Raw genomic sequence first — 138,189 nt, 5'->3', positions numbered from 1 at the left:
AGGAGCAGAGTCGAGTCCAGGGAGCAGGGGCGCCCCCGGCAGGGCGGAGCGGGGAGTCTCAGGCCAGCAGAGCGGTGGGGGCAGCGGGGCCCCGTGGGGGGAGCAGCCCCCTCAGTACTGACAGATAAAGGGCATTCTAGCCCAGCACCTCACACTTCTCCATTGACCACCTGGCAGAGAGAGAGGGGTTAGTGCCCTCCTGACTGGCACCTGGAATGCAGCCCCCAGGGAACCCCGGATCCCTTGCCCCAGACCCCACAGGCCCACCTGCTCTTGGATCCCCTGTCCCACACCCCACAGGCCCACCTACCCTCGGATCCCCTGCCCCACACCCCACAGGCCCACCTGCTCTTGGATCCCCTGTTCCAGGGCCCAATGAACCCCAGATCCCCTGCCCACAGGTCCCCGGTTCCCCTGCCCCAGGGCTCTTGTTCCCTCAAGCAGTGAATAGATCCCCATCTCTGCCCTGTCCCCGCCCACCGGCAGGGGGGCTCCTCACCTGCAGGGCACATGGCGACACACATTGGCCTAGTGCGGCAGGGGTTCCCTCTGGCCCAGTTGGAGTAGTTCCAGGGACTGCGGTCGACCCAGTGGGCGCGCAGACACCAGTGCTGTGAGGGAAGGGGCTGGGTTAGGATCAGTGCTGTCCCATCTGCAGGGTGCATCAGGGAACCTCCTACCCCCACCTCTGAGGGGCCGGGGCCATCGCTTGGGCTGGGGCCAGGAGCTGTTCATGCACTGGAGCCGGGTGGTGGCTGGGGGTCATAACAAGGGGCTCTGGATTCGCTGGGATGGGGGTCAGGCCCTAGGGCAGGATGTACCCAACACGTGCTGGCACCAGCCTCTGCCCTGGCAACGGGCCCCAAAAAGACTCCCAGCCATCCGGGGTCAGCTGGACCCACACCTGAGATGCCCAGGCCCACCTCCCAGGGAGCAAGCAGGGGATGGTCTGGGGCAGCCCTGAGTAGAGTCCCGGCTGAGGACACACTGAGCTGCAGCAGGGGATGGATCCCGCTGTCCGCTCTGCACTGGAGGGGAGGCCAGCCTGAGAGCTGGCAGGGCCCTGATGAGGGAGTCAGGGGGTGGGGGGTTCTGGGCCAGGCCCAGGCAGTGGGGGAATGGGGGCAGCAGGGCCAGACACTCTCCTTACCCTGCCGGAGGTGTAGCCCCCGATCCACACCTGGGCCCGGTTGGTGCGGGCACGCACCGTGCATCTCAGGCGCTGGTTGGTTGCATAGTTGTGGATGGAGGCCAGGCGGCCGCGGTAGCAACGGGCACACACGTGCTGTGGGGAGAGGGGGAGGGAGACATGGGGCATCCACCAACTACCACTGCCTCTATGCCCCCTATGTCACCCCTTCAGCCCCTCCACTGCCCCTGTGCTGCCTCCACCACCCTACCACTATCTACTGCCCCTCCACTGCCCCCACATCCCCTCCACTGTCCGCATGGGCCCCCCGTCACCCGGGTACCCCCTCCACTGCCCCCATGTACCATTCTCTAACCCCATGGGTCTCCCACCCCACTTCCTGACCCATCTGCGAGTCCTCCCCACCACCTGTGCCCCTGCGTCACTCACCTGGGCTCCCCGAAATGTCAGGCAACGGTTCACAAACACATAGCGACAGGTGTGGCCCTCCTGGCCAGGCACTATCACCCTGAAGCTCTCGCTGTCTGTGGGGCACGGTGACTCCGGCTCCCCGGGCTCCTCCTCGCCCTGCTCGGCTGGTACCTCCTGCTCCGGGCTGCCCTCATCTGAGGATGGGTGCGAGAGACACCAGTTGGCCCTTCCAGCTGCATGACGCAGCCCAGATCCCAAACAATCCTTGGAGGAGGGAGCAGATCTAGCGGCCGGGGACACAGGTGTCCGGGATAGAGGGTCAGGGTGTCACTGGGGGGCCAGGGGACCCTGGTGTTCCGGATGGAGAGGGTCATAGGATTATTGGGGGGCCAGGGGACTCTGGTGTCCAGGCTGCAGTGAGGTGGAAGGTTATTGGGGGCAGGGGCCCCAGGTGGCCGGAACAGAGTGGGGCTGGGGTCAGTGAGAGCACAGGTCTGGGGTAACGGAGCCCTGTACTGTGCTTGCTGGGGTCTGACCTAAGCCCATGGGGTCCATGCAGTGTCTGCTGGGGGTGTGGAGGTTCCCACTGGGGGCAGTGGCTGTGGGTCAGGCTCCCCACAGCGTGGGGGAGGGGCTGTAGCCACGGGGACTTGGGACTCAGGACTTACGGAGCTGGTGAGCAGAGACGGCCCCCAGCAGGGCAAGTGCCAGGACCAGGAACAGCTTCATCTCGGGCAGACCTGGGATGGCAAACCACTGTGAGACAGAGACAGATTGACACCCCCCGTCCAAACTCCCCACAGTCACTGAGTCCATACCGACCCCTCTGCCTAGAGCCCATCCCCCTCCTTCCATTTAGCTCGAACTGACCCCCCACCCCTCCTGCACCTAGGGACCTCCTACCACTGCACCCTGACCTACCACCAAACTCCGCTGGGCTGATGACCACCCTCCAACCAATGCAGCCTTTCCCAGCAAAGGTAGGGCTGGGCCAAGCAAGGGTGAAGAAGTGAGCCCAGGGCCTTGGCTCAGCTGGGGGGAGACAGGTGAGCTGTCACTCACCTGCCCTGTAACACAGGGACAACGGGCTGTGGGCATCCATTGACTATGGACAGAAGGTGGCAGAGAGAACCCAGCATGTGCTGTTAGTCTGTGGAACTCCCTGCCACAGGATACAAGGGGCCGAGAGCGCTGAGCAGTGCCAGGACTTTCTGGGCATCAGAGCAGCCTCAGGGGCCAACAGTGAGGCCTCATGACCTCAGGCTCCAGGGCAGGAGCTGAACAGCCCCCAGGGTCAGGCAGGGATCTGCCCCTGCCACAGAAAGATGAATTATGGCAGTCACTTTCCCAAGGCATCCAGCATTGGCTGCTGTGAGAGCCAGGTCCTGACCGAGCGACCCCACTCTGGAGCGGCTCCCCATCACCACCCATAGCCCCTGGGGTCACCAGAGAACCCCCTCACCTCTGTGATGGCTGTGGGTCCTCAGCGAGCTCCAACGGCTCCAGCCATCCCAGCCCCTTATATAGCTCTGGAGCAGGAGGCTGGATATGTGGAAAGAGCCACTATCAACTCCCAGCCCCTTATTCTCCCACCCCCCACACACACCCCACAGTTTGCGACATCCCCACACCCAGCCTGGGCTCTGACCCATCAGCTGCCCCATGTCACCCTCTAGGGGCCATCGGAGGAGTTTACAAACGAGCTGTCTACAAAGTTCTCCCAACTCCCCATAGACCATAGGGGCTCCTGGATTCACCCCCCTGCTGATGGTAGCAGAGAGCTGGGCTCCCAGCCACTCGGGGACCCGCTTTAGGAAGACCCTGACTGTAAGGCCGGGCTAGCAGGAGCTGTGGGTCGCGATTGAGGAACGCTGCTGTCAGCTCCTCCCCCGCCCTCCCCCCCCATCACCAGCCCACTCTCAGGCCGCACTGGCTCAGGGCGTCCCTGCAGATAAGCATCTCCCCACAGGTGCTGGGCAGGTTTCACAAGAGGATTTCACACAGCAACGGCCGCGCTGGGACCCCGTGTCTGGGCTGTCCCAATAACCCCTGGGGCCGTTTCACCGCAGGCTGCAGCGCTGGGCGCCCGGCCACAGGGAAGGGGGCAGAAGCCAATTGGGTGACCAGATGTCCCAATTTTATAGGGACAGTCCTGATATTTGGGGCTTTGTCTTATTTAGACACCTATTACCCCGCACCCCCGTCCCGATTTTTCACACTTGTGTGTGGTCACCCTAGCAGCCAACGGGCTGGTGCCATCTATCCTGTGAGTGCCAGCACTGGGGTTCCCTCCCCTCCCCCGCCGGCACTCCCTGGGGTCAGCCCCTCAGAGCCATGGACTCCCTCCCCTGCCATGGGACCCTGCCCAGTGCTGGCTGGAACTGGAGTGGGGTGATCACCCAGAGCCTGGCGCGTGGCCCTTCCCTTCCTGCGGTGAGCAGAGGCGCTGGGACCCCTGAGTCTGGAGTGGGACTGACCAGGGCTGAGCCCTGGGGCACAAATGGGCTCCCCCCACTTTCTATAGTGCACCACACACACACTGATGCCCCTTGCAGAGTTCATTGGGCCCCATGAACCCCGCTTCCAACCCCCTGGAGAATCTGAGGGCCCTGCCACGAGCTGCCTTTAGTCCCAGCAGAGCTTCCTAGACTCCAAGAGCCGACAGCCCATTGTGCCGTCTGTCTGCGCTCCTGTGTCACACCGGGCACCGGCCCTGCCATGGGGCTCCTACCTCCCGCCCCGACGGAGCCAGAGCGCAGCCTCTGGAGAGAGGCTGGACTGAAAGACTCCGAATGATGGAGCATCTGCGCCTCCCCTCCCCCCGCAGGCGAGTTGTCCCCAGGGCTATGAGCACCGGGGTTACCCCTGCACCTCCTGGCACCTGCCCAGAGAGCAGCCGGGTCAGGCTGGGCCTTGGCCTGGTGCATCCTGGGAGAATTGGTAAGTGGGGAGGTTAAGAGGGGCTTAGCTGGCTCAGTGGGCAGGATAGCAGGTGGGAATCAGGACACCTGGGTTCTTTGCCTAGCTTTGCACCCACCTGTGATGTGACCATGGACCAGTCACATCCCAGCCCCATGCCTCAGTTTCCCCTCCCCACCCTTCTCTATTCAGACTGTGAACTCTTTCGGGTAGGGGCTGTCTCTTGATGATTGTATGTGCAGCACCTGGCACACGGCTGGCCCCAAACCGTGGCAGTTTGATGACCCGGTTGTCACTGCAGCTGCGAAGGTGTGTGTGTGTGGGGGGGTCTCTCGCCTTCTCCACGAAAGCGGTGGCCCCGGCTGTCTCCTGCTCTTGGCTGCTGCGTGCACCTGTCACAGGCAGCTGCTCATTTCGGGGCCACCCGCTGCCACCCGTGCTGCACAGGGTGTGGGGCCCCCCACTTCGCTCTCCACCCCCAGTGGGGTACCTGCCCCTGCTGCAACCAAGCTGCCCCAGCCCAGGCCCCTCCTCCAAGCCCGGCCCCTCTCTCCCCCACTCCAGCTGGCCCCCCGCCTCCCACATCGGTGGTGTGTGTCCGAATGGGCCATTTCCTGCTTTTCAGACGTTCCTGATCCCCTCAGTTTCCCCCTCCCGTCCCCTCTCCCAGCTCAAATGGGGGGCAGGGATGAGGGGCTCAGGTACCCGCAGATGGAAAGAGCCTCTCAGAGCCCCTCCCATCCTCACCCCTCACCTGAGCCCCTTTCCTCTCCTACCACCCATGCACCCTCCCCATAATACCCCACCTCTCGCCGCAGTCACAACCCTCTCGCTCCTGCTAGCACCCCAAACCCACCGCCCCGTGAGCATTCCCACGTGTCATTTAGCTTCTCTTCCAAAATAGTTTCCACCCATTCTGGCTGCTCTGCCCTGCTCAGATCCCAGTGAGAGTTCAAACCCCACACCCTGGATGGAGGCGGCTTTTCCCCACTCGGCTCCTCCTCGCTGGCAGAGTCTTGCCCAGGGCCGGTTTCAGAGTTGCCTAAACCTGTGAACTTTATGAAATGCTGGCTTTTTTCGGGGGAGCTGTATCTCAGCAACCCCTCAGGCCAACGACGCCAAATTTGGGTTGCTCGCCCTGCCCTATGTGCCTATAAGGTCCTGCACATTTCAAGCCAATCCATGGCTCCGGGTGGATTTTGGAGTACTGAGAAGACTCACAGAGTCAGCCTTTAACTGGCAAAGGCGTCCTGCCGCAAACTACAGCCTGTCTGGCACCAGGCTGACAGGAGCGCTGAAGGGGCTGTACACAGCTCTCTGCAGTACTGCACGATCACAATGGGGGAAGGGATAGCTCAGTGGTTTGAGCATTGGCCTACTAAACCCAGGGTTGTGAGTTCAGTCCTTGAGGGGGCCATCTAGGGAACTGGGGTAAAAATCTGTCTGGGGATTGGTCCTGCTTTGCGCAGGGGGTTCGACTAGATGACCTCCTGAGGTCCTGTCCAACCCTGCTATTCTCTGAATGGGGCCCATCTCCCAATGGGACACTCTCAGCTGAAGAATGCCCTGTGGAGATGAAAACAGCCTGAAACAATCTCTCAGAGAGGTCTCAGCTGCTCCCTGCATGTTAGCAGGTGTTCCCATCCTTCTGGCCCAGGGCTGCAGAGCGTGCGATATGCATCAAACATGTCCAGTCTCAGTTCCTCAGCACTGTGTCCTCGGAGCATGCAGGGTCCGTGGTTTGGGTCTGAGGGAAGTCTGCAGGGCTGGGTGTGTGAGGGAGCGTGTCAAAAGTGAGAATTGTCTCTAATACTTTTCTCGGGAGCAGGTATCTCCATTCCCCATTGGCCTTGGCATGGCCACCCGCTGGGTGCCAAGGGGTTCTCATTCTCCTCCTGTCACAGAGCCATAGTCACAAGGCCTTTGGGACGGTAGCTGGCCGGGGTGGTAAGAATACGCCATGACGAGCTGGCTGCAACTATCACCTTCCAAGAGTGGAGACAATGGCCAAGCCAATGACTGACTGTACCAGCCAGCGGCCCCAGGAGGGGGAATGGGTGTAAAGCCCAAGTGCCTATGGCTATGATCCAGGCAATCGCAGAGGGGACCAAGGCAGGGAGGGGTCCCCTGAAAGCCAGATCTGGCTCGCCTGGCATCAGCTGATCCGTCCTGCTCACTGTCCTCCATACCGTGTGACCTGGCGGGTATCATATGTGGGAGCTCACTGGTAGGGGCCCTGGAGTTGCTGTTGGAGCCTCCCGGGACAAACACCGTCACTGCTTCCGGCGACTGTACCTAGATGGGTGGAATCTTTCTTCTGTCTCCCTAGCCGCATCTACACTGGGGGTTAGGTCGGCCTAGCTGTGGCGCTCGGGGCGGGGGGGGGTGCTTTTCACACACACACACACACACACACAGAGTGGCGTAGCTAGGTGGATCTAAATTTGGGGTGTAGGCCTGGGTGAGCACAGCAGGGGACCCTGGACAGGAGGGGTCAGGAACCAGCATTATCAGGACAAGATTCCCAGACACACAGGAGCTCGGCTTGGGACAGAGGCTGTGTCTACACTACCCAATCTGTGCCAGCACCGCTCCCGGGGTAGACACAGTGCAGGCCGGTGAAGGAGCTTTTCCTGCTGCTGTAGGGATGCCATCTCCCTGACTGGCGTTCGCTGGGCCAATGGCAACACCCATCCATCGACGTAGCTGAGTCCACTCTGGGGGTTGTGCCAGCACAGCTGCGCTGGGTTCCCTGACGTAGCTGTGCCAGTGTTTTAAGCGTAGACCAGGCCTGACTGGCAAAGGGACGTAGCTGGAGCCTTGGCTGCTGCCAGGCTGAACTCAGTCTCTGTGCCAAGCGAAGCTGGCCCGCTTGGGGCAGGGCTGCCCGGTGCTGATGCGAACACAGGACGCGGTGCCCCGGCCAAGGGGAAAAGCCTCTGCACCGGGCGGCACTAGCGGGAGAAGCAGGAGGGCTGGAGGCTGGAGCCGAGTCTCCTGTCCGTGGGGAAAAGCGCGACCCCTTGTGTGGGCTGGGCAGGAAGAGGCAGACCCGGGGGACGGGGCATAACCTATCCCTGTGAATCCATGCCAGGGAGCCCAGGGCTGGGGTGTGTGGGTTGGGATTGAGGGGCACTGGCAGAGCTGGGCGTGTGCCTAGAGACGGGCTAGCAGGGGCTGCGGGTCGGGACTGAGGTGCACTGCTGTCAGTCACAGCCCCCCACCCCACCCCCATCGCTGCCCTGCTCTCAGGGCGCACTGGCTCAGGGCATCCCTGCCGATAAGCATCTCCCCGCCGCGCTGGGCAGGTTTCACAAGGCCATTTCACACAGTAACGGCCACTCTGGGACCCCGCGTCTCGGCCGTCCTGATAACCCCGGGGCCGTTTCACCACAGGCCACAGCGCTGAGCGCCCGGCCACAGTGCCCTCTGAGTGTCAGCATTAGAGTCCCCTCCGCTGCCCCACGCCCTGGTAGTGTTACCAACCCTCCAGGATTGTCCTGGAGTCCCCAGGAATTAAAGATTAATTGTTAATTAAAGATTATGTCATGTAATGAAATCTCTAGGAATTCATCCAACCCAGGTTGGCAACCCTACTCTCTGGGGGCGGCCCCCTCAGAGCCAGGGACCCCCCCCCCTCCCATTGCCATGGGGACCCTGCCCAGTGGGGCTGGGACTCGGGAGCCGTAAACATGCCCCTGCAGACGCTGGCGGACCCGGGGTGGAGCTGCCCAGCGCCCTGGCACCAGCCCTGCTCAATGCTGCTATCAGTGCCCAGACCAGGCTGTGGATTGTGCTGTGACCTGGCCTGGCCTGACCCGGTCCGGTGCATTCCCACCGCTGCCAGCTCCCGCCTGCCCCAGCCATGGCCACAACCTGCCCACGCCCCTGTGTTTGCCCCGGTCCCCACCCTCCTCCCTGGCTCTAGCCTGGCGCAGAGGAGCTGTGAGAACTGGGGCAAGCAGAGACCAGGGCCTGGGGCCCATCCTGGGAGATAGGGGATGGGGGGACAGTCCCACACTGCGCTGGGGGGGCAGTGGGGCTGGCCATTGTGGGGGATAGGGGGACAGTCCCAAGCAGGGCTGGGGGGGGCGGTGGGGCTGGCCATTGTGGGGATGGGGGCACAGTCCCATGCAGGCCTTGGGGGGCGGGGAAGGAGGGGACAGTCCCACACACGGCTAGGGGGTCAGTGGAGCCAGCCATGGTGGAGGATGGGGGGACAGTCCCACGCAGGGCTGGGGGGGCGGTGGGGCTGGCCTATTATGGGGAATGAAGGGACAGTCCCACGCAGGGCTGTGGTGGAGGGGAGGGGAGTGGGTCAGCCATGGTGGGAGCCTGGTTAGTTTTAGTAGCATCCGTAGACCCACAAGCTGCTGACCACCCTCAGTAGCCCCCTGTGGGTGTCCAGGGTGTTACCCTGCCCAGCCCCTCCAGCAGGGGTGTCTCCCCCAGAGATGGCACCAGGCCTCAGCCCCTGTTCCCACCCGTGCACCTCCCCAGATTGTCCACTGGGGATCCTGCTCAGAGGTCTCCAGCCAGCAATGTCCTGCCAGCCCATCTCACTGGGCCCCCGCCAGCTCCCAACCAGCCCACAGAGCCCAGCCACAGATGCTCCCCCCAGCTCAGGGACAGCTGGAGTGGGGCGCAGCTGCTCTCACCCACAAGGAGTCACAGGGAGCCCCAGAAATCACATGGAGGGCTGAGACCCCACGAGGCCTTTGACTCAGAGGCAAAGGCCCTAGGCACTGTCATGGCAACAGGAGCTGGTGTCCAGACACTCAACTCTCCCAGCCCCACGCGCCCTGGAGCAGGAACTCGAGCTGGGGGCTCGTCTCCTCCCAGCCCTGGGTTCTCACATATCAGTTACCAAGATCGGGGTCCCATTGTGCCAGACACTTCAGAGACCCCCAAGTGAGATCAGGGCCCACATTGTGCCAGGCACTGCGCAGACCCCCACCAAGATCAGGGCCCTCGTTGCAGGCCTGCCGACAGCAATTCTGGGCCCCTGGGCGGAACGGCCAATGGGCCCCCTAGCAAGGGATGGCCCGGCGTGGCGTCGCCACATGGGCATGGAGCTGGACCACGTGCAGCGGCTGGTGCACACACACACAAGCCGCGCCCGCGTGGATGCCGTCCGCCTGACATTTGAGCGGTGCTGCACCTGCACTGGCTGCGTCCCAGTGAGCTGCTGCCGGCCGCGCTGCTGGGCGCACTCTTCTGGCACGGCCAGGGCTTTCGCATGCCCGCCTGGCTGCCTTCGCCGCCGCCGGTACCACCCCGCACATGCCTAGGAGCCCTGCATCCCGCCCAGGTGATTGCCCCCTTTGCCCCCCGACCCGTCGGCAGGCCTGCCCCATTGTGCCAGCTGCTGTTCAGACGCGAACTGAGATCGTGAGCGTGCTGTGCCAGGCACTGCCCAGAGGGAAAGCCCTGGCTACCTGAGCTCTCTGTCCACACGACATCTACTGGCAGGTGCCCCGCTAGCTTCCTGCACCTGCCGGGGAGGTCGAATGGAGCAGGCCCCCTGCCCGAGAGGCGCTGAGAGCTCGGGGTAACCCAGAGAGGCCTCTGCCCTGTCCAAAAGAGGTTGCCTCCATGGAAGACAGACGCTCTGCTCCGTATCCCGGCTGGGGTTGCCGGCTGAGCCTGTCAGCAGAGGGGCTTAGGGCTGAGGGCGAACAAAGCGTGCACTAGGCAGAGGCCGCCGAGCCCTCTCCGGAGGCTGCACCCAGGCTAGGGGATGAGGAAGGACTGAGCTCTGAAACAGAGGACGAAGACGTAGAGGCAGAGGGAGCCGGGATACATCCATCTGAGCCGGGGGTCTTGGGGCAGTTACGTCTGCCCACAGTCGCATCTGCCCTGAGCTTGGCATGGCCCGGCCAATGACAGAGGCCTCTCCGCTGATCCAGTCCATGCTGCCATGCATGGAAAGGGCCCTGCTGTGTTACTACAGGACCTCCCTGCCTGCCCTGTCTCCCTGACGGGGCAACGCCTCTGCCCTGGGGGTCAGGAGCCAGCTGGACATGTGCCGAGACACGGGGAGAGCTAAAGGAAGGAGGGCCTGTCTCGGAGGTGCGTAAAGAGCGAAGCTGTGGGGCTCGTCGGGATCAGGGGTGCTCCAAGTGAGACAGATCACAGGCTGGGCGGGGGGCGGGGGGGTGCAGTGAGCCAACCACGTCCCATGGGAGCGGATTTCTGAGACGAGATGGCTCCAGGCTGCAGTGGCCAAAGCCCGAGTGAGACCCGATAGCCGAAGATGGAGGCTAGAGAGATTCAGGGCAAACCTAAGGGGCAGGTTTGAACAGTGAAGGGGATTCTCCCTGGGGACAACTCACCCAGGCGGTGGCAGAAGCTCTGTCACTCAGAGTCTCTCAGTGCAGGCTGGGGTCTCTGTCGAGAGGCTGCGCTCTGGCTCCGTCAGGGCGGGAGGCAGGAGCCCCTGGGCAGAGCCGGTGCCCAGTGTGACACAGGAGCGCAGATAGACGGCACAATGGGCTGTCGGCTCTTGGTGTCTACGAAGCTCTGCTGGAAATAAAGGCAGCTCCGTGGCAGAACCCCCAGCTCAGCTCCCACCTGGGGTCCCCCACATTCTCCAGGCGTTTGGAAGCAGGCATCAGTGCCAGCTGTGTGTGAGGGGCACTATGGGAAGTGGAGGAAGCACTGGCCAGTCCCCCCCAGGCTCTGGGGTCCCAGCGCCCCTGGTCACCGCAGGCAGGGAAGGGCCACGTGCCAGGCTCTGGGTGATCACCCCACTCCAGTCCCAGCCCCATTGTTCACCATCCCATGGCAGTGGGGAGGGGCCTTGGCTCTGAGGGGCCGCCCCCCAGGGAGTGCTGGCAGGGGAGGGAACCCCAACACCAGCACTCAGGGAGTAGATGCTGCCCCATTGGCTGCTGCCCCGTTCCCTGTGGCCAGGCACCCAGCGCTGTGGGTTGTGGTGAAACGGCTCCGGGGTTATTCATAGATTCATAGATTCTAGGACTGGAAAGGACCTCGAGAGGTCATCGAGTCCAGTCCCCTGCCCTCATGGCAGGACCAAATACTGTCTAGACCATCCCTGATAGATATTTATCTAACCTACTCTTAAATATCTCCAGAGATGGAGATTCCACAACCTCCCTAGGCAATTTATTCCAGTGTTTAACCACCCTGACAGTTAGGAACTTTTGCCTAATGTCCAACCTAAACCTCCTTTGCTGCAGTTTAAGCCCCTTGCTTCTTGTTCTATCCTTAGAGGCTAAGGTGAACAAGTTTTCTCCCTCCTCCTTATGACACCCTTTTAGATACCTGAAAACTGCTATCATGTCCCCTCTCAGTCTTCTCTTTTCCAAACTAAACAAACCCAATTCTTTCAGCTTTCCTTCATAGGTCATGTTCTCAAGACCTTTAATCATTCTTGTTGCTCTTCTCTGGACCCTCTCTAATTTCTCCACATCTTTCTTGAAATGCGGTGCCCAGAACTGGACACAATACTCCAGCTGAGAGTAGAGCAGAGTAGAGCGAAAGAATGACTTCTCGTGTCTTGCTCACAACACACCTGTTAATACATCCCAGAATCACGTTTGCTTTTTTTGCAACAGCATCACACTGTTGACTCATATTTAGCTTGTGGTCCACTATAACCCCTAGATCCCTTTCTGCCGTACTCCTTCCTAGACAGTCTCTTCCCATTCTGTATGTGTGAAACTGATTTTTTCTTCCTAAGTGGAGCACTTTGCATTTGTCTTTGTTAAACTTCATCCTGTTTAACTCAGACCCTTTCTCCAATTTGTCCAGATCATTTTGAATTATGACCCTGTCCTCCAAAGCAGTTGCAATCCCTCCCAGTTTGGTATCATCCACAAACTAAATAAGTGTACTTTCTATGCCAATATCTAAGTCGTTAATGAAGATATTGAACAGAGTCGGTCCCAAAAGAGACCCCTGCGGAACCCCACTCGTTATGCCTTTTCAGCAGAATTGGGAACCATTAATAACAACTCTCTGAGTACGGTTATCAAGCCAGTTATGCACCCACCTTATAGTAGCCCCATCTAAATTGTATTTGCCTAGTTTATCGATAAGAACATCATATATTATCAGGATGGCCCGGACGCGGGGTCCCAGCGCGGCCGTTACTGTGTGAAATGCCCTTGTGAAACCTGCCCAGCACGGCAGGAGATGCTTATCGGCAAGAATGCCCTGAGCCAGTGTGGCCTGAGAGCAGGGCAGTGATGGGGGTGGGGTGGAGGCCTGGCACTCCTCAAGTCCAACCCACAGCCCCTGCTTGCCCAGCACTGGCTCCCCTCTGCCGGTGCCCCTCTCTCCTGACCCACAGCACATGCTAGCCCAGCCTTATATCCTGGGTCTCTCTAAAGTGGGTCCCCGAGGGGCTGGGAGCCCAGTTCTCTGCTACCATCAGCAGGGGGGTGAACCCAAGACCCTCTATGGTCTATGGGGAGTTGGGAGCACTTTGTAGACAGCTCATTTATAAACTCTGCCAATGGCCCCTAGGTGGCAACATAGGGTAGCTCATAGGTCAGAGCCCAGGCTGGGTGTGGGGATGTCACAAGCCATGCGGTGCAGGGGGTAGGGGTGGGAGGGGCACAAGGGGCTGGGAGTTGATAGTGACTCTTTCCCCATCCCCAGCTTCCTGTTCCAGACCAACATAAGAGGCTGGGATGGCTGGAGCTGTCGGAGCTCACTGAGGACCCACAGCCATCACAGAGGTGGCGGGGGGTCTTTGGTTGACCCCAGGGACTATGGGGGGGTAATGGGGACCTGCACCAGAGTGGGGTCACTCAGTCGGGGCCTGGCTCTCACAGCAGCCAGTGCTGGTTGCCTTGGGGAGGTGCCTGCCATTATTCACCTACCCTGTGGCAGGGGCAGATCCCTGCCTGACCCCAGGGGTTGCTCAGCTCCAGCCCTGGAGCCTGAGATCATGAGGCCTCACTGTTGGCCCCTGAACCTGCTGTGATGCCCAGAAAGGCCTGGCACTGCTCAGCGCTCTCGGCCCCTTGTATCCTGTGGCAGGGAGTTCCACAGGCTAACAGCACATGCTAGAATTTTCCTGACTGCTTCTGCCCATAGCCAATGTGTGCATGTACCCCCTTGTCCCTGTGAATGAGAGCCCCTCTGCTCCCATATTGAGCCAAAGCCCCAGGTTCCCTCCTTCCCTGTTGGTTGGCCCAGCCCTATCTTAGTTGGAAAAGGCTGCCTTGGTTGTGGGGTGGTCATCAACCCAGGGGAGCTTGGTGGTAGGTTATGGCTCAGTGATCGGGGGGTCCCTAGATGGGGGGTCAGTCTGAGCTAAGTGGAGGGAGGGGGTGGACTCTAGGTAGGGAGGTCAGTCTGGGCTCAGTGATTGGGAGGGCCTGGTGGGGGAGTCAATCTGTCTCTGTCTCACAGCAGTCTGCCCCCCCAGATCTGCCCGAGATGAAGCTGTCCCTGCTGCTTGCCCTCCTGGGGGCCGTCTCTGCTCGCCAGCTCCGTAAGTCCTGGGGCCCAAGTCACCATGGCTACAGGCCCTCCCCCACGCTGTGGGGAGCCTGACCCACAGCCACTGCCCACAATGGGAACCTCCACCACCCCCCAGCAGACACTGCATGGACCCCATGGGCTTGGGTTAGACCCAGCAAGCACAATACAGGGCTTTGTTACCCCAGACCTGTGCTCTCACTAGCCCCCAGCCCTACTCTGTTCTGGCCACCTGGGGCCCCTGCCCCCAGTAACCTTCTGCCTCACTGTAGCCCAGACACCAGGGTCCCCTGGCCCTGCAATGACCCTCTGAGCCTCTCCGTCCCAGACACCAGGGTTCCCTAACCCCCCAGTGACACCCTGACCTTCTATCCCGGACACCTGTGTCCCCGGCCGCTAGATCTGCTCCCTCCTCCATGGATTGTTTGGGATCTGGGCTGCGTCTTGCAGCTGGAAGGGCCAATTGGTGTCTCTCGCACCCATCCTCAGATGAAGGCGCCCCGGAGCAGGAGGTACCAGCCGAGCAGGGCAAGGAGGAGCCCGGGGAGCCGGAGCCACCGTGCCCCACAGAGAGCGAGAGCTTCAAGATGACAATGCCTGGCCAGGAGGGCCACACCTGTCGCTATGCATTTGTGAACAATTGCAAGACATTTTGGAATGCCCAGGTGAGTGGATCAGGGGCACAGGTGGTGGGGAGAACTGGCAGATGAGTCAGAAAGTGGGGTGGGAAGCCCGTGGAGCTGGTGAATGGCCCATGGGGGCAGTGGAGGGGGCATGAGGCGGTGGAGGGGTGGAATAGGGGCGATGGGGGGGCCCATGCATGCAGTCGAGGCGGCGTGGGGGTGGTGAAGGGGGCATGAGGCAGTGGAGGGGGGGCATGGGCGATGGGGGGCCCATGGAGGCAGTGGAGGAGGCATGGGGATGGTGAAGGGGGCATGAGGTGTTGAAGGGGTGGCAGAAGGGTGATGGAGGCAGTGGAGGAGGAAGGGGGCAGTGGAGGGGTTGAAGGGGTGACATGGGGGGGCATAGGGGCAGTGGATGTTGCATGGGGTGGTGGCGAGTGGATGTGACTCTGTGCCTGGGCCCTGACTGCCCCATGTCCCCCTCCCCCTCTCCCCACAGAAAGTGTGTGCCCGCTGCTACCGCGGCCGCCTGGCCTCCATCCACAACTATGTGACCAACCACCGCCTGAGCTGCATGGTGCGTGCCCGCACCAACCACGCCCGGGTGTGGATCGGGGGCTACACCTCCCGCTGGGTAAGGAGAGTGTCTGGCCCTGCTGCCCCCATTCCCCCACTGCCAGGGCCTGGCTCAGAACCCCTCCCCCGACTCCCTCAGCAGGGCCCTGCCAGCTCTGAGGCTGGCCTCCCCTCCAGTGCAGAGCAGACAGGGAGATCCATCCCCACTGCGGCGCAGTGTGTCCCCAGCCAGGACCCCGCTCAGGGCTGCCCCAGACCACCCCCTGCTTGCCCCCAGGAGGTGGGCCTGGTAGCTCAGGTGTGGGTCCAGCTGACCCCCAGATGGCTGGCAGTCTCCTTGGGCCCACTGACCTGGGTTGCCCATGAGGTGCCACGGCAGAGTCTGGTGCCAGCAAGTCCCAGGTACTTCCCAGCAAACCCAGAGCCCCTCACTGTGGCTCCCGGCTGGCTCCAATGCAGGAGCAGCTCCTGCCCCAGCCCAACCGATGGCCCTGGCCCCTTGGGGGCTGGAGGGGAGGGGATTTCCTGGGGCACCCTGCAGATGGGACAGCACTGATCCTACCCCAGCCCCTTCCCCACAGTTCTTTCATGTGTACCCCCGCTGGGTTGACCACAGTGCCTGGAACTACTCCAACTGGGCCAGAGGGAACCCTTGGCGGTTTTGGAAATCGTGTGTCGCCATGTGCCCTGTAGGTGAGGAGCCCCCTGGGGTAGGATAGGGTGGAGATGAGGATCTAGTCACTGCTTGTGGGAACAAGAGCCCTTGGGCAGGGGAACCGCAGATCTGTGGGGCAGGGGTCCGAGGGTAGGTGGGGCTCTGGGGCAGGAGATATGAGGGGAGGTGGGGCTTTAGGGTGTGGGACAGGGAATCCAAGGGTAGGTGGGGCCATGGGGCAGGGGATCTGAGGGTAGGTGGGGGCAGGGGATCTGGGGTTAGTGGTACTATGGAGGTCTGGGGCAAGGGAGCTGGGGTTTGCTGTGGGCTGGGTGCCAGGTGCCAGCTGGGAGGGCACTAACCCCTCTCTCTCTGCCAGGTGGTCAATGGAGCAGCGTCAGCTGCGGGACTCGCCTGCCCTTTATCTGCGAGTACTGAGGGGGCTGCTCCCCCCATGGGGTCCCACTGCCCCCACCGCTCTGCTGGCCTGGAACTCCCCACTCTGCCCTGCTGGAGGCGCCCCTGCTCCCTGGACTCAACTCTGCTCCCAGCCTTGTCCCGGCTCCCCGGGGGGGCAGCCCCCCCTCGCTCATTGCCTGTGACTCCCTGCAATAAAACAGTGCTGCACTCATCACCCCCAGCTGTCACTCCTTCCAGCCCCAGGACACGCAGGGCCCTCCCTGGGGCTGGACCAGGGCAGGGGGAGGGCAAGAGGTGGCCCGAGGGGAGTGGGGCTGGGGATTACCCCCACCCAGGGATGGAGGCGGGAGGGAGAGTTACTGCTATACGGGGCATTAGGGAGCCCACTAGTGGGAACTGCGTCCAGGTCAGGGGTACCCCCAGCCCCCGGGACATTCCTAGCAAGCAAAGGGCTCAGAAACACCCAACAAGAACGGAGCTGAGGACTGCAGCCCTGCCACAGGCCGCGCCCGCAGGAAGTGCCAGCTTTGTGGGGACTTGCGCCCGGTCTGTGCACCCCATCGTGGGGAGGAGATTTCTCACAGCAGAGGCTCGTCAGTCCGGCAGGGGCTGGGCATGGTCTGCACCAAATTCAGACCAGGAACAGGGGGCATGTTTTTAACATGGAGGATCCTCTTCCCATGTGCCGGTGGGTTCTCTAGTGCCTGGGGGCACCCAATGAAAACCGGACGCCTGTCTCAGACAATGCATCATGCTGGAGCTGCTGGGGGAGGGTCAGGCCGTCAGACAAGATGGGCACAAGCTGGGCAGAGCGGATCAGGGGCTTCCAGTGACCTCTGGAGAAGACTAATTGCAGAGCTGGGTTAAGAGCAACAGAGGGTCCTGTGGCACCTTTGAGACTAACAGAAGCTGGGTTAGTTCCTCGTTAGCATTTATGTGATTTCAGGGAGGAAGGCGCTGGTAGGGTTACCATATTTAACAAATAAAAAAAGAGGACCCTCCATGGGGCCCTGGCCCCACCCATTTCCCACCCCCAGCCCCGCCCCAACTCCACCCATTCCCTGCCCCAACCACACGCTAACTCCGCCCCCTCCTCCCTCCCACTCCCAGCCACGCGAAAAGGACTGCCCGAGCGCTACCGGCTTCACAGTTTGCCGGGCAGCCCCCAGACCCTGCGCCCCTGGCTGGCGCGTCCCCAGTGCAGCTGGAGCCCGGGAGGGGAAGCGCCCAGTTGGGGGCGCAGGGTCTGGAGGCTGCCCGGCAAACCGTGAAGCCGGTAGCGCTCGGGCTTCGGGCAGCCCCCTTGCCTCCGGACCCTGCACCCCCAGCCGGGCACTTCCCCTCCCGGGCTCTGGCAGCGCAGGGTCCGGAGGCATGGGGGCTGCCCAAAGCCTGTAGCGCTCGGCTCTTAAACAGAGCCGAAGAGTCAGGGGAGGAGCAGAGCCGCCACGGCCGGAGGCTCTGCTCCTCCCCTGACTCTTCGGCTCTGTTTAAGAGCCGAGCTGCCCGAGCGCTACCGGCTTCGGGCAGCCCCCATGCCTCTGGACCCTGCGCCGCCGGAGCCCGGGAAGGGAAGTGCCCGGCCGGCGGCTGGGGTCCGGAGGCAAGGGGGCTGCCTGAAGCCCATAGCGCTCGGACAGCTCGGCTCCTAAAACAGAGCCGAAGAGTCAGGGGAGGAGCAGAGCCACCGCAGGAGGGGAAGTGCCTGGCCGGCATTTTCCCGGACGTGTTTGGCTTTTTGGCAATTCCCCCCAGACGGGGGTTTGAGTGCCGAAAAGCCGGACATGTCCGGGAAAAAACAGACGTATGGTAACCCTAGGCGCCGGGGCGTCCCGTTCCCTCACTTTTACAAAGAAGCACAGAAATAAAATCTCTGTAGTAAAAGAGAAGGAAATAGGGGGTTTGAAATACACCCTGCCCATAAGGGGAACTATACTACACACACCCACACACACCCACACACCCCGCTGTGCACCCTGGGTGCAGGGAGAGGGAAAGGCTGGATTTATATCGACCGGGCTATACAAAATATAGAAAATCAAGTATCTGTAAAAATAACCCATCGTGACCCACCACCCTGCTGCTGAAGAGGAGTGCCTGCCTGGCTGGAGCTGATGGTGACAATCCTGGGCTGGAGGGACACAGCTGGGGATTGGCTGGGACTCAGCCTGCACTCCTAATTCCCTTTCCTCATTCCCTTTTTGGGGGGAACAGCCCCTGAAGATCCCTGCTTGGGGGGGGGTCAGATGGAGAACTCCACACCGGCCTTGGCCAGGATCGGGGGGGGGGGGGTGAGTCAATATGTTGCTTTTCCTGCTCCCTCTCCCGGCGCTGGTACTCCCGCAGCACCACCAGTGGACTGACAAAGGCCAGGAGGATGACGATGAGGCCAATGTTCACCTGGATGGGAAAATCAGGTTCTGAACAATACAGAAAGTGGGGGTCAATAAAGTTCCCCCAGGCCCTGTAAGGGGCACGCCCTGTCTCTCACTGCGGGTTGTCAATAAAGTTCCCCCTCACCCCAGACGGGGCACCCCCTGTCTCTCACTGTGGGGTGTCGATAAAGTTCCCCAGGCCCTGGATGGGGCACTCTCCGTCTGTCACTGCTGGATGTTAATAAAGTTTCTCTCCCCCTTCTCCCCCCCAGGCCCCGTAAGGGGCATGCCCTGTCTCTCACTGTGGGGTGTCAATAAAGTTCCCCCCCAGCGCTGTAAGGGGCTCCCCCTGTCTCTCACTGTGGGGTGTCGATAAAGTTCCCCCCGGCACTGTAAGGGGCACCCCCTGTCTCTCACTGCAGGGTGTCGATGAAGTTCCCCAGGCCCCAGATGGGACAGGATGTTGTACTTAGAGTACTGCACAGGATCTTTTCAGGGGGAATAAGGCAAAACGCCACATTTATTAGTAATACATGTATTCATTAACACTGTATCATATGCATATGAGATATATACATATACACTAATGCACTCACACACACACACACAAGCATGCTCTGTCTTGTTGTTGTTACCAATTAGTTGCTCCCCTTAACTGCACTGGCCAGGTGAGTTAGATGGGGGAGGGGTGGAGCCGGGCTTCTGCCGATCTGGATCGATGCTCCCATGTGACAAGACGAGACCCAGGGTCCTCTGCAAGACGCCTCACTTTTCTAGCAGCTTCCCTCTCATGCAAATCTGTACCAGATTCAAAATGTGTCTGTGTCCATTGGTCCTTTGTGCTGCTTCCTTCTGGGGGTTGTCCCAATGCTGCTGCAAAGAGGGTGTTTCCAAAAGACGGTGCTTGCTTCTAACCCCCGAGGCTGTCAGTATGTCTGATCTTCTTTAGTGAGCCCACTTGACATGTATTATCATCCTTGGGTCTGGCTCCCAGCCTCTCTCCAACTGTTGCAGCTGTTTGGAGGTGCTGTCTTCCATGCCTTCCTCATTCACACCTCATTCATTCAACAGGGCAATTGATTAAGAGTGTGTGTGTGGGGGGGAGATCTTGTTCTACTGCTAGCAAAAAGACTTTTCTTCTATCTTATTCTATCCTTAGGGGCTATAACATTATACCAAGGGCAAGGCAAAGTTTCTACATGAGGCTTTAATACAAAGTTTCCATATATCAAGGCTCATCAGTACAAGGTTTCTATATTAGGCCTTGATACAAAGTCTCATGAAGACAGAGGTCACACATGGGTAGACCCCCTACAAGGTTATATGAACAGGCACAATGTAAAGTCATATGAAAATTATCAGAGATTTATCTACAAAGACACTCACATAGAAGGGGTCATCGCTGAGCGGTCCCTTGATGAGTGCGAAGCAGGGGTACTGGAGGAGTGACACCAAGGCCGACAGGCCCATCACCAGCCCATATAGCTTCCCAAAATGTTCCAGCAGGAACTTGTGGAGAGACGACCCAGCGGGGGGGGGGGGGGGGGGGGCAGGGGGAGGAAGGAAGGACGGTGTTACAGATGTGGGGGGCACTGCTGTGAGACAGGCCAGAGGCGTACCCTGCCCCACTGCAGGGTACATGCATCCGAAGAAGTGAGGTTTTTACTCACGAAAGCTTATGCCCAAATAAATCTGTTAGTCTTTAAGGTGCCACCAGACTCCTTGTTGTTTTTGTAGATACAGACTAACACGGCTACCCCCGATACCTGCCCAACTGTCCATTGCAGGGCATCTCCTTGCCCTGTCAGCCTTCCCCTCCATTTCCTCCACCCCATCCCTGCCCCCCTGCCCCATTGGTAGGCCCCTGCCCCCTCCATGTCTAGGATCTCCCCTCTCCCAGCCCATGCCCCCCGGGTGACTCACGCGATGGCCAGGAAGGCGGCGTTGCCCCCGTACAGGAAGGAGCGGCTCAGCACCTGCAGGATGAAGGTGGCATACTGCACGGGCAGCACCGGCACAGAGGCACAGACCGAGAAGGCCACACACTGCAGCACCGTCACAGCCAGCGACAGGATGCAGGAGTGCAGGTCCGCCAGGGAGTCCGAGCCACCTGACAGACAGGAGAGACACTGGCAAGAGGCAAGGGAGAGACATGGGGCACTGCTGCTGGGAAGCTCGCACTCTGGGGTCCCAGATGGGCATAGGCTGCAGGGAATCCTGCAGTGCCAGGGTCCCAGATGGGCACTGCTGTGGGGAAGCTTGCAGCACCGGGGTCCCGGACAGGCACTGCTGTGGGGAAGCTCGCAGCAGCGGGGTGCCGGATGGGCACTGCTGTGGGGAAGCTCGCAGAAGTGGGAGGAGCAGCAGAGGGCAGAGCTGGGTCCAGCAGCTGGCAACGGACGGGGTGATTACCTTTGGCACTGCCATCCTTGCTCCTCCCACGCTTGTGCCGGTCTAAGATGAGCCCATTCCAGGGGGCGCACAGGACCCCGCAGAGCTGGGTGAAGGCGAAGGCATTGGTGTAGGTGCTTACTGAGAACAGAGACAGGCAGCAAGGCATAATGCTTGAGACTTCACCCCACATGCCCTGGTCACTTCCTGATCCACTGGACAGGAGGGGGGCCTGTATTGGCCAGGCACTCCTGGGTCCCGCACCCAGCCCTCGGTGACCTTGGCCAAGCTACTGCCCCTCCCCCTGCCTCAGTTTCCCATGGGTGACAATAGTACCAACCTTGTCAGGTCACCCGAGTCTCTGGGCAGGAAGGGCCACGGGTTTGTACTTATTCCAGCCTCCCCCCCCTGCTCTGGAACCTGCCCCATTCCCCCGTTCAGTTCTCCTCACTCCATCCATCCCAATAAGTACAATCCATTCATCAGACAGCAGGGGGCAACGCTGCCCAGCTCAAAGACACTTCTGCCTACGCCAACACCTCCCCACCTCCAACTTTACCTACAAAATCTCTCCATCCCTGCCTGCTCCATTCCCTCCGTCCTTCCCTCCATCATCTCTCTCCATCCCCACCTGTTCCATTCCCTCTGACCTTCCCTCGATCATCTCTCTTCATCCCCGCCTGCTCCATTCCCTCCGTCCTTCCCTCCATCCCCACCTGTTCCATTCCCTCTGACCTTCCCTTGATCATCTCTCTTCATTCCCGCCTGCTCCATTCCCCTGTTCTTCCCTCAATCATCTCTCTCCATCCCCACCTGCTCCATTCCCTCCGTCCTTCCATAGACCATCCCTCTTCCCCTCTCTGCCTGCCCCATTGTTCCGTTCTCCCCTTTCCCCCATACCCCCAGCTGTGGCAGGCTGGGTGCCCCGTACCTAGCGTGGTGTCGCCGGCAGCCAGGTGCTCCAGCATGGGGTTGAGGGTGCCGATGAAGAGGTAGTGCCGCAGCTGCATCACCGACAGCCACATGAGGTGCCAGAAGAAGAGCTTGGAGAAGACACAGGCACAGAAAGACATGCCGGGGGGCTCTCCATCAGGGCCGGCTTTAGGCCGATTCAGCCGATTCGGCTGAATTAGGCCCCGCGCTAAGAGGGCACCACAGCTCTCCACCCTGCCCCCAGCTCACTTCCCCCTCCTCCCCTTCATGCTCTGCCCCCTGCTCCTCCCCCCCCCTGCTTCCCGCAAATCAGAGGTTCACGAGAAGTCTGAAAAGAAGCAGGGGTGGGCAGGCAGCACCAGATAACCCAGGGTGGTGGGGGGCGCGAGAAGGGCTCCGGGGAGGCACAGCCTAGTCCGGCCCCAGTTCCGGCCGAGTGCTCCGGCCCCCGTGGCTTCGGCTCCGGCCCCCGGCCCGGCTTCGGCTCCAGCCACCAAGGGGCTCTGGGCTGGACCCAAGCCCGGCAAACACGGCCGGAGTGCGGCTCGATTCCTTGGGGGGGGGGGGGGGGGGCTTGCAGCAAGTCCCACCCCCAGCAATCGGGCCCTGCTCTTGCAAAAGCTGGCCCTGATTACTGGTCCTTGAGTTGCCAGGGCCATGGCAACCCAGCCTGGAGCATCACTCCCCCACAGGCCAGGGTAGGTCACCCAAGGAAAGTACCTGTAATTGGTTGCCAGGAGACAGGGCTTTTAAGCACCGAGGATGGAATGGGAAACAGGCCAGAGCCTCTTCCCTTGAAGAGGATCTACAGTAACAGCAGCCCTCTAAATCCACTAAGCAACACTGACCAGCACCAACTGAGTCTCAGGCAGATGCTGTTAGTTTGGTTCACCCTGGCCACCAAGGGAGGTACATCAACAGCAGGAGTCTACACGACCAGGGGTTGGGGAAGTTCCACCTGCGCCACTCCACTGACAACTGCAGAGGCATCAAAGCCAAAGCAGGATTTGGTCTCGATGCCCTGTAGGAGATGTGATGTGGTGCTGGGTACTTGGCTATTCCCAGCTCGGTTAACTGAACAGACGCGGGGAAAAGGCAGCACTCGAGAGGCTGGTTTCCTCCAGGGAGGCTACGGCAACTCAGCACGAGGGAGCCATTGTGCAATTACTAAACGTTTATTGGCCGGTCATTTCCGAGTAGGGTCACCACACACGGTTAGTGATTGTTCCACAGAGCAATTCACTGAAACCGCCACTTAACATCTTCAACTGTCCACCCCCCCACAACATCCGCTCTGAGGGAGTCCGTACACAAACAGCAAGTGGGGGCTCTGGATTATTCCTCTCCAGCCCCTCCCTTCCACACAGATCTACTTCTTCTGGTTGCTCCATTTGGCCATCCTGTTGTTGACGGGAGTCTTCATGAAGCGGCTAGAGCTCATGTAGGCTGCGACCTTCTCCAGGGCCTGGGGGCGGGGGGGAGAAAGGAGAGAGCAGATGAAGAGCCCTGAGCAGAGGGGAGACAGTCTGCTTCCCAAACCACCTCACAACACAGCCTCAACCCCCTGAAACATGAACATGAAGCCTCTTCTGGGCCACACCAAAGGGGGTCCCCCACATCCCCCGGTCAGGAGTCTGATCAGTGTGATGTCTAGCAAGTCCCTGAGGAACCAGTTATACCTGCTGGCATGGTGGGATGTTTTCTGCCCTACTTCCTTTGTGCTGCTCAAGGAGTGGCCACACCCTCATCTAGCTAGGGTTTCCCCCAGCACTGAATAGTGGTGATCCCCTGAGTGCATAGTTGGCTCCTGTACCTCCTCCCTACAGTCCCCAGGGCCAGAGTGGCCAGAGCACATCCTCAGTTGTAAGATAATCCTTTAGGGACTGTTGCCTCCTGCCACAGGTTAGAGCAGCCCCATTGCTGCTCTCTGCTCCGGCCCTGGCCCAGGCCAAAGTTAGGAATCCATAACCAGCTCCTGGATACTACCTTGTACCTTGGCAGACTGGAGACTGGCCCATTGCCCCGATCCACATACAAGGACCCTCTCTTGCTTCACTGAAGCTATCATAACTATAAAGGGAAGGGTAACAGCTGTCCTGTGTACAGTATTATAAAATCCCTCCTGGCCAGAGACTCCAAAATCCTTTGCCCTGTAAAGGGTTAAGAAGCTCAGGTAACCTGACTGGCATCTGACCCAAAGGACCAATAAGGGGACAAGATACTTTCAAATCTTGGAGGGGGGGGAAGGCTTTTGTTTGTGCTCTTTGTTTTTGGGAGTTTGTTCGCTCTTGGGACTGAGAGGGACCAAACATCAATCCAGGTTCTCCACATTTTTCTAAACAAGTCTCTCCTATTTCAAACTTGTAAGTAAATAGCCAGGCAAGGCGTGTTAGTTTTCCTTTGTTTTCTCAACTTGTAAATGTACCTTTTACTTAGGGTTACCATATTTCAGCGAGCAAAAAAGAGGACGGGAGAAGCCCCGCCCTAGCCCCGCCCCTGCCCCTCCCACTTCCCGCCCCCCCTGACCTCCCAACCCTCCCCCCGTTCCTTGTCCCCTGACTACCCCCTCCTGGGACCCCTGCCCCTAACTGCCCCCCAGGACTATCTAAGCCTCCCTGCCTCTTGTCCCCTGACTGCCCCAACCTTTATCCACACCCCCACCCCCAGACAGACCCCTGGGACTCCCACGCCCCATCCAACCACTCCCCACCCCGACAGCCCCCCCCAGAACTCCCAACCCATCTAAACCCCTCTGCTCCCTGTCCCGACTGCTCCGATCCCTCTCCCCACTCCTGCCCCCTGACAGCCCCCCCAGAACTCCCAACCCATCTAAACCCCTCTGCTCCCTGTCCCCTGACTGCTCCGATCCCTCTCCGCACTCCTGCCCCCTGACAGCCCCCCCCAGAACTCCCAACCCATCTAAACCCCTCTGCTCCCTGTCCCCTGACTGCTCCGATCCCTCTCCCCACCCCTGCCCCCTGACAGCTCCCCCCCAGAACTCCCAGCCCCCTACCCCCCCGCTCCTTGTCCCCTGACTGCCCCCTCCTGGGACCCCTGCTCCTAACTTCCCTCCAGAACACCACCCCCTACCTAAGACTCCCTGTTCCTTGTCCCCTAACTGCCCCCTCCTAAGACCCCCCCCCAACTGCCCACCAGGACCCTACCCCCTACCTGTACCCTGACTGCCCAAAACTTTCTCCACTCCCTCCAAAAAGCCCCCCCCCATTTCTTGACTGCCCCCTCCAGAACCTCCCTGCCCCTTCTCCTGCCCCCCTTACCCTGCTGCTCAGAACAGGGTGTTGGGCTCTGTGCGAGCCGGACACGTGGCTAAGCTCCCCAGCACAACAAAACCCGGTCCCTGGCCCTGCACACCAAAACCCGGTCCCTGGCCCGGACCGGGTTGCAGGGGAGAGCTGCCCTTGTATCAGCACAAAGTGCTCTCGCTCCCGTTTTGCTACGCTGCATGGCAGTAACCGCTCCCAGTTGCAAAAGGGGAGGGCTGCACTTTGTGCTGAGACACTTGCTGGAATGCAGGGCGGAGCTCCTCTCCAGCTGCTCCGGAGTCCAGCCCGGGACTTTCCTGCAGCCCTCCCAGCCGCTCCAGGGGAGGGGGGAAATCCCGGACATTGTGAGTGCTTTACAAATTCCCCCCGGACGCTATTTTTAGCGTGAAAAGGAGGACATGTCCGGTAAATCCGGACGAATGGTAACCCTACTTTTACTAGAGTGTTTATCTCTGTTTGCTGTACTTTGAACCTGAGGCTAGAGGGGAGTTCTCTGAGCTCTTTAAGTTTGATTACCCTGTAAAGTTATTTTCCATACTGATTTTACAGAGATAATTTTTACCTTTTTCTTTAATTAAAAGCCTTATTTTTAAGAACCTGATTGATTTTTCCTTGTTTTAGTTCCAAGGGGTTTGGATCTGTATTCATCAGGGAATTGGTGAAAGGTTTCTCAAGGCTTCCCAGGGAGGGAATCCATTGGGATGGTGGCAGCGGACCAGACCTAAGCTGGTAGTTAAGCTTAGAAGTTTTCATGCAGGCCCCTACATTTGTACCCTACAGTTCAAAGTGAGGATACAGCCTTGACATGGCGGCAGAGCGGTGGGATCATTTTAAACGCAAAAGCCAGTAAGATTTTTTTTTTCCTTCTAGCTGCTTGGAAAGCAGAGCTGAAGGTAGATGCATATCTTATCTCTCCTTGCCTGAAGGCAGAGGTGTTAAGGTTTTTTTAAACAAGGTCCTTTGTTAAGGGAGGTGTTCAGTTACTGAGCGAACAAATGACTGGTAAAAGGAATTTACAAGCTGAATTGTTTTTTTTCTTTCTACATCCTCGGGAGTAGCTAGTTAGAAAGTCTCTGTTAACTCAGCAGCAGCCAGAGCTGACAGCTTCCCAGTTTCAGTCAACTGCAGAGGGGGTGCACAAGAAAACAGGAAAATGACTACCTAAGAAGTAGCTAAAAAAAATAGAACTGGCCAAACTAGAAGCAGAAGAAAATGAAAGAAAACATCAAAGACTGCTTCAATTAACAAAACTTGAGACAGAGCAGAGAGCAAGAGAAGAGAAAGCCAAAAAGTAGGCCCATGAAAGAGAGATGGAGCTGGAAAAAGCCAAAAAGAGGAGGCTCACAAGAGAACTATGGAGCTGAAAGAAAAAAAAAGAGATGGAGGAGAGGGAAAAAGAAAGGAAGCATGAACTGGAAGTAGCAAAGGCTAGGCAGGATGCACCAGCCAATCCTAACAACCCCCCTCCAGGTACCACTTCCCATCCCAGAAAATTCCCCACCTACAAGGCAGGCGATGATACTGAGGCCTTCTTAGAAAATTTTGAAAGGGCCTGCCTTGGATATAGCATTACTGCAGACCAGTACATGGTAGAGCTGTACTGGTAGAGCTCAGTGGGCCCTTAGCAGAGGTGGCGGTTGAAATGCCCAAGGAACACATAAACAGTTATGAACCTCAGTACTAGGGTCTCCCCTTCCTGGGGAACCCCCACCCACTAGCCCTACCTCACCTCAGAGTAAGGCCACTGCCAGTCTCCAACTAGTCCCCATTCCCTGGGGCAGACTGCAGTATAGACCACTCATCACAGGTAAGGTTGGGTTGGACCTCTGCCTTGGCCTAGCCCTGGGCTGCCCTCTGCAACCCCCAGTATCCCTTGGCCTCCTACTAGGCCACAGCCTGGGGCTATCCAGGCTGGAGCTCCCCAGCCCTGCTCCACTACAGGTACCCTATGTCTAGCTCCCTTCAGCTAGGCCCTTCTCTCCCTGCCCACAGAGTGAGACTGGTTGGCTACTGGCTCCCAGCCTTTTATTACAGGCCAGCTGTGGCCTGATTGGGGCGTGGCCCTGCTGTGGCTACTTCCCCAATCAGCCCAGCTTTTAGAGCTGCAGCCCTCTGCCGGGGCTGTTTTGAGCCCTTCCAGGCAGGAGCGGGGTAACGACCCTGCTACATCCCCCCTCATGCTTCTCTTCCATATACCCAAGGGGTCAGGCAGGGTTGTATTCAGGTGGCTACCCTGAACTGCTAGCCATGCTAGCTTGAGCAGAACAGGCATGTCTGTCCGCCCATGCTGGGAAGCGCCCTTCTCGCTGCTCTGCCAACATACCCTGAGGCACTTCTGAAATCCCTACCCTGCAGCAACTGGCTGATTTTCAGATGTGCCCAGCAGGTTGGCAGCTGAGCTCTGGAATATCTGGCCCCATCTACGTAAGCTAAGGGTAGATCAATCCACAGAAGCAGTCACTTACTCTAAACCTACAAGAGTTCTCTGCTCTCTGGATGTGTGAGAAACTTTGGAGTAAGGGTGCAGAGGATTGTGGGACATGGAATCCTCAGTATTGCATGGTTCTGGGGTCACACATGGAGACCGTTCGGGAACCCCTGCTCTATCCTTGCAAAAGACGGGGGAATGTGAATCAATAGGATCCTCTGACAGTCCATTGACAGTCCTACTAACCCTGTCAGCAACACTGCAAATGGGAGCCGGAGAAACCACTGGGAATAAAAGGGCTTTCTGTGACCCCTGAAGGTCTTAGAAGGGTGCTCTGGGGTAGGACAGGATCTGACAGTGGTATTGGAACATTTTTTATAGTGTGGATGCTGAGAGGCATTGAACCAAACTGTAAACCCTATATATAATGGAAACCACTTCAAATCAAGGAGTGCAGCCAACCCGGCGCCCTACTTCCAGCACCCATGGGATCTGAACCCTCCATTAAAGTTCAGAATTTAGGGAAACTTGATTTACCCCAAACCCGGTCAATTATTCTCCCTTGGGAGAATCATTTGCTAGTTTTCAGGTCAGCTGTAGCAAGCCACCTATTACAATACCACCCACTACAGCTGGCTTAGTGTGGCAGCAATGTCCGTGTCAGGTTTGACTCTGACAGAGCAGGGGGCTTGGATTTGTCTCTGGAGGAAGCTGAGCCAAGGAATTGAGTCCTAGAGAGCTTGGAGAGAACTAAATACCTTTAGTCTGCAGCACTTTAGAGCCTGAGCAGAGTTGGTATCTTAGCTCTAGAGTTCAGAATAGGAAGCCGGGCTTCTCACTGCCATCTACGAAACCTGGACTCCAGGTCAAAGAGTCTTGGCTTTGGAGGTTGTACGATTTGATTTCCATTCCAGATACAACAGAAGCAACCTTTGGGCGAAAGTCCAAGTTCCCCTGTAGTTGTTGGTGTTCTCAGCACCCTTCCACCCCTTGCCTTGGAAATCCTGGGTCAGGGCAGAAGGGGTCACTAGGATGTTCTCACTATCCACAAAAATGGAGAATCCTGTTTTGGGTCCTTCTGCAGTCTTGGCCTCAATTGCACATTGTGGCAATGAGTTCCATAGGCTCGTTATGCACAGGGTAAAAACACTTTCCTTCACTCAGTTTCACATTTCATGCCTTTCAATAATAATTTTTAAAAGGTGGGGGGGTTGGAGTTTTAGGTAGAAAGTGGGGATGGGGGAAATGAGATTTCAAAACCCTAGAAGGGGAGTATTAAGAAACCTGTATTATTTCACTGGGGCAAATCTGATTCTTGTGACACCTTCTGCTGATGGCTGGCTAGGACAGACACCAGTGTCGGGGCTTAGCTGACATAGCAGGGCCTTAAATTTCCCACTGCAGAAAACGAGCCAAAGCCAAACAGCTGAAGTTCTAACCTCAGGAAAGGGGTAAGCAGGGGTCCCCTTCATCCATCCACGTCCACAGAGAGTCCAGGCTCCACGTCAAAACCCCCTGGATTTTCTACAAGTTCCTTCTCCATTTCATTTAAAGCAGAAAAAAGCCTCTTCTGGCCCTGGCCCAGAGCCTGCATGTTCTTCCATGCATCCCTGGCTAAAGGACTGTGTTGATAAATGCAAAGTAAGGCACATTGGAAGATATAATCCCAATGATACATATAAAATAACAAGGTCTAAATTAGCTGTTACCACGCAAGAAAGAGATCTGGGAGTCATTGTGGATAGTTCTCTGAAAACATCCACTCAATGTGCAGCAGTAGTGAAAAAAGTGAACACAATGTTGGGAACCATTAGGAAAGGGATAGATAATAAAACAGAAAATATCATAATGCCTCTATATAAATCCATGGTGCGCCCACACCTTCAATACGGACCCAACAGAAATGAACAAGTAACAAAAAGCCCTCTCAGGGGCGCCAAACCACCCTATTCCTTCGACCGCTACACTAAGGCCCTTTTCAGCAGGAGGTAAGGACCTAGTGCCTGCAGTGCCCCCTCTTCTCCGGTCCCAGTCTCACCACTGTCCCCCTGTCTGTGATAGGAAAGGGGGCAGTGGTTATGGATGCCAGAGCCACGAACAAACCCTCCAACAACGCATACAATGGGTGTGAAGGGTTGGTATCTCTGGCCAGCTCCCAACCTGGGCGGAAACATAGAGGCGGGCAGAGAGGGGAAAACTCTGCCCCGATCCAGGGTGGCCTGCCAGATCCTGCCGAGCCAACTTGGCTTGTGCATGCCAAGCGTTCCTGCTACGCTCTGGCCCAGAACGCCTGGATTTGGCCTGTAAGAGACTTTGCAGGTTTGGTGACCAGAGCTGCCTCCTGAGACTCTATTTTCTGCACCCAGCTGATCCGAGCAAAGCTACTGCCCAAAGCTGGATGGGCAGGGTGTGAATGAAGGGGCCGAGGTGACCAGGGAAGGAAAGGTCAGTCACAACAGGTCAGAGTCCTGCCAAGTCAACCCCTCCCCCCAACAGACACTGCCCCACTGACCGCCCAGTACATGATGGAGAGAGAGCGCCGTCCTGCTGCAGGGAGTTCCGCAGGTTGGCTAGCACCAGGGCATAACACTGCAGGGAGAGCCAGCTCAGCAATGAGCTAAATTAACCCCTAAGATAGTGGGGGGTCGGTCCCCCCGGGGGGCAGGGCAGGGGCTGGGGGGCACAGGCGAGGGGTCTGCGGGGCTGCAGGAGTGCAGACAGCCAGGGCAGGGTTAACAGGTGGGGTCCGCAGCATTCAGGATCCGCCCCCCGCGACCGCCCAGGAACTGGGGAAGCGAGTTTGGCCTGACAGGCAAGTAACCGGATTCCAGGCGGGAGCTCGGATCTCCGCCCCGCGCAGTCCCACTCGAGCGCATCGAACCGCGGCGAGACCGGAGCGCAGGGGCAGCATGGGGGTCACCCTAGGGTACTGGGACGTCCGCGGGGTGAGTGCGGGCCAGCGCGGGGGGGGGGGGCAGGTGGCCCCCCAGCTATGGCGGGGCTGCAGGAGAGGGGCAGGCGGCCCCCCGGCTGTGGGGGAAGGGTGCAGTAGTGGGGCAGGCAGACTCCCAGCTATGGGGGAGGGGCGGGGCTGCAGGAGAGGGGCAGGCGGCCCCCCAGCTATGGGAGAGGTCTCTGTAGGGGAATGTATGGGTTGGCTCTATCAGGTTTGCTTGGGGTCACATGTCATGGTAGCCAAGATTTGCCTGGGGTAGAGGGATGGGCTCTCGCAAGCAGGCCAGTTGACAATTCAGCTGTGAGCCCTAGGAGAGCAGGGCCCCATCACGTGAAAGTGTCCGTCCCCCACTCTTATCCCTTCCCCAAGGGTGGGGCTGGGGGAAAGTCGTCCCTGCCCTGCAGCCAATGCCCATGATGCGTCCCTGCAGAAAGCCCTACACACTCCTGCCCCTGCCCCTTTCTGCAGTGAAACTCTGATGGACTCGTCCCACTGCCAGGCCCTGACTGGGCACTTTATTTGTAACTCTGTAAAAGTTTTGTTTCCCAACAGCAGATGTCTGGGGGGAGGGGAGGCATGTCATTGGTGGGTGTAGTCCCCCCAGTGGCTGGTGGCTTGAAGGTCAGGAGCCCCATTGCAATTTTGCATTAGTTGCCGCGTGGTCTCAGCAAGAAAAGCCCTCTTTGGGTCCACAGTGCAATGCAGGGTTCCTAACTCAGGCTACTGAAACTCCCAGGAGCATGTGTAATGCCGTGGAGCAGGTGTGTTGTCGGTCTCCCCTCACACATATGGTGTGCGCTCTATGGTGGATCTGAGTCTGTTAGAACTTTAGCTTGTGCTTTTACAGTCCCACATGGGAAATTATTCATTAAATTGGAGAAAGATGGGGATTAATATGAGAACTGAAAGGTGGATAAAGAACTGGTTAAAGGGGAGATTAGAACAGGTCATACTGAAAGGTGAACTGCCAAGCTGGAGGGAGGTTACTAGGGGCGTTCCACTGAGGGATCGGTCTTCGGTCCAATCTTATTTAACGTTTTCATTCATGACCTTGGCACAAAAAGCGGGAGGTATTGCCAATATGGAGGAGGACCGGAATATTGCACAGGAAGATCTGGAGGACCTTGAAAACTGGAGGAATAGAAATGGGATGAAATTTAATAGTGCAAAGTGCAGAGTCATGAATGTAGGCACTAACAACAAGAATATTTGCGATAAGATGGGGATGTATCTGTTGGAAGCAACAGAAAAGCCAAAAGACCTGAGTAAATTGCTTGATCACAGGATGCCTATGAGCCCCTGACCTGATGTGGCTGTGAAAAAGGCTAATGCAGTCCTAGGATGCATCGGGCTACAATGACATGTGGCCCGTCTGTGACTGCTAGTAGCAAAAATCCCCAATGGCTGGAGACGGGACACTCGATGGGGAGGGCTCTGAGTTACCCCAGAGCCCCTGACCTGATGTGGCTGTGAAAAAGGCTAATGCAGTCCTAGGATGCATCAGGCGAGGTATTCCCAGTAGAGACAGGGAAGTGTTAGTACTGTTATACAAGGCACTGGTGAGACCTCATCTGGAATACCGTGTGCAATTCTGGTCTCCCATGGTTAAGAAAGATGAATTCAAACTGGAACTGGTGCAGAGAAGGGCTACTAGGATAATCAGAGAAATGGAAAACATACTGTACAAGAGGTTGGCTTGTTTAGCCGAACCAGACGAAGGCTGAGGGGAGATGTGATCGTTCTCTGTTAATACATCTAGGGAGGGAGAGGAGTTATTTAAGTTAAGCGCCAATGTGGACACAAGAACAAACGGCTATAAACTGGCCATCAACAAGTTGAGCCTTGAAACTAGGTGAAGATTTCTGACCATCAGAGGAGTGAAGTTCTGGAACAGCCTCCCAAGGGGAGCAGTGGGGGCAAAATACCTAACCGGTTCAAGACTGGGCTTGAGGAGATTATGGAGGGAATGATGAGACTGGCTACAATGACATGTGGCCCGTCTGTGACTGCTAGTAGCAAAAATCCCCAATGGCTGGAGACGGGACACTCGATGGGGAGGGCTCTGAGTTACCCCAGAGGATTCTTTCCCAGGTGTCTGACTGGTGAGTCTTGCCCACATACTCAGGGTTCAACAGATCACCATATTTGGGGTCAGGAAGGAATTTCCCCCCAGGTCAGATTAGCAGAGACCCTGCGTTTTTTTTGTTTTTGTTTTTGTTTTTTTTACCTTCCTCTGCAGCGCGGGTCACTTGCAAGTTTAAACTAGTGTCAATGGTGGATTCTTGGTAATTTGAAGTCTTTAAATCATGATTTGAGGAATTCAGTTACTCAGCCAGAGGCTAGGGGTCTGTTAGAGGAGTGGGTGGGGGAGGTTCTGTGGCCTGCGATGTGCGGGAAGTCAGACTAGACGAACATGATGGTCCCTTCTGGCCTTCCAGTCTGAGCGATGGAGGTTCCCTGGTTCAATCCCCTGTGTGGTGCGCTGGCTAAGGTAGAAGCCATCACGCATGATCTGTGTATAGTCCTGGGCTCCAGCAGCTGTGAGCAGAATTGGGAGGAAGGTCAATTTATCTTGCTTTCTCAGAGATGGGCAAGCTCTGGGCTCGCCCAATGGAACTGGAGGGATCCTGGGATATAAATGCTCTTGTGCTCCTCTTTTCAGCTTGCTCACGCCATCCGACTGCTGTTGGAATACACGGACACTCCCTATGAGGACAAGCAATACAGCCCCAGTGGGGAAGGTAAGGTGTCATGGGTGGAGATTGTGCCCTGGGCTGCCTTGCCCTGTGGAACGTGAGACGGGCACTTGCAAGGTGCATTATCTTTTGCAGTCTTGGCAGGGAACCTGTGTGGAGATCAGAACTGGTGTTGGGGAGGGATACAGAAGTGGTTGGGTCTGTACCAACCTCATATTGTGAAAGAGGGGTGCGCTGTTATCGTTAGGGCTAAGGGATGTTTTAAGATCTATGCTCAACAGTGTTAAATAGCAATAAGTGTCCAGGTCCTTTAACAGCACTGAATGGTGCGCTTGTTCACGTGGCATCTTGGCTCCTGAGTCTCCTTAGAGCAGGCCCTTCAATTAGGGTCTAAGCTTGTTCAAGGCAATAGAGAGGCTGATGCTGGATCAAGCCCAGATCGCAGCTGGAAATTGCAAGAAATCATTGACTCGGGCCAGATTTTTTCCACTGCAAAAATCTATCAAGTTGCCGTTTGCAGATCACACCAGGCAGGAGAACAGCAGCTTTTGCTGCCACCCCTGAAATTAACCAGGACAACTCTGCAGGGCTGTGGTAGAAACTAGTTCTGAGCAGGCTGTAACCTTAGACTCGCTGTTAGCAATGAGCTCCCTGGAGGTGCTCAGGTTTCCGCAGCTGTGTTAGAAACTGCCTTTTCCTCTCTGTCTGGGGATGGGGTGTGTGGATTAGTCAGCTAGCGAGGTCAGTTCCGGAGGGCCGGCTGTACAGCCCCTCTGCATTAATGGGGAGGAGGTCCAGACCCTCTTCTCCCTCCTGCCTTAGGTCACTCCTCCTCCAAAGTCTGGTTCTGCCAGGCCTGTATCGGCTTCTATTTGCTGTTGCTTACAGGGCCCGGTCCTGCTCCTGTGGCAGTTGAGAGCAGAACTCCCATTGCTTTCAGCGAGAGCAGGGATCTGCCCTATATTAAGACAGTGCCCTCTGTCCGGAGCTGGCCTTTCTGCTGCTGGAAGGGACAGACTTTGAGGGGCCCAACGCCAGTTGGAGTCCATGGGAGCTGGGAGCATTGCTCAACCCTGGCCAGCCTGTTTCTAGAAGGCAGCTTTGTAACAGCCACTTCCTATCTCTGCTCTCCCAGGGGCTTGGCTTAACTCTTCCATGGCTGCAGAGAGACTCTGTGACTCTCTTGGCTTGGACTATTTCCCACCTTGTTGGGTTTTTTTTTTTTTTTGCTGAGTCATGCACCCCGAGATTTGGTTATCTAATTCTGAAGGTCACGGGGCTGCTCTTTGTCACAGTGAGCGATAAGAAACCCCAGCTGTGTCAAAGCAACACAGTCTCCCCGAGCAGAAAGTGCACCTGGATGAGTGCACGGGCAGGGAGTGGCGAGGGAGGGGGGTGATGAGGTCAGGTTGCTTTTGGGCGCGGATCCTTTACAATGACATTGCACATTTCTATCCCTTTAGAATCACGATAAAATTCTACCTCACAACTTCCCAGAGCACCATGAAAGTAAAATTCCCCTTTCGACTGAGACTCAGAAAGGGTGAGGGACTTTGCGTTAAGGTCACCCCGGCTTTGTCCTCACTGCAAAAAGGTGTTTGTAGTTATTTCTCTCTCTGTAAACTCATGGTGGAGACAAGAGACTGGAGTTTTTACCTGGATGCAGCTAGTTGAGGTCTACCCTATCAATCGGCTACATCAGTGGTTCTCATCCTGTTTACCATTGTGTACCACATCCCAGTGCTACCTGTATGGCCCTGAGCACGGCACATGGGCTGCAGCTCTGTGCTGATTGGGCTGCAAGCGGCCTGCGGTTGAGAACCACTGAGCCACATCAAGGTAAGAACCGCAGTGCCTTGGCCCCACCAGAATTTTACATCGAGACAGCTATCGCAGTGTAAAAACACCCTTTCTTGCAGTGATGACCAAGCCCCGATGAGTGAGTGACAGAGCTGGGAGTGGAACCCAGGTGTCCTCACACCAAGCCTGTGCTCTAACCACTAGACTGTACTCTCTTTATGGGAAAGAACTACCGGTACACTGGACAAGGAAATCCAGTTCCGGCAGATTGTCGTTACACTGCGGACAATCCCAGAGCCGATCCTCTGGCTGGGACTCGGGACCCTGGCTGGAAACTATACCAGGAGGTGCTTGTCACAAGCAATAGCATCATTTGTCTTGATTAAAGACAGTAAGAATTACAATTCCTGCCATTCATGGCTGGGGAGAGGGAGATTCTCAGCTGGTGTAAATGAATCTGCCTGGATTTACAGAAGCTGAGGATAAGACCTTAGGTTTGTATCAGAGTCAGTGGCCCCTGGGGGCCTATGAGTATTCTCAGGAACTCGTGCCCTGCCCCTCCCCCCTGATTCTGCTGGGTTTATACTCTCCCTGCCCTCCCAGTAAATCCTCTCAGGGTCTGTCTACATTGCAGTTGGAGGTGTAACTGCAGCATGTGCCTCTAGCTAGCTTGCATGCCAATAGCAGTGCCGGCTATACAAGTTCACCTGGGACCCTGGGTATGTACGTGGGCAGCTGGCCCGTGCTGACACAGCTTCACTGCTATCGGTACCTGCACTATCCAGATCAAAGCTGGCTCGGGTGTGTCTACATGTGCTTCAGTTACACCCCTAGATTGCACTGCAAACAGACCCTATGTCCCCGGGCTTATATCCCAGTTCAGGCTGCACCAGTGGGGATGGATTTGCCGCACGTTTATTTCATAGCCAGCATGGCACCTGCAGGTAAACAGACCTTTGAGCACTGATAAACGAAGCCAGATTGCACATGGCCACTGACGCGTTGCTTATCACCCTGTGTCAAACGGAAGTGTGAGGATTTCATATCATTGGGGTTTGCGTGCGCCCTGCCTGATTGTAAAGGGGACCTGAGCCAGCAGGGAAGCGGTTAAATCCGGACACAGAGCATAGCCATATAGGCCCCTAGGATAGGTGGTATCATCTGAGCACCTCACAGTTTTTACTGTATTTAGCCTCACAATCCCCCAGTGTGGTAGGGAAGTGCGGTTAGTCTCGGATCCCGGTTTTACAGCTGGGGAACTCAGGCTCTGAGCGGCTTCGTGATTTCCCCACGGGAACCCAGGAAGTGTATGGCAGAGCAGAGATTTGAACTTCAGTCTCCCAAATCCCCAGGTTCATGCTCTTAATTACTGGACCATCTCATTAGAGACGGGCTTCCCGGCAGGAACGGTCTTTGATTCTGTGTTTGTCTGGCACCCAGCACCCTGTTCTCAGCTGGCCTCAGGCACTCCAGTAATAAACACCATATTGTGCTCATGGTGTCTAGCCTTGGCACTGAGCCGTTTCATGATGTTTCTGCAAGGTCGGTAAATGGCACCGTCCGGGAACGAGAGGCCAGCGTGGGTGGGAGTGTTGGCCGAAAGGATCAGATGTGGGGGCTTGATGTTAGCCACGTAAATGAGCAGCTTGGCTTTCCTCAGGGGCACCGAGCAGCTGCAGCTCCAAGGGATTTCGATGGGAGCAGGCGGTGCTCGGTGCTTCTGAAAATCAGGCGCCCGTGGCCAGGTTTGGCATCTAACATCAGAGGCCAGTGGTGAAAATTGTGGCCGTGAAGTATCGATTGCTGCAGCGCTGCTCCTTCGTGCTTGGATGTGCTGAGGCTTTTCCCTGTTTTTTCTAGGCCCAGATGCCAAGCTGCATGTCCGGAATGGCACAGCTCAGTAATGGGAGGGGGAACACAGGTGGCTTTCAACGTGGCCTGGCCCAGTGTTAGAGCAGCCCAGGGGGTGCTGTAAGCTACCACAGCCTTGAGTGGCTGCTCTGCTATGTCAGAACAGGCCCCATGTAAGGAGCTGAGCAGAAGTGTGGTATAGGGCACGGGTGCCGAGTTGTATGGTCTATGGTGCCCGTGCTCCAGGAATATTCAGGGTCCGTGGTGTCCATGCTCCACCAGTGTTCGGGGCTGGGTCTCTCCTCCGGCCCTGCCTGCTGCCCCCAGGTGATTTAAAAGAGCCTGGGGGGCCCCGGCCGCTGCCGCTGCCGCCACCACCACTGGCAGCGTAGAGGGGCTAAGGCACCTTCCTGCCTGGCCTCGGTCCTTGCCACTCCTGGAAGCAGCTGGCATGGCCCCACGGCCCCGGGGTGGTGGTCTCCACGTGCTGCCCCCGCCCCGAGCACCGACTCCGCAGCTTCCATTGGCCAGGAACTGTGGCCAATGGGAGCTGTGGGGGCGGTGCTTGTGGGCAGCGATGCGCAGAGACCCCTGGCCTCCCCTCCTAGGAGCCGCTGCCAGAGGGGTGTGTGGGTCACTTTTGGGAGCTGCCTGAGGTAAGCACCGGACCCATCACCCTCTCCCGCACCCCTGCCCCAGCCCTGAGCCTGCACCCAAACTCTCCCAGAGCCCAAATCCCCCTCTGCACCCAAACTCCCTCCCAGAGCCCACACCCCCTCCTGCACCCCAACCCCCTACCCCAGCCCAGAGCCCGCACCCAAACTCCCTGCCAGAGCCTTAGGCAGGTGGTGGCGGGCACTTGGACCCATTCTAGACTCCACCAAAAATTATACAAACCTGCTGCACCAGGGATAGGGCTGTCCAAGCGTGGTGGGAAGCTCTCTCTGGGTTCTGGCCCTTTCCTGCTGCTAGAGTGGTGCAAAGGGGCCAGCCTGGGGACCTAAGTCTTCTTCCAGCCCTGGACTTGGAGCAGTGTTGGTTAGAGGTGAGTCATGGGCCAGGGCCCTCTCTCCTCAGCTCCTGGGGTGTGGGGAGAAGGAGAGAGCAGGGGACTCAATCTCCAATTCTACCACCAGTCACTGTTGATGTAGGGTGGGGGGTGAAGAGGATGGGAGGGAAGGGGACACAGTGAGTGTGTGGGTGGCAGGGGAGAGATGCAGTGGAGTGGGTGTTTGTGGGGTGGCATTGCTGGTTAGAGATGCAGTGGAGGGGTTGGGATGCAGTGAGTGGGAGTAGGGCGGGAGATGCAATGGGTGGATGTGGTGAGGGTGGCAGGGGAGAGATGCAGTGGGGTGGGTGTTTGTGGGGTAGCAGTGGTGGTTGGAGATGCAGTGGAGGGGTTGGGATACAGTGAGTGGGTGTGGGGAGTGGGGTGGGAGATGCAGTGTGTGGGTGTGGGGAGGGAGATGCAGTGTGGGGGTGTGGGGAGGGAGATGCAGTGGGTGGGTGCGGTGAGGGTGGCAGGGGAGAGATGCAGTGCGGTGGGTGTTTGTGGGGTAGCAGTGATGGTTGGGATGCAGTGAGTGGGTGTGGGGAGGGAGATGCAGTGGGTGAGTGTGGTGAGGGTGGCAGGGGAGATATGCAGTGCGGTGGGTGTTTGTGGGGTAGCAGTGGTGGTTGGAGATGCAGTGGAGAGGTTGGGATGCAGTGAGTGGCTGTGGGGAGTGGGGTGGGAGATGCAGTGTGTGGGTGTGGGGAGGGAGATGCAGTGGGTGGGTGTGGTGAGGGTGGCAGGGGAGATATGCAGTGCGGTGGGTGTTTGTGGGGTAGCAGTGGTGATTGGAGATGCAGTGGAGGGGTTGGGATACAGTGAGTGGGTGTGGGGAGTGGGGTGGGAGATGCAGTGGGTGGGTGCGGTGAGGGTGGCAGGGGAGAGATGCAGTGCGGTGGGTGTTTGTGGGGTAGCAGTGGTGGTTGGAGATGCAGTGGAGGGGTTGGGATACAGTGAGTGGGTGTGGGGAGTGGGGTGGGAGATGCAGTGGTGGGGAGGTGATGTTGATTAGGAGATGCAGTGGGGTGGGATTGGAGGGTTGGAGGTGAGGGAAATGCAGTGGGGGGGCAGGTGTTCATGCCATAGGACTTACCATCCTGTTCTTTACCTCCAGGTCCTGATTATGATACAAGCCAATGGACTAACGAGAAAGAGAAGCTGGGGCTGGATTTCCCGAACGTACGTAGCAGCCTCCTTTGCCGTTCCCCATGTGTCGCTGGGGAGGACAGGGTCAGAGAGGGAAGTGGTTGGAGACTAGCAGCTTTCACTGCTGGCTCTGAGGTGGAGCCAGGCCGTTGGCTGGGGAAGGGCTCCCAGCTCTCCAGTGCCCCCTTGGCTGGTGCAGGAGACTCAGGCCTTGCTGTCTTTGCAGCAGCGAGCACGAGGCCGTGCCTAGCCTGAGTGTGATCGGTGGTTGTGCATGGCTATAAGGTTAAATGCTAGGCACTGAACAGTGAATCTGGGGCCCTGCTGTCCACCTGCTCCCCCAAGCAGAGTCAAAAAGTGCAGGGTCTGCTCATGAGACACTTAGCTCTGCTCTTTGACCTCCCGCCGACTAGGAGGCACAAGTAGCTTGGTGGCTGCGGTGCCCTCCAAGAGTAGGATAAATGGGTGGGGAGAACTTATCCCCTGACATCCTCTCTTTGCCCTCCCAGCTCCCCTATCTCATTGACGGCCAGACCAAGCTCACGCAGAGCAATGCTATCCTCCGCTACGTAGCGCGCAAACACAAGATGGGTGAGTATTGCTGCAAGTCGAAGGCTTGTCTGCACGGGGAACTTGACTGGAACAGCTCCTCTGGAATAGGTCCCCAGTCCAGAGTAAAAGTGCTGGGCCATTAGTCTAGAAGACCTAGGTCATTCCAGAATAGCTGGGCTGGTCAATTCCCCCCAGTGAAGACAAGCCCTTAGAGGCTAGTTGAGATTTAAACCATGGTTGCTGAGCCTCCCTGCCCCTGTGTGTTTTCTGGCTCCCAGCTGGCGAGAGTGAGGAGGAGATACAGAGAGTGGACATGCTGGAGAACCAGGTGATGGATTTCCGCCTGGCCTTTGCAAGGATCTGCTACAGCCCTGACTTCGTGAGTGCATCCCTGCTCCCCTGGGGGTGTGGGTCATAGCTGGAGTGCAACAGATGACTCAGGAGGGTCACATGAGGTTAACAGGTGTAGATATAATCCAGAGCTTTACAAGCCTCCATTAATTACCTGGGCAGAAGAGTAGTTATCCCCATTTTACAGAGGTGGGGAAGAGAGAAGTGATGTGACTTGCCTGAGGTCCCACAGTAAACCAGTAGCAGAGGTAAGATAGAATTTGAGCCCTCCCTAGATTCAACACTGCCTGTTCCCCCATCCCACGCTGCCTCACAGACAGAGAGAGGTGGAATTGCTCAGGGATTATGTGTCAGAGCAGACCAGTCTGTGAAGTCTATTACGGCTCCTCTTTAGCCACAGCCTCTTCCTTCAAAGGAAGGTGAATAATTTCTATCATGCACCAGACTAGTTCCCTGATGTTGGCATGGGAGGGAGGAGAGTGTCTGGGATGGGGGATCCCTTCAGATGATCAGTTTATGCCCCAAAAGTTGGGACTGAATTACCCCCGTCACTGCCTGGGGCCACCTTAGAAAGCCGGAACTCTGAGTTGCTCCGGGGTGGTGGGGATTGCGAGGATTTGACCCACCGCTCCCTTGCTTCTATTTTCCCTTCTGCAGGAGAAACTGAAGCCGGAGTACTTGGAGCAGCTGCCCGGGAAGCTGAAGCTGTTCTCCCAGTTCCTGGGGGTCCGGAAGTGGTTTGCTGGGGAGAAGGTATGTCGCTAGACAGGGACTGAGGACGTAGCTGCTCCGTGTTAAAGAGAGGCCAGAGATGGGAAGTGCAGATCGGGATGGTTCTGGTCTGACGCTCTGCTTATTTTCATTCTAATTTCCAAGCTCACCTATGTCGACTTCCTCGCGTACGACATCCTGGATCAGCACCGCATGTTCGCGCCCAAGTGCTAGGATCAACTAAAGAATCTGAAGGATTTTCTTGACCGATTTGAGGTGAGCTTGGCCCTGACTCCCCTGTGACATGCTGCTCTCTGGATCTCCAGGGCTGGCCAAGCTAGTTCCAGTTCTGCAGGGTCTGCAGCGTGTGACCCTTGGTCAAGTTACTTTTCCCAATTAAGGTTGATAGATGGTTTCCATTCTAAGCCTTCTGCACCCTTTATCTTGTCAAAACAATAACCCACCTCTTGGTCCTTTTCACAATATATGGAATCGGAGTTCACCTTAAACAGGAGGTGTTCATTATAGAAGACAATCACACACAAACAAGTTTCCACATAGCTCAAGTTCCAGCACTGTCTCCCTTGTGAAGAGCTCCAGACAGGGAACTGGTGAACAGCACATAGTCATAAGAACATAAGAAAGGCCGTACCGGGTCAGACCAAAGGTCCATCTAGCCCAGTATCCTGTCTACCGACAGTGGCCAATGCCAGGTGCCCCAGAGGGAGTGAACCTAACAGGCAATGATCAAGTGATCTCTCTCCTGCCAGCCATCTCCACCCTCTGACAGACAGGCTAGGGACACCATTCCTTACCCGTCCTGGCTCATAGCCATTAATGGACTTAACCACCATGAATTTATCCAGTTCTCTTTTAAACTCTGTTATAGTCCTAGCCTTCACAACCTCCTCAGGTAAGGAGTTCCACAAGTTGACTGTGCGCTGCGTGAAGAAGAACTTCCTTGTATTTGTTTTAAACCTGCTGCCTATTAATTTCATTTGATGACCCCTAGTTCTTGTATTATGGGAATAAGTAAATAACTTTTCCCGCTCCACTTTCTCCACATCACTCATGATTTTATATACCTCTATCATATCCCCCCTTAGTCTCCTCTTTTCCAAGCTGAAGAGTCCTAGCCTCTTTAATCTCTCCTCATATGGGACCCGTTCCAAACCCCTAATCATTTTAGTTGCCCTTTTCTGAATCTTTTCTAGTGCCAGTATATCTTTTTTGAGATGAGGAGACCACATCTGTACGCAGTATTCGAGATGAGGGCGTACCATCGATTTATATAAGGGCAATAATATATTCTCAGTCTTATTCTCTATCCCCTTTTTAATGATTCCTAACATCATTCCACAATGACTCCAAGATCTTTTTCCTGACTTGTTGTAGCTAAATTAGCCCCCATCATATTGTATGTATATTAGCCCCCATCATATTATATGTATAAGTGGGGTTATTTTTTCCAGTGTGCATTACTTTACATTTATACACATTAAATTTCATTTGCCATTTTGTTGCCCAATCACTTAGTTTTGTGAGATCTTTTTGAAGTTCTTCACAGTCTGCTTTGGACTTAACTATCTTGAGCAGTTTAGTATCATCTGCAGACTTTGCCACCTCACTGTTTACCCCTTTCTCCAGATCATTTATGAATAAGTTGAATAGGACTGACCCTTGGGGAACACCACTAGTTACCCCTCTCCATTCTGAGAATTTACCATTAATTCCTACCCTTTGTTCCCTGTCTTTTAACCAGTTCTCAATCCATGAAAGGACCTTCCCTTTTATCCTATGGCAGCTTAATTTACATAAGAGCCTTTGGTGAGGGACCTTGTCAAAGGCTTTCTGGAAATCTAAGTACACTGTGTCCACTGGATCCCCCTTGTCCACATGTTTGTTGACCCCTTCAAAGAATTCTAATAGATTAGAATTCTAATAGTCACCTAGTAGCTGAATAATACATTGCAAGTGAATCATTACAGTCCTGAATTTCTCAAGCTTCGTTCTTGGGCAGAGGAGATTTTGAAGAGCAGACTGAGTTTGGAATCGGACAAACTGTTTTTGAGAGATGGAGCTTTGAGAAGTTACAGGACTTCCTGCTTTTAGAAAGTGCTTTATCTGCTCCTAAACCTAGAGCAGCTCGGCAACGTAAGGGCCTGGCTTTCCGAAGTGCCGAGTGAAATCGAGCGGAGCGGTGAGTGGTCAGCAGCTTTGAAAAATCACATCCTTGGGGCCTGATCCAAAGCCTTTTGAAGTCTGTGTCAAGGCTCCCACTGATTTCAGCAAACTTTGGATCAGACTCTGGGTCCTCCAGAAGAACTGGGCCATAGGAATGTCTGATAAGAGGTGGCTGCGTGCCTGTCTGGTTTGCAATGGGGAGCGACTCCCAAGCACCTGTTTGGCTGTGGCCCACGTTGAATTTCTGGCGGTGATGATGGGTAGGGGGCATGTGAGGAGCTGATGATGTCTCTTTACGTTGATGGATCTTCTTTTGCTTTCCCTGTAGGCCCTGGAGAAGATCGCTGCCTACATGAGTTCTAGCCGCTCCATGAAGACTCCCGTTTTCTGGAGAACTGCCCAATGGAGCAACAAAAAGGAGTAGGCTCAAGTGGAGCTCAGCAAATGTCAAACAACTCTCTTGGCATTGACCCACTACAGCATCTGAGAAGGAGACGGAGACCCCTGGAGCCCCTCTAGCTTGCGAAGTCCCATTACACAGCAAATCAGTAACAGCTGAAATCCGCAAGCCCTGTTGTAATCCTTCCCACTGAGCTAGCTGCGATTCCCACTTACTGGCTAATGAGAACATTTTGGTGACTGTAGAGTCGTCTCAGCTTATTGACTTTCCTGGTTTCTGTTTGTTTTTTAAAAATAGATCTCTAGGGAGTTCTGATGAGGAGACCCTTAGTTCTACTTTTAAACCTCTTCTGACTTTCAGCATTTATCCCAGCATGCAGGCCAGTTCCTGCTTCCATTGGTGCTCTTCAGATGGCCAAGTGGCTCGTTGACAAAGGGCTCTGAATTTCAGAGGTGTTGAGCACCTACCACTCCTTTGAGCCCCTGTGCATATGAAAATATAAACAGAAAGATAATTCTCCCCTCCCCTTAAACCTGCTCTCTCCTGGAGCACCCCCCACACACCGGCTTGTGATCACACACGCAGAAAGAACATCATGTTTCAGAGGGGACGGAAGATGTCCCTTTTGTGACTAGACGTATAAGAAGTTGGCTAGTTCCTGGGGGCCAGCGTGAGAAAGCCCTGATGTCCTATCCAATGCATAATCAAGGTACTGATTAAATCACCATCCTCCCCTCCGACAGGACAGCTCAGCCAAGTAGAGGGGAGAGGAAGCTGGATGCACCCGATCAGGTTTGTAAGTGTGCTGCACCCTGCAGCCCGTTCTGACACAGAGGGCCAGATCCCCAAGAGAACTCAGTCTGGCCCCTCCATTGAGGTGCCTACAGCAGAGCGGAGCTGTCTGGAAGCTTGGTCCCAAAGCACTGAGCTGCTGCAGGGTTGCACACAGCTGAGAGAGCAAGTAATGCAGTGCTTGTATGTGCTGGGAGCAGGTTTAGGGAGACGTAGTCTGGATTTGTGCAACCGCAAAGAACCCCAGGGCAGTAGTGGAGAGTAGCAGAGAGGGACCCAGTCGTTCCAATCGGGTGGAGGTTTTGAGGCTTATGTAATCCCTGGCCTTTCAATCTCTAAAGCCACAGGCCTCTGCTGTGTAAGCTAAAGCAGATCTCCTTTAGCTGGCAGATGTAATAGGGCCTTTATCTACCTTGTGGGTTCAGCTACTAGCTCAGGGGCGGGCAAACTTTTTGGCCTGAGGGCCGCATCGGGTTTCATAAATTGTATGGAGGGCCCGTTAGGGGAGGGGGTTGTGGCCCGGCCCCCACCTCCTATCTGCCCCCCTGGGGTCCCTACCCCATCCAACCACCCCTTCTCCCTGTCCCCTGACTGCCCCTGGAACCTCTGCCCCTGACTGCCCCCCCATCCAATCCCTCCTCTCATTCCTGATGCCCACCGGCTTGAGCTGGGCCACACCATTGCCACGCACAGCTCAGAGACTGGGTCAGACCCGGCTCTGCAGCTGCGCTGCCCCAGGAGCTCACAGCCACGCTGCCCAGAGCATGGTGCCGAGGGAAGAGCAAGAGAGCTGAGGCTGTGGGGGAGGGGGGACAGCAGGGGAGGGGCTGGGGCAGGATGGTCCCGTGGGCTGTAGTTTGCCCACCTCTGTACTGGAGGACACCATCACACATTTGCTTCTTTGTACACAGAGCCAGTACATTACACAGTGAGTGCCAGTGTTCATGGCAACGTCTGTGACTATATCTCCCTTGCTGAGCAGCACGTGAGCCGGGGGCTCCCTGTGTTTCTTCCTCCAATCTCTTGCAAACTAGGAGTGTGCGCCCTTTGTTCCCCACAACGATCACACAACACGGCTTTCCCCTGTGCCTAAACACAAGGGCCAGCTACCCTGACACGAGCATAGAGAACTGGTGACCCCCGAGGGGCAGAGGGTGAGGGGCCGATGGGGAAGGAGATGGGGAGCAGCAGGCTGACAGCACAGGAGAAAACCCGGTGTAACGTGGCTAAGGGGTGGGATGGCAGGGGGCCAAAGGGCAAGTGGACGTATAGAGGAGAGATGCCCCATATCAGAGCAAGTACAAAGTGATGCTGGTGTGAGGAGGAGAAAACCCTGGAGGACGTAAGTAGGGCCTGGGCCTTTTGGAAACTCTTGCACGGGGAGGGGGAAGGTATCGATTGCCCACCCAGAGTACTGTTCCTGGAGTACTGCGTTGGAAGGATGCCAGCTCGGCCCAATCCCCTCTTTGCCTTTGCAGTTGATGTTCAGTGCAACCGTGGCTGATGCCTGCGGGCAGTGCCCCTCTCAATTTCAGGAACTCTTTTCTTCATTTTGCATCTCGTGTTTGCAGCACATGGTAGAGACGTCTCCCCGGCTGGGAAGCAGGGGCCTGATTCTGATCATACCCTGGTGTAAATCAGGAGTAACCCCACGGGGCCCCGTTCCTCTCTCACCCAGGTGTAATTCAGGAGTAACGCCATTTAGGTCAGGGGAGCTGCACTGGTGTCAAACTGGGGTGAGTAAGAGGAGACTCGGACCCGTTGTTTTCTGGGAGGATGAGCGTGAGGTTTGCTTTGGATTAAATCTCTTTGCGGTCCCTTTGCTTAGACCAATATCTCCCGTGAGCGGTTCCAGCCATTTTCCAGCGGGTCCCTCTCTCTGCACAGGCTCCACCCCAGAGTCCGCCGGGCGGTGCTTCAGTTAAAGAGGCACTGCCCGGTTGAAAACAAAACCCGGGCTAGAACAAATCCGGGGCCCGGCCCGTGTGAATAGCACCTCGCACGCGAAACCGCTTTACCCGGGCACCTTGCGCCCCGCAGCGCCAACACCCCGCAACCAGGCTGGGCTTTTGGTCGCTTCTCAGGAGTGCATGTGCCCGGCGCTGCAGCGTCCGCCGTGCAAACCTCTGCCCCGCAGCACCGCGGGTTCGCCCCCCGCTGGGAGTGTGTGGAGCGGGGATCGGGGCCTCGCCTAGAGCCGAGCAGCGACACCTGCTTCCCCCGCAATCGCCCGTTCAAATAAAACACTCCTGGGGGCGTGTCTGCGGGTTTGGGCGGCTCGGCCCCTTTAACACCCCCCTCCCCATTGGGTTGGGCTCGGCAGCCGCGCCCCTTGCCAGGCAGGTTATAGAGCAGCCGCCGCGCTCCCGTCCCGACTCCCCGACAGACGCAGCCGCTGGAGAAGTCGCGTAAAGCAGTAGGAAAAGGAGCGCAGCGCAGCGCACCATGCCGGTGGTTCTCGGGTACTGGGACATCCGCGGGGTGAGTCCGAGCTGCAGCGCCGGGCACGGGGCGGAGGCTGCTATTTTCATTTCCCCCTGGGCCTGACTCTCTAGCCGAGTGGGGTCATGTCTCTGGAGGCTGCTGACGCTGGGGGGGGTGGGACCCTACCAAATTCATGGCCATGAAGAATGTGTCGTTGACTGTGAAATCGGGTCTTGTCTGTGCTTTTAACCTCTACTGATTTCACGGGGGCCACCGGCGTTCCTCCAATGGGGGGCCCTGACTCAAAAGGGGGCTGCAGGGGGTCACAAGGTAACTTTAGGGGTTTGCGATACTGCCACCCTTACTTCTGGGCTGCCTTCAGCGGTGGGCAGCTGGCAAGTGGTGGCTGGTGGCCGGACAACCAGCTCTGAAGGCAGATCCCCGCCAGCAGCAGTGCAGAAGTAAGGGTGGCAAGACCATACTGTGCCAGCCTCACTCCTGTGCTGCTGACTGGCTCTGAAGAAGTACCACAACCCCCCTCCCCCCACCACCACACACACACACACACTAACCTTCTAACTTCCCCCCCCCCCCCCCCCCACACACACACACACAACTCCTTGTTGGGTCAGGACCCCTACAATTACAGCATGCTGACACTTCAGATTTAAATAGTTGAAATCATTAAATTTGCCATTTTAAAAAATCCTAGGCCTGTGAAATTGATCAAAATGGGCCATGAATTTGGTTGGGCCCTATTGATGGAACCTGCTTGTTAATGATGCCATACAGCCCACCTGCCCCTCCTTGCAGCAAAAGGAGCACGTGGCCCCTGCTGCTTTCCTGCATTGTTTTCAACAGCGCCCTCTGCTGTTGCAAGAGTCTCTGTAGAAGAGCACCCAGAAAAACAAAATAAGGGTGCCCCTGTGCTTTGGCCCAGGGGGTCTCTAGGGATCTGTAGGCGGCTCCGGGGCTATGGGACAGGCGTTGGGGAAGTGGCCTGTGTTCGTAGGTAGTGAGTTACATGGGCCCATGGTGCCCGTGCTCCATCAATATTTAGGAACGTGGGCCTGGCTCCACCAATGTTTGGGCTTACCGTGCTTTGGGGAGGCCCCCATGCTTCAGGGGGACATAGGGTCCAGGGCAGCCTGGGGGGTTAGTGGGGAGCCTGATGCCGGCAGCAGCGAGTGATTTGGCCCTGGCGCACCCCCCTGGCTCCTCGCGTTGCCATGGGCAGGTAGAGGGCCAAAGCCCCTGACTCAAGATTGGAGGTGGGGGGGAAATCTCGCTCCATTATCTATTTCCCTTCCCACTCTAAGGGGAAAACGTAGAACAGGGATGGTCCCAAACTGTCCCAAGCCACTGGAAAGCAGAAACTGCCTTACTCCTGAGCATGCCATCGCCTGCTCCCACGCACATGGTGCCGCGCACTGTAGCCCTCGTGCCTTGCACGGTATCCATGTGGGAAGGGCTGGATTGCAAAACGGTTACACTTGCAAGCCCTGTGTGCAGCTGGGGGTGGTAGGTTTTGAGGTTTGGCTGGCACTGGGCACCAAACTGCTCTGCCTGCACTTGTTCGAGCCTGCCTTGGTGGGGAGCTCATAGCGGTTTTGGGGGAGCTGACGTGAGTCTGGAGTTGCCTGCCTCTGGGGGCAGGGTGCTGCGCTGGTGGTGAGTTCTAATCCAGCTCCTCTCACTGACTATATGTCCGCAGGCAGGACTGTTGGCCTCGTGCAGGGTTATTTCCATTGTTTGAGTACTTGATTTGGCTGGGGCCTGGTCTTCAGGTGATACCCATTGGGCACCCAAAGTTAGAAACCATTCTTTAGAAACTAGATCTTAATCTGTGCCTCAGTTTCCCTACCTGCAAAGATGAAGTGTGTGATGGAAGGGGTGGGGCAAAGGAGACTGACCTGCCTTTTGTATGGGCTAAGATGTCTAAGCACTTGAGGACGAGTGCTGTAGTGACTGTCACCAGGGAGGGGACTGATGGGTGAAAGAGGAGAAGTCACTGCTCCCTTTCATTGCTGCAACCACAGTGACCCGGCTCCTGAAAGACAAACCACGACCTTCGGCAAAGGAATCTCTTGGGGTTGAATTTCCAGGCTGCTTTTGGGGTGGGCGTGGGGGAGGAGGGACAATGAAGTTTGTTCAGTGAACTCCCTTGAGGCTGAAGAATTACATTAGACCAGGAAGACTCTCACTCCGGCTTGCAGGCTGCCAGTGACTCTTTATCGTGTCTCCTATGGCTCTTGCAGCACATAATTAAATCAGTATTTTAATTATCAGGATGCTTATGCTAGCCAATTGTAGTTGCTGAATTAATACTTGCACTGTCATTTTGCTGTGAAACTAATATAAGCTGTAGATATTTCCTGCCATAGTGTTTAAATATGAATATATAGTACTATAGTAAATGAAATGAGGAGTTCACACCCTTGTGGCTCTTCTGGGTAAAGCTGATGGTAACTTGACTCCTGTAGCCCGAGGTCGGAATCCCCCCTGCTCTAACGCTAATACTTGCAGGCTCTCACGTTGCCCTGGTCTTCTCCCTGCAGCTTGCCCACGCCATCCGACTGCTGCTGGAATACACGGGCACCGCGTACGAGGACAAGATGTACAGCTGTGGGGAAGGTGAGTGGTGCAGGCAGGGAGCAAAGCTAGCCCTCCCCGGCTCATTGAGTGGAAAGCGTTCTGAGGGGCCAGGAACGGCTCATTTGTGTAGGAGCTCTGCTCCCAGCTCTGCGGAGACACCCCTTTCCCTTGCCAGGTGAAAGGTTCTAGTGAGCCTGCTGGTGGCTGTGAGGGCCTCTTGCCTGGCTGACTTGGACTAGTCACAGCTCTGTGCAGTCTGAGTCTCCAGGGAGCAAAGGGCTTCCTGGTCCCTACAAGAAATTCTTAGCATGAATCTCCTTCAGTGGAGTGCCATGCATTCCAGAGGGTCATGTGCTGCTGCATGCTGACCTGGTGTTTGACGGGGTAATGTTTACACTAAGGAAGTAGGGAAGGGATCCCACAGTCCTTGGCTGTTGGACTGGTATCTGACAAACCATGCAGTCAGAGCTGGATTAACCAACATGCCAATGAGGCCTGAGCCAGCCTAGGGCTGCTAATCTGCCAATGTCTGGCTGTTAGACCTGGCCACTAGGAAATTTAGAGTTAACTCTTCATTCATTCATTCATTTCAGGACTGTGTCCTGTCTTACCAGTCTGCTCAAACACCTGCTCCTAGCTCTCAGCAAATCCCACTGCACTGGATTCTCTAGAATCTAATTTAGGGAGTGTGCGAATAGTCTGTCTTTAAAGACAGCTAGAAAACTACCTGTTGCAAGGAACATTTTCCCATAACAAATTCACCAGAAAGTTGCATGCTCGTTAGCTTGGGCTTTTAATCCTCCATCCCTGGCACGTGCTCTCTGGATTCTCTTGGTGCCTGAGTGCTTTCAGCATAAAGGGAATTGCTCCAGATGACCTCCCCAAATATCTTTGCTGCTCTTGTGAGGCAGTTCAGCATCTAAACACTTGTTACCAGTGGCTTAGGCTATTGCTACCGTGGAGAAGCCCCCCATTTTATCCTGCACCAAGCAGTTAGGTGTTGTGACAGGGTCAGGCCAGATGGCTACAGGAGAGTGATAGAAGGCAGATATATTTGCCCCAGATTAAGTAGGTCTCTTTTCCCTGGTTAAGGTAACAGGGAAGGTTCCAGAACAATCCTGAACTTTCTGGAAACAATTAAAGCAGGCAGGCTGATTAGAACACCTGCAGCCGATCAAGAAGCTGCTAGAATCAGTTAAGGCAGGCTAATCAGGGCACCTGGGTTTAAAAAGGAGCTCGCTTCAGTTTGTGGTGTGGGTGTAAGGAGCTGGGAGTGAGAGGATGTGCTGCTGGAGGACTGAGGAGTATAAGCATTAACAGACATCAAGAAGAAGGTCCTGTGGTGAGACTAAGGAAGGTGTTGGGAGGAGGCCATGGAGAAGTAGCCCAGGGAATTATAGCTGTTCCACAGCTGTTGCAGGAGGCACTATAGACAGCTGCGGTCCACAGGGCCCTGGGCTGGAACCCGGAGTAGAGGGTGGGCCCGGCTTCCCCCCAAGCCTCCCAATTGACCTGGACTGTGGGTTCTCCCAGAGGGGAAGGCATCTGGGCTGTTCCCCAACCCACATGGTGAATCTCTGAGGCAAGAAAATCCGCCAATAAGCGCAGGACCCACCAAAATAGAGGAGGAACTTTGTCACAGTGTATATGTTCTGACCTCCTCATTGCATGTAGCTCTAATAGCATCTGTCAGCTGTAGTCCATGCTACTGCTTAGCATCTGTTGCATGCAGCAATACAATCTTAGGTTGGGATCCTGTAGGATCAGGGGAAGTGACATTGGGTTGGTTCACTCTTCAGGGGTGGGACAGAACTTGGTACTGCTGACCTCCAGGGTGACCAGTGAAGCTGGGTCATTACCCCCGAGTGCTCCGCTGAGCACCAGTAGTAATTTAGGGTATGTCACCCTGCAAAATGTGTTTGCCTGGGCTGGCTAATTCTAGTTGCCTTAACTTCCTGGTTAAGGCAGTTGTAGTTCTAATGTAAGGTAGCAGGTAGACTTAAACACCAGACTCCCCTCTAGTCTTTGTCTTTGGTCACCAGATTGCGTTAAAACTACAACTGCCATGTCTGTGGTCATTAGGATTTTAACTTGTGGTAAGGACACTTTCTCTTGGTGTGAAAACAGTTAGTGTTCTCATGCCCTGGCCAAATTCTAACTCTTGTCACCACATTCTGCCAAGCTGAAACCGCAGAGGAAGACCCACTAGATTGAGAACACCCCGCACTGTGCCCTAACATGTTGCAGAGGGTTGTGGTGAGCTCATGGGACTGCCCCATCTCACCTGAGCGGCAGTAAGTGTGCATGGATCACTGCTCTTATTGGCCAAATAAAGTCCCAGTACACTGAGAGGTTTTGTACTCAACACTGCCCTCTAGAAACCAAGGCGGCTTATTTCCTCTTACCTGGTGTAGGCTCTTTTAACCTGTATTCCCAGCAGGTGTAGTTCCACACTGGTTACAGCTCTCTGGTGTTATCCAGGCCCTAGTTTTTGGACACACTGCAAGTTGAATTGGCTGACAGTGGACTTTGAGTTTTATTTACAACTCTATCAATAACTTAACAGGGTGGACTCAAGTTAATTGGCAGCCGACTCAAATTACAACAGGTCCTGAAACTGCACCTGTTCTAAAGAAAGCTGCACCTGTTTTAACTTAGGGTGCAGTTTTTTTTAAACTGGCTTAGCTATACTGGTGTGAAGGGCTGTGTAGACCCTTTTTTTATTTCAGTTCAGACCAGGCTTATGGTTAGGTGTATTTCATTTTAGCATGACTTAAAACCAGAGTAAAGGGGAGCCATACAGCTTTTTGCACCAGTTTAACCTTCACCAGGTTAGAAATTTCCCCTTAATTTAAACCAAAGCAGCCTTCTTGTGTAGACCTGGCTACTTGACTGGGAGAGAGCTGGCCTGGAAGGATTCCGGCTCAGGCCCTCTTTGACTTAGGACCTGATTTTCAAGAGTGCTGGGCCCCTGGTATGTTCTCTGCCTTCAGTGAGCTGATGTTGGTCAGCACCATGGAGAATCTGCACCACAAGTGTGTGCCATGCTGCCCCAAGATGCTAGGGGTAGGAATTAGGTGGAGGTGTTGGCATTGGCCTGGAATCTACCCTCTCTGTTCTCCCTTCAGCTCCGGACTATGACAAAAGCCAGTGGATTAAGGAGAAGGAGAAGCTGGGACTGGATTTCCCAAATGTATGTAGAGTTACTCTGGGTGGGTGGGCAGGCAGGTCCTTCCTTAGGGTGTGGTGGGTTTGGGAGTTTCACTGATTAAGATGGATTCTGGGTGGGGACCAATGCTGGGGTATTGGTGGGGTTCTTGTGCAGAAGTAGCAGGGAGGGGGGAGTGTGGGAGCCAGAGAAGTGGGAAGAGCTTGCTTACTAACCTTGCCTCTGACTGCCCTTCCAGCTGCCCTACCTCATCGATGGCAAGAACAAGCTCACGCAGAGCAATGCCATCCTCCGGTACATCGCACGCAAGCACAAGTTGTGTGAGTATCGGTGGGGGGAGGTCTGGGCCTCACTAATGATCAAGGGGCTGGGATTTGGCTGGGTAGCTGCCGGTGAGCACTCTGACATTTGTTGTCTCCCAGGTGGCGAGACGGAGGAGGAGATGCTGCGAGTGGACATGCTGGAGAACCAGGCCATGGATTTCCGTATGAGCCTTGTAATGATTTGCTACAATCCTGACTTTGTGAGTTCATCCATGCTGTCCTGGGGGCTGCAACAAGACCTTGTTGATTTCAGGACAAATCCCACTCCAATACTATGCTATTGGCACACAGCATTTTCCATACTAGATTGGGTCCGTTTAGCTGGTATTCTGCTTCTGGCCCAATACTTAATCCTTCAGGGGCAGGTGAATAATGGTCTGAGTCACTTGCATAATGCTGTACCGGGGGAATTCCTTCCTGGCCCTCACAGGTGACCTGCCCTGAAACATGATACTGCTCCCCCTTAGATCCCTATTATGACAATGGCAAACTCCAGGTGCCCTTCCCACTACAAGAATTTACTGTACATTAGGTGGGCACAGGGTTGCCTTGGTCTAATCCACAGCTGTCTCTGAAATCTTTCCCTCTTCCTCTCTGCAGGAGAAACTGAAGCCTGGCTACTTGGAGCAGTTGCCTGGGAAGCTGAAGCTGTTCTCTCAGTTCCTGGGGAAGAGGAAGTGGTTTGCTGGGGAGAAGGTACATGGTGGGGGTGTGATTGGGGGAGGGGCATGGGAACAGACTCGACTGCCCTGTGTCACTTCTCTCTCTCCTCTCTCCAGATCACTTTTGTTGACTTTGTCATGTACGACATCCTGGACCAGAACCGCATGTTTGAGCCCAAGTGCCTGGATCAGTTCCAAAACCTGAAGGATTTTCTTGACCGCTTTGAGGTGAGGTTTGCCCTGACTCCTGTAATGCACTGCTCTGGTTATCCAGGGACAGCCCAGCTGCAAACATTAACTCCTTTGCAGAGAACTGGGCAACAGGCAAAGAATTTCATTTGCTAACATACAGCAGCTGCCAGAGCGATTGCTAACAAGTACTTGTTAGTGCTTCTGGTGGTAATGGAGATGTCAGACTGCCCCCCTCTGGCACCAGTAGGGCAGACAACTCTGGAGGGAGTGAAGTCCTCTTTGCTCTGTAACACACAGGTTTTTCCCCTCCCAGTGCCCTGTAGATTTGCTTCAGCCCTGACTGAGGCCTTCCTCAGAGAGAGAGAGAGAGAGTCGTCTCTCTCCTTGGCCATGTATCTGATGGGCTCTCTGCTGGCCTCTGAGGGACTGGCTACCTCCTTCTCTAATGGAGAGGTAGCCACATCTTGGTGCCCCGCTTGCTTGGTGATCTTGGCAGACACTCTTCAGGTGGCACTGGCAAGCTGGGATGGGACACTCCTATCCTGTGAGCCCTCCTAAGCATGGCTCTTGGGATTCCCAAAGCACACTCGCTCCTGTTCTACTTTGTCCTTGCTCTGTATGTTGGCCATGAGCTGCTGCGGAAATGGCTGAAGTGGCAGGCACTGGTTCCGGGTGGAAATAGGTGCTGGGACAGAAAGGAAGCAAAAGCCATACTTGCCATGAGTAGTTTTCTATATAATCCCAGCCTGACTCCTGCCATAGCTTCAGTGAAGCAAGAGAGGGTCCTTGTATGTGAATTGGGGCAATGGGCCAGTCTCCAGTCTGCCAAGGTACAAGGTAGTATCCGGGAGATGGTTATGGATTCCTAATTTTGGCCTGGGCCAGGGCCAGAGCAGAGAGCAGCGATGGGGCTGCTCTAACCTGTGGCAGGAGGCAACAGTCCCTAAAGGATTATCTTACAACTGAGGATGTGCTCTGGCCGGGACTGTAGGGAGGAGGTACAGGAGCCAACTTTGCACTCAGGGGATCACCACTATTCAGTGCTGGGGGAAACCCTAGCTAGATGAGGGTGTGGCCACTCCTTGAGCAGCACAAAGGAAGTAGGGCAGAAAACATCCCACCATGCCAGCAGGTATAACTGGTTCCTCAGGGACTTGCTAGACATCACACTGATCAGACTCCTGACCGGGGGATGTGGGGGACCCCCTTTGGTGTGTCCCAGAAGAGGCTTCATGTTCATGTTTCAGGGGGTTGAGGCTGTGTTGTGAGGTGGTTTGGGAAGCAGACTGTCTCCCCTCTGCTCAGGGCTCTTCATCTGCTCTCTCCTTTCTCCCCCCCAGGCCCTGGAGAAGGTCGCAGCCTACATGAGCTCTAGCCGCTTCATGAAGACTCCCGTCAACAACAGGATGGCCAAATGGAGCAACCAGAAGTAGATCTGTGTGGAAGGGAGGGGCTGGAGAGGAATAATCCAGAGCCCCCACTTGCTGTTTGTGTACAGACTCCCTCAGATCGGATGTTGTGAGGGGATGGACAGTGGAAGATGTTAGTGGCGGCTTCAGTGAATTGCTCTGTGGAACAATCACTAACCGTGTGTAGTGACCCTACTCGGAAATGACCGGCCAATAAACGTTTAGTAATTGCACAATGGCTCCCTCGTGCTGAGTTGCCGTAGCCTCCCTGGAGGAAACCAGCCTCTCCAGTGCTGCCTCTTCCCCGCGTCTGTTCAGTTAACCGAGCTGGGAATAGCCAAGTACCCAGCACCACATCACATCTCCTACAGGGCATCGAGACCAAATCCTGCTTTGGCTTTGATGCCTCTGCAGTTGTCAGTGGAGTGGCGCAGGTGGAACTTCCCCCAACCCCTGGTCGTGTAGACTCATGCTGTTGATGTACCTCCCTTGGTGGCTGGGGTGAACCAAACTAACAGCATCTGCCTGAGACTCAGTTGGTGCTGGTCAGTGTTGCTTAGTGGATTTAGGGGGCTGCTGTTACTGTAGATCCTCTTCAAGGGAAGAGGCTCTGGCCTGCTTCCCATTCCATCCTCGGTGGTGCTTAAAAGCCCTGTGTCCTGGCAACCAATTACAGGTACTTTCCTTGGGTGCCCTACCCTGATGACTCCGGCCTGTGGGGGAGTGATGCTCCAGGCTGGGTTGCTGTGGCCCTGGCAACTCAAGGACCAGTACTCAGGGCCAGCTTTAGCAAGAGCAGGGCCTGATTGCTGGGGGTGGGGCTTGCAGCAAGCCCCACCCCCATGAATTGAGTCACACTTCGGCCGTGTTCACTAGGCTTGGGTCGGGCCCAGAGCCCCTTGGCCGCTGGAGCCGAAGCCGGGGCTGGTGGGCGAACTCGCGGTGCTGCGGGGCAGAGGTTTGCATGGTGGACGCTGCAGCGCTGGGCACATGCACTCCTGAGAAGCTACCAAAAGCCCAGCCTGGTTGCGGGGTGTTGGCGCTGCGGGGCGGAAGGTGCCCGGGTAAAGCAGTTTCGCGTGCGAGGTGCTATTCCCATGGGCCGGGCCCCGGATTCATTCTAGCCCGGGTTTTGTTTTCAACCGGGCAGTGCCTCTTTAACTGAAGCACCGCCCGGCGGACTCTGGGGTGGAGCCTGTGCAGAGAGGGACCGGCTGGAACTGCTCACAGGAGATATTGGTCTACGCAAAGGGACCGCAAAGAGATTTAATCCAAAGCAAACCTCACACTCATCCTCCCAGAAAACAACGGGTCCGAGTCTCCTCTTACTCACCCCACTTTGACACCAGTGCAGCTCCCCTGACCTAAATGGAGTTACTCCTGATTTACACCTGGGTCTGATCAGAATCAGGCCCCTGCTTCCCAGCTGGGGAGACATCTCTACCATGTGCTGCAAACAAGATGCAAGATTGAAAGAGTTCCTGAAATTGAGAGGGGCACTGCCCATGAGCATCAGCCACAGTTGCACTGAGCATCAACTGCAAGGGCAAAGAGGGGATTGGGCCGAGCTGGCATCCTTCCAACGCAGTACTCCAGGAACAGTACTCTGGGTGGGCAATCGATACCTTCCCCCTCCCCGTGCAAGGGTTTCCAAAAGGCCCAGGCCTTACTTACGTCCTCCAGGGTTTTCTCCTCCTCACACCAGCATCACTTTGTACTTGCTCTGATATGGGGCATCTCTCCTCTATAACTCCACTTGCCCTTTGGCCCTCTGCCATCCCACCCCTTAGCCACATTACAGCAGGGTTTTCTCCTGTGCTGTCAGCCTGCTGCTCCCCATCTCCTCACCCTCTGGGGTCACCATTTCTCCATGCTCGTGTCAGGGTAGCTGGCCCTTGTGTTTAGGCACAGGGGAAAGCCGTGTTGTGTGATCGTTGTGGGGAACAAAGGGCAACACTCCTAGTTTGCAAGAGATTGGAGGAAGAAACACAGGGTGCTCCCGGCTCACGTGCTGCTCAGCAAGGGAGATACAGTCACAGACGTTGCCATGAACACTGGCACTCACTGTGTAATGTACTGGCTCTGTGTACAAAGAAGCAAATGTGTGATGGTGTCCTCCAGTACAGAGGTGGGCAAACTACAGCCCGCGGGACCGTCCTGCCCCAGCCCCTCCCCTGCTGTCCCCCCTCCCCCACAGCCTCAGCTCTCTTGCTCTTCCCTCGGCACCATGCTCTGGGCAGCGTGGCTGTGAGCTCCTGGGGGAGCGCAGCTGCAGAGCCGGGTCTGACCCAGTCTCTGAGCTGTGCGTGGCAATGGTGTGGCCCAGCTCAAGCCAGTGGGCATCAGGAATGAGAGGAGGGATTGGATGGGGGCAGGGGGCAGTCAGGGGACAGGGAGAAGGGGTGGTTGGATGGGGTAGAGGCCCCAGGGGGGCAGAGAGGAGGTGGGGACCAGGCCACAACCCCCTCCCCTAACGGGCCCTCCATACAATTTATGAAACCCGATGCGGCCCTCAGGCCAAAAAGTTTGCCCACCCCTGAGCTAGTAGCTGAACCCACAAGGTAGATAAAGGCCCTATTACATCTGCCAGCTAAAGGAGATCTGCTTTAGCTTACACAGCAGAGGCCTGTGGCTTTAGAGATTGAAAGGCCAGGGATTACATAAGCCTCAAAACCTCCACCCGATTGGAACGACTGGGTCCCTCTCTGCTACTCTCCACTACTGCCCTGGGGTTCTTTGTGGTTGCACAAATCCAGACTACGTCTCCCTAAACCTGCTCCCAGCACATACAAGTACTGCATTACTTGCTCTCTCAGCTGTGTGCAACCCTGCAGCAGCTCAGTGCTTTGGGACCAAGCTTCCAGACAGCTCCGCTCTGCTGTAGGCACCTCAATGGAGGGGCCAGACTGAGTTCTCTTGGGGATCTGGCCCTCTGTGTCAGAACAGGGGCTGCAGGGTGCAGCACACTTACAAACATGATTGGGTGCATCCAGCTTCCTCTCCCCTCTACTTGGCTGAGCTGTCCTGTCGGAGGGGAGGATGGTGATTTAATCAGTACCTTGATTATGCATTGGATAGGACATCAGGGCTGTCTCACGCTGGCCCCCAGGAACTAGCCAACTTCTTATACGTCTAGTCACAAAAGGGACATCTTCCGTCCCCTCTGAAACATGATGTTCTTTCTGCGTGTGTGATCACAAGCCGGTGTGGGGGGGGTGCTCCAGGAGAGAGCAGGTTTAAGGGGAGGGGAGAATTATCTTTCTGTTTATATTTTCATATGCACAGGGGCTCAAAGGAGTGGTAGGTGCTCAACACCTCTGAAATTCAGAGCCTTTTGTCAAAGAGCCACTTGGCCATCTGAAGAGCACCAATGGAAGCAGGAACTGGCCTGCATGCTGGGATAAATGCTGAAAGTCAGAAGAGGTTTAAAAGTAGAACTAAGGGTCTCCTAATCAGAACTCCCTAGAGATCTATTTTTAAAAAACAAACAGAAACCAATAAGCTGAGACGACTCTACAGTCACCAAAATGTTCTCATTAGCCAGTAAGTGGGAATCGCAGCTAGCTCAGTGGGAAGGATTACAACAGGGCTTGCGGATTTCAGCTATTACTGATTTGCTGTGTAATGGGACTTCGCAAGCTAGACGGGCTCCAGGGGTCTCCGTCTCCTTCTCAGATGCTGTAGTGGGTCAATGCCAAGAGAGTTGTTTGACATTTGCTGAGCTCCACTTGAGCCTACTCCTTTTTGTTGCTCCATTGGGCAGTTCTCCAGAAAACGGGAGTCTTCATGGAGCGGCTAGAACTCATGTAGGCAGCGATCTTCTCCAGGGCCTACAGGGAAAGCAAAAGAAGATCCATCAACGTAAAGAGACATCATCAGCTCCTCACATGCCCCCTACCCATCATCACCGCCAGAAATTCAACGTGGGCCACAGCCAAACAGGTGCTTGGGAATCGCTCCCCATTGCAAACCAGACAGGCACGCAGCCACCTCTTATCAGACATTCCTATGGCCCAGTTCTTCTGGAGGACCAAGAGTCTGATCCAAAGTTTGCTGAAATCAGTGGGAGCCTTGACACAGACTTCAAAAGGCTTTGGATCAGGCCCCAAGGATGTGATTTTTCAAAGCTGCTGACACTCACCGCTCCGCTCGATTTCACTCGGCACTTCGGAAAGCCAGGCCCTTACGTTGCCGAGCTGCTCTAGGTTTAGGAGCAGATAAAGCACTTTCTAAAAGCAGGAAGTCCTGTAACTTCTCAAAGCTCCATCTCTCAAAAACAGTTTGTCCAGTTCCAAACTCAGTCTGCTCTTCAAAATCTCCTCTGCCCAAGAACCAAGCTTGAGAAATTCAGGACTGTAATGATGTGCACTTGCAATGTATTATTCAGCTACTAGGTGACTATTAGAATTCTAATCTATTAGAATTCTTTGAAGGGGTCAACAAACATGTGGACAAGGGGGATCCAGTGGACATAGTGTACTTAGATTTCCAGAAAGCCTTTGACAAGGTCCCTCACCAAAGGCTCTTATGTAAATTAAGCTGTCATAGGATAAAAGGGAAGGTCCTTTCATGGATTGAGAACTGGTTAAAAGACAGGGAACAAAGGGTAGGAATTAATGGTAAATTCTCAGAATGGAGAGGGGTAACTAGTGGTGTTCCCCAAGGGTCAGTCCTATTCAACTTATTCATAAATGATCTGGAGAAAGGGGTAAACAGTGAGGTGGCAAAGTCTGCAGATGATACTAAACTGCTCAAGATAGTTAAGTCCAAAGCAGACTGTGAAGACCTTCAAAAAGATCTCACAAAACTAAGTGATTGGGCAACAAAATGGCAAATGAAATTTAATGTGGATAAATGTAAAGTAATGCACACTGGAAAAAATAACCCCAACTATACATACAATATGATGGGGGCTAATTTAGCTACAAGTCAGGAAAAAGATCTTGGAGTCATTGTGGAATGATGTTAGGAATCATTAAAAAGGGGATAGAGAATAAGACTGAGAATATATTATTGCCCTTATATAAATCGATGGTACGCCCTCATCTCGAATACTGCGTACAGATGTGGTCTCCTCATCTCAAAAAAGATATACTGGCACTAGAAAAGGTTCAGAAAAGGGCAACTAAAATGATTAAGGGTTTGGAACGGGTCCCATATGAGGAGAGATTAAAGAGGCTAGGACTCTTCAGCTTGGAAAAAAGGAGACTAAGGGGGGATATGATAGAGGTATATAAAATCATGAGTGATGTGGAGAAAGTGGATAAGGAAAAGTTATTTACTTATTCCCATAATACAAGAACTAGGGGTCATCAAATGAAATTAATAGGCATCAGGTTTAAATCAAATAAAAGGAAGTTCTTCTTCACGCAGCGCACAGTCAACTTGTGGAACTCCTTACCTGAGGAGGTTGTGAAGGCTAGGGACTATAACAGAGTTTAAAAGAGAACTGGATAAATTCATGGTGGTTAAGTCCATTAATGGCTATGAGCCAGGACGGGTAAGGAATGGTGTCCCTAGCCTGTCTGTCTGTCAGAGGGTGGAGATGGCTGGCAGGAGAGAGATCACTTGATCATTGCCTGTTAGGTTCACTCCCTCTGGGGCACCTGGCATTGGCCACTGTCGGTAGACAGGATACTGGGCTAGATGGACCTTTGGTCTGACCCGGTACGGCCTTTCTTATGTTCTTATGACTATGTGCTGTTCACCAGTTCCCTGTCTGGAGCTCTTCACAAGGGAGACAGTGCTGGAACTTGAGCTATGTGGAAACTTGTTTGTGTGTGATTGTCTTCTATAATGAACACCTCCTGTTTAAGGTGAACTCCGATTCCATATATTGTGAAAGGGACCAAGAGGTGGGTTATTGTTTTGACAAGATAAAGGGTGCAGAAGGCTTAGAATGGAAACCATCTATCAACCTTAATTGGGAAAAGTAACTTGACCAAGGGTCACACGCTGCAGACCCTGCAGAACTGGAACTAGCTTGGCCAGCCCTGGAGATCCAGAGAGCAGCATGTCACAGGGGAGTCAGGGCCAAGCTCACCTCAAATCGGTCAAGAAAATCCTTCAGATTCTTTAGTTGATCCAGGCACTTGGGCGCGAACATGCGGTGCTGATCCAGGATGTCGTACGCGAGGAAGTCGACATAGGTGAGCTTGGAAATTAGAATGAAAATAAGCAGAGCGTCAGATCAGAACCATCCCGATCTGCACTTCCCATCTCTGGCCTCTCTTTAACACGGAGCAGCTACGTCCTCAGTCCCTGTCTAGCGACATACCTTCTCCCCAGCAAACCACTTCCGGACCCCCAGGAACTGGGAGAACAGCTTCAGCTTCCCGGACAGCTGCTCCAAGTACTCCGGCTTCAGTTTCTCCTGCAGAAGGGAAAATAGAAGCAAGGGAGCTGTGGGTCAAATCCTCGCAATCCCCACCACCCCGGAGCAACTCAGAGTTCCGGCTTTCTAAGGTGGCCCCAGGCAGTGACAGGGGTAATTCAGTCCCAACTTTTGGGGCATAAACTGATCATCTGAAGGGATCCCCCATTCCAGACACTCTCCTCCCTCCCATGCCAACATCAGGGAACTAGTCTGGTGCATGATAGAAATTATTCACCTTCCTTTGAAGGAAGAGGCTGTGGCTAAAGAGGAGCCGTAATAGACTTCACAGACTGGTCTGCTCTGACACATAATCCCTGAGCAATTCCACCTCTCTTTGTCTGTGAGGCAGCGTGGGATGGGGGAACAGGCAGTGCTGAATCTAGGGAGGGCTCAAATTCTATCTTACCTCTGCTACTGGTTTACTGTGAGACCTCAGGCAAGTCACATCACTTCTCTCTCCCCCACCTCTGTAAAATGGGGATAACTACTCTTCTGCCCAGGTAATTAATGGAGGCTTGTAAAGCTCTGGATTACATCTACACCTGTTAACCTCATGTGACCCTCCTGAGTCATCTGTTGCACTCCAGCTATGACCCACACCCCCAGGGGAGCAGGGATGCACTCACGAAGTCAGGGCTGTAGCAGATCCTTGCAAAGGCCAGGCGGAAATCCATCACCTGGTTCTCCAGCATGTCCACTCTCTGTATCTCCTCCTCACTCTCGCCAGCTGGGAGCCAGAAAACACACAGGGGCAGGGAGGCTCAGCAACCATGGTTTAAATCTCAACTAGCCTCTAAGGGCTTGTCTTCACTGGGGGGAATTGACCAGCCCAGCTATTCTGGAATGACCTAGGTCTTCTAGACTAACGGCCCAGCACTTTTACTCTGGACTGGGGACCTATTCCAGAGGAGCTGTTCCAGTCAAGTTCCCCGTGCAGACAAGCCTTCGACTTGCAGCAATACTCACCCATCTTGTGTTTGCGCGCTACGTAGCGGAGGATAGCATTGCTCTGCGTGAGCTTGGTCTGGCCGTCAATGAGATAGGGGAGCTGGGAGGGCAAAGAGAGGATGTCAGGGGATAAGTTCTCCCCACCCATTTATCCTACTCTTGGAGGGCACCGCAGCCACCAAGCTACTTGTGCCTCCTAGTCGGCGGGAGGTCAAAGAGCAGAGCTCAGTGTCTCATGAGCAGACCCTGCACTTTTTGACTCTGCTTGGGGGAGCAGGTGGACAGCAGGGCCCCAGATTCACTGTTCAGTGCCTAGCATTTAACCTTACAGCCATGCACAACCACCGATCACACTCAGGCTAGGCACGGCCACGTGCTCGCTGCTGCAAAGACAGCAAGGCCTGAGTCTCCTGCACCAGCCAAGGGGGCACTGGAGAGCTGGGAGCCCTTCCCCAGCCAACGGCCTGGCTCCACCTCAGAGCCAGCAGTGAAAGCTGCTAGTCTCCAACCACTTCCCTCTCTGACCCTGTCCTCCCCAGCGACACATGGGGAACAGCAAAGGAGGCTGCTACGTACGTTCGGGAAATCCAGCCCCAGCTTCTCTTTCTCGTTAGTCCATTGGCTTGTATCATAATCAGGACCTGGAGGTAAAGAACAGGATGGTAAGTCCTATGGCATGAACACCGGCCCCCCCACTGCATTTCCCTCACCACCAACCCTCCAATCCCACCCCACTGCATCTCCTAATCAACATCACCTCCCCACCACTGCATCTCCCACCCCACTCACTGCATCCCAACCATCACTGCTACCCCACAAACACCCACCGCACTGCATCTCTCCCCTGCCACCCTCACCACACCCACCCACTGCATCTCCCTCCCCACACTCACACACTGCATCTCCAACCATCACTGCTACCCAACAAACACCCACCCCACTGCATCTCTCCCCTGCCACCCTCACCACATCCACCCATTGCATCTCCTGCCCCACTCCCACTCACTGCATCCCAACCCCTCCACTGCATCTCTAACCAGCAATGCCACCCCACAAACACCCACTCCACTGCATCTCTCCCCTGCAACCCACACACTCACTGTGTCCCTTTCCCTCCCATCCTCTTCACCCCCCACCCTACATGAACAGTGACTGGTGGGAGAATTGGAGATTGAGTCCCCTGCTCTCTCCCTCTCCCCACACCCCAGGAGCTGAGGGGAGAGGGCCCTGGCCCATGACTCACCTCTAACCAACACTGCTCCAAGTCCAGGGCTGGAAGAAGACTTAGGTCCCCAGGCTGGCCCCTTTGCACCACTCTAGCAGCAGGAAAGGGCCAGAACCCAGAGAGAGCTTCCCACCACCCTTGGACAGCCCTATCCCTGGGGCAGCAGGTTTGTATAATTTTTGGTGGAGTCTAGAATGGGTCCAAGTGCCCGCCACCACCTGCCTAAGGCTCTGGCAGGGAGTTTGGGTGCGGGCTCTGGGCTGGGGTAGGGGGTTGGGGTGCAGGAGGGGGTGTGGGCTCTGGGAGGGAGTTTGGGTGCAGAGGGGGATTTGGGCTCTGGGAGAGTTTGGGTGCAGGCGCAGGGCTGGGGCAGGGGTGCGGGAGAGGGTGATGGGTCTGGTGCTTACCTCAGGCAGCTCCCAAAAGTGACCCACACACCCCTCTGGCAGCAGCTCCTAGGAGGGGAGGCCAGGGGTCTCCGCGCATCGCTGCCCACAAGCACCGCCCCCACAGCTCCCATTGGCCACAATTCCCTGCCAATGGAAGCTGCGGAGTCGGTGCTCGGGGCGGAGGCAGCACGTGGAGACCACCACCCCGGGGCCGTGGGGCCATGCCCGCTGCTTCCAGGAGTGGCAAGGACCGAGGCCAGGCAGGAAGGTGCCTTAGCCCCTCTACGCTGCCAGTGGTGGTGAGGGCAGCGGCCGGGGCCCCCCAGGCTCTTTTAAATCACCTGGGGGCAGCAGGCAGGGCCGGAGGAGAGACCCAGCCCCGAACACTGGTGGAGCATGGACACCACGGACCCTGAATATTCCTGGAGCACGGGCACCATAGACCCATACAACTCGGCACCCGTGCCCTATACCACACTTCTGCTCAGCTCCTGGCATGGGGCCTGTTCTGACATAGCAGAGCAGCCACTCAAGGCTGTGGTAGCTTACAGCACCCCCACAATTTTCACCACTGGCCTCTGATGTTAGATGCCAAACCTGGTCATGGGCGCCTGATTTTCAGAAGCACCGAGCACCGCCTGCTCCCATCGAAATCCCTTGGAGCTGCAGCTGCTCAGTGCCCCTGAGGAAAGCCAAGCTGCTCATTTACGTGGCTAACATCAAGCCCCCACATCTGATCCTTTCGGCCAACACTCCCACCCACGCTGGCCTCTCGTTCCCGGACGGTGCCATTTACCGACCTTGCAGAAACATCATGAAACGGCTCAGTGCCAAGGCTAGACACCATGAGCACAATATGGTGTTTATTACTGGAGTGCCTGAGGCCAGCTGAGAACAGGGTGCTGGGTGCCAGACAAACACAGAATCAAAGACCGTTCCTGCCGGGAAGCCCGTCTCTAATGAGATGGTCCAGTAGTTAAGAGCATGAACCTGGGGATTTGGGAGATTGAAGTTCAAATCTCTGCTCTGCCATACACTTCCTGGGTTCCCTTGGGGAAATCACGAAGCCGCTCAGAGCCTGAGTTCCCCAGCTGTAAAACCGGGATCCGAGACTAACTGCACTTTCCTACCACACTGGGGGATTGTGAGGCTAAATACAGTAAAAACTGTGAGGTGCTCAGATGATACCACCTATCCTAGGGGCCTATATAGCTATGCTCTGTGTCTGGATTTAACCGCTTCCCTGCTGGCTCAGGTCCCCTTTACAATCAGGCAGGGCGCACGCAAACCCCAATGATATGAAATCCTCACACTTCCGTTTGACACAGGGTGATAAGCAAAGCGTCAGTGGCCATGTGCAATCTGGCTTCGTTTATCAGTGCTCAAAGGTCTGTTTACCTGCAGGTGCCATGCTGGCTATGAAATAAACGTGCGGCAAATCCATCCCCACTAGTGCAGCCTGAACTGGGATATAAGCCCGGGGACATAGGGTCTGTTTGCAGTGCAATCTAGGGGTGTAATAGCAGAACATGTAGACACACCCGAGCCAGCTTTGATCTGGATAGTGCAGGTACCGATAGCAGTGAAGCTGTGTCAGCACGGGCCAGCTGCCCACGTACATACCCAGGGTCCCAGGTGAACTTGTATAGCCGGCACTGCTATTGGCATGCAAGCTAGCTAGAGGCACATGCTGCAGTTACACCTCCAACTGCAATGTAGACAGACCCTGAGAGGATTTACTGGGAGGGCAGGGAGAGTATAAACCCAGCAGAATCAGGGGGGAGGGGCAGGGCACGAGTTCCTGAGAATACTCATAGGCCCCCAGGGGCCACTGACTCTGATACAAACCTAAGGTCTTATCCTCAGCTTCTGTAAATCCAGGCAGATTCATTTACACCAGCTGAGAATCTCCCTCTCCCCAGCCATGAATGGCAGGAATTGTAATTCTTACTGTCTTTAATCAAGACAAATGATGCTATTGCTTGTGACAAGCACCTCCTGGTATAGTTTCCAGCCAGGGTCCCGAGTCCCAGCCAGAGGATCGGCTCTGGGATTGTCCGCAGTGTAACGACAATCTGCCGGAACTGGATTTCCTTGTCCAGTGTACCGGTAGTTCTTTCCCATAAAGAGAGTACAGTCTAGTGGTTAGAGCACAGGCTTGGTGTGAGGACACCTGGGTTCCACTCCCAGCTCTGTCACTCACTCATCGGGGCTTGGTCATCACTGCAAGAAAGGGTGTTTTTACACTGCGATAGCTGTCTCGATGTAAAATTCTGGTGGGGCCAAGGCACTGCGGTTCTTACCTTGATGTGGCTCAGTGGTTCTCAACCGCAGGCCGCTTGCAGCCCAATCAGCACAGAGCTGCAGCCCATGTGCCGTGCTCAGGGCCATACAGGTAGCACTGGGATGTGGTACACAATGGTAAACAGGATGAGAACCACTGATGTAGCTGATTGATAGGGTAGACCTCAACCAGTTGCATCCAGGTAAAAACTCCAGTCTCTTGTCTCCACCATGAGTTTACAGAGAGAGAAATAACTACAAACACCTTTTTGCAGTGAGGACAAAGCCGGGGTGACCTTAACGCAAAGTCCCTCACCCTTTCTGAGTCTCAGTCGAAAGGGGAATTTTACTTTCATGGTGCTCTGGGAAGTTGTGAGGTAGAATTTTATCGTGATTCTAAAGGGATAGAAATGTGCAATGTCATTGTAAAGCTGCACTTTCTGCTCGGGGAGACTGTGTTGCTTTGACACAGCTGGGGTTTCTTATCGCTCACTGTGACAAAGAGCAGCCCCGTGACCTTCAGAATCATATAACCAAATCTCGGGGTGCATGACTCAGCAAAAAACCCCAACAAGGTGAGAAATTAGTCCAAGGCAAGAGAGTCACAGTGTCTCTCTGCAGCCATGGAAGAGTTAACCCAAGCCCCTGGGAGAGCAGAGACAGGAAGTGGCTGTTACAAAGCTGCCTTCTAGAAACAGGCTGGCCAGGGTTGAGCAATGCTCCCAGCTCCCATGGACTCCAACTGGCGTTGGGCCCCTCAAAGTCTGTCCCTTCCAGCAGCAGAAAGGCCAGCTCCGGACAGAGGGCACTGTCTTAATATAGGGCAGATCCCTGCTCTCGCTGAAAGCAATGGGAGTTCTGCTCTCAACTGCCACAGGAGCAGGACCGGGCCCTGTAAGCAACAGCAAATAGAAGCCGATACAGGCCTGGCAGAACCAGACTTTGGAGGAGGAGTGACCTAAGGCAGGAGGGAGAAGAGGGTCTGAACCTCCTCCCCATTAATGCAGAGGGGCTGTACAGCCGGCCCTCCGGAACTGACCTCGCTAGCTGACTAATCCACACACCCCATCCCCAGACAGAGAGGAAAAGGCAGTTTCTAACACAGCTGCGGAAACCTGAGCACCTCCAGGGAGCTCATTGCTAACAGCGAGTCTAAGGTTACAGCCTGCTCAGAACTAGTTTCTACCACAGCCCTGCAGAGTTGTCCTGGTTAATTTCAGGGGTGGCAGCAAAAGCTGCTGTTCTCCTGCCTGGTGTGATCTGCAAACGGCAACTTGATAGATTTTTGCAGTGGAAAAAATCTGGCCCGAGTCAATGATTTCTTGCAATTTCCAGCTGCGATCTGGGCTTGATCCAGCATCAGCCTCTCTATTGCCTTGAACAAGCTTAGACCCTAATTGAAGGGCCTGCTCTAAGGAGACTCAGGAGCCAAGATGCCACGTGAACAAGCGCACCATTCAGTGCTGTTAAAGGACCTGGACACTTATTGCTATTTAACACTGTTGAGCATAGATCTTAAAACATCCCTTAGCCCTAACGATAACAGCGCACCCCTCTCTCACAATATGAGGTTGGTACAGACCCAACCACTTCTGTATCCCTCCCCAACACCAGTTCTGATCTCCACACAGGTTCCCTGCCAAGACTGCAAAAGACAATGCACCTTGCAAGTGCCTGTCTCACGCTCCACAGGGCAAGGCAGCCCGGGGCGCAATCTCCACCCATGACACCTTACCTTCCCCACTGGGGCTGTATTGCTTGTCCTCATAGGGAGTGTCCGTGTATTCCAACAGCAGTCGGATGGCGTGAGCAAGCTGAAAAGAGGAGCACGAGAGCATTTATATCCCAGGATCCCTCCAGTTCCATTGGGCGAGCCCAGAGCTTGCCCATCTCCGAGAAAGCAAGATAAATTGACCTTCCTCCCAATTCTGCTCACAGCTGCTGGAGCCCAGGACTATACACAGATCATGCGTGACGGCTTCTACCTTAGCCAGCGCACCACACAGGGGATTGAACCAGGGAACCTCCATCGCTCAGACTGGAAGGCCAGAAGGGACCATCATGTTCGTCTAGTCTGACTTCCCGCACATCGCAGGCCACAGAACCTCCCCCACCCACTCCTGTAATAGACCCCTAGCCTCTGGCTGAGTAACTGAACTCCTCAAATCATGATTTAAAGACTTCAAATTACCAAGAATCCACCATTGACACTAGTTTAAACTTGCAAGTGACCCGTGCTGCAGAGGAAGGTAAAAAAATCAAAAACAAAAAAAAAACGCAGGGTCTCTGCTAATCTGACCTGGGGGGAAATGCCTTCCTGACCCCAAATATGGTGATCTGTTGAACCCTGAGTATGTGGGCAAGACTCACCAGTCAGACACCTGGGAAAGAATCCTCTGGGGTAACTCAGAGCCCTCCCCATCGAGTGTCCCGTCTCCAGCCATTGGGGATTTTTGCTACTAGCAGTCACAGACGGGCCACATGTCATTGTAGCCAGTCTCATCATTCCCTCCATAATCTCCTCAAGCCCAGTCTTGAACCGGTTAGGTATTTTGCCCCCACTGCTCCCCTTGGGAGGCTGTTCCAGAACTTCACTCCTCTGATGGTCAGAAATCTTCACCTAGTTTCAAGGCTCAACTTGTTGATGGCCAGTTTATAGCCGTTTGTTCTTGTGTCCACATTGGCGCTTAACTTAAATAACTCCTCTCCCTCCCTAGATGTATTAACAGAGAACGATCACATCTCCCCTCAGCCTTCGTCTGGTTCGGCTAAACAAGCCAACCTCTTGTACAGTATGTTTTCCATTTCTCTGATTATCCTAGTAGCCCTTCTCTGCACCAGTTCCAGTTTGAATTCATCTTTCTTAACCATGGGAGACCAGAATTGCACACGGTATTCCAGATGAGGTCTCACCAGTGCCTTGTATAACAGTACTAACACTTCCCTGTCTCTACTGGGAATACCTCGCCTGATGCATCCTAGGACTGCATTAGCCTTTTTCACAGCCACATCAGGTCAGGGGCTCATAGGCATCCTGTGATCAAGCAATTTACTCAGGTCTTTTGGCTCTTCTGTTGCTTCCAACAGATACATGCCCATCTTATAGCAAATATTCTTGTTGTTAGTGCCTACGTTCATGACCCTGCACTTTGCACTATTAAATTTCATCCCATTTCTATTCCTCCAGTTTTCAAGGTCCTCCAGATCTTCCTGTGCAATATTCCGGTCCTCCTCCATATTGGCAATACCTCCCGCTTTTTGTGCCAAGGTCATGAATGAAAATGTTAAATAAGATTGGACCGAAGACCGATCCCTCAGTGGAACGCCCCTAGTAACCTCCCTCCAGCTTGGCAGTTCACCTTTCAGTATGACCTGTTCTAATCTCCCCTTTAACCAGTTCTTTATCCACCTTTCAGTTCTCATATTAATCCCCATCTTTCTCCAATTTAATGAATAATTTCCCATGTGGGACTGTAAAAGCACAAGCTAAAGTTCTAACAGACTCAGATCCACCATAGAGCGCACACCATATGTGTGAGGGGAGACCGACAACACACCTGCCCCACGGCATTACACATGCTCCTGGGAGTTTCAGTAGCCTGAGTTAGGAACCCTGCATTGCACTGTGGACCCAAAGAGGGCTTTTCTTGCTGAGACCACGCGGCAACTAATGCAAAATTGCAATGGGGCTCCTGACCTTCAAGCCACCAGCCACTGGGGGGACTACACCCACCAATGACATGCCTCCCCTCCCCCCAGACATCTGCTGTTGGGAAACAAAACTTTTACAGAGTTACAAATAAAGTGCCCAGTCAGGGCCTGGCAGTGGGACGAGTCCATCAGAGTTTCACTGCAGAAAGGGGCAGGGGCAGGAGTGTGTAGGGCTTTCTGCAGGGACGCATCATGGGCATTGGCTGCAGGGCAGGGACGACTTTCCCCCAGCCCCACCCTTGGGGAAGGAATGAGGGTGGGGGACGGACACTTTCACGTGATGGGGCCCTGCTCTCCTAGGGCTCACAGCTGAATTCTCAACTGGCCTGCTTGCGAGAGCCCATCCCTCTACCCCAGGCAAATCTTGGCTACCATGACATGTGACCCCAAGCAAACCTGATAGAGCCAACCCATACATTCCCCTACAGAGACCTCCCCCACAGCTGGGGGGCTGCCTACCCCACTCCTGCACCCTCACCCCTCCCCCATAGCTAGGGCTGCCTGCCCCACTCCTTTACCCTTCCCCCATAGCTGGGAGGCTGCCTGCCCCACTCCTGCACCCTCCCCCATAGCTGGGGGGTCGGCTGCCCCTCTCCTGCAGCCCCGCCATAGCTGGGAGGCTGCCTGCCCCTCTCCTGCCGCCCCTCCCCCATAGCTGGGGGGCCGCCTGCCCCACTCCGCGCTGGCCCGGCGCTGCCCGCACTCACCCCGCGGACGTCCCAGTACCCTAGGGTGACCCCCATGCTGCCCCTGCGCTCCGTTCTCGCCGCGGTTCGATGCGCTCGAGTGGGACTGCGCGGGGCGGAGATCCGAGCTCCCGCCTGGAATCCGGTTACTTGCCTGTCAGGCCAAACTCGCTTCCCCAGTTCCTGGGCGGTCGCGGGGGGCGGATCCTGAACGCTGCGGACCCCACCTGTTAACCCTGCCCTGGCTGTCTGCACTCCTGCAGCCCCCCAGCCCCTGCCCTGCCCCCCGGGGGGACCGACCCCCCACTATCTCTGGGGGCCTTAGAGGTTAATTTAGCTCATTGCTGAGCTGGCTCTCCCTGCAGTGTTATGCCCTGGTGCTAGCCAACCTGCGGAACTCCCTGCAGCAGGACGGCGCTCTCTCTCCATCATGTACTGGGCGGTCAGTGGGGCAGTGTCTGTTGGGGGGAGGGGTTGACTTGGCAGGACTCTGACCTGTTGTGACTGACCTTTCCTTCCCTGGTCACCTCAGCCCCTTCATTCACACCCTGCCCATCCGGCTTTGGGCAGTAGCTTTGCTCGGATCAGCTGGGTGCAGAAAATAGAGTCTCAGGAGGCAGCTCTGGTCACCAAACCTGCAAAGTCTCTTACAGGCCAAATCCGGGCGTTCTGGGCCAGAGCGTAGCAGGAACGCTTGGCATGCACAAGCCAAGTTGGCTCGGCAGGATCTGGCAGGCCACCCTGGATCGGGGCAGAGTTTTCCCCTCTCTGCCCACCCCTATGTTTCCACCCAGGGTGGGAGCTGGCCAGAGATACCAACCCCTCACACCCATTGTATGTGTTGTTGGAGGGTTTGTTCGTGGCTCTGGCATCCATAACCACTGCCCCCTTTCCTATCACAGACAGGGGGACAGTGGTGAGACTGGGACCGGAGAAGAGGGGGCACTGCAGGCACTAGGTCCTTACCTCCTGCTGAAAAGGGCCTTAGTGTAGCGGTCGAAGGAATAGGGTGGTTTGGAGCCCCTGAGAGGGCTTTTTGTTACTTGTTCATTTCTGTTGGGTCCATATTGAAGGTGTGGGCGCACCATGGATTTATATAGAGGCATTATGATATTTTCTGTTTTATTATCTATCCCTTTCCTAATGGTTCCCAACATTGTGTTCACTTTTTTGACTAATGCTGCACACGGAGTGGATGTTTTCAGAGAACTATCCACAATGACTCCCAGATCTCTTTCTTGCGTGGTAACAGCTAATTTAGACCTTGTCATTTTATATGTATCATCGGGATTATATCTTCCAATGTGCCTTACTTTGCATTTATCAACACAGTCCTTTAGCCAGGGATGCATGGAAGAACATGCAGGCTCTGGGCCAGGGCCAGAAGAGGCTTTTTTCTGCTTTAAATGAAATGGAGAAGGAACTTGTAGAAAATCCAGGGGGTTTTGACGTGGAGCCTGGACTCTCTGTGGACGTGGATGGATGAAGGGGACTCCTGCTTACCCCTTCCTGAGGTTAGATCTTCATCTGTTTGGCTTTGGCTCGTTTTCTGCAGTGGGAAATTTAAGGCCCTACTATGTCAGCTAAGCCCCGACACTGGTGTCTGTCCTAGCCAGCCATCAGCGGAAGGTGTCACAAGAATCAGGTTTGCCCCAGTGAAATAATACAGGTTTCCCTAATACTCCCCTTCTAGGGTTTTGAAATCTCATTTCCGCCATCCCCACTTTCTACCTAAAACTCCAACCCCCCCACCTTTTTAAAATTATTATTGAAAGGCATGAAATGTGAAACTGAGTGAAGGAAAGTGTTTTTACCCTGTGCGTAATGAGCCTATGGAACTCATTGCCACAATGTACAATTGAGGCCAAGACTGCAGAAGGACCCAAAACAGGATTCTCCATTTTTGTGGATAGTGAGAACATCCTAGTGACCCCTTCTGCCCTGACCCAGGATTTCCAAGGCAAGGGGTGGAAGGGTGCTGAGAACACCAACAACTGCAGGGGAACTTGGACTTTCGCCCAAAGGTTGCTTCTGTTGTATCTGGAATGGAAATCAAATCGTACAACCTCCAAAGCCAAGACTCTTTGACCTGGAGTCTGGGTTCCGTAGATGGCAGTGAGAAGCCCGGCTTCCTATTCTGAACTCTAGAGCTAAGATACCAACTCTGCTCAGGCTCTAAAGTGCTGCGGACTAAAGGTATTTAGTTCTCTCCAAGCTCTCTAGGACTCAATTCCTTGGCTCAGCTTCCTCCAGAGACAAATCCAAGCCCCCTGCTCTGTCAGAGTCAAACCTGACACGGACATTGCTGCCACACTAAGCCAGCTGTAGTGGGTGGTATTGTAATAGGCGGCTTGCTACAGCTGACCTGAAAACTAGCAAATGATTCTCCCAAGGGAGAATAATTGCCCAGGTTTGGGGTAAATCAAGTTTCCCTAATACTGAACTTTAATGGAGGGTTCAGCTCCCATGGGTGCTGGAAGTAGGGCGCCGGGTTGCTGCAGCACTCCTTGATTTGAAGTGGTTTCCATTATATACAGGGTTTACAGTTTGGTTCAATGCCTCTCAGCATCCACACTATAAAAAATGTTCCAATACCACTGTCAGATCCTGTCCTACCCCAGAGCACCCTTCTAAGACCTTCAGGGGTCACAGAAAGCCCTTTTATTCCCAGTGGTTTCTCCGGCTCCCATTTGCAGTGCTGCTGACAGGGTTAGTAGGACTGTCAGTGGACTGTCAGAGGATCCTATTGATTCACATTCCCCTATCTTTTTCAAGGATAGAGCAGGGGTTCCCGAATGGTCTCCATGTGTGACCCCAGAACCATGCAATACTGAGGATTCCATGTCCCACAATCCTCTGCACCCTTACTCCAAAGTTTCTCACACATCGCTGAGCCGGGCTGCTCTACCACCTGCTCTGCAGAAACACCAAGAGCTGCCTGGGACTTTCTGTTGCCAGTTCTCAGCATCTGTTTACCCTTGGCCAGGTGCTAATGTAACTTAACCACAGCCGGCCCTGTGCAGCCATTCATTTTCATGCCCAAACATCCCCATGAAGGACACTGGAGGTGTGGGGGGGGAATAGGGCAAGGGTCTTTTGACTCCCAGCTAGTGCACTTTGGCAGAAACTGGGGTTGCCCTGAAATCCCAGGACCGTTTAACACTCAGGTTCACAGGTTCTTAGGAAACACTGTGGATAATCGATGCTCCTCCAAGGGAGCAGCACCACACTGCAGCAACACAGTCCTGGCTAGATCCTTCAGGCTCCCAGCACGGGGGTGAGGAAGAGGAGGCTGCAGGTACTGAGTAGGAAGAGGTCACCTGGGATTCCCCATTGCTGCTGCAGTCTGGTGGGGAGAAGTTCAGAGCTGCATGACCTGCAAGGCTGCTGTCAGCTTTGGGAGCTGCCCCCTCGGAGGTTCTGCTGAGAAGGTCCTGGAGCGTCTGGGCCTCACTAATGATCAAGGGGCCGGGATTTGGCTGGGTGGCTGCCGGTGAGCACTCTGACATCTGTTGTGTCTCCCAGGTGGCGAGACGGAGGAGGAGATGCTGCGAGTGGACATGCTGGAGAACCAGGCCATGGATTTCCGTATGAGCCTTGTAATGATCTGCTACAATCCTGACTTTGTGAGTTCATCCATGCTGTCCTGGGGGCTGCAACAAGACCTTGTTGATTTCAGGACAAATCCCACTCCAATACTATGCTATTAGCGCACACAGCATTTTCCATACTAGATTGGGTCCATTTAGCTGGTATTCTGCTTCTGGCCCAATACTTAATCCTTCAGGGGCAGGTGAATAATGGTCTGAGTCACTTGCATAATGCTGTACCAGGGGAATTCCTTCCTGGCCCTCACAGGTGACCTGCCCTGAAACATGATACTGCTCCCCCTTAGATCCCTATTATGACAATGGCAAACTCCAGGTGCCCTTCCCACTACAAGAATTTACTGTACATTGGGTGGGCACAGGGTTGCCTTGGTCTAATCCACAGCTGTCTCTGAAATCTTTCCCTCTTCCTCTCTGCAGGAGAAACTGAAGCCTGGCTACTTGGAGCAGTTGCCTGGGAAGCTGAAGCTGTTCTCTCAGTTCCTGGGGAAGAGGAAGTGGTTTGCTGGGGAGAAGGTACATGGTGGGGGTGTGATTGGGGGAGGGGCATGGGAACAGACTCGACTGCCCTGTGTCACTTCTCTCTCGCTCTCTCTCCAGATCACTTTTGTTGACTTTGTCATGTACGACATCCTGGACCAGAACCGCATGTTTGAGCCCAAGTGCCTGGATCAGTTCCAAAACCTGAAGGATTTTCTTGACCGCTTTGAGGTGAGGTTTGCCCTGACTCCTGTAATGCACTGCTCTGGTTATCCAGGGACAGCCCAGCTGCAAACATTAACTCCTTTGCAGAGAACTGGGCAACAGGCAAAGAATTTCATTTGCTAACAGATACAGCAGCTGCCAGAGCGATTGCTAACAAGTACTTGTTAGTGCTTCTGGTGGTAATGGAGATGTCAGACTGCCCCCCTCTGGCACCAGTAGGGCAGACAACTCTGGAGGGAGTGAAGTCCTCTTTGCTCTGTAACCACACAGGTTTTTCCCCTCCCAGTGCCCTGTAGATTTGCTTCAGCCCTGACTGAGGCCTTCCTCAGAGAGAGAGAGAGAGAGAGAGAGAGAGTCGTCTCTCTCCTTGGCCATGTATCTGATGGGCTCTCTGCTGGCCTCTGAGGGACTGGCTACCTCCTTCTCTAATGGAGAGGTAGCCACATCTTGGTGCCCCGCTTGCTTGGTGATCTTGGCAGACACTCTTCAGGTGGCACTGGCAAGCTGGGATGGGACACTCCTATCCTGTGAGCCCTCCTAAGCAATGTCTCTTGGGATTCCCAAAGCACACTTGCTCCTGTTCTACTTTGTCCTTGCTCTGTATGTTGTTGGCCATGAGCTGTTGTGGAAATGGCTGAAGTGGCAGGCACTGGTTCCGGGTGGAAATAGGTGCTGGGACAGAAAGGAAGCAAAAGCCATACTTGCCATGAGTAGTTTTCTATATTATCCCAGCCTGACTCCTGCCATAGCTTCAGTGAAGCAAGAGAGGGTCCTTGTATGTGGATCGGGGCAACGGGCCAGTCTCCAGTCTGCCAAGATACAAGGTAGTATCCGGGAGCTGGTTATGGATTCTTAACTTTGGCCAGGGCCAGAGCAGAGAGCAGCAATGGGGCTGCTCTAACCTGTGGCAGGAGGCAACAGTCCCTAAAGGATTATCTTACAACTGAGGATGTGCTCTGGCCGGGACTGTAGGGAGGAGGTACAGGAGCCAACTTTGCACTCAGAGGATCACCACTATTCAGTGCTGCGGGAAACCCTAGCTAGTTGAGGGTGTGGCCACTCCTTGAGCAGCACAAAGGAAGTAGGGCAGAAAACATCCCACCATGCCAGCAGGTATAACTGGTTCCTCAGGGACTTGCTAGACATCACACTGATCAGACTCCCCACCGGGGGATGTGGGGGACCCACTTTGGTGTGGCCCAGAAGAGGCTTCATGTTCATGTTTCACGGGGTTGAGGCTGTGTTGTGAGGTGGTTTGGGAAGCAGACTGTCTCCCCTCTGCTCAGGGATCTTCTTCTGCTCTCTCCTTTCTCCTCCCCCCCTCCCCCCCCCCCCCCCCGCCCAGGCCCTGGAGAAGGTCGCAGCCTACATGAGCTCTAGCCACTTCATGAAGACTTCCGTCAACAACAGGATGGCCAAATGGAGCAACCAGAAGAAGTAGATCTGTGTGGAAGGGAGGGGCTGGAGAGGAATAATCCAGAGCCCCCACTTGCCGTTTGTGTACGGACTCCCTCAGAGCGGATGTTGTGGGGGGGTGGACAGTTGAAGATGTTAAGTGGCGGTTTCAGTGAATTGCTCTGTGGAACAATCACTAACCGTGTGTAGTGACCCTACTCTGAAATGACCGGCCAATAAACGTTTAGTAATTGCACAATGGCTCCCTCGTGCTGAGTTGCCGTAGCCTCCCTGGAGGAAACCAGCCTCTCCAGTGCTGCCTCTTCCCCGTGTCTGTTCAGTTAACCGAGCTGGGAATAGCCAAGTACCCAGCACCACATCACATCTCCTACAGGGCATCGAGACCAAATCCTGCTTTGGCTTTGATGCCTCTGCAGTTGTTAGTGGAGTGGCGCAGGTGGAACTTCCCCCAACCCCTGGTCATGTAGACTCATGCTGTTGATGTACCTCCCTTGGTGGCCAGGGTGAACCAAACTAACAGCATCAGCCTGAGACTCAGTTGGTGCTGGTCAGTGCTGCTTAGTGGATTTAGAGGGCTGCTGTTACTGTAGATCCTCTTCAAGGGAAGAGGCTCTGGCCTGTTTCCCATTCCATCCTCGGTGGTGCTTAAAAGCCCTGTCTCCTGGCAACCAATTACAGGTACTTTCCTTGGGTGCCCTACCCTGATGACCCTGGCCTGTGGGGGAGTGATGCTCCAGGCTGGGTTGCCATGGCCCTGGCAACTCAAGGACCAGGCCACAGCCACTGCCCACAATGGGAACCTCCACCCCTCCCCCCCCCAGCAGACACTGCATGGACCCCATGGGCTTGGGTCAGACCCCAGCAAGCACAATACAGGGCTCTGTTACCCCAGACCTGTGCTCTCACTAGCCCCCAGCCCTACTCTGTTCCGGCCACCTGGGGCCCCTGCCCCCAATAACCTTCTGCCTCACTGTAGCCCGGACACCAGGGTCCCCTGGCCCTGCAATCACCCTCTGAGCCTCTCTGTCCCAGACACCAGGGTTCCCTAACCCCCCAGTGACACCCTGACCCTCTATCCCGGACACCTGTGTCCCCAGTCACTAGATCTGCTCCCTCCTCCATGGATTGTTTGAGATCTGGGCTGCGTCTTGCAGCTGGAAGGGCCAATTAGTGTCTCTCGCACTCACCCTCAGATGAGGGCACCCCGGAGCAGGAGGTACCAGCCGAACAGGGTGAGGAGGAGCCCAGGGAGCCGGAGCCACCGTGCCCCACAGAGAGCGAGAGCTTCAGGATGACAGTGCCTGGCCAGGGGGGCCACACCTGTCGCTATGCATTTGTGAACAATTGCCAGACATTTTGGAGCGCCCAGGTGAGTGGGTCAGGGGCACAGGTGGTGAGGAGGACTGGCAGATGAGTCAAAGTGGGGTGGGAAGCCCGTGGAGCTGGTGAATGGCCCAAGGGGTCATGAGGCAGTGGAGGGGTGGCATGGGGGGGAGGGGGCCATGGAGGCAGTGGAGGAGGCATGGGGATGGTGAAGGGGGCATGAGGGTGATGGAGGCAGTGGAGGAGGTGTGGGGGCAGTGGAGGGGTTGAAGGGGTGACATGGAGGGCATGGGGCAGTGGATGGTGCATGGGGTGGTGGCGAGTGGATGTGACTCTGTGCCTGGGCCCTGACTGCCCCGTGTCCCTCTCCCCACAGAAAGTGTGTGCCCGCTGCTACCGTGGCCGCCTGGCCTCCATCCACAACTATGCAACCAACCAACGCCTGAGCAGCATGGTGCGTGCCCGCACCAACCAGGTGTGGATCGGGGGCTACACCTCCCGCTGGGTAAGGAGAGTGTCTGGCCCTGCTGCCCCCGTTCCCCCACTGCCTGGGCCTGGCTCAGAACCCCTCCCCCGACTCCCTCAGCAGGGCCCTGCCAGCTCTGAGGCTGGCCTCCCCTCCAGTGCAGAGCAGACAGGGAGATCCATTCCCCACTGCGGCTCACTGTGTTCCCAGCCAGGACCCCGCTCAGGGCTGCCCCAGACCACCCCGTGCTTGCCCCCAGGAGGTGGGCCTGGTAGCTCAGGTGTGGGTCCAGCTGACCCCCAGATGGCTGGCAGTCTCCTTGGGGCCCACTGACCTGGGTTGCCCATGAGGTGCCATGGCAGAGTCTGGTGCCAGCAAGTCCCAGGTACTTCCCAGCAAACCCAGAGCCCCTCACCTTGGCTCCCGGCTGGCTCCAATGCAGGAGCAGCTCCTGCCCCAGCCCAACCGATGGCCCTGGCCCCTTGGGGGCTGGAGGGGAGGGGATTTCCTGGGGCACCCTGCAGATGGGACAGCACTGATCCTACCCCAGCCCCTTCCCCACAGTTCTTTCATGTGTACCCCCGCTGGGTTGACCACAGTGCCTGGAACTACTCCAACTGGGCCAGAGGGAACCCCTGGTGGTTTTGGAAATGTCGCCATGTGCCCTGTAGGTGAGGAGCCCCCTGGGGTAGGATAGGGCGGAGATGGGGATCTAGTCACTGCTTGTGGGAACAAGAGCCCTTGGGCAGGGGCACTACAGATCTGTGGGGCAGGGGTCCGAGGGTAGGTGGGGCTGTGGGGTAGGAGATCTGAGGGTAGGTGGCAGCAGGGGTTTGGGGCAGGGGATCTGGGGTTAGTGGTACTATGGAGGTGTGGGGCAAGGGATCTGGGGTTTGCTGTGGGCTGGGTGCCAGGTGCCAGCTGGGAGGGCACTAACCCCTCTCCTCTCTCTCTGCCAGGTGGTCAATGGAGAAGCGTCAGCTGCGGGACTCACCTGCCCTTTATCTGCGAGTACTGATGGGGCTGCTCCCCCCCACAGGGTCCCACTGCCCCCACCACTCTGCTGGCCTGGAATTCCCCACTCTGCCCTGCTGGAGGCACCCCTGCTCCCGCCTCTGCTCCCAGCCTTGTCCTGGCTTCCCGGGGGGGCAGCCCCCCCTTGCTCATTGCCTGTGACTCCCTGCAATAAAACAGTGCTGCACTCATCACCCCCAGGTGTCGCTCCTTCCTGCCCCTGGGGCTGGACCAGGGCAGGGGGAGGGCAAGAGGTGGCCCGGGGGGAGAGGGGCTGGGGATTACCCCCACCCAGGGATGGAGGTGGGAGGGGAGTTACTGCTGTACGGGGCATTAGGGAGCCCACTAGTGGGAACTCTGTCCAGTTCAGGGGTACCCCCAGCCCCCGGGACATTCCCAGCAAGCAAAGGGCTCAAACGCCCAACAAGAACGGAGCTGAGGACTGCAGCCCTGCAACGGGCCGTGGGGGCAGGAAAGGCCAGCTTTGGGGGGACTTGCGCCCGGTCTGCGCACCCCATCGTGGGGAGGAGATTTCTCACAGCAGAGGCTCGTCAGTCCAGCAGGGGCTGGGCATGGTCTGCACCAAATTCAGACCAGGAACAGGGGGCATGTTTTTAACATAGAGGATCCTCTTTCCATGTGCCGGTGGGTTCTCTAGTGCCTGGGAGCACCCAATGAAAACCGGACGCCTGTCTCAGACAATGCATCATGCTGGAGCCGCTGGGGGAGGGTCAGGCCGTCAGACAAGATGGGCACAAGCCAGGCAGAGCTGACCAGGGGCTTCCAGTGACCTCTGGAGAAGACTAAGTGCAGAGCTGGGTTAGTTCCTCGTTAGCATTTATGTGATTTCAGGAAGGAAGGCGCCGGGGCGTCCCATTCCCTCACTTTTACAAAGAAGCACAGAAATAAAATCTCTGTAGTAAAAGAGAAGGAAATAGGGGGATTGAAATACACCCTGCTGATAAGGGGAACTATAATACACACACCCCGCCGCGCACCCTGGGTGCAGGGAGAGGGAAAGGCTGGATTTATACCGACCGGGCTATACAAAAACCTAGAAAATCAAGTATCTAAAAATACCCCATCGTGACCCACCACCCTGCTGCTGAAGAGGAGTGCCTGCCTGGCTGGAGCTGATGGTGACAATGCTGGGCTGGAGGGACACAGCTGGGGATTTGCTGGGGCTCAGCCTGCACTCCTAATTCCCTTTCCTCATTCCCTTTTTGGGGGGGGGGAACAGCCCCTGAAGGTCCCTGCTGGGGGGGGTCAGATGGAGGACTCCACACCGGCCTTGGCCAGGGTCAGGGGGGGTGAGTCAACATGTTGCTTTTCCTGCTCCCTCTCCCGGCGCTGGTACTCCCGCAGCACCACCAGCGGACTGACGAAGGCCAGGAGGATGACGATGATGAGGCCAATGTTCACCTGGATGGGAAAATCAGGTTCTGAACAATACAGAAAGTGGGGGTCAATAAAGTTCCCCCAGGTCCGGTATGGGGCATCCCCTGTCTCTCACTGCAGGATGTCAATAAAGTTCTCCAGGCCCCAGATGGGTCACTCCCTGTCTCTCACTGTGGGATGTTGATAAAGTTCCCCAGTCCCTGGATGGGGCACTCTCCGTCTGTCACTGCTGGATGTTAATAAAGTTCCTCTCCCCCCCAGGCCCCGTAAGGGGCACACCCTGTCTCTCACTGTGGGGTGTCGATAAAGTTCCCCCCGGCACTGTAAGGGGCACCCCCCATCTCTCACTGCAGGGTGTCAATGAAGTTCCCCAGGCCCCAGATGGGACAGGATGTTGTACTTAGAGTACTGCACAGGATCTTTTCAGGGGGAATAAGGCAAAACGCCACATTTATTAGTAATACATGTATTAATTAATACTGTATCATATGCATATGAGATATATACATATACACTCATGCACTCACACACACACACACAAGCATGCTCTGTCTTGTTGTTGTTACCAATTAGTTGCTCCCCTTAACTGCACTGGCCAGGTGAGTTAGATGGGGGAGGGGTGGAGCCGGGCTTCTGCTGATCCGGATCGATGCTCCCATGTGACAAGACGAGACCGGGGGTCCTCTGCAAGACACCTCACTTTTCTAGCAGCTTCCCTCTCATGCAAATCTGTACCAGATTCAAAATCTGTGTCTGTGTCCATTGGTCCTTTGTGCTGCTTCCTTCTGAAGGTGCTTGCTTCTAACCCCCGAGGCCATCAGTATGTCTGATCTTCTTTAGTGAGTCCACTTGACACGTTTTAGCATCCTTGGGTCTGGCTCCCAGCCTCTCTCCAACTGTTGCAGCTGTTTGGAGGTGCTGTCTTCCATGCCTTCCTCATTCACACCTCATTCATTCAACAGGGCAATTGATTAAGAGTGTGTGTGTGGGGGGGAGATCTTGTTCTGCTAGCAAAACGACATTTTTCTTCTATCTTATTCTATCCTTAGGGGCTATAACATTAAACCAAGTTCAAGGCAAGCTTTCTACATGAGACTTTGATACAAAGTTTCCATATACCAAGGCTCATCAGTACAAGGTTTCTATATTAGGCCTTGATACAAAGTCTCATGAAGACAGAGGTCACACATGGGTAGACCCACTACAAGGTTATATGAACAGGCACAATGATTTAGTTGGGAATTGGTCCTGCTTTGAGCAGGGGGTTGGACTAGATGACCTCTTGAGGTCCCTTCCAACCCTGATATTCTATGATATGATTCTATGACAATGTAAAGTCATATGAAAATGATCAGAGATTTATCTACAAGGACACTCACATAGAAGGGGTCATCGCTGAGCGGTCCCTTGATGAGTGCGAAGCAGGGGTACTGGAGGAGTGACACCAAGGCTGACAGGCCCATCACCAGCCCATATAGCTTCCCGAAATGTTCCAGCGGGAACCTGTGGAGAGACGACCCAGCGGGGGGGGGGGGGGGGGGGGGCGGGGGGAGGAAGGAAGGACGGTGTTACAGATGTGGGGGGCACTGCTGTGAGACAGGCCAGAGGCGTACCCTGCCCCGCTGTCCATTGCAGGACATCTCCTTGCCCTGTCAGCCTTCCCCTCCATTTCCTCCACCCCATCCCTGCCCCCCTGCCCCATTGGTAGCCCCCTGCCCCCTCCATGTCTAGGATCTCCCCAGCCCGTGCCCCCCGGGTGACTCACGCGATGGCCAGGAAGGCGGCGTTGCCCCCGTACAGGAAGGAGCGGCTCAGCACCTGCAGGATGAAGGTGGCGTACTGCACGGGCAGCACCGGCACAGAGGCACAGACCGAGAAGGCCACACACTGCAGCACCGTCACAGCCAGCGACAGGATGCAGGAGTGCAGGTCCGCCAGGGAGTCCGAGCCACCTGACAGACAGGAGAGACACTGGCAAGAGGCAAGGGAGAGACATGGGGCACTGCTGCTGGGAAGCTCGCACTCTGGGGTCCCAGATGGGCATAGGCTGCAGGGAATCCTGCAGTGCCAGGGTCCCAGATGGGCACTGCTGTGGGGAAGCTCGCAGCACCGGGGTCCCAGATGGGCACTGCTGTGGGGAAGCTCACAGCAGTGGGAGGAGCAGCAGAGGGCAGAGCTGGGTCCAGCAGCTGGCAACGGACGGGGTGATTACCTTTGGCACTGCCATCCTTGCTCCTCCCACGCTTGTGCCGGTCTAAGATGAGCCCATTCCAGGGGGCGCACAGGACCCCGCAGAGCTGGGTGAAGGCGAAGGCATTGGTGTAGGTGCTTACTGAGAACAGAGACAGGCAGCAAAGCATAATGCTTGAGACTTCACCCCACATGCCCTGTTCACTTCCTGATCCACTGGACAGGAGAGGGGCCTGTATTGGCCAGGCACTCCTGGGTCCCGCACCCAGCCCTCGGTGACCTTGGCCAAGCTACTGCCCCTCCCCCTGCCTCAGTTTCCCATGGGTGACAATAGTACCAACCTTGTCAGGTCACCCGAGACGCTGGGCAGGAAGGGCCAAGGGTTTGTACTTATTCCAGCCTCCCTCCCCTGCTCTGGAACCTGCCCCATTCCCCCGTTCAGTTCTCCTCACTCCATCCATACCAATAAGTACAATCCATTCATCAGACAGCAGGGGGCAACGCTGCCCAGCTCAAAGACACTTCTGCCTACTCCAACACCACCCCACCTCCAACTTTACCTACAAAATCTTTCTCCATCCCTGCCTGCTCCATTCCCTCCGTCCTTCCCTCCATCATCTCTCTCCATCCCACCTGCTCCATTCCCTCCATCCTTCCCTCCATCATCTCTCTCCATCCCTGCCTGCTTCATCCTTCCCTCCATCATCTCTCTCCATCCCTGCCTGCTCCATTCCCTCTGTCCTTCCCTCCATCATCTCTCTCCATCCCCGCATGCTCCATCCCTTCATCCTTCCCTCCATCATCTCTCTTCATCCCCGCCTGCTCCATTCCCTCCATCCTTCCCTCCATCATCTCTCTTCATCCCCGCCTGCTCCATTCCCTCCATCCTTCCCTCCATCATCTCTCTTCATCCCTGCCTGCTCCAATCCCTTCATCCTTCCCTCCAACATCTCTCTCCATCCCTGCCTGCTCCATTCCCTCCGTCCTTCCCTCCATCATCTCTCTCCATCCCTGCCTGCTCCAATCCCCTCATCCTTCCCTCCATCATCTCTCTCCATCCCTGCCTGCTCCATTCCCTCCGTCCTTCCCTCCACCATCTCTCTCCATCCCGCCTGCTCCATTCCCTCCGTCCTTCCCTCCATCATCTCTCTTCATCCCCGCCTACTCCATTCCCTTCATCCTTCCCTCCATCATCTCTCTCCATCCCACCTGCTCCATTCCCCCAATCTTTCCCTTGATCATCTCTCTCCATATCCACCTGTTCCATTCCCTCCGTCCTTCCCTCAATCATCTCTCTCCATCCCCGCCTGCTCCATTCCCTCCGTCCTTCCCTAGACCATCTCTCTTCCCCTCTCTGCCTGCCCCATTGTTCCGTTCGCCCCCTTCCCCGTACTCCCAGCTGTGGCAGGCTGGGTGCCCCGTACCTAGCGTGGTGTCGCCGGCAGCCAGGTGCTCCAGCATGGGGTTGAGGGTGCCGATGAAGAGGTAGTGCCGCAGCTGCATCACCGACAGCCACATGAGGTGCCAGAAGAAGAGCTTGGAGAAGACACAGGCACGGAAAGACATGCCGGGGGGCTCTCCATGGCCCGGCCCGGCCCCCGACTCTCCTGGGGATGGACATAGCGCACTCAGGATTGGCCCTAGGTCTGGTGGGCAGGTGGGGGAGGGGGAGGTGTAGTTTCAGAGTGGGGGCCTGTGCCTAGGCGATCCAGAGAGACAGGGACGCTGCAGGGGGCCTGAGGGGCGCTAGTGACCGCAGGCTGTGAAGGCTGGAGAGAGAATGAGGAGGGAGAGGAGGGATCAGCTCCCAGCCCTGCTGGTTCACCCCACCCCACCCCAGCCCAGCTGGTGGTGGCTGTCCATCCTGGGATCCTCCACAAACCATCCCCCAACCTCCCCCGCGGGCTCCTGTGCTCAGAGGGGCCTGCCTAGGACAGGGCCGACCCCAAGGAGCCCAGCAAGGCACCTGTGCCCGAGTCTGGGTTGTGGCTCTGCTGCCCTGGACACAGCCCTGGGCTGGGGGGCACCTCCGGGGGACAGTGTCTGCCTGGGAACAAGAACAAAGGGCTGAGATGGAGGTCAGGCGGGCGGGGGGTTAAATGTGGGCTCCTGGGAGCTGGAGTCTCTCCTGGACCGGGCCAAAAGCGGGGTCGGAGGGCTCGGGGCTGCCCAAGCTGGCCCCTGCTTTAACTTTCCGTTCTCTCCAGCTGTCGCAGTGCTGGCTGGGGGGGCTTCCCTGCTCCCTTTGGGGGCACAAGGCTCTCCTTGCCCCCACCTCAGGCGGAGTCGCCGAAGGGAGCTCGTGGCCTGCAGCAGGGGTGCTGGAGGCGCTGAGGTTTGCGCCCCAGAGGCAGTGGAGCTGAGTGGCTTACCCCAGTGACAGAGTGAGAACCTAAAAGCAGGGGTCCTCCAGGGACTGTCCCAGAGCACCAGACCTGTGGATCCGTGGGGGGCTTACTGGAGGCCATGGGGCACTTTGGAGGTGGAGGGGCATTTGGGGGGGGCTCACTGGAAGTCATGAGGTGATTCAAGAGTGGAGGAGAATTTGGAGGGGCTCACTGGAGGTCATGGGTGCTGCAGGGGTAGAGGGGGATTTGGGGGGGGGGTTCCTGGGTGGGGCCCCAGGAGGCAGAGGAGAAATTCGGTGCAGGGACTTGTCCAGCTCTACCTTTGCCCTTGAGGGCCTTGCTGGCATCAGCATCTCCCGGGCCTGGCTCCGAGCACAGGTCGCTGGGCTCGTGGGCTCCATCACCCAGGCCTGGCCGCTGCTCCTCATGGGTACGGTAAGAGCTCCCCTGCCTCTGGCACCTCAGCCTGTGGACACAGTGAGCCAATCACCGCCCGCCACAGCCCAGCCCCCACCCAGGCTCACCACTAGGACCAGTGACCCCCATGCAAGAGCCGGGTTCCCCAGCACCCCAGTGCTCCCCTGCCGCACAGGAGCAGCCCCAAGGCAGCAGGGCCTGGGGGCCAGGGGAGAATCACTCCCAGGCGTCCGGCACTGGAGCTGCCATGGGGCTGAGCCCCATTTACCCAGCAGAGCCTGTTCCCTGAGAGAGGGCAGCGAGGGTGCAGTGGGGTGACGAGACAGACTGTGATGGCGGCATCCGTGGGAAGCAGATGCGGGGGGCTGAGAGCCCAAACGGGGGACGGAGGGGTCCACAAGAGGCAGATGTGGGGACAAAGAGGCGCATGGGACACAGATGGGGGATGGACAGGGCAAAGACCCCTATTGGAGGCAGATGAGGAGTGATGGGGCCCATGGGGAGCAGAGGGCCCCACAGGAGGCAGATGGGGGATGGAGGGACCCATGGGGGGCTGGGGGCCCATGGGAGACAGAGGGGCTCACGGGAGGCAGATGGGGGGTGGAGGGACCCATGGGGAGCGGAGGGTGGGGGTGGAGCGTGACTCACCCGTATGTGTATCCTGGGGGCAGCGGGTAGGGGATGTGCCACCTAGGCATCAGGAAGAAGGTGCGGGTCAGGTGCCAGGCACTGCAGGCTGAGAGGAAGAGGAACATGGCTCGCAGGGTCAGGCCTTGCTCATATAGCAGCTGGGGGTGAAGGAAGTTGTCAGTGGGTGCATACAGGGCCAACCTAGACTCAGTGACCTGTATTGTTCATAGGGTGGCTCCCAGAGGCTGAAGCCAGGATCAGGGCTCCTGTTGTGCCAGGCCCGACGCAGACTCATAGCAAGGGACATCCCGTGCCTTGAAAAACTCACAGTCTCAACAGATAAGAGGAAACTGGGGTATGGGGAGGGGAACTGACTCAACCTCCCCGCCCTTGTGTGTCAGTGACAAGGCCAGGAATAGCGCCCACATGGCCTGATTTCCAGACCTGTGGTTTAACCGCACCCACGCTTCGTCCTGCCCTCATCCCAACAGCTCAGCAACAGACTGCCCCCCGAGTGGCTCAGGCTCCCTTCATACATCTCAGCACAGGGCTGGAAGATCATCATGGGATTATTTCTCTCAGCCGGCCCTCGCTGCAGAGACACAACCTCAGGTTGGTTGTTCCCATGCAGCGCATAAACCCCATGGCAGCACATGGCCTGGAGGAGAGGAGAGGGGAGAGGAACAACTCACAGCCAAAGCCAAGGGAAAGAACATCGAAGCAGTGGGAATCTCCACAGCTAGGATCTGTGCAGCGCCCGGCACCACGGGGCCTTGATCTCAGCTGGGGCAGGGCCTGTCTCTCGCTGTGTGTCTGTGCAGCACCTGGCACAACAGGGTCCTGATCTCAGCTGGGCCGGGCCTGTCTCTCCCTGTGTGTCTGGGCAGCGTCCAGCCCCACGGGGCCTGATCTCAGCTGGGGCCGGGCCTGTCTCTCCCTGTGTGTCTGGGCAGCGCCTGGCACAACGGGGCCCTGATCTCAGCTGGGCCGGGCCTGTCTCTCGCTGTGTGTCTGTGCAGCACCTGGCACAACGGGGACCTGATCTCAGCTGCGTTCCAGGAGCTACTCTACGTGCTCTCGTGGCATGGGGTGGCTTGCCCATGGGCTGGAGAACCGGGGCTAAGCCAGCCCCTTACAGAATGGGCCCCATCTGGGACGAAGCAGGGCTTCCGCTGCTCCCAGCATGAGGGGGTGACAGAGAGGAGATGCTTGGGCTGAGCCAGAGACACAAATCTGAGACGCTGTGGCTGGCTTGAAGCAACAAGACTGGCTCCCGTGGAGGCGCAGCCCAGGTCTGGGAACAAGGGCCGGGAACCCCCTAGCTAAGGGGAGCGAGACGCTGTCCTTGCGTTGGGGCCTGGAGGGCTGGAGTGTACCAAGGGACTGAAGAAATGGAGGGGGAAACGTTTCAATTTTCCTCTGGCCTGTGTGGAGTTGTTGGCATAGGGCGCCCTGTGAAGGAGACTGCAGGGGTGGGGTGCCGCAGAGGCACCTCTGACCATGAGGGGGCGCACGGGAGGCAGTAAGTGGACAATGTGCTGCACCTGGCTTCAAAACGGCTGCCTGGGATGGCTGCAGATGTGCATGGGGTGCGGGGCACCCTAAGCCGGTAAAGCCTCTCTCAAGAAGCTGATCCCAGCTGCACTCGCAGCAGAGAAATGGGGTACTGGAGCCTGAAGACTCGAAAGCATAGGGGCCACCTGGCCTGGTGTGGTGCACCCAGCACACTAAAAATGTACCACCAGGGGCAGAGCACAGGCTAGAGGCCCAGTACTATTTGCTGGTTACAGTAGCACCTCAAGGGCTCTATGGAGATCAGGGCCACCCTGTGCTAGGTGCTGTAATCCAGAGGGAGACAGTTCCCGCCCCGGGGAGCCAACACCATCTACATGGACAAAGGGCAGGAGGGGAAACTGTGGCACAGAGAGGGGGTGGGACTGGCCCAAGGTCAGAGCAGGAGATAGACGCCAGGTGTCCTGAGGTCCAGCTCAGTGCTCTCTCCACTGGGCCACACTGTCTTTCTACTCCCCTGGCTGCGGACAGCCCCAGTCCTGCTACCCACACACCAGTGGTTTGCTCTGGCCCCCCTGTTGGGCTAGAGCTGACTTACTGCTCAATGTTGCTGCCCCAGAGGGCCAGCTGGGGCTGTGCACTGGCCGAGCTCAATCCTGCACAGGTGAGGCCAGTCTGGGGGGGGATCGAAACGCAGTGCGAACCCCAGGGGCGTGCAGGAAGGGTGAAAAGAACCTGAACATTTGCATGTCACAAGGTTTAGGAGGTGGCTGTATCTCAGGAACTCCTTGCTTAATGGACCCCAAATTTGCACCTTTAACCCTGCCCTCGGCCCCCATGGAGCAGAGTTGGGGTTTCCAGGAGGTGGTCTGCCCCACCCTTCCCACCCTCCCTATTGCTGTCTCCTCCAGCCACCTCCTCTCCCCCCGACCCCTGGAGCTAGGGCCCAGGGGCTCACCTTGACCACAAGGAAGACAGCAGAGGACGAGTCGAAGGCCCCATTGTAGAGGGTGATGATGGTCGAGCGGTGCTTCCCAAACAGGTTCCCCACCTGGAGGAACGATACCCCCCCACACCCAATCATCATAGAATCATAGAATATCAGAGTTGGAAGGGACCTCAGGAGGTCATCTAGTCCCACCCCCTGTTCAAAGCAGGACCAATCCCCAACTAAATCATCCCAGCCAGGGCTTTGTCAAGCCTGACCTTAAAAACCTCTAAGGAAGGAGACTCCACCACCTCCCTAGGTAACCCATTCCAGTGCTTCACCACTTTCCTAGTGAAAAAGTTTTTCCTAATATACAACCTAAACCTCCCCCACTGCAACTTGAGACCATTACTCCTTGTTCTGTCATCTGCCACCACTGAGAACAGCCAAGCTCCATCCTCTTTGGAACCCCCCTTCAGGTAGTTGAAAGCAGCTATCAAATCCCCCCTCACTCTTCTCTTCTGCAGACTAAACAATCCCAGTTCCCTCAGCCTCCCCTCATAAGTCATGTGCTCCAGCCCCCTAATCATTTTTGTTGCCCTCCACTGGACTCTTTCCAATTTTTCCACATCCTTCTTGTAGTGTGGGGCCCAAAACTGGACACAGTACTCCAGATGAGGCCTCACCAATGTCGAATAGAGGAGAATGATCACGTCCCTCGATCTGCTGGCAATGCCCCTACTTATACAGCCCAAAATGCCGTTAGCCTTCTTGGCAACAAGGGCACACTGTCGACCCATATCATCAACACCGCCCAGGGCACCCCAATCCTGCCGGGCCACGGGGAGCACAGGATGGGGGCTGATTGAGCACTATGGGGTCTGGGACCCACAGGGAGGTGGATTGGGGAGGGTGGCACCATGTGGCCTGGGTTGCCTGGTTTCTCCCAGGAGGCTGGGATGTGGGAGTGGCACTATGGGGTATGGTGTCCTTGTGGAGTTGGGCTGAGGGGGGCGCTGTGGGGTTGGAGATCCCCCAGGGAGCCAGGCTGGGGGTGCGATGGGGGCTGGGGTCTCTAGGGAGCCGGGCTAAAGGAGGGCCTGTTCTCTGCCTCCATTACTCAACTGGAAGCAGTTCTGGCAGGGCAGCTGGAGCTGAGGCATCTGCTCCCATGAGGATGCCCTCACCCCCAGCTCTCTGCTTTTCTGCGGGGGGCTCTGATTCTGTACATTAGATATACGTGGGATTTTAAGCGGATTCGTGCTAACCCAAAAAAGAACAAAACAATCATTTGTGGCCCCTGCTGACACTGATTTTGTCCCCGTTTCTGAAGCTTTCACACTTCAAGTTTAATTCATTTTTTCAGACTTTCAGTTGCTGGAGACAGGGGTGTGAACTGATGGCACTAATCGCCGGTTTCCGGCTGCTAATGGTAGCAATGCACAATGCTTTATTAGTATGGTTTGAACCGCCCTTCAACGGGATGTCACGTTTGAGAAGGAACGCTAAGTTTGAAAGAGAGAACAAAACTATTGTTCTGCTAGTACGGCTTCTAAATCAGCTTCCAAAGATGCTGGACCAGCTTGCTCCAAAAATGATCATCACAGTGAAGCTATGGCTATGAACTTGTTCCCTCAGGAGAGGGCAAAAGAAAAGGCAAGCGTTCCTGAAATCCAGGACAAATGTCATGATGAAAGAGAAGACCCACTTTTCCTACCACCTGTCCGAACAGAAGGCGGAGAGATGAGTCGTGATAAGGAGGATAAAGTGGCCATTAAGATAAACGAAGATCTGGATAAATGGCCTTTGATAATGGAGGAGTTTTGCACGTAATGTATGGAGGAAGTGATACCAGACACCTCTGTGTTCTTGGGGAACCAGGGTGCAGTATCCAGCCGGACTCATGAAAGACACCCCCGACCCCCCAGCCTCTGCTTAAACCAAAACCCATCAGAAGAAGAAAACTTGCAGAGAGCAGTGAAGGGCGTTGGGAGACACACCTAGACCCCTCCTGACAAGGGTGACAAGATTAAGACATCTCCATTTGCATACAGAATGGAGAGCAGAGACAACTCCCCTCGCCTCATCTGCATGAAAGATGGGACAGGAAGACATCTCAATTTATATACAGAATGGAGAACAAAGAACCACACTGAATTCTGGGACCAGAAAAAGCAGGGAAGCATTGCATCCTGGGAATCTCTGCTCCAGATGCCAATGAACCTATGTCTGCACACACCCAGCTCAGCAATTATCAGACCAATTCTAGTAATGAATCCTTAATTGATATCCAAATACTGAAGCAGCCTAGTTGCATTGTGAGCTCCCTGGAAGAAAACACCACACATAGCCAAGAGTGATCAGCTCCTATTGTCTAGCCTAAAGAAAACCCTTGAGTCATCAGTTTACCTATAAACAAATCTAGCGTTCTCCCTTCAACCATTGTATTTTCCCTACAAAAATCCCTACTCACCCTCTAGTCAGGGTTCTGATGCTTAGATCCACACTATGCATCAGTTCCACTGGAACTCCATCTCCTGAATGATCGTGCTGGGGGCTCTGCCTGTCTCCAGCATTCAGAACCCTCAGCTACCACCATCATCTGGGAACCCCGACCAGTTCAAGCCTCATGGAGTGGGTGAGACCCCCCTCTTTCTCTGTCTCTCTGTTTTCCTTTCTACCTTAGGTATTAACCTTAAATAATGTATGGTTATGTTGGTTTAGTCCTCCTGGTGTAGTTATCACTATTATTCAATAAATAACTTTTATGGTTAACTTGGTTGCTTATCTCTCTCTTGCTAAACTTTACTCGTTTGTGTTTTTAGCTTCCCCCATTCACTCTACAGCAACGCTTCTTTTACCTAAGCTCAAGATCCCTGTAGCGCCCAAAATACTGTGGGGTTTGCTCATCGAGTAGGTTACTGCCAGTACAATTGTGTTGGGGGAGTGGGGATAGGGACGTGCTGAATTTGGGACGCATAAGGGTAACAGCTTGACAGTGCTGATTGACCCGGTCCGCTCAGACTTGCTCTGTTAATGTACGTGTGGGTGGGTGGGTATTTATCCGGTTCTGGGGCAGGAGTAACCCAGCCCTAGGGACCCTAGATTCTGCAGGATAGCTCCATTGGGAGGGGACTTGCAGCAGGGAGAAGTAGAGCTCCATATGAAAACACAAGTGACACAAGCAGTACATTGACGGGATTACAGAACCCCTTCCCCAGAGGAGTAACCCAAATAAATGAGCATACCCCAAATAATGGGCACATCTGGTAACAGAAGGTCGGCTCTATTTTTGAACTGCATCCTGGAGGGAAGTTTTAAGGCTTGTTGTGACAATTAAGCTTCTTGCTGAATGTGGTTTAGCATTTAGAGGAAAGAGGGACATTATCGGCTCTCCTGAAAATGGAAATTATCGAGGTATTCTTGAAGCTTTCGCCCAAATATGATCTGTGTCTACGTGAGTGAGTGAAACGCTATGGAAACATCCCACTTGTTGAAAACAATCTGTGATGAGTTCATTGAGCCAATGGGATGTAAGGTTTTGGAATTCATTGTAAGTGAAGTCAAAGAAGCCAAATACTACTCTTTGATCACAGGTTCAACTCCTGCTATCACTCACATTGAACAGTTATCTGTCATTTTCCGATACAGCTTACACGGTGCCAGATATGAACGTCTTGTTGGGTTTATACCCATCAAAAGCCACACGGCAAAGTCACTCTTCCAGCCCGTGGAGTCTTTATTGGACACAAACAACACCGCTATTGAAAACTGCAGAGGTCAATCCAATGATAATGCAAGTTACATTATGGAAAATATGAAGGTCTTCAAGCTCAGATCAGAAGACTAAATCCACTAGTTGGGTACGTGCCACACACAGCTCATTCTCTGAATGTAGTTGGAACGTGTAGCATTGATGCTTGCATGGAAGCCATAAACTTTCTCTGTTTTGTTCAGAAACTAAATATTGTTTTTTTTTGCAGCATCGCCCAGGCGATGACAGCATCTGTGCAAGAAGCTTACCAAGAGTGACCAAGCAACTCTCCTTGTCCTGAAAACCCTGCCAGATACGAACTGGTCCTGTCAGACTGAATCTTGTAAAGCGTGAGGACATTCAATGTTGTTTCAAAGAACAATGGACAACGCTGAGGAAAACAGTGGAACTCAAAGGGAAGCGCAACCATCTGCACCTTATGAGTACCCTATGGAATGGGATATTAGAAAGGTTGGACAAAACAAGCCTAAGGATTCAAAAGCCAGGCCTGGGTCTTGTCATTGCTGTTCATTTGCTGCCTTCCTTGCAAGAATTCGCCACCAGCTTCCAATCTCAGTTTGACTATTTTGCGATGCAAGCGAAAAGAATTGGGAAGTGAAGGTGATGAGTCCTTCATGAAAACCACAAATGCACTGTAAACGCAAGTACTTCCAGATGGCAAAAGTGAGGACGGAGGAAATCGGAAGCTGAGTGCTTTTCTCCTCTCCTCCACAAGCTAAGCTGGGAACTGAAAAGAAGAAGTGAATGTTATGCTGAACTGTCATGCATGCCAGCTCTGCTCGACGCTTACCCAAATGATCTAGAACAGGGGTTGGAACCTTTCAGAAGTGGTGTGCCGAGTCTTCATTTATTCACTCTAATTTAAGGTTTCACGTGCCAGTAATACATTTTAACGTTTTTAGAAAGTCTCTTTCTATAAGTCTATAATTTAGAACTAAACTATTGTTGTATGTAAAGTAAATAAGGTTTTTAAAATGTTTAAGAAGCTTCATTTAAAATGCAGAGCCCCCCGGACCGGTGGCCAGGACCCGGGCAGTGTGAGTGCCACTGAAAATCAGCTTGCGTGCCACCTTCGGCACACGTGTCATAGGTCGCTTACCCCGATCTAGAACCTCAGCTTGTCCACAAAATGGAGCAGTTTTCAGCGTTTGTAAGATACTGTGATGTGCAGGATGAGTATGCTCCTGAAATCATCACATTTTTGCACGACCAAGGCCTGAGTAACGTCTTCCCGCCGGTTTGCATCATGTTGAGGCTGTATTGGGCTGTGCCCGTTGCCAGCTGCGGAGCAGAGCGAGCGTTCTCGAGCTCGCCTTAATAGAAAATCGTCTTCCGCCAACGACGGCAGAAGCAAAGCCCAGAGCTCTCGCTGTGGTGCCAGCGGAAGGGGATGTATTTCGTATGCTGCCATTGAGGGTACAATCGCTGAATTTTGCAGCACTTAAAGCTCGCAAGATGCCAGTTGAAATGTTCGGCCTTTCATTTGACTCGCATTGTTCTATGTTTATCCAGGTGATACGTACCCTGCTCCGCATCTTCGCTTTTCATTCTGTGTCGCGACCGGGTGGGCTTTTCTCCGGGGCCGTCTCAGTGTCCCCTCCTTTTCCAAAGTTCTCTCCCCACTTGGGAACCGTACTCCAGCTTTCCTGGGTTCTCTGCTGTGGGGGTCTCCCACTTCAGGGGACGTTCAGTCTCTGAAGCTCCTTATAAAGGTCTGATTAATAGACCCTGGGTGTCCTGTGGTGATGAGCTTACCCTGGATTTCCTACGTCCATGTGGGCAGCAGAAGCTTGTCAGCTGTTCCCTCTCTCCGCTCTGTAGCAAGAGAAAGCTACCTTTCCTCTTTGCTGCCGTCCCGTCTGTGCCAAGCTCCCCTTCTAACCTTGCTGCCTCGGGCCCTGCAGCTGGGGGGGGGGGGGGGGGGCATCCAATAGCACCTGAGGCCAGAGGATCTCCTGAACCTTGCCCAGATCGGGGTGGGGGCATGTCCCATCCAGCCCTTATTCAGTCCTGTACAGGACTTGTTGAGTGCCTCCAAAAACCGTTAGCCGTGGGCCTCCAATCTCATCAATCCAGCCTTGCTCTCCCCAGGGGGACCAATAGGAGGCAGCAAACCCGCCCCCTCTCAGTAGGCCCCTTCCTCAGTGCCCAGCTAGAGATCCCTCAGCCATTGCCTGGCACCCCTGGGAGAGCCCAGGCGGAGGGGTGGGAGGGTCAGACCTGCATGTTGGTGAGGATGAGGAGGATGCCGCCAATGGAGAGCAGACACATAGCCGGGAAAAGGATCAGCGCCGTAGCTGCAGGGGACACACAAGCACCGCATGTCAGGGAGCGGCACACCACAGACACCACACACACCAAGGCACTGGGCACGCACACAGACAGCGAGTGCAACACACACACACAGGGACATACATTATCGGGCTGCTTACCAAGCCCCAGTGTGTGTAACACACACACATGCACAATCATGAGACATAACAATTCCTAGCGAGTGTAGCACACACACACACATCCGGCCTCATAACAAACCCCAGTGAATGTATACACACACACACACACACACACACACACACAGAGTCAGGTCTCATAAAAAGATGCAGCATAACACACACACAAAATTAGGCCTCATAACAAGCCCCAGAGAGTGTTACACACAAACACACCCTGTCAGGCCTCATAACAAGCCCCAGCATGTGTCACACGCACACAAAATTGGGCCTCATAACAAGCCCCAGTGAGTGTCACACCCACACATACACACACACACACACCCTGTTGGGCCCTGTAACAAGCCCCAGCAAGTGTTACACACACACACACACATCCTGTGGGGCCTTGTAACAAGCCCCAGCGAATGTCACACACACACAGATACACCTGTCAGGCCTTGTAACAAGCCCCAGTGAGTGTCACACACACACACACACACACCCCTTATGGGGCCTTGTAACAAGCCCCAGCGAATGTCACACACACACACACACACACACACACACACACACACACACACATACATACCCTGTTGGGCCCTGTAACAAGCCCCAGCAAGTGTCTCTCACACACACACACACACACACACACACACACACACACCCTGTGGGGCCTTGTAACAACCCCCAGTGAATGTCACACACACACACACAGAGGTAGGTGCCCAGCCACACTCGCCCACAGGGGTCTCCAAGCCATGGTGGATCAGGACTGGCTCTCTCTGTCCAGCAGGAGGCAGAGCTGCGCCCAGTCACAAACGGAGGCAGAGTTCCCAGACCAGTGGGGGCGCTTCTGCACGGAAGGGCTGGGTCCCCCCAGTGCTGCCATGAGGGGCAGAGCCCAGCCCTGCTTCGTGCCCCAACCCCAGCTCAGGCCATCAGGAGGGGCCCTTCCCCGTCGCACCCACAGGCAGAGGCCTCACCTGCCGTGGAGAAGGCAATAAGCAGTGTGCCGCCAGTGTAGAGGGATCTGAAACACACAGACACAGGGCCATGCTGGGGGAGCAACCGAGGGTGGGGGTTGCTGTGGCTTCTGTCCCACGTGGGGGAGCTGCAGCTCCCATCGCAGCTTCAGGGGTGGGGGGAGCAAGGGAGGGGCTAGCTGAAGGCAGCGGTGGGGTAGACAGTGGAGGAGCTAGACACTTGGGGTGCAAGGGGGGTAGAGAGGGGGAGTGGAAGGAAGGAGGAGGACGGGAAGGGGGTGATGGTGGGGGAGGGATGCAGGGGAAGTCAGGGAGGGAGAGGGAGGAGGAGAGGGGGCAGTGAAGGATGGGGGACAGAGGCAGGATTTAACCCCACTGTCAAGGTGGTGGAGGGCAGGAGACAGGGCTGGGAGGAGGGCCCAAGCCGACCAGGAGCTGCAGACCGGATGCCGCAAACACTGGTTGCACCCCGGGGAATGCTGGGAGCAGTAAGAGCGGGTTGGGGGCGCACGGCAAGGCACGCTGGCGGAAGGGGTGGAACAGGTGACACTGCATGGCGGCTGGGGCAGAGCTGGGTTGGGGGCAGGGGGCTACTGGTTGGTGTTGGCAGCCAGGGCACAAATGGGCATAACATGGTCCTGGACACTGGGGCTCGGGCCAGCCAGCTTGTCTGCACTGGGAGACTGACCCCAGTACTGCACCGCTCTAAAGAGTGAAGAACCGGGTCCCCCAGGGAGTTACCCCGGTCTAAAGACAGCACCAGGATTAGAATGGTATAGCCTGACTGGTTTATACACCTGGGCAGACCTGCCCTCAGTTAGTGCCCTTCCTGGATGGGATAGATAGATGGATGGGGTGCATGAAGACAGGTGGATGGATAGATGGAGTGTATGTAGATCGATCGATCAATGAGGCTATGTCGATGGATGGATGGATGGATTGGGTGTATGTGGATGGATGGATAGATGTATGGCTGGGGTGTATATGGGTGGATGGATGGATGGATGGATGGATGGATGGATGGATGGGGTGTATGTGGATGGATGGATGGATGGATGGATGGATGGATGGATGGATGGATGGATGGGGTGTATGTAGATCGATGGATCAATCGATGGATGGATGGATGGATGGATGGATGGATGGATGGGGTGTATGTGGATGGATGGATGGATGGATGGATGGGGTGTATGTAGATCGATCGATCAATCGATGGATGGATGGATGGATGGATGGATGGATGGATGGATGGATGGATGGATGGGGTGTATGTAGATCGATCGATCAATCGATGGAGGGTATGTCGATGGATGGATGGATGGATGGATGGATGGATGGATGGATGGATGGATGGATGGGGTGTATGTAGATCCATCGATCAATCGATGGAGGGTAAGTCGATGGATGGATGGATGGATGGATGGATAGGGTGTATGTAGATCCATCGATCAATCGATGGAGGGTATGTCGATGGATGGATGGATGGATGGATGGATGGATGGATGGATGGGGTGTATGTAGATCGATCGATCAATCGATGGAGGGTATGTCGATGGATGGATGGATGGATGGATGGATGGATGGGGTGTATGTAGATCCATCGATCAATCGATGGAGGGTATGTCGATGGATGGATGGAGTGTATATCAATAGATGGCTGTATGGATGGGGTGTATGTCAATAGAGCGATGGATAGACAGATAGCTGCCTGCATTCTTTCACCTCTCGGCGCGGATCAAGACCTCGGGTGGGCAAAGGCACATGTCAGAGGCCCAAGCAGTGGGTGGCTAACCTTAGCCCTGTGGCTGGGGCCAGATCCTGAGGAAGGGGCTGGCTGAACGCTGCCAAGCACAGGGGGAGTGGATGAGCCCTGGTGGGGGCAGGTGGCAGTTGGAGCCTTTTGCGTGGAGCCCAGTGGGTCCAGTTAGTGCCAGTATCCCCCACCCCATAGCCCGAGCCCCCTCCCCAGCCCAGGCATCAGGCCTTTGCTTTGACTGCTCTGGGCTGTGGGGCTGGCCCACGGCGTCCTGGTGAGGGAGCTCAGCTGAGCGGGAGGCACTGGAGCTGCAGAGGTCCCAGCCGAGCCCTGGAAGCTGCAGCAAGGACGGGTGAGGGAACAGCTTGTGGGAAGCAAGCAGCGAGCACTTCCTTCCGGGCGCTTGTGCAACCACAGCAGTAGCCTGCTGGTCACGCTCTGGGGTGCAGGGGAGTTAGCACCAGCGCCCCCAGGCCCAGCCACAAACAGGATCTGTGGACTCAGTCCCTGGCCATTAGCAGATACTAACTCAGCCAAGGAGAAACGTGCCCTGGAGCCCTAAGGAGAAGGGACAGCTGGCAACCACCGGTCCCAGCTTTGGGGGGGCTGTGCTGGGGGGGCTGGCCCGGTGAAGGGGGGGGGTGTGCTGGGGGGCGTGGTCTGAGGGGCTGGCTGCTACAGGCACTGATCCGTGGGCCCAGGCAGGGCGGTGCCAGGGGGAGGCGGATGGGCTCACTGGATAACTTGGGCCAGGCGTGGGTCCTGCTTGGCGTCCCTGATTTTCACCGCATTGCGGGGAGAGTGAGGAAGAGAAACAACCAAAGAAAGAAAGAGTGGGGAGGGATGGGGGATCCTGTCCCGGGGGACCTTCTCCCCTCCCCGCGACTCCATGGGGTCCCACACACACACACTAGCCAGACCCATGGAGATGAGGCCTGGCTCCAGGGGGGAGAGCGTCCCATCCCCCACCCCTGGGTCCCCAGGGATCCTAGGGGAGGGGTTGCGGAGGGGATGCAGTTCAAGGGAGAGATCCAAGAGGAGGGTCTCAGTGGAGGGGAGTAAGGGTAGCAGTGGGGGTGGGGCAGGGGCCCAGCGGGAGGGGCCCACGGGGTGGATCCCTGGGACCCCCCGCTCCCACACTCACATGGCCAGCAAGCGGGCTGGCACGGTGCCAAAGCGGTCAAAGATGTAGCCGGTGGGGAAGGTCATGAAGTTGTTCATGAAGGAGCCGACGGTGAAGACGAGTGACAGCTGCTCATCCTGCGCCCGGCAGTCTGGGGAGAGCATGGCCTGAGACACTGAACTGACCAACCCACCCCAACAGCTCCCACATGCCCCTCACGGACTCCGACACCCCCACAGACCCCCCCCACCTGGATCCCAACACCCATACGGGACCCCAACACGGATTCACCCCCAGACACAGACCCCCTGCCCTGACACCCCATCCCCTCCCATACACACGGCCCCAGCCCCTATACCCTCTCCTCACCCCACCCACGGCCCAAGAGGGTGTCTAGGGGAAATGGGTGGCACTGGGCCGGGGGGGGAGAGCTCAAGGTCGGGAACCAGAAAGGGAAGGAACCTTAATTTAAGGATATGCAAATGAGACAATGCATAGTCCTGCATATGCAAATAGGGGTGTTGCATTATTTGCATATCCTCGTCAGCCTTCTGGCCCTGGTGCAGCACCTGAGATGGGGACATACCCCTATCCCCCGGCCCCTGCCTCGCTGCTCCTTCTCCCTCCAGCACCGCCCACTCCCCTGCAGCGCTCCCCACTGCCACTCTAGTGCTGCCCCCGCCGTACCTGGGCCCTGCGTGCCATTGCCCGTGCCGTTAGCCGCCGGCACACACAGCTCCTCGAAGTAGTGCATGTCCTTGAGCACGTACACCAACGAGGCCCAGCCGAAGATGACGCCAGCAAAGCACATGCATTCCAGCAGGCCCGAGAGCAATGTGCCCAGCCGCTTGGCCAGTCCTGCGCCCTGCTCCTCCATGGCGCCCTGCCCGCTTCCCTTCTGCTCCTGGGAGAGTCCCTTTCTGAGCCTGGAACCACAAAGAGACACCGCTTTGCAGAGAGAGCCCATGCCCGGTGCTGAGATGCAGCTGCTTCTGGGGAAGGGGGTGGACCAGATATTAATACAGGGTTCCCCCACCCAACACTGAGATGCAGCTGCCTTGGGGGGAAACCTATATCCTAATATGGAGGCTAGGAAAGAAGTTGGTAAAGTACAGGCGAGGAACAGTCAAATGTAAGCATCCCATTTAAACACAACACATGGAGGCAAGCAACTGCGTATAGACAACATGCACAAGTGCTTATACACAGATGCTCGACATCTCAATACTAAGCTGGGTGAAGCTGAGTGCCTGGCATTAAAGGAGGATATTGATGTCACAGACAGCACAGAAACTCGATGGAATGAGGATAATCAATGGGGCACAGAAATGCCAGGGTACGAAATATACAGGAATGAGAGAGCACGTCGTGCTGGTGGGGGAGTACCACTGTATGGGAAAGAAAGCACCAAGTCAAATAAAGTAAAAATCTTAAATGAATCAAACAGTTCTATAGAATCTCTATGGCTAGAATCTCCGTGCTTGAACAAGGAGAGTACAGCAGTCGGGATATACTACCGACCATATGACTGTGAAATGCTCTGGGACATCAGGGAGGCTAAAATAACAGAAAACCCAATAATAACGGGGGATTTCAACTTTCCCCATATTGACTGGGTACGTGTCACCCAGGACAGGATGCAGAGATAAATTTATAGACATCATAAATAACAGCTTCTTGGAACAGCTAATCCTGGAACCCACAAGGGGAAAGAGGAATCTTGATTTAGTCCTAGGTAGCACACAGAATCTGACCTCAGGGGTGAATACAGCTGAACCACTTGGTAATAGCGACTATAACGTGGTTAAATTTAACAGCCTTGTAGGGGGAAAAATACCAAAAAACCCACCACACTCATACGTAACTTTACAAAGGGGACCTAGAAAAATGAGGATGGTAGTTAGATGGAAATTAAAAAGAGCAGCACCAAGGGTAAAACGCCTCCAAGCAGCGTGGAGATATTTACTAACGCCATCCTAGAGGCTCAAACAAAACGCACCCCCCACCTCCAAAAAGATGGTAGGAGGGCTAAACAGCGGAGTAATGGAAACTTCTAGAGGCAAAAGTAAGGAGCATAAACTTTGGCAAATAAAATGTGAAAGTCTAACAAGACGGGCCAAAAAAGGATTTAAGAAGCAAATTGCTATAGATGCAACAACTAACAGTAAAAAGTTTTAAGTCCACCGGAAGCAGGAAGCCTGCCAAATCAGTGGGGCCACTGGACAACAGAGGTGTTCAAGGAGCACTCAAGGAAGACAAGGCCGTTGCAGAGACGCTAAATGAATTCTCTGCATCAGCCTTCACTGCAGGGGATGTGAGGGAGATTCCCTCACCTGGGCCATGCTGTTTAGGTGACAAATCTCAGGAACTGCCCCAAATTGAGATGTCAATAGAGAAGATTTTGGAACAAATTGATAAATTAAAAAGTAATAGCCCCGGGACCAGATGGGATTCACCCAAGAGTGCTGAAGGAGCGTAAATATGAAACTGCAGAACTCCTAACTGTGGTATGTAACCTACTGCTTAAATCGTCCTCGGTACCAGCTCACTGGAGGAGAGCTAATGTAACACTGATTTTTAAAAAGGGCTCCAGAGCAGTCCTGGCAATTACGGGCCACTAAGCCTAACTTCAGTACCAGGGTAATTGGTTGAAACTTTAGTAAAGAACAGAATTACCAGACACAGAGACGAACACAATTTGTTGGGGAAGAGTCAACACGGCTTTTGTAAAGGGAAATCATGGCTCACCAATGTATTACAATCATTTGAGGGGGTTAGCAAACACGTGGGAAAGGGTGACCCAGGCAATATAAAGTGTATGTGAATTTCAGATAACCTATGATAAGGTAACCATGGACTAAGAGGGAAGGTCCCCTCATGGATCAGTAACTGGCTCATAGATAGGAAACAAAGGGGACAAATAAATGGACAGTTTTCACAATGGACAGAGGTAAATAGCAGGGTCCCCCAAAGGTCTTCACTGGGACCAGTTCTGTTCAACATATTCATAAATGCTCTGGAAAGGGAGTGAACAGTGAAGTGGCAAAGTTTGCAGATGCTACAAAATGATTCAAGATAGTTCCATCCAACACTGACTGTGAAGAGTTACAAAGGGATCTCACAAAACTGGGTGACTGGACAACAAAATAACAGATGAAATTCAACGTTGATAAGTGCAAAGTAATGCACATTGGAAAATGTAACCCCACCTATATGTACAACATGATGGGGTCTAAATTAGCTGTTACCACCCAAGAAAGAGATCTTGGGAGTCATCATGGATAGTTCTCTGAAAATGTCCACTCAGTGCACAGCAAGGATCAAAAAGGCTAACAGAATGTTAGGAACTCTTAGGAAAGGGATAGATAATAGGACAGAAAATATCATAATGCCTCTGTATAACCCAGGGTGTGCTCACACCTTGAATCCTGTGTCCAGTTCTTGTGGCCCTATCTCAAAAGGAATACGTGGAACTGGCAAAGGTTCAAGGAAGGGCAACAAAGATGATCATGGCTATAGAACAGCTTCCATACAAGGAGAGCCTAAAAAGACTGGGGCTGTTTGGCTTAGAAGAGACGACTCAGAGGGGATATGAGAGAGGTCTATAAAATCATGAATGGTGCAGATAAAGTGAACAGAGAAGTGTTAATTACCCCTTCACACATACAAAAACCGGGGTCACCCAGTGAAATTATTAGGCAACAGTGTGACTCTGTACCTCAGGGGAACACCCGACACCCCCATGTTCATCTTTATAAAATGGTTGTGTGGGATCCAATGCAAAGTGTGTTATGATGAGTGTCTTCAAAAGGCTTGTGATGCACAGAACATGGTCATTATAGTGATGTTATAGTAATTGTTACAGTGATGTTATAGGTTATAATTTCATGTATATAGTTATAAGGCTGAAAATGTGTCCTCATGGCTTAAAGCAAGCCCAGGTAAAAACTCTCCAAGAACAGAGGGGCAGTTCACACCTCATCAGGGCAGGTATGGGACAAACCCAGCCCAGCCTCAGGAACAAAGGATGCTGGCCTAGACAGCAACAAAAGAATCTGTTGGACTCTTGAGTGAGTCGCCCCCCTTCCTTTGGCCAGTTTGGGACTGCGATGAGGTAATGCTCAACTGACTCTGAAGGGGGTCGGGGGCAAAGCCAAGAGGGAAGAAAGAACATGATAAAAGGGAGAGACATTTGCCATTCTCTCTCTCTTCCACCTACATCTACAGTCACCACACCAAGTGACTGAAGCGCTGATCAAAGGGGAGAGCCTGGCTGAAGGGCAACCAGCCAGCCTGTGGCGAGAAGCATCTAAGTTTGTAAGGGCATTGAAAGTGTTAGCTTAGAATGCGTTTTGCTTTTATTTCATTTGACCAAATCTGACTTGTTATATTTTGACTTATAATCGCTTAAAATTTATTTTTATAGTTAATAAATCTGTCTGTTTATTCTACCGGAAGCAGTGCGTTTGGTTTGAAGTGTCTCAGAGACTCCACTTGGGATAACAAGCCTGGTACATATCAATTTCTTTGTTAAATTGACGAACTCATATAAGCTTGCAGCGTCCAGTGGGCATAACTGGACGCTGCAAGACAGAGGTTCCTAGGGTTGTGTCTGGGACTGGAGATATTGGCTAGTGTCATTCGGTTGCACAATCCAGGGAGCACTTTACATGCCAGAGGCTGTGTGTGAACAGCCCAGGAGTGGGGGTTCTCACAGCAGAGCAGGGCAAGGCTGGCTCCCAGAGTCAAGGATTGGAGTGACCTAGCAGATCACCAGTCCAAATAACACCAGTGGGGAATGTCACAAACAGGTTTAATAAAAACAAGAGGCAGGACCTTTTCATGCAATGCACAACTAACCTGTGGGATGCAGTGAAGGCCAAAAGTATACCTGCCTTCCGAAAAGAATGGCTAAGTTCACAGAGGATAGATCCATCAATGGCTATAAGCCAAGATGGTCAGGAACGCCAGCCCATGCTCTTGGTGTCCCTAAACTTCTGACTGCCAGAAGCTAGGTGTGGAAAACAGGGGTGGATCACTCAGTCTTTGCTCCTTTCTGTACAATCCCCCTGCAGCTCTGGCACGGGCCACTGTCAGAGACAGGACACTGGCAATATGGACCATGGTCTGACCCAGTGTGTCACAGCTCTTATGTTCTTATGGAGCGTAGCAGCTGTTTACAGATGGATCCACCACCCAACATTGAGATGCTGCTACCACTGGGGTGGAATGCAGCAGCTCTTTGTAGATGACTCTCTCGACCAGTGCTGAGATATGGCTGTCTATGGGGTGAGTAGTAGCAGTTGTTTATCAGCCACACCACATCACCTCGCAGGGATCCCTCACCGAGCACTGCAAAGCAGCCACCTCTGGGGTGGGGTGTAGCAGCTGCTTATACAGAGATCCTTTACCCATCACTGCAGAGAGACCACGCCGGGGGTGGGGTACAGCAGCTGTTTATGCAGGGGTTCCTTCCCCAGTGCAGCGGTGCAGCTACCTCTGGGGTGGGATGCAGAAGCTGCACTGAAACAGCGCACAAGAGCTTAAGGCTGGATGTATCCAGCTGGAACCACAGGGAAACTGAGTGTGGCAAATTAGAATTAACCCTGTGGGAAACAGGCCAGTGCATGGGGGGAGGTCTTGTGAACAATGCCACTGGATCCTCCATGCCCTTGGAAAGTTCAGGAGACCTTGGTAGCATTGGGATTAGCACTGTGTGAGGACAGCACCCCCCACTGAGCCCCTGACCCGCTCCCTGCAGCACAGCGCCCCCTAGCGCTCAGGTCTGCACTGACTCTGAGGGAAGTGCGCCCTCTACCGAACCATTTGGGTTTCTCCCAGTCCCCATCCCAGACCTCCCCGCACTTAGTGGGAGGCCTGTGGGGGTCAGAGCGAGTGTCACTTCCCTGGCAGGGACGGCTGCATTAGCTGCCACCTGCACAGAGCCAGGGGACTCAGTAGGGGACATGTGCTGAGCTCAGCGCAGATGAAGGGGGAGGTGGGGAAAATGTGGGACATGGACCAGGGAACCAATAAAAGCCTCCCCCTCCATCTCCCATGCTCCTCCACCCTCCTTCTCTCTGTGCTTCTTTGCCCAGCCTGGGCTATGTTGGGGCTCTGGCACTGTGCCCAGGCTGAGGGGGAGCCCGTCGGGTTACTCCCTGCCCCCTCAGGTACTGGCAAGGACAATCCTCTCAGCAGGATTTTAATGCTGAGCTAGGAAGGATGCAGGGGTCACTCGGGGACAGGGCCACAGGAAGTGATTTATGGCATCCCCAAGGGACCGGCTCCCACGGGGCGCTGCAGGCCTGGAGCCCCTTGGCAGGGTGACCCGGACTCAGCACTCCAGGACCCCAGTGGGATTGTAGAGACAGAGCTGGGGGTTAGAGGCAGAACAACCCAGGGTCTATATCACTAGCCTGCTGCGGGATCTAGTCCTGCCTCTGCTGGGTGACTGTGGGCAAGTCACTGCCCTGCTCTGTGCCTCGGTTTCCCCATCTGCCTTGGCTATTTGGAGTGTGAGCTCTTTGGGGCAGGGCCTGACTCACTGTGTCTGTGCAGCACCTGGCACAATGGGACTCTGATCTCTGGGTGCTACTGAAATAGAAACAGCAGCCAAGTGGCGGATGCCCTCAGAGCCCAACAAATTGTTCCCACTGAATCGTTTACTCTGAGCATTTCCATCAGCCCCAGTCACAGGGATCCGTCTGCAGGGCTGTGACCAGGAGACTGGTGGGAATCCAGGCAGGGCCACCCACACAGTGCAGTTTGTGATCCCCGCTTGGGAGCTCATGTGATGTAGCGACGCGGCACGAACACAGCGATCGCCAGCGCCATGAGGACAGGGCCCATCTGGAAACCAGCTGTTAGTGCCAGCAGAGCCCCTGGGCTGTGTAAAGGGACCAGGAGCAGGGCGGGGCTGGAATGTGCTTCCAAAGTGCCAGGGAGAGGGGTCTCAGGATGCCCTGTTACCCACCCACCCATCGCCTCACCCTCTTTCTATCCCATATGCACCCGCTAGCCTTCCACCCTTCTGTTCGTCTACTGCATCCGCACCTTCCAACCCCACACTCTGCACCTGTCCAGTACTCACCCTCTGTCTATCCATCCAGCCCCATACACCCCCTCTTTCTTCCCATCTATCTCCCTCCCTTCATATGAGGCTCATCACCACACTGTCTGACCACAGTATATACACCGGGGGTAGGAAGAGGCAGGTGTATTCTATAGATAGATAGATAGAGAGATAGATAGATAGAGAGAGAGATAGATAGATAGATAGATAGATAGATAGATAGATAGATAGAGGGGGTGTATGGGGATAGATAGATAGATAGATAGATAGATAGATAGATAGATAGATAGATAGAGGGGGTGTATGGGGATAGATAGATAGATAGATAGATAGATAGATAGATGATGGGGTGTATGGGGATAGATAGATAGATAGATAGATAGATAGATAGATAGATAGAGGGGGTGTATGGGGATAGATAGATAGATAGATAGATGATGGGGTGTATGGGGATAGATAGATAGATAGATAGATAGATAGATAGATAGATAGATAGATAGATAGATGATGGGGTGTATGGGGATAGATAGATAGATAGATAGATAGATAGATAGATAGATAGATAGATAGATGATGGGGTGTATGGGGATAGATAGATAGATAGATAGATAGATAGATGGGGTGTATGGGGATAGATAGATAGATAGATAGATAGATAGATAGATAGATAGAGGGGGTGTATGGAGATAGATAGATAGATAGATAGATAGATAGATAGATAGATAGATAGATAGATAGATGGGGTATATGGGGATAGATAGATAGATAGATAGATAGATAGATAGATAGATAGATAGATAGATAGATAGATAGAGGGGGTGTATGGGGATAGATAGATAGATAGATAGATAGATAGATAGATAGATAGATAGATAGATAGATAGATGATGGGGTGTATGGGGATAGATAGATAGATAGATAGATAGATAGATAGATAGATAGATAGATAGATAGATGTCCCAGCCCCTAGGTGACAGCCTTCCCCAGCTCTGGCCTCTAGACTGGGGGTGCACGGGTGACTCACTAATGGCACGTTGCTGTACTGAAGCCTGTTCCTCTCAGCTGTGGGTGGTGGGAAATGTTATAAATAATCATCTGCATTTCTACGGCAGCGCCACATGCCACTCGCCAGGCGCTCCCCCCTCCCCCATGCATGTAGCCACATCCCCTGGGGATGTGCCTGCTCCCCAACTCCCCGAAGGGGAAACTGAGGCACAACCAAAGGCTGTCTCACTCCAGGCTACACACCCTGGAGTAAAGGCCAGATTCCCCTCAGCCCTGACCCCCATGCACCCTGTGTGAGTTGTCATGCATATGTGTGACACAACTGCCATGCAGCCTGTGTGAGATGTCACATATGAGTGTGATACAACTGCCATGCAGTGGGTGTGTGGTGTCATGCAAGTGTCAGACACGCATGCCACGCAGTGCCTGTCAGGTGTCACACATGACTGCCCTGCAGCATGTGAGATGTCACATGTGTGTGATACGACTGACATGCAGTGTGTGTGTGAGGTGTCACACATGTGCAATGAGACCCTATGTAGCATGTGTGCGACACAACAGCTGTGCAGTGTGTGTGCAACATGCCACATGGATGTGTGTGACATGACAACCAGGCAGTGTGTGTGACATACCCCCTTGCAGTATGTGCAATACAACCCTATGACATGTGTATGTGCAATGTCACACGCATGTGTAACATGACAACTGTGCAGCCTGTGTGTGACACAACAGCTGTGCAAAGTGTGTGGAGATAGATAGATAGATAAATAGATAGATAGATAGATCCTATCTATCAAGGGTCAGGATGGATTCTCCATCACTGACAATTTTTCAACCAAGAGGGGCTGGTTTCTAATGATTTGGGTGCAGGTCTCTGGCCTGTGTAGTCCAGGTCAGACTAGATGATCACAACGGTCCCGCCTGGCTTTGGAATCTGTGTGTGTAACACAACAGCCACGTACAGTGCCTGACACCAACCCATACGTGTGACATGTCGCTTGTGTAACCCGACCTCTCTGCAGCATGTGCGCCCGGGATTCTTCGCTTGCTGTCACCACCAGGGCCCCTGCTTTGCCCCAGGGTGAATGCCCACCCAACTTGCAGCCCCCAGCTTCCCCTGCAAGGAGCAGCCCTCCGCCCTGGTACAGCCCAAGAGACACAGCATGCATTGCCCTGGGGGAGGAATGGCAGTGTCGGGACCAGCTGGCTGCCAACCCCCCATTCCCTACGTGGGTCACTAGGCATCACTGCTCTCTGCCCTTGCACATGCTCCGAGCTAGACAGGGGCATCCTCCCCACTTCCCAGGGAGTCTGAGTTCCCACACATGGGGCAGGGACATGACCAACTGCCCCGTCCCCATCTGCCCTGGCTGGGGCACAGCAGCCCAGGGGTGGGGGCTGGGAGGGTGATGGCACCAAGGCGCTGACCAAGGCCTGTGGCCTGGCTGCCCTGCTCCACCTGCAACCCAGCCCTCCCTTGGTGTCTCTCCCACTTACCTGCTCACCTACCAACTCCATACATACCCCTCCAGCTATCCATCCATCTGCAACACCCCATCTATCCATCCATCCAGACATCCATCCATCCACCCACAACACTCCATCCATCCATCTGCAACACCCCATCTACCCATCCACAACACCCCATCTATCCATCCATCCATCCACCCACAACACCCCAGCTATCCATCTTTCCATCTGCAACACCCCAGCTATCCATCCATCCATCTGCAACACCCCATCTACCCATCCGCAACACCTCATCCATCTGCAACACCCCATCCATCCATCCATCCATCCCCATCCATCCGCAACACCCCATCTACCCATCTAACCATCAATCCATCCACAACACCCCATCTATCCATCCATCTATCCACCCACAACACCCCAGTTATCCAGCTATCCATCCGCAACACGCCATCTATCCATCCATCCGCAACACCCCATCTACCCATCCGCAACACCCCATCCATTCATCCATCTATCCACCCACAATACCCCAGTTATCCAGCTATCCATCTGCAACACCCCATCTATCCATCCATCCGCAAACCCCATCTATCCATCCTTCTGCAACATCCCATCTACCCATCCATCCATCCATAACATCCCATCTACCTATCCTTCTGCAACACTTCATCTACCCATCCATCTGCAACACCCCATCTACCCATCCCTCCATCCGCATACACACACATATCTATCTGCATACACCCCCCTATCGAACTATCTGCATGCACCCATCTATCTATCGGCAGATATCTCTATCAATCTATCTGCATACACCCTATCTATCTATCTCATGCACACCCTTTTCTTTCTTTCTTTCTTTCTTTCTTTCTTTCTTTCTTTCTTTCTTTCTTTCTTTCTTTCTTTATCTGGGAACCTCCTGAGCAGTAATGCCTCTCCCTCTCTCCCCCTTTATCTCCCCATGCCCTTCCCCCACTGGCTGAGTCACTCATCCTTAACAGCAGCCAGAGCCACCCACCCTCCCCCTACATCGCTCACGATGCATCTGTTTTCTCTTAGGCTATGTCTACACTAGCACTTTCGTCCGTAAAACGTTGTCACTCAGGGGTGTGAAAAAACACCCCCCTGACCGACATACGTTTCACCGGCAAAAGCACTGGTGTGGACAGCGCTGTGTCGGCGGGACATAGCTACCGCCGCTTGTTGGCGTTGGTTTAATTATGCCGGCAGGAGACTCTCTCCAACGGGCGTAGAGCGGCTACACGGCAGCCGTTACGTGGCGCAGCTGCTGCGGTCTAGCGGTGCCGCGGGAAGATCCGTAGTGTAGACATAGCCTGAGCCACGTCACCAGCTACGTATTTCCAAAGCCCCCCACACCCCTGCCCCTCCCCGCGTCCACCCAGCCCTGTGTTGTGCCCCAGGTGCCTGGCTGGGCACTTGCGAGATCTGGGGTGGAGGATGTCAGGCAATGGGGCAGCAGTGCCAGAGGGACACAGCCTACCTGACCCCTGCACAACCAGCAGCCCCCTCCTCTGCTCTTGCCCCTCCTCCCGCAAATCTCCGGCAGGCTCAGTGGGGGGGTGGGCCCCTCACAGAGCAGGTGGATGGGGAGACTCACCGTGGGTCACCAGCTCAGGAGCGGGGCTATCAACAGCATGAGAGCGCAACCAAGAAACTCCAGGGCACGCCCTCTCCTTCCTCCCCGCTCTGTCCCTCTCCCCAGCTCCACCCCTGCCTCTGCCCCCTTCCAGGAAACAGACGTTGGAATGAGCACTCACTGCTCGCACGCACACATGCTCATGCATGCACACAACATGCACACACAGCACACACACACACACATTTGTATGTGCACACACAGCACACACATACATACACCCAGCATGTACACGCATACACTCCACTCATCCATGCGCACACACGCACATACTTGCTGCATGCACACGCGCTCACACACATACATACACCCAGCATGTACACGCATACACACCACTCATCCATGCGCACACACGCACATACATGCTGCATGCACACGCGCTCACACACATACATACACCCAGCATGTACACGCATACACGCCACTCATCCATGCGCACACAGGCACATACATGCTGCATGCACACGCGCTCACACACGCGCTCACACACACGCACACACTGTTGCAGATCTCTGCAATCCCCACCCCCACCTTCACCCCCAATGCCCAGTTGCTCTCAGGGGCTGGCACAGGGGCTGGCACAGGGATTGTCCCTTTTGCGTGTCATGACATTGTATCAGTCACGGCCCACTGAGCTGCCTCTTCTTGCATGGCCATCGGGTGCCAAAAAGTCCTCAGCACCGGCCTTGTTCGCCCTGGCTAGGGCTGACAAGAGCAAGCCGGGCAGGGCACCGCAGTCTATAGCAATGATCCCCGGCTGTAAAGCCTAGTGGCAAACACGGGGTTTGGGGAGGGGAACCCAGATCCACCCGGATCCACTGGGTCCTGACCAGGGCTTCATTTGTGCCAGGGCTTGGCAGTGCTGAGACCCAGCACCTCTGGGCTTGGCACTTCGCAGCCCTGGCACCTCTGGGCTTGGCACTTCGCAGCCCTGGCACCTCTGGGCCTGGCACTTCACAGCCCCGGCACCTCTGGGCTTGGCAGTGCTGAGACCCAGCACCTCTGGGCCTGGCACTTCGCAGCCCCGGCACCTCTGGGCCTGGCACTTCACAGCCTGGGCACCTCTGGGCCTGGCACCTCGCAGCCCCGGCACCTCTGGGCCTGGCACCTCGCAGCCTGGGCGTCTCTGGGCCTGGCACTTCGCAGCCCCGGCACCTCTGGGCTTGGCACTTCACAGCCTGGGCACCTCTGGGCCTGGCACTTCGCAGCCCCGGCACCTCTGGGCCTGGCACTTCGCAGCCCGGCACCTCTGGGCTTGGCACTTCGCAGCCTGGGCACCTCTGGGCCTGGCACTTCGCAGCCCAGGCACCTCTGGGCCTGGCACTTCACAGCCTGGGCACCTCTGGGCCTGGCACTTCGCAGCCCCGGCACCTCTGGGCTTGGCACTTCGCAGCCTGGGCACCTCTGGGCCTGGCACTTCGCAGCCCCGGCACCTCTGGGCTTGGCACTTCACAGCCCCGGCACCTCTGGGCTTGGCACTTCACAGCCTGGGCACCTCTGGGCCTGGCACTTCGCAGCCCTGGCACCTCTGGGCTTGGCACTTCACAGCCTGGGCACCTCTGGGCCTGGCACTTCGCAGCCCGGCACCTCTGGGCTTGGCACTTCACAGCCTGGGCACCTCTGGGCCTGGCACTTCGCAGCCCGGGCACCTCTGGGCCTGGCACTTCACAGCCTGGGCACCTCTGGGCCTGGCACTTCGCAGCCCTGGCACCTCTGGGCTTGGCACTTCGCAGCCTGGGCACCTCTGGGCTTGGCACTTCACAGCCCAGGCATCTCTGGGCTTGGCACTTCGCAGCCCAGGCACCTCTGGGCTTGGCACTTCGCAGCCCAGGCATCTCTGGGCTTGGCACTTCACAGCCCTGGCACCTCTGGGCTTGCTGTGGCAGTTATGAAAGTAAAAAAATTGCTTGAGGCCCAGCATCTAATTGCTTAAGCCCCAGCACCTCTTTAATTACAAATGAAGCACTGGTTCCGACTCAGGGTCCCGTAACCTCCTTATTAAGTATTCACGTGTCAGCTCCCACTGCATTCTCTGGGTCACTTCTTACCCTTCAGCCTCCCACAGGTTTGTCTTCCCTGGGCAGCGGCTTGGCGTCTCCGTCGGGCTCCATAGCTGGCGGATCCTCTGAGGGGTAGTCTAGGATATCCCCCTCGGCAGTCTGGAGAGCTGACAGTGCTTCAGCAGGGGCCTGCGGCATGTCCAACCTCCTCCTCAGCCAGCCCCCCCTGAACTGACCAGTTGCCTTTTATTTGTTCCCTCCACCAGGAGCACGCACAGCAGGGACGAGAAGGCGTGGCCTCCTCTGCCCAAAGTGATTTGTTACTGACCAGTGCTGGGTTTATACACCCTGTCGCACATCCGCCCCCTCAAGTGAGGGCCCAGTGTCACCCCCTCTCACTCAGGAGAAGCAGTCAGCATTCACATGAGCCCTACCCAGACGATGAAGGACCTAGAACTTGTAGGTCTGGAGGGAGAGGTACCCCCTCATAACCTTGGCGTTGGTGTCCTTTGTGGAGTGAATGCACCAAAGGGTGCATGGTCGGTGATGAGTTGGAAAGGGCTCCCCGGCAGGTAATACCATAGGGCTTCAACTGCCTGCTTGACTGCCAGGGCCTCTTTTTCTATTGTAGAATATTTCGTTTCACGGGGGACTAACTTCCTGCTTAAGTAAAGTATGGGGTGTGCCTCCCCATCCGCTAACGGGATGGAACAGGATTGGTTCCTGACTCAACTGGCCCTTTAGGACCTAGAAGGCCTGTTCACACTCCTTTAACCACTGTACTTTTCATGGCCGGGAGTTTTTCATCATATCTGTAAGGGGCGCAGCTAGGGTGGCGAACTCGGGCACAAAGTGCCTGTAGTAGCCAGTCAGCCAGAGGAACCACTTCACCTGCCTCGTGGTCGTGGGCAGTCTCTCAGGACTTGGATCTTATCCACAAGCAGATGTAACTGACCCCGTCCCACCATGTACCCTAGTTATGTCAGCTCCCTTTGCCCGGTGACGTTTAGCTGGGTTCGCAGTTAGCCCGGCTTCCCCGAGTGTTTGCAGCACTGCGGTGAGGTGTCGCAGATGATCTTCCCAGCTGGTACTGTAAATCACGATATCAGCAACATACGCTGCTGTGTACTGGCTATGAGGTTGCAGCAGCTGGTCCGTTAGCTATTGGAAGGTTGCTGCCGTCCCATGGAGTCCGAACGGCATGGTTATAAACTGGAAAAGGAGTGGCAAAGGCTGTTTTTTCCCTGTGATGTTGGGGTCAGGAGAATTTGCCAGTATCCCTTGGTCCAGTTCAGCATGGATATAAAGTCCCTGGGGGTCTGAGCAGCTTGGGGCATTGGGTAAGCATCGAAGTGCAAGACAGCACCAACTTTCCGAAAGTCGATGCAGAATCTCATTGACCCAAATACAGTGGGGCTCCTCCACTCCCTTCAAGTCTCTTCTATAACCCCCAGGGCTCCTCTTGGATGACTACCCACATCTTCTTGTGTATTGGCTGATGATGGTCTTCGACCCTCTGCCCTGGGCTGGTGGCTATGGGATGGGATGTTAGGTTCGTGCATCCAGGGCAGGACGATAGCATGGCTGGAAAGGATTGGACCAGCTGTCGCATCTACTACTGCTGCTCTCCACTGAGATCACGTATGATTGACACGGGAGTCAGATCAGATGAGCCTAATGTTATTGGTGCCAATTCTGGTTCGGAGGGGTAGGGGGCAGTCAACAAACCCTCTTGGGCCTTCCAGGGGTTAACATGGTACGTGCAGGTCTCTCATTAATGCAACTGGACTTCATAGTGTGATGTTATTGATGTGAACTGGGACCGTATAGATCATTGGTGCAACCAAGGTCCTGTAGTGGTACCAAATCTTGTAGAAAGGGGGTCAAATAAGGTGTCTAAGACAAGATTATGGTTTGCTGGTTATGATTATGCTGTGTATCAATTTTGTATTTCAAGTTATAAGTATTGGCTCTATAGTGTCGGTATTTCAAACTTGTGCTATGCTTCTGGGTGACACCCCAGACAGTGTGACATCAGCACTGCCTAGCCTGCTTGATGGCCCATTAAAGACCATCAGCTATACAACTGACCCAATGAAAGAAGACAGATACACCTTGTGACTCAGCAAGGCATGCAGGGACATGCCTATGGACAGAACTCTAAGATTTTTTCTATGCCATGTGCTGGAGAGCTTGTCTTTGGGACAAAGAAAGAAAGGCCACATGACAAGAGACTATAAAAGGCTGCTGCAGCTCCTCCATCTTGTCTTCAATGCTGCTTCTGACCTCTGGAGGGACTTTGCTACAAACGGAAGCTCTGAACAAAGGGCTGATGACCCATCCCAGCTGCAGATGTTCCAGAGACTTGATTTGAACCTGCAATTTATTCCATCACTGCCACAAGCCTGAACCAAGAACTTTGCCATTACTGTATGTAACTGATTCCATGTAACCAATTCTAACTCTCCTTTATATTTCTTTCTTTTTATGAATAAACCTTTAGATTTTAGATTCCAAAGGACCGACAACCGCGTGATTTGTGGGTAAGATTTAACTTGTATATTGACCTGGGTCTGGGGCTTGGTCCTTTGGGATCGGGAGAACCTCTTTTTTCTTTTACTGTGATATTGGTTTTCATAACCATTCATCCCCATAACGAGTGGCACTGGTGGTGATACTGAGAAACTGGAGTGTCTAAGGGAATTACATGTGTGACTTATGGTTAGCCAGTGGGGTGAGACCGAAGTCTTCTCTGTTTGGCTGGTTTGGTTTGCCTTGGTGTGCAAAGGAACCCCAGCCTTGGGCTGTAACTGCCCTGCTCTAAGGAATTTGTCCTAAATTAGTACTCTCAGTTGGGTCCCGCCAGAGGCAGCATCGTTACAGTGGCGTAGTCGTGCCAGGATCCACAGAACCAGGTCAATTAAGCTTTGGGTCAGAACCCCGCGCTGTCCAAATTTGAATGTTGGTATTGAGCGTTTGGCTGGTTAAAGAGCAGTTGCAATGGGTGAGCAAAGAGCGTATGAGGGCCTTGACAAAAAAGCCCTGGAAGACTTTTTGTGTTCAGAAAAGGGGATAAGCTTTAAAAGGAAAGCTACAAATCAAGAACTGAGGGATCTGCTAATGGCCAGTGATCAGGAGGCAGGAGCACAGCCCTTTCCTGAGGCCACAGAAGCTGCAGGAGCCATTCGAATGCAAAAGGCAGCAAATAAACTGCAACTTGAGCATGAGCAGAAACTGGAAAAGCAAAAAACTGCTGAATTAGAGATTCACATCTCTAATCTAATCACAAGATGCAACAGCAGACGGCCAGACTTCAGCTCCAAGTATTGGAAGAGCAGAGAAAGTCATCGTCGCCTGGTACTCCACATCCCCGCCATAACGAAAGAAAGTGGGAAAGGATCTGTCCCATTTACAAAGATACTGAAGACATAGAGGAGTTTTTATCTACCTTTGAACGTCCATGTGCTCTGCGTGGGATCCCAGATGAGCAGCGTATGCCTGTCCTGCTGACCAAATTGACTGGAAAAGCCAGGGAAGTATTCAATGAATTGAGGGAACAAGAAGCCTTAGATTATGTGCTGTGTTAAGGAGATTCCTGAGTCTTACAGGGTTAAATGTGTAGAATGTGCTCATAAGCTGATGGATTTTGTTAAAAGGTGGGTTGTGGGAGCCAAGGCGCATGGGAGTTTTGAAAAACAGCTGGATTTAATAACTTTGGAATAGTTCTTGGCCATTGTGCCTGACCATATAAGAGCAGCTGTGTGTGATAGGGACCCTGAGTCAGTCCTACAGGCTGCGGAATTTGCAGATGCCCACACCCAAAACAGAACTCGGGAAGGGTATAAACATTAGGGGGAAATTAATCACCATTCTCCCCAGTTCAAAAGGAGGGAAGGATTTAAAAGTAAACTTGACTCTTATAAAGGAGCTCATGGGGGCCCAGAGGCAGGGCCGGCTCTGACTTTTTTGCCACCCCAAGCAAAACAAAAAACCCAGGGCACAGGTGGAGGCAAAGCAAAAAACAAAACAAAACAAAACAAAAACCCAAGGCGCAGGGCGGCCGGACCCGGAGACAAAGCAAAAAAAAAACCCCCAAACCCGCCGGGCGCAGGGCAGCCAGACCCAAAGGCAAAGCAAAAAAAAAAAAACCCACAACCCCCCGGGCGCAGGGCGGCCGGACCCGAAGGCAAAGCAAAAAAAAACCCCCACAACCCCCAGGGCGTAGGGCGGCTAGACCCGGAGGCAAGGCAAAAAAAAAACCCAACCCCCCAAGGGGCAGGGTGGCCGGACCCAGAGGCAAGGCAAAAAAACAAACAAACAAACAAAAAACCCTGGGCGCAGGGCGGCCAGAGTGGCAAAGCAAAAAAAAAAATAAAAAAATAGGGCAGCCGTGCCACCCTAAGATTGGACGAAATGCCGCCCCTTAGCATCTGCTGCCCCAAGCACGAGCTTGGCTGTCCAGAGGGTAGGAATTCTCACCTCAAGAATAAACAGGTTACATGCTATCACTGCGGTGTGCTTGACCACAAGACCAGATTGCCCAATCCTGAAGGGCAGCCCAAAGCCATCAACCTCAAATGCCACAATAAATGCTAATCCTGTTCTTCAGAGTAGCAGCCGTGTTAGTCTGTATCAGCAAAAAGAACAAGAGTACTTGTGGCACCTTAGAGACTAACACATTTATTCGGTCATAAGCTTTCGTGGGCTACAGCCCACTTCATTGGATGCATGCACTGGAAAATACAATAGGAAGATATATATACAGAGAACATGAAAAAATGGGTGTTGCCATACCAACTATAACGAAACTAATCAATTAAGGTGGGCTATTATCAGCAGGAGAAAAAAAACTTTGTAGTGATAACAGACATAATGAAGCGTCTGTTGGAGCTGCAGGAAAGCCAACAAGAGCACGCTGCATCCACTGTATAACCGCCTATCCTCCTCCCCATGTTCCATAGCCTCCTCACCCAGAAGCCCAAGAACGCGAGAGGGGGGAGGCTCCAGGCACCCAACCACTCCACTCCAGAGCATGGTCCAAGCAACAGAAGGCTGTCATTCAAACAGTTTGATTTTTAGTGTGGCTACAATAAGCAATGTGGCCTTGTCCTTCCCTCCTCCCCCACCCCACCCCGGCTACCTTGTCCATTATCTCATTTTATTTTTAATTAATAAATACAGAATGCATGGTTTGAAAACAATAGTTACTTTATTTCGAAGGGGGGAGGGTGGTTGGCTTACAGGGAATTAAAATCAACTAAGGGGTCGGGTTTGCATCAAGGAGAAACACACACAACTGTCACACCGAAGCCTGGCCAGTCATGAAACTGGTTTTCAAAGCCTCTCTGATGCGCAGTGCACCTAGCTGTGCTCTTCTAATCGCCCTGGTGTCTGGGGAGAAACGATTGTCTGCCATTGCTTTCACGGAGGGAGGGGAGACTGACAACATGTACCCAAAACCACCCGCGACAATGTTTTTGCCCTATCAGGCATTGGGAGATTAACCCAGAATTCCAATGGGCGGCGGAGACTGCAGGAACTGTGGGATAGCTACCCCCAGTGCACCGCTCCGTAAGTCAATGCTAGACATGGTAGTGAGAACGCACTCCGCCGACTTAATGCGCTTAGTGTGGACATACGCAATCAACTGTATAAAATCGATTTCTAAAAACCAACTTCTATAAAATCGACCTAATTTCATAGTGTAGACATACCCTAAGGTGCCACAAGGACTCCTCATTTTTTTTGCTGATACAGACTAACACGGCTACCACTCTGAAACCTGTCACCATGCAAGGCACTGAATTTAGCCGTATCAAGTGGAAATCCATCAACTTCATGAAAAAACTCGTACAGATACAGACAGACATCATCTTCCTTTCCAAATGCAAACAGATGGACATCGTACCAAAAGGACTGAAGGTAAAAAATCCATTACAATCTACATACCACACAGACTATGCTGAGAGATTGTGCCACACACTCTCAAAGAAAGTGCGGAACCACCTGACCAACATCCTATACAGCAAACAGGGAAAGATTAAGAATGAGCTCTCAAAACTGGATACTCTCATAAAAAACCAACCTTCCACACAAACTTCCTCATGGCTGGACTTTACAAAAACTAGACAAGCCATTTACAACACACACTTTGCTTCTCTACAAAGGAAAAAGGACGCTAAACTATCTAAACTACTACATGCCACAAGGGGCCACAACAGTGGTTCCCTTAACTCACCCAACAATATTGTTAATCTTTCCAGCTATACTCTTAGCCCAGCAAAAGAGTCTGTCCTATCTTGGGGCCTCTCCTTCTGCCCCTCCATCCCCACGAACATGATTCAGTTCTGCGGTGACCTGGAATCCTACTTTCAACATCTCCGACTCAAGGAATATTTCCAACACACCTCTGAACAGCACACTAATCCACAGAAACCTCCCTACCAACACTACAAAAGGAAGGATTCTGCGGGGACTCCTCCTGAAGGTCGAAACAACAGACTGGACTTCTACATAGAGTGCTTCCACCGACGTGCATGAACAGGTCACCATATGAATGAGAGACTGCTAGGCAGCTCTCTAACACCACATTCTACAGGCCATTACCCTCTGACCCCACTGAGAGTTACCAAAAGAAACTACATATACTCAAGAAACCCAATCCAGCCACCCATCCTTCCATTCCCCAACACACCCCTCCAGCCACCCATTCTTCCATCCACACACACAGCCCCCCACCCGTCCATCCATCCGCAATACACCCCTCCTTCCACCTATTATTCCATCCCCACACACGCCCCTCCAGCTACCCATCCATACCAATACACAGTCCTCCAGCCACCCATCCAACCATCCCAATACACATTCCCTCCATCCACCCATCCATCCCTATATACATCTCTCCAGCCCCCCACCCCTCCAGCCCCATACACACCCCACAAGCTACCCATATACAGCCGTCCATTCAGCCATCTATCCATCCCCATACACACCCCTCCACTGCCCATCCATCCCCATACACACCTCTCCAGCCACCCATCCATTCCCATAGAGACTTCTCAATCCATCCATCCCCATACACACCCCTCCACTGCCCATCCATCCCCATACACACCTCTCCAGCCACCCATCCATTCCCATAGAGACTTCTCAATCCATCCATCCCCATACACACCCCTCCACTGCCCATCCATCCCCATACACACCTCTCCAGCCACCCATCCATTCCCATAGAGACTTCTCAATCCATCCATCCCCATACACACCCCTCCACTGCCCATCCATCCCCATACACACCTCTCCAGCCACCCATCCATTCCCATAGAGACTTCTCAATCCATCCATCCCCATACACACCCCTCCAGCCACCCATCCATTCCCATAGAGACTTCTCAATCCATCCATCCCCATACACACCTCTCCAGCCACCCATCCATTCCCATAGAGACTTCTCAATCCATCCATCCCCATACACACCTCTCCAGCCACCCATCCATTCCCATAGAGACTTCTCAATCCATCCATCCCCATACACACCTCTCCAGCCACCCATCCATTCCCATAGAGACTTCTCAATCCATCCATCCCCATACACACCACTCCAGCCACCCATCCATCCATCCCCATACACACCCCTCCAGCCACTCATCCATCCCATACACACTCCTCCATCCCCGTACACACCCATCCATCTACCCACCCATCCCCATAAACACCCCTCTATCCACCCATCCTTCCATCCATCCCCCCCATACCTCTCCAGCCAGCCATCCTTCCATCCATCCCCCCCACACCTCTCCAGCCACCCATCCATTCCCATAGAGACTTCTCAATCCATCCATCCCCATACACACCACTCCAGCCACCCACCCACCCATCCCCATACACACCTCTCCAGCCACCCATCCATCCCCATAGAGACTTCTCCATCCATCCATCCCCTTACACTCCCCTCCCACCACCCATCCCTCCAGCCCCATACACACCCCTCCAGCCATCCATCCTTCCATCCATCCTCCCGACACTTCTCCAGCCACCCATCCTTCCATCCATCCCCCCCACCTCTCCAGCCACCCATCCATCCCCATAGAGACCTCTCCATCCATCCATCCCCATACACTCCCTTCCCACCACCCATCCTTCCATCCATCCCCCCCACACCTCTCCAGCCATCCATCCTTCCATCCATCCCCCCCACACCTCTCCAGCCAGCCATCCTTCCATCCCCATATACACCTCTCCAGCCACCCCTCCATCCATCCATTCCCATACACACCCCTCCAGCACCCACCCACGACCTGGGCCGTCTGTCACTGTGCCTCTCGCCCCTCCCGTGCCTCAGTTTCCCCACCTGCGGGGATAATGATAGTGACCATTGGAAGGCACTTTGAGGTCTACAGATGGAAAGCACTAAAGATGAGCTAGGTAGTGTGACAATCTCCCTGCCTGTCCCCACACACCTCGCTCCATTTCCAGGCTGTGCCCCTCACTATGGCTCCTGTACAGCTCGGCCCCTAGAACTTGCACCCCAGCAGATTCTCCCAGGCTCCAAGCCTCTCAGATGAGACACCCCCCCACACTCCCATTGCGTGTGGCAGCTGGCACTTACCAAAGCCAACTTCTACTCCACAGCACTGCGCTGCTCCCCATCGGGTCGGGATGAGCTAGCCATCCCCTTCTCCCCGCAGGTCACTGCTGCTGGTCTGTGCCCGGCCCCACGCCCCACTAGGGGCCTCCCGCAGGGGAAAGCTGAAATCCTGGGCAAGACTTTGGACCTTAGCACATGGTTATTTCTGTCCATTAACAACCCTCAACGAGGGCTCCTTATCTCAGGGAGTTGAAATGTCCAAACAGTTATATCCCCAGGGATGCTGGGAGCTGCCGAACGTGAACTCCTGCCAAGAACTCGCAAGCTTTCGAGACGGCTGGAGCCTCACGCCTTCTATTTCTCATGGGCCAGTCCCCTCTATTTTTAGACAATTCAGCAGGGTACATGGAGGCACTGGCTGGATGCTGGAGTGACAGCAGCTGCTTCCAGCCGCTGGGTGAAAGTAATTTTGACCCAGGGTATGAGAGAGATTAGGGGAGTGAGGAGGTAAGTTTATGGAGGAAGAAAGAGACTAGCAATAAAGGTGGCAGTATGGCCTAGTGGGTGGAGAGCTGGGCTAGGATTCAGAAGGCTCTGCTCATAGTTCTGCCACTGGGCGAGTCACTTCCTCTTGCTGTGTGCCTCAGTTTCCCCAGCTGTACAATAGGAATAATGCTACTGACCTGCTTTGTAAAGTGCAGTGAGATGGCGGCATTATGCTTGGAAAGGGAGCGTTGACTCAAGCCCCTTTAAGGGTCTGAGCTCATCCAGCAAGCCTGTGCCACAACGTCCGTGCGGCTTGCTTTAGCACGCCTGACTTGGGCTGGGAGGTTTGCTCCCAGCTGCAGCCCAGATATACCCCATGGGTTCTGAGGTAATGGATTTGGCTGCAATGAAGGATGTGATTGAGTCACATGGCATCATTTTCCCTCCTTCAGAGGGAAATTCCCAAGCCAAGTTGATCCTGGGGGTAACTCATCTGATATTGGTTGGGATATAAGGGATCGTTTCATAGAATCACAGAACTGGAAGGGACCTCAAGAGGTCATCTAGTCCAGTCCCCTGCACTCAAGGCAGGACTAAATATTATCAAGACCATCCCTGACAGGTGTTTGTCCAACCTGCTCTTAAAAATCCCCAATGATGGAGATTCCACCACCTCCCTAGGCAATTTATTCCAGTGCTTAACCACCCTGACAGTTAGGAAGTTTTTCCTAATGTCCAACCTAAACCGCCCTTGTTGCAATTTAAACCCATTGCTTCTTGTCCTATCCTCAGAGGTTAAGAAGAACAATATTTCTCCCTCCTCCTTGTAACAACCTTTTATGTACTTGAAAACTGGTATCATCTCTCCCCTCAGTCTTCTCTTCTCCAGACTAAACAAACCCAATTTTTTCAACCTTCCTTCATGTTTTCTAGACCTTTAATCATTTTTGTTGCTCTTCTCTGAACCTTCTCCAATTTGTCCACATCTTTCCTGAAATGTGGCGCCCAGAACTGGACACAATACTCCAGTTGAGGCCTAATCAGCATGGAGTAGAGCGGAAGAATTACTTCTCGTGATTTGCTTACAACACTCCTGCTAATACATCCCAGAATGATGTTTCCTTTTTTTGCAACAGTGTTACACTGTTGACTCATATTTAGCTTGTGATCCTCTATGACCCCCAGATCCCTTTCCGCAGTACTCCTTCCTAGGCAGTCATTTCCCATTCTGTACGTGTGCAACTGATTGTTCCTTGTTAAGTGGAGTACTTTGCATTTATCCTTATTGAATTTCATCCTATTTACTTCAGACTGTTTCTCCAGTTTGTCCAGATCATTTTGAATTTTAATCCTATCCTCCAAAGCACTTGCAACCCCTCCCAGCTTGGTATCGTCCGCAAACTTTATAAGTATACTCTCTATGCCATTATCTAAATCATTGATGAAGATATTGAACAGAACCGGACCCAGAACCAGTCCCTGAGGGACCCCATTTGTTACGCCCTTCCAGCATGACTGTAAACCACTGATAACTACTCTGGGAATGATTTTCCAGCCAGTTATGCACCCACCTTATAGTAGCTCCATCTAGGTTGTATTTCCCTAGTTTGTTTATGAGAAGGTCATGCGAGACAGTATCAAAAGCCTTACTAAAGTCAAGATATATCATGTCTACCGCTTCCCCCCCATCCACAAGGCTTGTTACCCTGTCAAAGAAAGCTATTAGGTTGGTTTGACACAATTTGTTCTTGACAAATCCATGCTGATTGTTATTTATCACTTTATTATCTTCTAGGTGTTTGCAAATTGACTGCTTAATTATTTGCTCCATTATCTTTCTGGGTACAGAAGTTAAGCTGACTGGTCTGTAATTCCCCGGGTTGTCCTTATTTCCTTTTTATAGATGGGCACTATATTTGCCCTTTTCCAGTCTTCTGGAAAGTCTCCCGTCTTCCATGACTTTTCAAAGATAATTGCTAATAGTTCAGATATCTCCTCAGTCAGCTTCTTGAGTATTCTAGGATGCATTTCATCAGGCCCTGGTGATTTGAAGACATCTAACTTGTCTAAGTAATTTTTGATTTGTTCTTTCCCTATTTTAGACTCTGATCTTACCTCATTTTCACTGGCATTCACTATTTTAGATGTCCAATCACCAACAACCTTCTTGGTGAAAACCAAAACAAAAGAAGTCATTAAGAACCTCTGCTATTTCCACATTTTCTGTTACTATCTTTCCCCCTCATTGAGTAATGGGCCTACTCTGTCCTTGGTCTTCCTCTTGCTTGTATTTGTAGAATGTTTTCTTGTTTTCTTTTATGTCCCTAGCTAGTTTGATCTCGTTTTGTGCCTTGGCTTTTCTAATTTTGTCCCTACAGACTTGTGTTATTTGTTTATATTCATCCCTTGTAATTTGACCAAGTTTCCACTTTTTGTAGGACTCTTTTTTGAGTTGTAGATCATTGAAGATCTCCTGATTAAGCCAGGGTGGTCTCTTGCCATACTTCCTATCTTTCCTATGCAGTGGGATAGTTTGCTCTTGCTTCCCATGGGATGTTACCTACCAACTCCCTGAGTTTGCTAAAGTCTGCCTTCTTGAAACCCATTGTCTTTATTGTGATGTTTGTCCCATCAGCTCTAATACTGCAGTCTCCTGGCCTGATCCCTTCCCACACACGTTATTCCATGAATCATCACTAGAAAGGTCCAGAGCTCCCTAGCCAGGCACTTGGGAATCTGCAGAGCCCTAACACCCAGCCAGGACCTTACTGCCACCAGCCGTCCCACCTGCCCTCCCGCCGCCGCCTCCCCCTCTCCCCTCCCCACACACACTCCTGATCCCAGACCAAGGATTTCGGTCTTCTTCCCTCGCAGCCAAATTCCTCCCGCCCCCTGTGCTCTGGGCTCTTTGTGGAGCCAGTCTGAGGAAAGGATGCAAGGTCCATACAGTGACAGGCTGGATGGACAGCCAGGCTCATCCCGGAGGAGCACCGAACGGCTGGGCTCTGAAACGGATTGACAGGGAGAAGCCCACTGACCCACTAACAACACACAGCCAGAACTATGGGGGTGGGAATCAGATAGAGAGAGAGAGAGAGAGAGAGAGAGAGAGAGAGAGAGAGAGATTAATCCCTCCACAGTTAAGGCTGAAGCTATTTCTCAAATCCTTCATCTTCCCCAATGCCAACCTAAGCTGGTTATGCAGACGTCGTGATGGGGACAGAATTCCTTGTGGAGGGCTAGAGGAGTGTCCGACAGGCTGGTGGTAGCGGGAGTCAAGAGATTATACCAGCTAACTCTTATTCACTCTGGGAAAATTGGTCACTTTTTTTTTTCTTTTTACAACTTGTCACAACCCCAAAAGAGAATCACCCACAAAAATGAACCTGCCCCTTCCAAAGAGTCATTAACAAATAGAGGGGGCAGGTGGGCAGGCAGGCAGGCAGGAGTGTGTGTGTGTGTGTGTGTGTGTGTGTGTGTGTGTGTGTGTGTGTGTGTGTGTTACCATAATAATACCAAAGCACTGGTATACTCAATCTCTCTGGGACTTACACCGCCTCCCTTACCATAGCATCTGAGCACCTCACCGTTCTCATGAACTGATCCTTCCAACACCCCTGGGAGGCAGGGCTGTGATCCCCCTTGCACAGAGGGGGAACTGAGGCACGGAGAAGCCAAGCGATGCGCCAAGGTCCCATTGGTTATCCGGGGCACTACAGGGAATGGAACAAGTCCCAGGCTAGAGCCTGCAAGATTATTCACAGGAATCAAAGTGTAACACACTTTCCAACTTTATTTAAAAAAAAAAAAAAATAATGGAGATATCCCATCTCCTAGAGCTGGAAGGGACCTTGAAAGGTCATCGAGTCCAGCCCCCTGCCTTCCTTAGCAGGACCAAGTACTGATTTTGCCCCAGATCCCCAAGTGGCCCCCTCAAGGATTGAACTCACAACCCCCCTGGGTTTAGCAGGCCAATGCTCAAACCACTGAGCTATCCCTATACAGATTCAGTTCTTATCCTCAGTGGGGCCCAATTCCCAGCTGGTGTCAATCAGCCGTAGCTCCACTGGAGCCAAAGGGCCAGATCCCCAACTGGTGTCAATTGGCCGTAGTTCCTTTGGAGTCAATGGGACAGATCCCATCTGGTGTCAATCAGCAGTAGCTCCATTGGGATCACTGAGGACAATTGACACCAGCTGAGACTCTCTTTCAATTCCATGCGTGACATCATGAGAACAAGCGGCTGTTGTCTGGGCTGTGAGCCCAGAGCAGCGCTGTTGGCTGGGATGCCTCGTTTATCAATTATCCCTTTGATGTCTGGGCACCACATGCATCTCCCTTGCTCTAGGGTTTCATGTTTCTGGGTCATTGCACTACGGGTCTCATGCAGAGAGCGCTCTCAATTCTCTAATGCTCCAAGTCCTGGAGCCTCGTCCATCAGCCGGCTCTCACGCAGAGATCCCCCACCTCTAGGGGGTCAAGAGCCCAGCTCCCCACCTCCGCCTGCATCTCCCACACAGAGCTTGCTCTCTGGGGTAGCAGCGCCCCCATCTCTTCTCTAGCCACTTCCACCTAGACATCTTTGCCGACATTACCGTATTTAGCCTCCCCCTCCGTGGTGTCTAGGCAACGCTATGCTCATACAACAGCCAGCAAGTCAGCGGCAGATCCCAGAGAGCACTGAGATCCCGGATCTAACCACTAGCCCAAACTCTCCTCTCGGAGAGCTGTCTGCTCTCCAACCAGGCAAACATGGTCAGCTCAAGCAGTCCCTGTGCCATTTAGGACTGGCTAAAGGGGGAAATTGCCCAAGCAGGATAAACCATGCCAGAATAGCGCCCCCTGTGGACTCTCTGTTGCAGAATCAATATTCTGGATTAATTGCTCCTCTTCCTGAACAAATTTCAGAGTAACAGCCGTGTTAGTCTGTATCCACAAAAAGAAGAACAGGAGTACTTGTGGCACCTTAGAGACTAACAAATTTATTAGAGCATAAGCTTTCGTGGACTACAGCCCACTTCTTCAGATGCATATAACATATGCATATATGCATCCGAAGAAGTGGGCTGTAGTCCACGAAAGCTTATGCTCTAATAAATTTGTTAGTCTCTAAGGTGCCACAAGTACTCCTGTTCTTCTTCCTGAACAAAGTCTATTTTATTCTGGACTGGGGAGTCCACACAGAGGGAGCTACTCTGGAACAGTTTAGGCTGCTTAATTTCCCCATGGAGACAAGGCCTGATCCAGAGAGAAGGGACTCGAGCCAGAGGAGACACTGCCCTGGGTGGGCTTCTCACGGGGAGAGGAGCTGGCTGGAACCGTGAGGATAGTGGGGAAGGCAGGAAGCCACGAGCCAGGCATTCAACAGAGAGTGGTTAGATCCCAGCTGGTGCAATGCAGGGCCGCTTCCCTGGGACTGGGTCAGGCCAGGAGGGTGTGAGGCCCCTGGAAAGCACCTAGGTGTTAAAACCCAGCAGCGAGGGGGAAAGGCTGGAGGAGCCCAGAATCAGGGCAGGGTGAGTTCTCGCCCTACACTGCCCTGATAGCGTCAGGGAGCTTTGCCTGCTGCCTGGCACGGAGCAGGCCCTGTGGGGCTGCTGCAGGTTACCAGGGCTGAGCGGTGGCCTGGGGGCCCTGCACAGAGCTGAGCGATGGCCTGGGGGCCCTGCACAGGGCTGCACTGGCAGTGGGACAGGAGGGAAGTGATCAAACCAAGCAGGAGGCCTGCAGGGGACTGATAAGGGCAGCAAAGATAGAGCCATTGTAAGGCCTGAGGGGCTTAGAACTGGAGTCTGCAGTGGGGGTCAAGGCAGGTGTTGCTTCCTCGTTACCACCAGGGGGTCAGACAGGACAGCCCCAAGACATAGGGAGAGACTAAGCCCTGCAGGAAGTTCTGCCCTAACGGGCATGAGTGACAGCTCTCTGTGATGCTCTGATTGGCCGGCACTACCCATATAAACCAGGAAGCCAGTCCCCGGAGTTGTCTGAGTGGCGTAGGTGCTTCTGCCTTAGTCCTGCCACAATACTCAGCTCCTGTAGGGTTACCATACGTCCGGTTTTTCCCGGACATGTCCGGCTTTTCGGCAATCAAACCCCTGTCTGGGGGAATTGCCAAAAAGCCGAACATGTCCGGGAAAAATACTGGCCGGGCACTTCCTCTCCCGCGGCTGCTCTGCTCCTCCCCTCGCAGACTTCGGCTCTGTTTAAGAGCCAAGCTGCCCGAGCCAGCGCTACCGGCTTCGGGCAGCCCCCGTGCCTCCAGACCCCAGCCGCCAGCCGGGCACTTCCCTTCCCGGGCTCCAGCTGCTCTGCTCTGGCGGTGCAGGGTCTGGAGGCAAGGGGGCTGCCCAAAGCCCGAGCGCTACCGGCTTCACGGGTTTGCCGGGCAGGCTCCAGACCCTGCGCCCCCAGCTGGGCGCTTCCCCTCCCGGGCTCCAGCGGCGCTGGGGAAGCGCCGGCCGGGGGCGCAGGGTCTGGGGGCTGCCCGGCAAACCGTGAAGCTAGTAGCGCTTGGGCAGCCCTTTTCGCGTGGCTGGGAGGGAGGAGGGGGAGTTAGGGCGGGGACTTTAGGGAATGGGCGGGGAATGGATGGAGTTGGGGTGGGGGAGGGGCGGAGTTGGGGCAGGGAATGGGCGGGGCCAGGGGTGGGAAAGGGGCGGGGCCGGGACCCCATGGAGTGTCCTCTTTTTTTATTTTTTAAATATGGTAACCCTAGCTCCTGACTCTGACCTGTGGTTTCCTGCCTTTGGCTTGAGACCATCGCTGGCCCGGCGGCTGAACCCCATTCATGACTCTGACTTTAGGGTTTTGACCAGGCCTGGCCCCGGCAGCCCCCACTAGCACAGGCTACCCACGCCCCGGCCCAGCTAGCATGAGCCAAGCTGGGAGTGGATCCAGCAAGGCCTTCGAAACCAACAGGGCACGGGGGGAGAGCAGAGTCCTTAGGCGGTGTGTGTGCAATTGCATAGCTCTATCAGTGCATACAATGTGTGCGTGTGCGACTGTGTGCAATGTGTCGGGGCTTGAGGAGGAGGAGATAGGGCAGCAGCTGCGGGGGATTGGGTGGGGTGGCCAGAGTAGCAGGGGTCACTGGAGATAGCAGCAGGGAGGGGCTTGAGGCAGGAGCCTGAGATCGGGCTAGGAGCAGAAGGGGATGAAGAAAAGCTGGGGAGACAGGGGTAGAAGGGTCTGTGACTAGTAGAGGACACTCCCACCATTCCCCTGCTGTCAGCCAATAGCTGTAAAACCCACTCAGCCTACCCCCCTTGTATGGCAGGTCCACATAAACCAGTGGTCTCCAACCTTTTTACGACCAAGATCACTTTTTGAATCTAAGGGTGATGCAGGATCTACCCCGCCCCTTCCCCAAAGCCCCGCCGCGCTTACTCCACCCCCCCCCCCCCACTCCGTGTCTCGCTCTCCCCCACTTCCACTCACTTTCACCAGGCTGGGGAATGGGATTGGGGTTTGGGAGGGGATGCGGGCTCTGGGCTGGGGCCGAGGGGTTCGCAGTGTGGGAGGGGGCTCTGGGCTGAGCCTAGGCCAGGGGGTTGGGGTGAAGGTGGGGGTGAGGGGTGCAAGCTCTGGAAGGGAGTTTAGGTACAGGAGGGGGCTCTGGGCTGGGGCAGAGTGTTGGGGTGCAGGGGGTATGGAGTGCTGGCTCTGGGAGGGGGCTCAGGGTGGGGTTTGGGGTGCAGGAGGGGCTTTGGGGTGCTGGCTCTGGGAGAGGGCTCAGGGTGGGGTTTGGGGACAGGAGGGGATATGGGGTGCTGGCTCTGGGAGAGGGCTCAGGGTGGGGTTTGGGGTGCAGGAGGGGGCTTGGGGTGCTGGCTCTGGGAGAGGGCTCAGGGCTGGGGGGCAGGAGGGGGTTTGAGGTGCTGGCTCTGGGAGGGGGCTCAGGACTGGGGGGCAGGAGGGGGTTTGGGGTGCTGGCTCTGGGAGGGGGCTCAGGACTGGGGGGCAGGAGGGAGTTTGGGGTGCTGGCTCTGGGAGAGGGCTCAGGGTGGGGTTTGGGGACAGGAGGGGGTATGGGGTGCTGGCTCTGGGAGAGGGCTCAGGGTGGGGTTTGGGGTGCAGGAGGGGGTTTGGGGTGCTGGCTCTGGGAGAGGGCTCAGGGCTGGGGGGCAGGAGGGGGTTTGAGGTGCTGGCTCTGGGAGGGGGCTCAGGACTGGGGGGCAGGAGGGGGTTTGGGGTGCTGGCTCTGGGAGGGGGCTCAGGGATGGGGGTTGGGGTACGGCCTCCAGCAGCTCCTAGCTGGCAGCAGGCACAGCAAGGCTAAGGTGGGCTCCCTGCCTACCCCAACCCCACAGTGCTCCCAGAAGGGGCCAATGCGCCCCGGGGGGGCAGGGGGCACATGGCTCCGCGCGCTGCCCCTCTCTGCAAGCACCGCCCCTGCAGCTCTCCCGGCCAGGTTAAGGAGGATGGTTCTGAGCTGCGTCTAGGAAGAGCTCAGGAGAGACGGTTTCACTGGAGTGCAAGAGGCGGAAGAGAAATGGAAGGGGTTCTGGATGGAACTGGAGGAGAGGAGCTCCAGAAAGGGACTGTAGACAGCGCGTTCAATGACAGCGGGAAGGGAGATGGGGCAGTAGCTGTAGAGGCCAGCGGGGTCAAGGGTGGGGTTTCTGAGATGGCAGCATTTCTCAAATGCGGCCACCAGGGGGTTTCCTTGCCATGACAGCCTCCTGAGCAGAGATGGGGGAGGGGGGGAAGCAGCAGCCCCTCCCTGCAGCACCCAGGGGTTCCTTGGGAGGGCTTCAGCCCCCCATCCCCATCTTTAGCCATGAGGCTCCAGGTGCAGGCTTCAGCCCCCCCTGGGCTTCAGACCAGGGCAGCGGGGTTTCCACAGGGCCAGCCTTACTGGGGTGCCATGGTTGAGAGGCAAGGAGCAGGTTGAGCCTGGGGTCTGAGGCCGTCAAAGAGAGCTTGGGACAATGGAGGGGGCAGAGGAAGCAGTGGAGTCTGGGAGGCCGGAGGAGGAAGCGGGAGGCCGGGCACCAAAATACAACTGTAATTTATTTTTATTATTGAGTTTGCAACAAAAAAAACCCTCCATACATAAATTATAATGATTTGGACACAGATATGTGCATTTTTCTTTGTTTTTCCTAAAGTTAATTAAGTATTTTAGGAAAAATTTGTCAGAGCGGCCACCAGCAAGAGTGTGTGGCCTCACTTTGAGGCCACCAAAAAAATGTGTTGTGAACCCCTGGACTAGAGCATGTTTGGGGGGGGGGAAGAGCCAGAGGAGAAGGGAGGGGATGGGAGTGGGGGTGAGGGCGATCAGGAGAGGGGATGGGGTCATTGGGCAAGTGGAGGGGGTTAGAGGAGGAGAGCAGGGGAGAAACCTATGCCAGGGGAGAAGGAGGATGGAGTTGGAGGGGGAAGGGAAGGCAAGCCGAGGGGAATAAATAAATAAATAAATAAATAAATAAATAATGGAGATATCCCATCTCCTAGAACTGGAAGGGACCTTGAAAGGTCATCGAGTCCAGCCCCCTGCCTTCACTAGCAGGACCAAGTACTGATTTTGCCCCAGATTCCCAAGTGGCCCCCTCAAGGATTGAACTCACAACCCTGGGTTTAGCAGGCCAATGAGACAAAGGCAGGCAGATTCAGTGGAACTGTTCAGCCTGGGCAATGGCTGAACCAAAAGAAGAGAGGATGAATCTGCAGCGGGGGAGGCCAGCCTGCTCCCCGGATTTCCACCAGAGACGACAGCAGGAACGGAAGAAGTGGGTGATGGGGGCGAGCCAGGGCGGACCTTGCAGGGGGACAGAGGGTAGGTGTCCCTTAATGACATGATCACGTGCTGTTTTTTTTCCCCACAGGACCCTGGTGACGAATCAGGGCTGTGCAGGGAAGGGGGCTGTTGTCTGCAAGGCCCGTGCCTCTTTTGTTGCAGAAGTTGGAAGGTGTGTTGCACAAGAGTCAGGGGATCGGGAGGGGGTGGGGGAGAGAGAAGGGAAGGTCTCGTAGCCAAGGCAGCTCAATGCCACCCTGGAGAACTGGATTCTAGCCCTGTCTCGTAAGCCAAACTGAGCTCTCCCAGCTGCACCGGACATCAATGGGGGCTGCCCTCGGAACACACAAAGTGGCTACCCCGCATGGGGAAGTCAGGGCCAGGCGTCTCAAACTGGGCACCCACAATTAGGGGCGACGGATGGGTGACAATTTTGGCTTGGATCTCCGTGCCTCAGCGCCCCACCTGCAAAGTGGGGAAATGCCCACACCCTCGCCTCCCACAGGGACAGTGAAGATGGGGTCACTAGTGATTGTGAAGCTCTCCAATGCTACAGTGACAGGCACCATAGAAACGCCCACGAGGAAATTAAAAATGCTGTCTTCAGAACCGGGTTTGAATAGAGGGCAGTCAATCAGACCCGGGGGTCATGCACCGAACAATGAGGATACAAAGAAATATTGAACAAGCCCCATCCATCTTGTGCGCTGAATGAGGCAGGGGCCCTGTGAAAAAACTCTGGGATCATGTAATTAAAGGCCTGATCGTAATACACAAGAGGGGTGAATTTAGATTGCTCTGGCATCCTGAACTCTGGCATTTCCTAACTTGGCAGTGCTTGACACTGCAACCTCAGTGCTCTTTTAATGTGACAAAATAACTCGATCGATACGTTTCTCATGCAAGAGAATTTGGCTCTTTAGAAAATACCACACAGCTTGTCAGAGAAGCTTCTGATAAAGAGCAGGAATACATTATTTTGTATAAGAAATGTTTTATTATCTTTTTGATCATACCGCCCATGTAAACACAAGGTATTAGCTACATCACACAACGTGCAAACCCAATACCACTAGCAGAAGCTCTCACCACCTCACCGTTTCCTCTCAAGAAGCTCCCACCACCCCACCATTTCCTCTCAAGAAGCTATATTACGGTAATGAATTCAAATGCCCCAAAGACAATATTCTCTGCTGCTCATCAGACTGTTAAGCACTAATGCAACCTCGTGTGGCCATTTATGCCGGTGAAAAGCAAGTGCAAAGTGGATGGACGTTCACACGAGTGAAAATTGACACCAGTGCTATGAGAGTGCTGAGTGGAAATGAATAACTAAGAACCCGGTAGCTGAAAAGGCTTACAATAAATAGGAATAATAATAACAACAGACCAGGAAATCTGAGGAGCATCTTTGGCTATTTGAAGCTGATCAACATGAGTCTCATGGATAGACTTTCTTTGCAAGCATATAGCCACCACCCCACCCCAGAATGACAAGAATGATTAAGGTTCCAACAAGCACTCGTGAAACACACCAGTTTATCCAATCAAATTAATGAACAGTGCTCATGGTACCAAACAAAGTCTCATTATAATCTCTTTGCTGGTTAGATCTCCTCTGATCAGCTGGCATAAAGCACAACTGTCACTGCCAAAGAAGATCTAGGCCCCTGCCACCTTGGTATAGCAGGAAACGTTCACAGGATTCTCTTCCAGGAGCGAGAGACATCAGCGTGTTGGGGCCTGTGGGTCTGGGCAGATTTGCTCCACCATTTCCTATTTTGTCGCTTTCAGAGTTATTTGAGAATTAAAGGGCTCTCTCCAATCTTGGTCCTTTTGCCTCATTGGCTCAAAAAGGCAAATGCTTGTTATGCAACAGTTCATCGATTGCAAGGCCAGAAGGGGAGCCGGCAGCTGTGACAAAGTGGGAATTGTTTGGAATGTTTTTATGAATGCCGGGCATGGCAGTGACTCACTTATCTAGGGACCGCTCCCTACTGGGTGCAAAAAGGTGGAACAACTGTTCCTGGGGCAGAGCAAGGGACGGGGGGGGGTGTTACACAGCTGGGTGGGAAGCAATAAACGGGTCCTTAAAGGACTAGCTGAAACAGACCCATAAAAATGAAGGATCTGGCACGACAGTGGGAACCCCAAGGGTCAGGGACATCAGCAGCTAAGTTAGCTCAGTGGTTTGAGCATTGGCCTGCTTAAACCCAGGGTTGTGAGTTCAATCCGTGAGGGGGCCATTTAGGGATCTGGGGCAAAAAACAAATAATAATGGGGGATTGGCGCTGCTTTAAGCAGCAGGTTGGACCTAGATGACCTCCTGAGGTCCCTTCCAACCCTGACATTCTATGAAGCAGATCACCTCTCTGTGCAAAAGCCTGGAGCTGGAGAACAAAAGATGAAGTGCAGGCCAGCAGCTCTCACCTCTGACTGACAGATAAAGGGGAAAAAACTTAAATGGATTCAACAACAGCTTGGCTGGGGAGGGCCTCATGCTGGCCAGGCTGAACTCTAGCTCAGGGGTTCTCCAAGTTGGGGTCAGGACCCCTCAGGGAGTTGCTAGTACATGCAAGCTGTCAGCCTAAACCCCGCTTTGCCTGCAGCATTTACAATGGTGTTAAATATATTTAAAAGTGTTTTTAATTTATAAGGAGGGGGGGTCACACTCAGAGGCTTCCTATGTGAAAGGGCTCACCAGTACAAAAGTCTGAGAACCACTGCTCTAGCTTGACCTTTACTTCTCTCTGCTAACCCAAGGCCTTGAAATACTGGGCACCCGCCGCAGACCCTTATTTGGTTTGCAAAGGTCCCTGCACCATACATGCTCAGAAGCACTGATCTCTGAGGAGGGCAGAAGATCTCTGACCAGGATGCCTGTCTCTGTGGGACTTGCTGGGCAGAGCTCACCGCATGAAGCAGGATGGCCAGGTACTTATAGAATGTGATCAAGTCACCTCTGAACCATTCAGATAAGGTTTTGGCTCATTCAGTTGCCCTGTTAGCTGGGTGAGTGGCGAAAATACGAAACAAATGGTGCAAAAATTAATGTTTCTCTGGGGTTCCAAGAGGAGCCAATTATTCCTCATTTGATTCTGGCATGTTGCTTTTCTGGGCTGTTTTTAGAGTGTCAGTGCAATTAAGAAGGTGGAATCGGTGCTTTTGCATCTCTCAGAGCGTGAGGATTCTCACATGTGAATTTTGCTTGTTGAGCGTCAGGGCTAGCTGCTAAGATGCTTTGTTAATAAATGGGACTTTGAGTGGAAACTCACCCAGGTGCAAGGTGGGTGGAGACTGGGTGGAAACTCATGCCAGGGAATCCACACCACTGCAAAGTGATTACCAGGTGGGTGGAAATACACACTGGCTGAGCGAGGACACAAAGGCGGAGAAATCGACACCAACACAAACGGGGTGGATGTTCACACCGGTGCAAGATGAGCGTGAACTGGGCGGAAATTCACACTGGCGAATCCACAGCCTTGCAAGGTAGGTGGAAATTCACACCAATGCAGGGGCGGTGCCAACTGCTACCAGTTGGGTTCAGCAGCTTTCCATCCCATCCTGCACTGGTGTAATGACAAGGTGAGGGGCAAGAAATGGTGAACCAGGTGCATGGAGCTCCTCGGGCACAGCTCTCACTTATCCCAGTGTATTTTGGCGGGGGGCTTCCCATGGGGCCCCTCCAGATTTACAGCCCTGGATAACAGATCAGAATCTCCTCCTCGGTGACTGTGAGTTAATTCTGGGACATCAGTCCCTCGCTGCCTTTCTACCGTGGGTTCCCATCTGGGAGCAGGGCCGATGGCAGCTAACCCTACCCCCGTTGAGCTGCAGTTCTTGCTCACTCACCGATCTCCCCCTCCGCTTGCATTGACGCCACTTGTGGGACAATTCCGCCTGGCATGTGGGGAAGTGCCACATACATGTGCACACGCCTGTCTACATATGGATGGCTGTTCTTCACAGGGCCATTGTGGATCCTTCTGAGCCACGAGCAAAGCAGGGAGGAATTCTTCACATCCAGGAGCGGGGAAGGGGCTGGACATGGAGATTTAGGCCACATCAGAACTTGGGAACACAGCAACGGCCAGGCTGGATCTGACCCCAGCCCCATCTTGCCCAGTCCCCAACACCACCCAGACACAGCTGCTTCCCAGGAAGGCACCAGGACCCCACAGTCACAAACCTGTCACGATCCCAGTGCCCCATGTTGGCAACAGATGGGGAAACACAGCTGAGTGTACCCAGGAACTCGCTTAGATATGCCCCGACATGCCCATCCCCTGTGAGCGCCACCTTCCTGATATTTCACCAAAAGGGGCTGGGCGTGGCCTCTGCCGAAAACTAAGAACCTACTGGTTAAGAACGGAAGGATGGCCAGACTGGGTCTGAGCAATGGTCCAGTGTCCTGTCGCTGACAGTGCCCCGTGCCAGGTGCTTCAGAGGGAATGAACAGAACAGGGCAATTCCATCCCCTGCCATCCAGTCCTAGCTTCTGGCAGTCAGAGGTTTAGGGACACCCAGAGCGTGGGGTTACGTCCCTGACCATCTTGGCTAATAGCCACTGATGGCCCTATCTTCCATGAACTTATCTAGTCCTTTTCTGAACCCCGCTATATTTTTGGGCATCACAGCATGTCCTGCAACAAGTTCCACCGGTTGCCTGTGCGCTGTGTGTAAAATGCTGCCTTATGTTTGTTCTAAACCTACTCTTTGGTTGTCATGGTTATTGGGGGATGCACATACAGGAAAGAGTCTAAGGGTATGTCTATATGTACAGCACTGCAGCTCATCTAGGGAAGATGCTCTATGCCGATGGGAGAGAGCTCTCCGGTCGGCATAAAAACCCACCTCTGCCAGCGGCAGGAACTGCATTGGCAGAAGGTCTCCCACCGACACAGCGCTGTGCACATCTGTTGGTGTAACTTATGTCGCGCCAGGTGGTGGCATATTCACACCCCTGAGTGACATACGCTTTCCCAACATAGGCTGGAGTGTAGACGTAGCCTTACGAGTCAGGTCCCGTGTAGAATATTGTGGCCAAAGCTGCTGGACGTGAAACTGGTCACCAGACGGGCGGGAGCGTTCTCAGACCTAACTCAGAGTGAGACCTGCCATCTTTGGCTCCAGCCTAGCCAAGTGTTTACAGCCTCGACGGAGGCTGGCTCGGGCCTTTACAAAGCTCAAAAGAGCCCAGGAAAAAGGACCCTGACTAGTGGGCCAAGCAGGGACGAGCTGAAGTTAATGAAACGCCCTGGTTGGGAAAAGAGACAAAAGGTCCGGAGCTGTATAATAGGGGAAAGGAGGGCACAAGATGGCATCCGTTATGGAGCGTCTCATGCAGAAAGGAGCCCAGCTCTCGACTGGCCAAACGCTGTCCAGATGGACTGACCACTGGGTGAGAAATACCTTAGCAGGCAAGGCAGGAACTTGTTCCTAAGGGGGGGCTCTAGATGGTGTTTTCTATTTTTGGTTTATCTGCAATAAGATGTTTCCGATCCTTCTGCTCACTTCTATTTGAAGCTTTATCTTAAGCTCTGTCACATAAACTCCTAATTGGTTTTACTGCAGACATGGCTGGTGCTGGAGAAGCTAGTGCGCGGGGGGCCCTGCTTCCGCAGGGGCAGCGAATCCGTGTGCATTGCGGTGTCCAGAAGTCAAGGGCCTGGGCACTCAGTGGGATGCTGGAGGGTGTACAGATATGCTGGGGGGGACTGACGACTCCATAGATTTAGCCACAGGATATGTCTGCTCTGCCCCAAGGCCCCATGTAGGGAGCCCAAGGGCTGAGGTGTATAAATGGTTAGCCACTAACCAGTGGTTTGGGGCCAGTTTCCCCCAGTGGGCACGGACAAGGCTCCCTCATAGTTGATTCACACTGCACCCCCTGGGCTACCCCAGAAGTGTCACACTTCCCCCGCCCCCCAAGGGAAGTCCCCTCCTGCCCCCCAGTCCTTAGAGCCTGGTTCATGCCTGGAAGCAGGGGGTGAGAGCTCTCCCCACAGCACCTTTGGTAAACAGAGGGGAGATGACCTCACATCTGTGTGTGCTAGAGAACACCGAAAAATCTCTGAAAGTCCCATGGAGCTACGGACGATTGACACCAGCTGGGATCTGGCCCCACATCCAGTCCAGCCCATTCCCACGGTCCCTGCCTGCAGCAGGAAGGGCACAGCCGGTCTGGCATGGGCTTTCCCCCCTACAGTGCCACTCCCAGCACACCACCAGGCCAGAATCACAACCACAGCCAGGACCAAAGCAACAGATGGGGGTGATGCCAGCCTGCCCCATCGGGCTGCCTGCGCCAGCATCCGCAGCCCCTTACTTCCAGGACCTTCTCCAAGCCCCACTCCGGTGCCCAGGCTCCCTCCCCCACGTGCTCCAGTCCGCTCCCTCCCCGGCACCCACACGCTGCCCCAAGCCCCCTTTGTCTCCCAGCCTCTGTGCGCTCCCCGATCTGCCCCTCCCGGTGGATCGGCGGCGCGGGGCTCCCCCGGGGGGCGCACGGTGCCCACTGCCCGGAGAGTCCGGCAGGGGCCAGCCCGGGCTGGGCGCTCCGGCTCGCGGGCTCCGGGCCGGGCCAAGCACTCACCGCCCGCCTCACGCCGCGATCCCCGCGGCTCCTGCCATCACCGCCCGCTGCCGTCCCGCGCGGCCACACGGGCAGCCGCCCGGCCGGCCCCGGGTGTCTCCTCCGGCCAGCTGGCCCCGGCGCCGCGGGAAAGGGGGCGGCAGCTCGGCCGGCCGGCCAGCAGAGGGCGCCCCGGGATCGCCAGTGCCCCATGCGGTAAGGCGGGGGCTGAGTCCGATCCTGGGGGGACGCGGGGGTCCTGGGCGAAGGCAGTGGCGGGTTTAGAGTTAGTGGGGCCCTGTGCGCAGCTTCATGGGGGGGGGGCCTGGGGACCCAGCCAAGAACAAGAATATTCTCTTATTTCCCCCCCCCCTTGTTCATTCTTTTTGTCCTTCATTCTCCTCCTATATTAGAAGTAATAGGAAGTAAATGAAAATAAAGTGAGGCACCTTGATTGGGGCAGGGGGTTGGGGTGCAGGAGTTGGGCTCTGGGAGGATGTTTAGGGGAGGGGTGCGGGCTCTAGGCTGGGGCAGGGGGTTGGGGTGCGGGAGTCGGGCTCTGGGAGGATGTTTAGGGGAGGGGTGCGGGCTCTAGGCTGAGGCAGGGGGTTGGGGTGCGGGAGTCGGGCTCTGGGAGGGTGATTGGGGGAGGGGTGCGGGCTCTAGGCTGGGGCAGGGGGTTGGGGTGTGGGATGGGGTGAGGGGTGCAGGCTCTGGGAGGGAGTTTGGGGGAGGGGTGCGGGCTCTAGGCTGGGGCAGGGGGTTGGGGTGTGGGATGGGGTGAGGGGTGCAGGCTCTGGGAGGATGTTTAGGGGAGGGGTGCGGGCTCTAGGCTAGGGCAGGGGGTTGGGGTGTGGGATGGGGTGAGGGTTACAGGCTCTGGGAGGGAGTTTGGGGGAGGGGTGCGGGCTCTAGGCTGGGGCAGGGGGTTGGGGTGTGGGATGGGGTGAGGGGTGCAGGCTCTGGGAGGGTGTTTGGGGGATGGGTGCGGGCTCTAGGCTGGGGCAGGGGGTTGGGGTGTGGGATGGGGTGAGGGGTGCAGGCTCTGGGAGGGAGTTTGGGG

The 138,189-nt window shown here is 54.7% G+C and overlaps 9 protein-coding genes across 15 annotated transcripts in view; 5 read left to right on the top strand and 4 right to left on the bottom strand.

Moving 5' to 3' along the window:
* Positions 1-3,053, bottom strand: part of LOC128837143 (bone marrow proteoglycan-like) — a 3,137-nt gene extending 84 nt beyond the window's left edge. The window contains exons 1-6 of the mRNA XM_054028057.1: positions 3,024-3,053; positions 2,230-2,301; positions 1,580-1,755; positions 1,151-1,285; positions 500-611; positions 1-170 (exon numbers count right to left, since the gene is read on the bottom strand). The exon at positions 1-170 is cut by the window's left edge and continues 84 nt beyond it. Coding sequence (XP_053884032.1) covers positions 112-170; positions 500-611; positions 1,151-1,285; positions 1,580-1,755; positions 2,230-2,290 — 543 coding nt within the window. The 5' untranslated portion in view covers positions 2,291-2,301; positions 3,024-3,053 and the 3' untranslated portion in view covers positions 1-111. The remainder of the gene's footprint in view (positions 171-499; positions 612-1,150; positions 1,286-1,579; positions 1,756-2,229; positions 2,302-3,023) is intronic.
* Positions 3,054-13,139: 10,086 nt separating this feature from the next.
* On the top strand, positions 13,140-16,383 carry LOC128835360 (bone marrow proteoglycan-like). 2 transcript variants are annotated; one of them, XM_054024775.1, is made up of 6 exons: positions 13,140-13,188; positions 13,884-13,949; positions 14,426-14,601; positions 15,059-15,193; positions 15,717-15,828; positions 16,170-16,383. In XM_054024775.1, the coding sequence occupies exons 2-6, from the start codon at positions 13,895-13,897 to the stop codon at positions 16,226-16,228; spliced, it is 537 nt and encodes a 178-aa protein (XP_053880750.1). In that variant the 5' UTR covers positions 13,140-13,188; positions 13,884-13,894; the 3' UTR covers positions 16,229-16,383. The 2 variants fall into 2 exon arrangements, with proteins under 2 accessions (XP_053880750.1, XP_053880751.1); XM_054024776.1 differs by having other exon boundaries at positions 13,182-13,229.
* Positions 16,384-20,504: 4,121 nt separating this feature from the next.
* Positions 20,505-22,049, bottom strand: LOC128835610 (equilibrative nucleobase transporter 1-like). The gene is made up of 3 exons (XM_054025182.1): positions 21,908-22,049; positions 20,998-21,117; positions 20,505-20,695 (listed from the first exon to the last, which is right to left on the bottom strand). The coding sequence occupies exons 1-3, from the start codon at positions 22,047-22,049 to the stop codon at positions 20,505-20,507; spliced, it is 453 nt and encodes a 150-aa protein (XP_053881157.1).
* Positions 22,050-23,065: 1,016 nt separating this feature from the next.
* Positions 23,066-70,571, bottom strand: LOC128836469 (glutathione S-transferase 2-like). Of its 2 annotated transcripts, none has more exons than XM_054026783.1 (8): positions 70,525-70,571; positions 67,842-67,920; positions 62,786-62,850; positions 62,228-62,309; positions 61,888-61,988; positions 61,163-61,258; positions 60,929-61,039; positions 23,066-23,374 (listed from the first exon to the last, which is right to left on the bottom strand). In XM_054026783.1, exons 1-8 carry the CDS (start codon positions 70,558-70,560, stop codon positions 23,279-23,281), a joined length of 666 nt encoding a protein of 221 aa, XP_053882758.1. In that variant the 5' UTR covers positions 70,561-70,571; the 3' UTR covers positions 23,066-23,278. The 2 variants fall into 2 exon arrangements, with proteins under 2 accessions (XP_053882758.1, XP_053882757.1); XM_054026782.1 differs by lacking the exon at positions 23,066-23,374 and adding an exon at positions 58,451-58,715.
* LOC128836470 (glutathione S-transferase 2-like) lies at positions 30,449-43,833 on the top strand. The gene is given in 8 exon segments (XM_054026784.1): positions 30,449-30,566; positions 33,240-33,318; positions 39,090-39,154; positions 39,631-39,712; positions 39,952-40,052; positions 40,682-40,777; positions 40,901-41,011; positions 43,248-43,833. Coding segments are annotated over 8 exon segments (666 nt in total). The 5' UTR covers positions 30,449-30,530; the 3' UTR covers positions 43,344-43,833.
* On the top strand, positions 46,447-55,121 carry LOC128836471 (glutathione S-transferase Mu 1-like). The gene is made up of 8 exons (XM_054026785.1): positions 46,447-46,592; positions 49,094-49,169; positions 52,259-52,323; positions 52,538-52,619; positions 52,722-52,822; positions 53,223-53,318; positions 53,402-53,512; positions 54,817-55,121. Exons 1-8 carry the CDS (start codon positions 46,557-46,559, stop codon positions 54,907-54,909), a joined length of 660 nt encoding a protein of 219 aa, XP_053882760.1. The 5' UTR covers positions 46,447-46,556; the 3' UTR covers positions 54,910-55,121.
* A 3,455-nt stretch (positions 70,572-74,026) lies between the features above and the next one.
* On the top strand, positions 74,027-76,370 carry LOC128836512 (glutathione S-transferase Mu 3-like). The gene is made up of 4 exons (XM_054026859.1): positions 74,027-74,129; positions 74,532-74,627; positions 74,712-74,822; positions 76,162-76,370. Exons 1-4 carry the CDS (start codon positions 74,049-74,051, stop codon positions 76,255-76,257), a joined length of 384 nt encoding a protein of 127 aa, XP_053882834.1. The 5' UTR covers positions 74,027-74,048; the 3' UTR covers positions 76,258-76,370.
* A 610-nt stretch (positions 76,371-76,980) lies between these two features.
* On the top strand, positions 76,981-79,039 carry LOC128835609 (bone marrow proteoglycan-like). The gene is given in 6 exon segments (XM_054025181.1): positions 76,981-76,989; positions 77,404-77,601; positions 77,932-78,060; positions 78,586-78,671; positions 78,673-78,692; positions 78,981-79,039. Coding segments are annotated over 6 exon segments (501 nt in total).
* Positions 79,040-79,842: 803 nt separating this feature from the next.
* On the bottom strand, positions 79,843-137,248 carry SLC43A3 (solute carrier family 43 member 3). Of its 5 annotated transcripts, none has more exons than XM_054028053.1 (13): positions 137,148-137,248; positions 99,215-99,453; positions 98,549-98,678; positions 95,649-95,695; positions 94,454-94,530; positions 88,489-88,581; positions 86,037-86,176; positions 85,292-85,437; positions 84,048-84,230; positions 82,646-82,765; positions 82,199-82,385; positions 81,813-81,936; positions 79,843-80,457 (listed from the first exon to the last, which is right to left on the bottom strand). In XM_054028053.1, the coding sequence occupies exons 2-13, from the start codon at positions 99,402-99,404 to the stop codon at positions 80,302-80,304; spliced, it is 1,593 nt and encodes a 530-aa protein (XP_053884028.1). In that variant the 5' UTR covers positions 99,405-99,453; positions 137,148-137,248; the 3' UTR covers positions 79,843-80,301. The 5 variants fall into 5 exon arrangements, with proteins under 5 accessions (XP_053884028.1, XP_053884025.1, XP_053884026.1 ...); XM_054028050.1 differs by lacking the exon at positions 137,148-137,248 and adding an exon at positions 120,346-120,459; XM_054028051.1 differs by lacking the exon at positions 137,148-137,248 and adding an exon at positions 115,186-115,302.
* Between the last annotated feature and the right edge of the window lie 941 nt (positions 137,249-138,189).

The sequence above is a fragment of the Malaclemys terrapin genome, chromosome 4 (assembly GCF_027887155.1).
Source record: "Malaclemys terrapin pileata isolate rMalTer1 chromosome 4, rMalTer1.hap1, whole genome shotgun sequence".
In the NCBI taxonomy this organism is placed as follows: Eukaryota; Metazoa; Chordata; order Testudines; family Emydidae; genus Malaclemys; species Malaclemys terrapin.
Note: the sequence above shows the minus strand (reverse complement) of the source record. Positions and strands in the feature narration are given on the sequence as shown.

Excerpts from the sequence above, each read along its gene's own strand:
- LOC128836469 (XM_054026783.1), bottom strand. The coding sequence starts at position 70,560 with ATGGGGGTCACCCTAGGGTACTGGGACGTCCGCGGG. Across the intron at positions 61,989-62,227 it reads AGCGCGCAAACACAAGATGG|CTGGCGAGAGTGAGGAGGAG; the intron begins GTGAGTATTGCT and ends TCTGGCTCCCAG. Across the intron at positions 61,040-61,162 it reads AGTGGTTTGCTGGGGAGAAG|CTCACCTATGTCGACTTCCT; the intron begins GTATGTCGCTAG and ends CTAATTTCCAAG.
- LOC128835360 (XM_054024775.1), top strand. The coding sequence starts at position 13,895 with ATGAAGCTGTCCCTGCTGCTTGCCCTCCTGGGGGCCGTCTCTGCTCGC. Across the intron at positions 13,950-14,425 it reads CGTCTCTGCTCGCCAGCTCC|ATGAAGGCGCCCCGGAGCAG; the intron begins GTAAGTCCTGGG and ends ACCCATCCTCAG. Across the intron at positions 15,829-16,169 it reads TGTCGCCATGTGCCCTGTAG|GTGGTCAATGGAGCAGCGTC; the intron begins GTGAGGAGCCCC and ends TCTCTCTGCCAG.
- LOC128836471 (XM_054026785.1), top strand. The coding sequence starts at position 46,557 with ATGCCGGTGGTTCTCGGGTACTGGGACATCCGCGGG. Across the intron at positions 46,593-49,093 it reads GGTACTGGGACATCCGCGGG|CTTGCCCACGCCATCCGACT; the intron begins GTGAGTCCGAGC and ends TTCTCCCTGCAG. Across the intron at positions 49,170-52,258 it reads GATGTACAGCTGTGGGGAAG|CTCCGGACTATGACAAAAGC; the intron begins GTGAGTGGTGCA and ends TTCTCCCTTCAG.
- LOC128836512 (XM_054026859.1), top strand. The coding sequence starts at position 74,049 with ATGCTGCGAGTGGACATGCTGGAGAACCAGGCCATGGATTTCCGTATG. Across the intron at positions 74,628-74,711 it reads AGTGGTTTGCTGGGGAGAAG|ATCACTTTTGTTGACTTTGT; the intron begins GTACATGGTGGG and ends CTCTCTCTCCAG. Across the intron at positions 74,823-76,161 it reads ATTTTCTTGACCGCTTTGAG|GCCCTGGAGAAGGTCGCAGC; the intron begins GTGAGGTTTGCC and ends CCCCCCGCCCAG.
- LOC128835610 (XM_054025182.1), bottom strand. The coding sequence starts at position 22,049 with ATGTCTTTCTGTGCCTGTGTCTTCTCCAAGCTCTTCTTCTGGCACCTC. Across the intron at positions 21,118-21,907 it reads TGCCGGCGACACCACGCTAG|TAAGCACCTACACCAATGCC; the intron begins GTACGGGGCACC and ends CTCTGTTCTCAG. Across the intron at positions 20,696-20,997 it reads CAAGGATGGCAGTGCCAAAG|GTGGCTCGGACTCCCTGGCG; the intron begins GTAATCACCCCG and ends CCTGTCTGTCAG.
- SLC43A3 (XM_054028050.1), bottom strand. The coding sequence starts at position 120,386 with ATGGGGAGCAGCGCAGTGCTGTGGAGTAGAAGTTGGCTTTG. Across the intron at positions 86,177-88,488 it reads CTGTCTTCCTTGTGGTCAAG|CTGCTATATGAGCAAGGCCT; the intron begins GTGAGCCCCTGG and ends CTTCACCCCCAG. Across the intron at positions 81,937-82,198 it reads GCCGCCTTCCTGGCCATCGC|GTTCCCGCTGGAACATTTCG; the intron begins GTGAGTCACCCG and ends GTCTCTCCACAG.